The sequence below is a fragment of the Ixodes scapularis genome, unplaced genomic scaffold (genome assembly GCF_016920785.2).
Source record: "Ixodes scapularis isolate PalLabHiFi unplaced genomic scaffold, ASM1692078v2 PGA_scaffold7__128_contigs__length_106722199, whole genome shotgun sequence".
Classification (NCBI taxonomy): domain Eukaryota; kingdom Metazoa; phylum Arthropoda; class Arachnida; order Ixodida; family Ixodidae; genus Ixodes; species Ixodes scapularis.
Genome location: NW_024609882.1, coordinates 78,082,389 through 78,223,680, shown reverse-complemented (window position 1 = coordinate 78,223,680; position 141,292 = coordinate 78,082,389). Strand labels below are relative to the sequence as shown.

The following is a 141,292-nucleotide window of genomic DNA, read 5'->3' as shown; positions in this document are numbered from 1 at the left end:
CGTATCTCCACTGCAGTTTTTGCAGCCTACAACTAAGCATGTTTTGCCCGCCGGACGCTGTTTACGCGTTCCATCGCCGTCCCCCATCGCAAGCTAACGGCCGCAAACGATGTATTCTGTAGGCTAGAATAGCAGGCGCGATCAAATCTGAAGGGCAGCCGTGGCGGCCTAGTTCAGCACCGGCTGGTGGAGGCTTGAGTAACTGACTGCTGTAAAGCGTCTATAGATTAATTAAAATAATATTTTAATAAATCAATATAACTAAGCGCTAGCGCGAAGTAGACTTCTCTCATTGGCGTACACATGAGAAAACGTGCCCGAAAATCGGAATGCTGCTTCTCAATCTACAAAAAAACAACTTTTATTGCCGGGTTTGACTAATGAGACAGGGCTCTGGTCTATGCGATTATAAAACTGCCATTACAGTATAGACCACTTACAACGTAACTGCTTATAGTGCAGGACCGGGTATAACGCAGCTTTTTTAAACCACCAGTTCGCCTCCCATAGAACACCATGTAATTACATACCACTTAAAATGCAGGCGCGCGAAGGGAAGTACCGGTTATAGTGCGGTTTTCGGAACAGCCCGGCGACCGCGCCGACTGATTGACGCAGAGAGCACGCTTCCCTGTGCGACACTAGATAATGGCGCGAGCCGCAAGCGGCACTCACGGGGCAAGGAGGTTGCTCGAAGAAGCGGGGAGAAGCGAAGGGAGAGGCTTCAGTTGCCATAGCGACGGAGGGACGCACACACGTGTCATTCACCTGCGTGCGTCCCTTTGCTGCGTTGGAAACGTTGGAAACAACCGCAACGACAGAGATGGTCGTGGACCAAACGCAGGTCGAGGAGAAGTGTTCGCGTGCGTTGCATACCGGTCGCGGGCCGGCCTGGCCGGCCGGCCGGCTGCTTCTATCCGCAAACATGGCGTCGGTTTTGATCGTCGACGTAGACGGCGTGGTAGAAGCTCATCGTTCCGCGTAAAAGCGCTATCCTTGACTGTGAATTTTCATTGTGTGTCGCTATGATAACCCAGCACGTACTAGAAGGGAAGATCCACCTGAAATAATACTTAAAAAACAAGCGAGCTGGTGATGATTCATGGTCCCCTTCGTCCCCTTCTGTGTTCCTGAGTCTCGGGTTTTATTACCATGAAGATCCACCTACTAGTGCGGCGATGTCATGGCGGCACTCTCAAGACGGCAGAAACGCCCGTGTCGTCGTGTTTGTTTACTTCAACTACAGTGGTGCTTTCTAAGCATTTGCGTTTTCGAACATCGCCCGGATTTCTTATTTGGAGCATTTCATGCCTGCGCTCAAGTTGAAGGTATTACTGGCGCATACCGTATAAAGGATGCGAATTTTCACGCGTTTTCATCACCGGAGAAAAGTGATTAGGGTTAGCAATCCTGAACGCTCGCAACGTCCGCCCACAACCCGCGTCACCGTTAAAAGGCTGCGCCAGGCAAAAGTCGCTCATTTCTTTCAAAATGTGTGACACACTTGAGAGAGAAGTGTACTAGTCTGGTGAAATAAATTATTTCCTCAAACTAAGCTTTATTTTTCATTTAACATAAAATAAATTCTTTTACAAAGGTAAGTTGTCTGATGGCATGCATTTTGGCCTGAAAAATTGATGTTTTGGCTATAGCGCGGTACCGCTTATAGTGCGGATTTTCGCGACTCCCACGACATACGTTATATGCGGTCTACACTGTATCTGCCAAATTAAAGCCTTTTTATCACTTTCACCCACCTCCACCACTCACGCATGGTGCAGTCAAAAGGATCCACCGTGATGCATCGTTTGCCATTGGCGACTTCGTATGGGTACGACAAACACCTATCCTACAAAAATCTGAGAAGTTTGCACCCAAGTTCAAACGCCTAAACCAAGCAAAAGACACTTGAGTTGTTCATCTAAGCCAGATGAAGAGACACGTACCACACACCATACTTTGATCCAATCCTGGCAAAGCCGGTAGCCAAAGATCAAGCTCCTATTCAAGATTCTGCAGAGTCAACACGTGACAATAAAGCCCCTGTACATGACTCCGCTTAAATTCCAAGATGAACCTAACTTAGTGCCTTCTCTCGAAAATGAAGCTTCAGCCCAACCTCTGTACCAAAGACCCCAGCGTCATTGGACACAACCCAGGTGACTGCAAGACTACAACCTGTCACTGCTGATTAGTTTTCTTTTTCTAAGAGGACAAAACTTGCAAGTGGGGTGGGATGTGAGCTCCAAACATAGCATACTCCAAGACCAGGTCAGGCAAACCTGAAGGAGCCCCGATTGCTGTGCAATCACCATCAGCCCCATGTGATCTGCAACTTCTTTGTCACTTGTGGCAGTGTGCCAACAGCTTGGGGGGCAGTCCCCCGCTCCCACCAAGTAAAAAAGAGCCCGGTGAACCGAGGGGCACTCTCTCTGGGACAAGCCGCCGACTGCTGCGAACGTGCTGAACGGTAGTAAGCACCTAGTGAAAAGAATGAGTAGCCTGGTCAATCGCCTGCAGCGGACAACGGAAGTCGAACGCCACCGACGTGTAACTTGGATTTTGTGTAACTTTTCAGGGTTTAAAACCACTTTTTTTTAGGCAGGAAGCATATTGGTACATCACTTTGTGTAAAAGTAATAACACCATTTTTTTCCATTGCAACAGTGTCCCGCCCAGAAGCACACACATGCTTCTGTGCGCCTGTGTAATTTATGTGCTCGTGTATTGTGCAACAAAGATCTGTATGTGTATTGTATTAATAATATTAATAATAAGTCAAATATTGTAGCACCGACCAAATGCCTTCTTAATTCCCCTCAAGAGATTTTCAGGCGCTGAACTATATTTCATCTATCATACATTGTGAACTCATGCTTCAAAATTCTTATTTTCCTATGCAGTAAACCTTTCAAGTCTTTTTTTTTTTTTTCATGCCTCATTGCAGACTTGTTCTTAAAAATAGCAATTCTGCTTTAGTGTTCTAAAACAACCACAGTGTGACTGCTCCTAACAACGCAGAATGCAAGCGGAAATTACTTTAAGTAAATGTTCACGGCACTGAAGAGGTAACTGAGACAAGCACAAGATCCTTTTTCATATGCTTTTCATTTTCAGAACCACAAGCAACATGGCTTCTGGAGCTGCCTAGATGGTTCCCCCTTTCCCTCCTGGCCACACTGCCAATATGGTGGATGTGGAGTACCCTCTCAGGATGGAGGGAGTTGCAACGGCAGTCTGGACGCCAAGCCTGATTCTTTCAGTTTTTCCCAAGATGGCTCACCTCCAACGCTTTGACTGCCATTTGCTCCCTACAAAACGTTAAATAAAAAAATAACGCAAGGCTGAGGGAACACCGCCAGAAATTGCAACGGTCGATCAAGCAGACATCCGCATGCTTGGAAATGTAAACAATCAATTAAATGAATTATGAAGACTACAATCATTTTTATAAACCTCCAAAAAAAAGACAGGCCACAGAGATTCCACCACAACTTGTGGACAAAGCCAGAGCCCATTTGCTACAGGTCACATGCACCTACAGCATGGGTACAGTATTTTCCACATTTTATAGTAATAATTTATGTTCCAGCACAGATAAGACTGCTTAAAGCAAAGTGCCGCCAGATACCTTGCGTTCGTGACCCAGCACCATGTGCGTCGCGCGACGGGCATTGGCATGCATCGCCGAGTGTTGCGCCGCACAGCACCCAGTTTTACCGTGCACGTGTCTTTCGCCTTACAATCTGTCGAAAGTATCTTGCACTTCACTGAGATTTCTTCGAATAACCGCATGGAGACCGAGAGGATGGAGCAGTCCCTCGACTACCGGGAACCCAAGAGATAAGAATTACGATGAGTGTTTTTACCAGTGTTCATCCCCGTTGGCTACAACGTCCAATGAAAGCTCCCAACAAGTACATATGCTGCATCAACAGCTGCCTGCAAAAAGGCCTGCCTAGGAACTTGATGTTTGCTTTCTTCGTAAATTCCTATGAAATCTGTACAAGCATTTAGTTTCTCCAACCTTGGTGATCTTGGGACTTGTCAGGGGGCTCGTAGTTCTGCTCCTTCGTGGCTCGTTTCTGAGCATGTCTCCCCTTGTCGGTGAGTCTGTCGACGTGATGCGGAGATCAATATTAAATGCTTCCTTCTTTGAGCTTAGTCTCCTACCTGAATGCGGACTTAGTCGGCGCGCCGCCAATAGCGCGCTGACTGCTTGCAACTCACCACACGCAGTCATTCCGTAGCAGTCACCGCCCCGAGCGGCGGACAGGAGACTAGCAAGTCGTTCCAAGGACCATAGCATGGGTTTGGAGAATAATTCTTGCTCTCGTGAGCACACAAAAAACTGTTCTGTTCAAAGAACTAGTCATTGAAGTATCTATTTAGCTCTAAATCTCTCATTTGGCATCTTTCGTTGTTTAGGCGAATTCATGGCAACAGCGGGAAGTTGTAGGTTTCCCCCTTGGGGGTACCACTTAGAAACACAGTAGGTTCCTTTGGTCCGGATGACGTGTTTATTTCCAACAATGCCACACGCTTGCTTCAGGGCTAACAACGGTAAAGATGACGGCGCTGTCTCTTTTGACAGGATCGCCAGTCGGAGTCCGCGCTGCCGCTATTGACAGTATCACGGAGGGGGAGGATCAGATAAAGATAGGAAGGCTCCGTCGAGCACAGCCTCCCCCAGCGAGAGTCCTGCCCGTTGAATTAAGGCCGTCTTATATAGCCTGCGAGAATGGACGCGCCCGGGATGGGTCGGATGTAGGCTGGCTTCCCGGAGGGGCGGACGCGTCCAAGTCACGATCCCGACGGTTGTGCCTTCGGCAAATCACCGGAGAAGGGCAAGGGAGAGCCGTCCACAAGGGAATACGGCTGCACCCTCGCATCCGGGACGCGCCCCCACATGGCGATGCCCCACGGATTCCCTGAGCTAGGCCTAGATAGGGATGCGGGGAACACGTGGTTCCCACAAAGTATGAGCGGTGTTTTTCGGTATCTCAAGGATCGCGTTCCATAGGCCTGCGGTTATGAATCAGTAGGGTTCGGGGACTGGCAGACGTGACAGAGAACGGACGGAGGATCCCACCCTATTGAAAAAGGCCAATATGAACTCGGCTTATTGGAAATATTGTATTCCAATGAAGTTGATGGAAACCAACAAAAACTTATTGTTATCCGATTAACCCAATACGCACGATGGGAATTCATATCGGAGCACAATATCCCGATATAGTATGTGGTTATTGGTATACAATACGATATTGAAGCACAATATCCCGATATAACTTGCGGTTATTGGTATACAACACGATATCGAAGCACAATATCCCGACAGAACTTACGGTTATTGGAATAGAATACGACACCGCGTGCATATTGGTGACCGACATGGACATACTGCGCGGCCACACGGTATATAAATATCGGTCGTCGATCACGGGCCCAAAGGAGAATACAATATCGCGTGGATAAATCTCAGAACGAATTCCAAGTTACCAACATGAATTACGTCGGCATATACCGCGGACTAAGAGGATACGTAACACAGTCTTGATCGCCCGTGAAGCAACATGTGGATATCGGTACGCCCACATATACGACATCGCGTGAATGATATTGTAGAACAGCAGGAGTTACCATACGGCAATACGAGAGAGAACGATATTGGAGGTGGATACACACAGAACACAAACGTTCCGCGTTGCAAACACATTCACATTGATCGAAAGCGCAAGTGTACGTACGACACACAGTACACACAGCCTCGAGCGCTTGAAATGCAAGACAACCACCAAACCATTCAGAATAACTAGCTAGGACACCCGCGACCTACCTTTCAATGATAAAGCCCAATAACGACGTGCTCATTGGAGTGATCGTTTTCAAACAAATGTTTATTGCAGTTTTAATGCAACAAAAGTTAGGTTACCGATGTTGCAACCCAAATCGAACGCGATACGTGACAATGTCAGTTCACACGATAAAATAATGAGGATTAATGGGCTTGACAGGTCACGTGCTTCTTACCCGCACATTTATCGATATTGACCCACCTTTCTGGGTAATCCTACGTCGTACACAAAATCCACAACCACACACGAGCACATTTCACCCACCACTCTTCGTCGCCTGTTTCGCAAGATACACACACTGTAAAAAACGACGGGAAAAATATGTGCATTTGTGCCATCAAACGATACGTTACAGACTCGTTTTATGAGAAAAGTTTCCAACGTCAACCCGCGCGCGCGAAAGCTACGAAAGCTCGAGCGCTCGAGCTTCGGAGGCAGTTCGAATTCCGAAGGGAGGCGAGCCGAGCAAGCCGCGAGTAGTCCATCGAGCCAGACAAGCGGCTGAGCGAGCCGCCGAGTGGCCGAATCCGCCGATCCAGCCAAGCCTAGCCAAGCTGCCGAGATTACGCGATTGCGCCATTGCGCAGCGACCGCGACCGCGCCAACCCGGCGAGACAGCGGCGATGGCGGGACCGACGGATAACGGCTCGTCAAGTTCGTCGCGCACTTTGCTTGTGGGTTCCAAGTGAAACCAACGCACTTTCAATCGCTTCGAAAGGTACGTATAGACGACTTTATTACTTGCAGCATTGAGTGCTTTGGTATACACAGATCAAAGTGAACACTGAAGGACAGAAGGGATACATGATGTTTTGAAATCGCAGCTTATTTGAACGCATGCGTCCCCTGCTGAAAGCGTCTGGCTGTGCTCTGTTGCAGACGTCATTTTGACTGCGTGTACTCTGATGTAACTTCAGTCAGTGTTTACACTCGGCTAGCTATCACTCGGCTTGTTATCTCATGTGCGAAATAGACGTAGAAACCAGCGCCTCGTCTCTTTCGGATATTGAACCTCCAGCCCCCTGGCTCCCAGCGTATTTACCGGCGCAAACCGTTCGACGTGTTGGATTCGTGGGCTCGTTCGAAGAGGCGTTGTTTAACGCTCGCGAGTCGCCGAAGTGTTACCGGAGCTTCTCTTTGCGAAAGTCGCGATCGACGCTGGGCTCTGAGCTCGTACTTTTTTCTTCCCTGGTAGACTAAGAGTGCCGACCATTCATCTGTGGTGCCGACTGGCGCCGTACGAAGTTGAGAAAAGCTAGCGAGTCTGTCAGATTTTCGTGACGCCGCCCAACTGCTCTGCTACCGGCTGCGCTCAAAGAATAAGGTAAAAAAAAAACGAAAAAAAAAATGTGTTTTATAATTTTCAAATTTTTTTTTTTTTGCCATGTTTTATTTTAGTTGTCGCAAAGTAAATCGCCGCCGTACGTCGGTTGACTCCCGATTACTGTCTCTACATCGCAGATTGTCTCACCACAATGGTGCCTCGTTGGTGTGATCTTATTCTGATATCGTTACATCTTGCTTTTTCGTCTTGGCACACTTCTAGACGACCTACACGTTGCACTCCTTGTCGACATGTCGCTGGTGGGTCATTCCACGCCAAACGATCCAGCCCCTAAATCGACCATCACGGATTTGGTTTTAAAAAATTGTAGGCACTTAAACCGACGTAAAAGTAATCCTCCCAATATATTTTTGCAGTAAAATATTTTTTGCTCCTTTGGCGACCCCTTGATTACCCCGAAAAACTGGCTTCAAGGGCTATATACGGCATTTTGTTTCCTGGCAGTTTTGAAAGTAGGCTGTAAAATAACACTGTTTTTAGTAACTAAATAGGTCCCTCTAAATGCCCAAATAGTTACTTGCATGTAATTTCAACCTTTTCTTGTAATTCCGGGGCACTAAAAATAGCCTAAAATGACGATATTCACATTTTTTTCCTCGTAAAAGGGCAAAAGTATCAGGCATAAATTTCACTTGTATTCATAGCACTTAGATTGAAGTTCATTATAAAAATATTTTTCGTATAATATTTGTTGCGGTGTTTCGACCAAAAAATCGCCAATCTTGAAAATAGCGCCAAAAAAGAGCAACTTTCACTTAAGAATAATGGTGTGAGGTGGTCGGTCTAAAAATATATTGACAACGGCAATACATCATTTAGAACCCAGACATCAAATAAGCAATGTTAGAAAAAAATGTTATTTCTTAAACGCGAAAAAATAATTTTTGAAATCCGGGCCAACTCAGTTCGTCGGCCCCAAGGCGGGCGCTCAAGCTGATGATGGGTAGGGAGTCTTCGGAATAGTTGCTCTATCTAACCTTCTCGGACGCAGTCAATTTGAGGACGCGACGCCGTCGTGACGTTCACTGTTCTCGAAAGAGAAGTGAAGCCGACGTTCATTTCGGTCAATGAGGTTGGCTCGAAGTAATGGAGTCTTCTAGTCCCGCGGATAGGTAGAGCGGCATTGAACCGGGATAATAACATCTCTCGCCGCACATGAACATCACTTTCCGGCACCCAGATCGCTCGAATTTGTGTCAGGTTGTCGCGTGCCCAGTTGAAGAGATTTAGTGGTGTTAAAATTTGTCCGCTGAATGGTCTTTGTAGGCTTGACTTCGCAGCCAGTCTTTTCACAGTTCCGCCCACTCCATCGCAGGCACTTTTTCCATGCGATGTAGCAAAAAAGTTCCATGTTGCACTGAGGTTGTAGTCTTCCACGTGATGACAGAGGTTTACAAAGTTCTTTTTGTTTTTGTATTGAGACGCCGCACCGTCTGAGAAGTAATGAACATGTTCTACGTGAGGCAGTTGGGCTTTCAAGTCATCCAGGAACATTTTCTGGAAAGTCGACACCGTTGCAGTGGTATGGTCCAAACAGTTCGATATCATTGCGTATGATATGACGTGGAGCTCGTCTTGACGATCTGGTGGACGAAAATATACGACGACGGGATGAACGTATTGTCCCAATGATATGATTGTGGAGCATCCTGAACAAGAAAGCTGTAGTTTTCAGCAAAATCTAGCAGCACAATTGCTTCTGTTGGCGTAAGACGCATTTTTAAGTCGCGTAGATGACGCGCCTGAACCTTGCTCACGAAGTGATGCGTCTTTAGTTCTTTCAGCATCTCTAGCAACCGCTCAAACAATTCTTCTGGCGTGATAACTGTCGTTTCGAGTTTGCACGGTGCTCCACCGACCCATTGACACACGGTAACGTTGCTCACTAAGTCGGGGTCAAGGGCTGCGGAATTCATAAGCAAAGCTGCGACGTGCGTAGTGCCTGGGCATTGCTTACACCTATCAAGCATGCAGTCTTCATTGTTTAAGTCACACACTGTCATTCCTACCAAAGAATCAACTGTGTGTTCCAGACCAGATGAGTGAAGAAGTAACTTCAGGTTCTGGTGATAAAGGCAAAGGCAGACTGAGTGCGTTCCTGAAGCTCCAGCAAGCAGACAGTGCTTGGGCCGTAGAGCAGCGGACTTTGAGAATCCGCATTTCACTCCGTTGTTGCACTTCTTACATTCCTCATATGCTTCCTTCAGGTTCATTAAAAGCAATCTTTTTTGGTTCCCACGAACAACGTCTTTTTTGCCTGGAAGGCAGATGGAAACAAGTTTGTCTTCATAAAAGTTTCTGACAGAGCTTTTAGTGGATTCGTCTAGTGGTCTGTTCACCCTTTTGGTTGAGCAACTCAAGATGCCCTTCTCTTTTTTCATTGACATGGCAAGGCGAACCTGTCTTTCAGAGGCACCAAAATACTGCGCGATCCGTTTTCGCGACCACGAGCTCGGGGCCAGGGTTAAAAGCGAATCTTATTTGATCGGTCTTTTTCTTCGCCAAAGCGCTTCTTGACGTCTTCCATGAGCCGTCTGTACTCGTCTGTCCGGAACTCATAACTAGGTCTTGGTCTAGATGTCGACGAGGCGTTAACGTCCGCAGTGTTGGTCAGGTTATAGACATTCCGGCTTCGACTGTCCAGCGTCGTTTGCATATCCGTATTTGTTTGTCCGCACTTCTGCCCCGTGGACAGGAGAATTTCCCCAACTGCTGAAAATTTGAGACTCAACGATGAGGGAATTGCTTCTTCCTGGTCGCTAATTTCAGAGGAGGTCATCTCTTCAGTAAGCGTGTCAGTAGTCTGCTTGAACCTCACGCCCATTTGCAAGCAGCGAACTTTGCACCCGGGGCACAACCTTTCTCCAGGAACAAGCTTCAATGACGGTAGAGCTATCGCAAGCTCTAGTGATATAACTGATGTCCCACGCCGGCTCCTGGTGTGTTCAAGGAATGGGTCCACACAGAACTTGGAAGCCAGAAGTGTGGTATACTTCTTTACGTAAGTATGATAATGATGAGCGCATATTGCGTTGAGCTCGTCTTCGTCTTTGTTTGCACGCAGAGCCAGAAGGCGTTGTTCTCTTTCTGTTACAGTTGAAATTCTAACGAGAAACTTCCTGTTGACTTGCGTCGTTGTATGGCCCCCTTTTGGCCCCAATGAACACGGCACAAGATGGTCTTCTGAAAAAAGATGCATTGTTTGCTCGGTGCACCCAAATAGCTGAATTTCAACAGTTTTTTTTTTTAATTACTGTAACAAATACGAGGATAAAACCTCACTTTTAGAAGGCTTAAAAGCAATAACTAGTAAAAACATTGCCTAAAACCCACCTTCAGATTCCCTGGTATGATCCGTGGAAGCCAGATTACTGGCGTTATTAGGTTTCATAAAAAAGGTTTGTTCAATTTACACCCATTACATGTGAACGCACGCCGCTGGGCGATTAGCAGACGATGTCAAAACCACTTTTTAAACTCTGCTGTCTGCTTTGCACGCCTATTTAGTGAACCCTTCTGCTCTGCGCGCTCGCGTAGCGAACCCGTCTGCTTTGCGCGCTTGCGTAGCGAACCCGTCTGCTTTGCGCGCTTGCGTAGCGAACCCGTCTGCTTTACGCACTCGCGTAGCGAACCCGTCTGCTCTGTTGCCCGGCGGCGTCGTTGCTGCAGTACGCCGCTGTTCGACGTCTCTGGACAGGCACGCGACCGGTGCGGCGACCGACATTGAAAAATTATTTTTTCGCGTTTAAGAAATAACACTTTTTTCTAACATTGCTTATTTGATGTCTGGGTTCTAAATGACGCATTGCCGTTGACAATATATTTTAAGACCGACCACCTCACACCGTTATTCTTAAGTGAAAGTTGCTTTTTTTGTGCTATTTTCAAGATTGGAGATTTTTTGGTCGAAACACCGCAACAAATATTATACGAAAAATATTTCTATAATGAACTTCAATCTAAGTGCTATGAATACAAGTGAAATTTATGCCTGATACTTTTGCCCTTTTACGAGGAAAAAAATGTGAATATCGGCATTTTAGGCTATTTTTAGTGCCCCGGAATTACAAGAAAAGGTTGAAATTACATGCAAGTAACTATTTGGGCATTTAGAGGGACCTATTTAGTTACTAAAAACAGTGTTATTTTACAGCCTACTTTCAAAACTGCCAGGAAAAAAAATGCCGTATATAGCCCTTGAAGCCAGTTTTTCGGGGTAATCAAGGGGTCGCCAAAGGAGCAAAAAACTTTTTGCTGCAAAAATATATTGGGAAGATTAGTTTTACGTCGATTTAAGTGCCTACAATTTTTTAAAACCAAATCCGTGATGGTCGATTTAGGGGCTGGATCGTTTGGTGTGGAATGGCCCTGGTGTTAGAGACAAATCTGAAGTCGCTGTTTGCTCACTCCTTGGTGCACATATTTCATGTTCAACATCAGGTATCTGAAGGAGGCGCCATGAAACCCTGGAGTTTGTTTAGAGGTACCTCAACATACTGCATTCAAGTGTCGTTTTGTGTGTTATAGTTTCCTACAAAACCAAATTGCACTTTGTTCGTAATATACCCTATAACTGTTCACTACAATTAAAGTTGCTATGAAACATTGGCCACGAGAGGTGACTCGGCCAACGCAGCCTGAAAATTCCTCGCATAATTTTCTTCATGGGTCATTTTGGACATTGACAAATTTTCTTGTGAATAATGAGTGTTATGCACATGTGTTCTACTTTTCGTACAGGTACTTCAGTTAGATAAACCCCAGCAAAGGCAGCAAGACAGTCTCATGGGGTCACACCAAGGATAACTGCATTCCTGCTCGAGTCCCGAGTCTTGTCACCAAACTTCACTGAACATAATGGTACATTCCGTTTCCTTAACTTTTTCTTCTGAAATGTGTTTTTTTTATTGTTGCTTTTTTCTATTGAAAAAGGGGTAGTACAACGTTTAAACATCCAATGTTTTTTTTTATTTCTGTAAAATGTGTAGTAGATCGTTTAAACACCCAAGCGTTCATAAATTGTCTCTGTACCAGACAACAGGGTGTCTTATACTCTGTTTCATACTTAGCGTGCAACGCTGTCAAAGGTACTAAAGTGGTGCGCATGAAAAAATAGAAAAAGTGTTACTCCGCGCGTTCGTGGACGAGTGGTAGAAGGCGCTGCTCTGGCGATATTGACGTCTCAGTGGCCGTGGTTTGAACCCGTTTTACGCACAACTTTTTGGTTTTTTTTTTTTTTTTTATTAGACATACTTTTTGTGCATGATTGTGCGCATTGACGAAGTGCATATTTCAGTTCCTCCTTCTTGATTTTTATTTATAAGTCGCCGAGAGGCCAGATTTCTACCATCTGGTCTGCCGCTTTGCAAGTGTTATTTGCCTCCAGCACCGAGTTATATTTTTCTTTCGTGCAGCGTGGAATGAGGAATCGCCCTGATAGCGGCCTTGTCCCAAAATTTATAATAAAACGTTAATCGACAATAGTTGTGGCCTGTACAGTTTATTTTGAAATAGCTGTCAAGGGTAGGAATCTCCCTCTCGGAGCACTTGCGATGCGCCTTCAGGCGAATGGCGTTCTGTGTGAACTTGTCATGCTTGACGGTCCCCGTGCTCGAAACTTTCACGTTGCGAGGTCTTTGCTTCGGGGACACCACCTTGCCAGATAGGCACTGCGCCTTGCACTTCGCAACAGTACAGGGCACACTCCAGTGTCATTACTGGCCGTCTCCAGGACTTCACGACCGAATTCTCCGGGGAATGTGTTCTTATACTCCCGTACACATTGGCGATCATCTGCTTGCACTCTTTCAAGATTTTCGCACAACGAATCTTCGAAAACATCCGAGCAGGAGAAATACTTGAGCTTGCTGCATAAGATGCCATCTTCTCAAAACCAGCCAGTGCCACACAACCCGAAAACCCACAGCGGCTGCCACACGGATGAACACGAAAACAATTTAAGGTGGTTTACATTATCTTTTCCTTTTTCTTGAAAAACATTTGTGCTCCATTGAAATCATAACGCCACTATCAGTTACTAGCCCCGAGGAGGCACATTTTCCGACTTTTAAAAACTTTTTTGCAGGGGACGCACTATCTTATGGGGCGAACGTAGGCACGGTCAGCAATGCAAACCAGTGCGCTAGCTTTGACTGCGTTGCACTCTATGTATGAAACAGAGTATAGGATCGCTTCAGACGGGGCAACCTTTCCAGCAATTTTGGGGCTGCTGGCGGGTTGTTCCCTAGTTTTCCCTAGATCGACACGAATTGCTGAGATTGGGTCCGGCTCGAAGCGGACGAGCAACTTTGACTACTCGGAGATGTTTGAAGCGGCAGCAGCCAATCAGGAATGCAATAGTTTCACGTGACACCCCTGTGGTCGTGATGATGAGAACTGAGGACTTAGTTCTGGTTTGAAATGGATCATTTTGGAAAATAAACTGTTTCAAAAAGATGATTTAGTATTCTCGGCGCAATTTAAAGATATAAAAACATGTTTTTAGGATATAACTGTGCATCTAAATACTGTAAGAAAAATAAAATTTCATGATGATGATGGCAAGTCGTAGCAATTCGGTTGCTGCATGTGAACGCGGGCGGCCCGTGTTGCTGGTGTTGCGACATGAAGTTGCTGGGCGAAATTGTTTCGTCTGAAGCGGGCTTTAGGGAACTGAATTCAAGGGCCGTGGAGCTCTGGGTGCAAGCCCACCTGGAAACATTTTTTTTTTCTTTTTTGCCTTTTTTAGTATTTAAATAGACATATATATATATACATATATACTTTTTTTAAGTTTTAACATATAGATGCATAATTTACACACTAATTCATTTTCAGAAGCGCTTTTATTCACACTCAGTGGCTTTCTAGTGCTTGCAATAGCTTCTCGGTGAGCTAATGCCAGCTCTGCAAAGGGAGAGGGATCTTCCCACGCTTTGCAGGCTGTAAAGCTGTGGCTTGCACAGCTCTAGTGTGTCACACCTCGCTCACTGGCTCCATCGCGAAGCATAGGTGCTTCATGAGTCGCGCCACACCGTAAGCCCAAAAAACGGTCGGGTGACAAAAATAAAACGGTCGGGTACAGCTTGGAAATGCTGATATTCATGACATTTTAAACACATTTTTCATTACTTTTGTGTCGAGTTGTCAGCATTCTAAAGGTGAGAAAGCAAGCAGCAGCGACAGCAAGAAAAGAAAAATTTAAGACCGCTTTCACCAAGAATCAATTACGAGCACTAGAAAGGCATGGAGTGTAATTAAAACGCTTCTAAAGGTGAATTAGCGTATAAATTAAGTACTTGTGCCTCAAAAATACAAAAAAACAATGTAAATATAGTTATAAGGATAAAAATATACACCAGGAGGACTTAAACCAAAACTACATTTTGTAAGTTTGAAATTTGACACCTTAAACCACTTGGTAACCACCCAATTTTATTTCCAGGTCGTTCATCGAGGTATACGAATTTTGTTTGCAGCTGTCGGCTAGAAGAGAGGTTGCCTTATTTTCATTTACTTTACTATTCCCACCAAATATGACAAGTGATAAAGAATAGAACCTCAATTGGTTGGCCGAGGCACTGTGCTTGCATCAAGGCAAACTAGCCTGTCTTGCTGGGTTCATATTTTGTTTCATCACCTGTTTAGGATTCTGTAGTCGCTCATCGAAAGAAGAAAAAAAAACTGACTAATTCTGACTTATTCTGGTGTGCAGGTACCCTTGGCAGTAAACTCTGCTAAATGGGGCAAAATATATACTTTTTTTAGCAAATATGCATTGTTTTAGCAAAATGAGCTACACTATTTGACTAACGTGAAACAGAACGAGCCTCTCCACTTGGGTCTTTTTTCATCTCTCGCAGACACTATTTCCTGCTTTTTGTGGTTTGTATCAGACTTTTGTATTCTGTCTGGCCAAAGCATCTGTGTTACACTAAGACTGGGTTCTTTAGGATATCTACAGGTATTCTTCGCAGCAAATGGCTTCCAATCAGGAACACGAGTTTGTTCTCGGCCACCGAGAGCAAGTGTTTTCAAGGTGAGCTATTGCCCGCCTATATGAGTTTTGTATTTCATTCCTCTTGAATGCCATAACCTATGTGTAGTGGTCTAGCATTAGTATTTTGTTGTCTCTCTTCTGCAAAACACCCAAGTTTGACTAAGACCGGGTTCTTTCTTATACATGCAGGTCTTGGTGGCAAGCACCAGCCAATCAAGGCCAGAAGTTTGCTCTTTGCCGCGCATGGCAAGTGTTTTCAAGGTGAGTGATTGACGCCTATCTGAGTTTTGTGTTTCATTCCTCACAGACACTCTATGTCCTGTCTTTATAGTGGTCTTGTGTCAGGCTTTTGTGTCTCTGTCCAGTCAAAGCATCTGTGTTAGACTAAGACTCGGTTCTTTAGGATATCTGCAGGTATTCTTTGCAGCAAATGACTGCCAATCAGGAACACGTGTTTGTTCTCGGCCACTAAGAGCAAGTATTTTCAAGGCGAGCTATTGCCCACCTATATCAGTTTTGTGTTTCATTCCTTTTGGATGCCATTTCCTATGTGTAGTGGTCTTGCACTAGTATTTTGTTGTCTCTCTTCTGCAAAAGCACCCAAGTTTAATTAAGACCGGGTTCTTTCTTATACATGCAGGTCTTGGTGGCAAGAACCAGCCAATCAAGGCCAGAAGTTTGTTTTTTGCCGCACATGGCAAGTGTTTTCAAGGTGAGTGATTGATGCCGATCTGAGTTGTTTGTTTCATTCCTCACAGACACTCTATTTCCTATCTGTATAGTGGCCTTGTTTCAGGCTTTTGTGTCTCTATCCGGCCAAAGCATCTGTGTTAGACTAATCTTTAGGATATGTGCAGCAATTCTTGGCAGCAAGTGGCTGCCAATCAGGAACACGAGTTTGTTCTCGGCCACCAAAAGCAAGTATTTTCAAGGCGAGCTATTGCCCGCCTATATGAGTTTCAGCATTCATCAAGGAGCTCAAAATCAAAGCCCGGGGGTTGGCCATTGCAAAAATGTTAACTCTGAAGCGCATAGGGAGGAAGCTTTATAAAAGTATCCACCTGCTTCTACAAGACAAACCAAAACTAAAAATGTGGGTTCCATTTGAAAAAAAAAAAAAAAAATTGTCAGCCCGAATTAATTTGGGGGCGGCACGGAGCAAACAAGCCACGGTACGAGCATGCTTGGTTCAGGCGTTTGTAGGGGTGATAGATGACTCAATGTTTTCTAAAAAAAATTTTTTTTTTTTTCTAAAAGTGTGGCGGTCGAATATTCAGGGATGGGCATTGAGTCGGGATGTTAAGGTAAAAATTTCATCCACATGCCGGGATTCATGTGCCTTGTCCCCCTAGCTAAGGGGGACAAGGCCTTCAAAATTTTGGGTTCGCAAAAGGGGTGCGTCAGTATTGACGTCTCATTTTACATCATGCGTCTCAATTTAAAACGCACTATAAATGACATGCCTGAGATTCGTTTGGGTGTACTTCCTTTCAGCAAGTATATGGTTCTGTCTCAAAAAGGTCTAATCTGACGTTGACCGCTCCTCAGGTCTCCACCGACGATTCATCAGGACGAGACCAACCGGGACACTAGGGAGGAACGGCTTAAGAAAGGGAGGCTACATATACGACAGCTTCTTGCGGACAAGAAACGAAAATAGATAGATGGTGGGTGTTTCATTTGCTATGCCTTTTGGCGTGCACATTATGTTTGTTTTGTTTCAAGATTCCTGCAGAGTTTGGTTTCAACTATTGTAAAATACCGAGCATGCGCCCACGTCGCAGAAGCGCCTACCCTCTGATTCGGAACGATCCGCAAATAAGCAAAGGGCATACCAGACACCCATCCACCTGTTTTGAGCCGTGCTCAAAATATTGAAAGATCACATCAAGCGCCAGGTGCTGTGGCGTCTTTGCCACAATAGCGCCAGTCGCAGAGCTGACAGATCCGTGACTGGCGCAAGCCATGGCATGGCCTTTGGGAACCAGGGAATCGAGATTAAAGAAGTAGCGCTGAAATTGGAGGCGAGTGGTAAGGTCAGCAGAGTTAACAGAAAACAAGGACGAAGGGAGTTCCGTCGCATGAGGCATCTGTGTCCCGTGCATGTAATTTTGAGTGTGCTGTAGGTGGCTACCCAAAAAAATGGTTACTTGGACGTAACTAATCGCAAACCTCTCTTGCAGTTTCCATGGCCCACAAGCCAGCCGGCGCCAGTTCGTTCTCGTTCAAAGGTGAGGATTCTAGATTTTCTAGATTGCTCTGAAGTAGCAATACTGAAGCCAGACAAGCAGTACGGCATGTTTAATTGACAGAACGACTGGGGACGCTTTCACTGAAGCTTGTTTTGCTGCAATACACGTGTGTATATCGGCAAAACAAGCTTCAGTGAAAGCATCCCTACTCGTTCTGAGCTCCGTCAATTAAAGGTGCCGTACCGCTTGTCTGTCTGGCTTCAGTGTTGCTGTAGGCGACAAAACGTGTGCCCAGTTTTGTCACAAGAGGCACATTATGTCACGCACATGTAATTTTGAATTTATCCGGCTTAGTGTGCTGTAGGTGGCTGGTCAAAAAAATTGATACTTGGACGCAGCTAATCGCAAATCTTTCTGGCAGTTTCCACAGCCTAAGAGCCAGCAGGTCCCAGTTTGCTTTTCTTTAAAGGTGAGAATTCCAGATTCCCGAAGCAGGAATACTGAGGCCATATGACCGGTACAGCATTTTTAATTGACGGGGCTCAGAACGACTGGGAGCTCCTGCATTGAAGCTTATTTTTCTGTAATACAAGCGGGCGACATTGACACGTGCCCAGTTACGTCGCAAGAAGATATCTATGTCTCGCGCATGTAATTTTGAATCTTTCAGACTTGGTGTACTTTACGTGGGTACTCAAAGTAACTGCTACTTGGATGCAACTAACCGCAAATCTCTCTTCCAGTTTCCACGGCCTACAAGCAAGCAAGCACCAGTGCGTTTTTCCTCAAAGGTGAGCATTCCAGATACTCTAGTTAGGTGCGAAGCAGGAATTGTGAAGCCAGACGAGCGGATACGTATATTTAATTGACTGAGCTCAGAATGACCTGTGGCAGTGGCATTGAAGCTTATTTTTCCACAATCAAACGCAGACATAATTTTGAATCTATCCGGCTTGGTGAAGGATTGCTACTTGTCGCAAACTAATCACAAATTTTTATTTTGCAGTTTCTATATGGCTACAGCTAGCAGGTGCTGTTTTCATTAAGGTGAGGATTTCACATTTTGTTTTCAAATATCAAGTTTTTGAATGAGAGTCCTAAAAAATTAACTTTCTTTTGCAGTAAATGCCAGATCCTCCAGTTCAGGAATATGTTAAATATATTTGGAATGGATAAGTCCAGTGTTTTGCTTCTTTATTCACAATTTTACAACAGCAACATTTTTTTAATTTATCACTCAGAAATACACACAAGAAGAGACTGCGTTGCAGAGAAATGTTGCGCTAAACGTGATATTCCAACTCGTATATAGTTTTATTGGTAGCCGATATAATATATTGGATTCCAATATCCAAAATACGCTGAGTATATTGGAATCGTAAACCCTTATTAGATCCCCATACGACATATGGGGATCCAATAACGGTTTATACGGTATTGGATTCCAATATTTTCAGCATATTATGGATATTGGAATCCCATAACAAATCCTTATTGTAATACAATACAATAAATGTAATGTTTTCCAATACACTGTCTATATTGTATTGCAATACAATAAAAAGATATTGTTTACCAATATCCATAATACGCTGTTTATATTGAGGTTTTCCAATAGAGCATCCACGATGGATCTAGCACTTTTTAGTGCAGAGCGTTTCGCTGAAGGACATTTTGGTGCGCAGGTATTTCAGTGCATGTACGCTTTGGTGCACGGAAATTTTGGTGCATGGAAGCATTATTTTAGCCAGGAATTCATTTTGTTCAATTTTTAATTTTGTATACATGGTCATTTATCTGCAGTCACTGATATACAACCTCAGTGACTGCTAAGCGCAGCATTATCCTGCGTGATGCTTGGAGACGTTAGACGCCAGGTTCACTTGCCGGTATCTCTTTTCCGACGTATGCGCTACGTGCTTCACATCGTGTTTACGCCTTGAGTCCATAGAGGTGATCTCCTCTATAAAGTTTTGGCTTTATTACTGGTACTGCATGCAGGAAAACCACCAAACAGAAGCATAAAGTCGTGGGGACGAAGAAGTTGTACAAGTATTTTGATTCAAGAGGAATCGAATTGAAAGACCACGCTCATGACAGGTACACCTCTGTAAAGAAGATCACCCGAGAGAGAAATGGCAATACGACAAACATGAATGAACGCTGGCATGCAGCGAAAAGTATAAAAAAGGGCATGATGAGCATAGCCTAGGGACCAAAGAAAAATTAAGGAAAAAAGCGGCATCAGTAACTTTCGGACAAATGCCATCAAGTATGCAACCATGTCTATTTTGCAATGGCTACCTGTGGAGGTGATGCTGACACCCGATGGGCAACACTGCTAAACTGCGTTAATCATTTTGCCGGTGACCGTCGGTGATGTGCTTCGGATTCGCAATACAAGGGCATTCGGCACGTTCCGAGACGCTGATCGTCAGTGACCCAATAGCTCTCAATATCTTGACAAAGTTCATCAAGTCAACAACAGTGTACAGGTATGTACACAATTTTGTGAGGTCCAAGAACACTTTTACATTGAATCGTTCAACAACTCGGTGTTCATGTACCTGGACAGATGCATTCACTACAAGAACGAAACGTATGACCCGAGACAAAGCCTCGCTATGCTTGGCTGGAATGAGCATGTTGGACGAACGAGCCCGTCGGTCTACTGCGTGGAGGACTGCCAAAACCCAAATGGGCACAAAAAGTTAAAATGAAATTCCTAGCCTATTTTCTCTTTATTATGGAGGCAGGGTGCAAGGCGGTGTGTGTACAGTCCCTAGAAAGACTGGCTAGTCTCCTGTTCAAACGCCTCTCCCCATGCAGCGAGATGGCAGCGCCGTGGATGAATTATGCAGGGGGTGCTGCGCGCATTTGTCGTCCTGTTGGAGTGCGGCCGGTGGGGCTCTGCTCCCCGCCTCCACGTGTAGCTGCTGCTGACGACGCTTTGAATGTGGGCGCTCATTTTGTTTTGTGCTTTGTTTTAGATCTAGCTTCAGCTGCCCAAGTATGTGCCGTTCTTGATCAGCTACAATGCCCCAAATGCAGCAAGGGAAGCGTCATGTCTTCCAATAAACGACAGAATCGCGATAGTACCTGTTTTGTGCCTGGTTGCAAGAGTGGCTACTGTTCGTGCAAGCCAAAGTTCTCTGTCTTCTGGGTGCTTAAGTAAGGACCTAGAAAGGCTGCAGTAGTGGGAACGGAACATAAAGTGCAGTGACAAGCCCCTCGACGATGTCCATGTCATGTGAAAGACACTCCGAACCCTGTTTCATCGAGAGTGCCTTCAAAAATGTCATTCAACGTGAGGTCATAGAAATTCCTTGCGACCTGCCCCAGCTAGAGAAGGACGCGGTGCCGACAGTGTTTCCAGGTGCGCCTAAGTATCTGTCGAAACTTGTACCTCAGAAGAGAAGGGTCGCAACTTGTTGTTTGATAGCAACTTGTGCGATCAAACACCACTGCCGCCTGCTAAACATTGGTATACTGACACAAAAATGAATGGTGACGATCTCTTCACCGATGATACTTTCTGCAGTGCTGCTGTCATCTGCGAATTAAGTGAGTTACAAGCACCATGGCCTAGGACGAAGGTTGATCTTCTTGACACCAGCGACCAAACAACTTTTACTGACTGCCATATCAACAGCGATGGTGCTTTAGAACACTTACACGTGAGCCGGCGTGTTGTGCTAAATTTCAGTGTATCGGGAGAGGTAATTGTGAAAGCGACACTCTACATTCATGAAGAGAAATTGAAGGATCAAGATATAAAAACCACAAAGGAGGCTGATCATCTGTTGCAGGAAATTGGGAACCCCAAGCTGTGCCCCAGCAAATCTTTTAAAGATTCCAATGAGTGCCACTTTTCTATGAACACAGACTGTCTTGAAAAAAAAAGAAGGCAATTACGAAGACACAAATTCTGAAGACCCGTGCCCTATGGTGCATGAAGCAGAAGCTTAGAAAGGTGCAAAACATTCTCGAGGAAATGAAGAGTCAAAACGGACAGCTGTCCAAAACCGAATTCAAGCAGAGGATCAGTGGCCTTCCCTCTAAGCAGCAGCTCGCCGTCAGGATATGTTTTGAAGCCGCCAGACGCAAGTTTGCATAGGGAATGAAGTACACTGATGAGCAACTGCTTGAATGCATTTGAATGCAAAAGAAGAGCCCAAGGTTGTAGGAACATATCAGGTGTTACAAGATCTTGGCTCTCCCAGGACAAACATACCTTCAAAAGCGCATTCTGAATTTCACGAATGGCTTTAGTTTCAACTCGAACATATTTGATGCCCTTGCTGAGAAAACAGCAAACATGGACGAGTTTTCCTGCCGTGGGAGCCACACCTTGGATGAAATGAAAATTTCCGAGCACCCGGTCAACCGGTGAGATGGCACTATTAATCCATAATGCTTGTTAAAACCTTCCAGAGATGTTTGTTTCATGTACTTTTTGTCTTCTCCACATGACTCGGACAGCTTCGTTGACCTTGCACAATTCACTCCCATTTCCATGAAGGAACAGCTCACTGATCACGGGATGGTGGTCCTCTTTCAACCTTTTAAAGTTAATTTAATCTTTGTTGCAGTCAGGTTGATACACTTCATTGAACGCCTACAATGTATCCGTGACAAGGGTTGGCAGTTTGCTTGCATTTCGTTTCATATGTTTCGTGTAGGCATGGGCAAATATTCGATTTTTCCGAATATTCGATCGAATAGTACATTATTCGGTATTCACTTCAATCCGAATTCCGATATTTGAAAAAGTTCGAAGTATTAGGCACTAAAGAATGGCGGAAGGAAGGCCGATTGTATCTGGTAGTTTCGGTTTCGGTTGTTACTCACGAAAGCCGCATCAGCATCAAGAAATAAAAAATATCCAATCCAATCCAAGACATGCTAAACCGGTCAGAAAATTGTGCGTCGCAGCTCTGTAAAGGAAACCGAAGTGTGCTCGCTCTAGGTGCTGCGTGTTCGTTCGTATGGCTGACGGGTCATCGACGGCAGCCAGGAACGATGAAAGTGAAGCCGATGTGTATCGAAATCCGATATGGAACTACTTCTTGAAAGTGCTACCGGGAGATGAAGCTCGGTGCCTCAAATGCAAGGCAGTGCTGAAAACTCCAACGGGTACGACAACGACCCTCGCAACGCACCTGAAAAGGCACCCTGATTCGTACAAGACTTTTGAATGTGAGCGTCAAGCAGGCGGGAGTGCCGTCAAACACAAGAACGGGAGTAAACCGAATCATCAGCAACCGTTGGTAGCCGACAGTTTCAAGCCCAAACTGAAACCGACTGCACCCTAAGCGAAATAGCGAACGCGATAATAGCGAACCTCATTGCTAGCAGAATGCATCCGTACAGCATCGTAGAAGAAAGTGGTTTCGTTGAAATGATGAAGCTTGCCATGCCCGACTACACCGTGCCGTCGCGTTCCGACCTTCTCGCAGGCTGTCATCCCGGATCTATACGAGTTCAAAAAGAAAGAACTCAGAAAGAGTCTGCGAGACATTTTCAGTAGCGGAGCAGAATGTTACTCCATCACGACGGATGGCTGGACATCACGCGCAAACAATAGATACGTCTCCGTGACTTGCCACGTGATGGACAAAGAATTTGGACAGCACGTGCACGCTTTGGCTTGTACGGACGTGACGGACTCCCACACGGCCGAAAACCTGTAACAGTTCATCAAAAGTGCTATCGAGGACTGGGAACTACCAGCACCAGGCACCATGCCGACTTATGTAGTCACGGACAACGCAAGGAATTTCAAATCAGCGTTTGCAAGGTCACCGTGGTCTGTCATGCAGTGCTTCAAACACACACTCCAGCTGTGCATCAGCAACGCCAAAAAAGAAGTGGCGGGTTTCTCGCAGTTATGTGCGAAAGCTAGAACCATTGTGGCTCGATATAAAAGGAGTGCAAAGGCCCGCGGGCGCTTTTGAGAAATCCAAAAGAACATGAATGATGAACCTTGAGCCACTTGAAGTTGTGCAAGACCTTCCAACACGTTGGAACAGTGAACACGCCATGATAAAGAGGCTTGTGAAGCTTCGCTTCCCGTCAGTGTGGAGCTGTCGGAATGTGACACAGTGGAACCTCTCAGTGCAGATGAGTGGAGGCTCATGACTGCAGTAGTGCAGGTCTTGCAGCCTCTCGAGCAAGCCACAGCTGAGCTGTCTGGAGACAGCTATCCGACCCTCTCCCAAGTGATTCCCTTATTAGAGTGCACCAAGGTTGCTCTCAGTCGACACTCTACCGATGAAGCAGGATCAGTTGCCTCAAGCCTCATACAAAGCATCAAGACACGATTTCCAGATGGGAAGATGTGTCGCCTTCTAGCCTTGTCAGTGTTGGTGGACCCCAGGTACAAGGACGGGTGCTACACTGGAGAGGCAGAAAAAAAATGGGCACGCACACTCCTGACGAAGGCCATCGAGGAGAGCGCATCAGTGGACGAGCCTAGTGATGCAGCCGCCGAAACCAGCGGAGGCATAGGAAACTCGTTGGGAGACACCCTGTGGGATCTGTTCTCCAGTCTTAGTTCTGACACGCACCAAAAGCCAGGCCACGAATTCGCTACCGAGTCTGTTGAGCAGGGGCAGATTTAGGGGGGGGGGGGGGGGGGGGGGGGCTGTTGCCCCCCCAAAATGCCAAAAATAAAAATAATTGATTTTTTTTTTTTTTTAACATTTGGTTTAGGTCAAGTAGTGATTATTTTGTCAGCAAACTAGATCTGTGCTGCCGAAGCAGGACAGTAGATTCGGCCATCTGTTTTTCCTTGGCAACGTCTTTGTTATTTAATAAAAAAAAATGGAGAGAGATGAGTGGACAAGTTTACCAGAAATGTACCGGCGAAGGCAAAGCGGAGCTTGTTCAAAGTTCAGAACCTAAGATAGCAACTTTGCGGCGCGGGCTCGTCTAAAGCGTCTCTCCACCCTGTACAAAGGTGGTGGCTTTGGTATCGAGGCTCCCTACTCTCTCCGTCCCTCTGTAGAGCCATCCTGTGCCGCTGAATTGGCACCACTGGTTGAAAAACAAAGAGAGGCAGGAAAAGTCCACTATTACTGCAAGACTCGGCTAAAGGGGTGGAGGGGAGGTTGTTAGGTGTCGACGCCCAGCCTTGTCTCTCGGGTAGCATGGTCATCTCGCTGGCGTCCAACCTTTCTCACGAACAACGTCCAACCAGCCAGTCGGGAAAACTTAACAGGTTTATTTCATAGCAAAATGTGTGATCGAAGACGACCGTCTCTCGAACGGTCGGGGTTTTTGTGGACACACGAGGGAGAGGAGGATTCCGTGGGCGGTGCTTCTCCTGAAGCGACCGAGGGCAATCGGACCAGCGGAGCTCTCCCCCAAGGGGAGCTTAACGTTTGGGAAAGGCGAGACGACGATTATCCCTTCACTTTGGGATTCTACGAAGGGGGTGGGAAACAGCTCCTAGGTCTTCGAGTTGGCTGCTGGACGATCCCTGGGTTGTTTCCCCGCAGACAGCCGTCGCCGTTTAATCCCCCCTCCCGCCACCGTGGCAGATAAGAATCGGGAAAGTACAGAACACACATTGTCGCGTTCCGCCGCCTCGGCGCCAGCCGCAGGTAGAAGTTTGAAGAGTTGACACGTGACGTGAGGGAGAGGAGTCCTTGAGCTGGCGTCAGTCGCTTCCCCGGAAGCGACTGACGCCAGCCAGACTGGCAAGGCCCCGAGCGTTCGGCTAAGCCTGGGCTAATCCTTGCCCCAAAGTGGTCCCAACGACTGGGAAAATGCTTCGATAAGCTTCCCACGCACTCACACACACATGGAGATGGGACGGGTCATAACAAGGTGCTGTTGAGATGGCGATAGCGAGGTCGAGAAGAAATACCGAGAGAGCTTGCATACCAAAACTCAACTGGTTTATTTTCGCTTCCCGTCTTAGGCGACGGGCATTCCCCTCTCCTCGGCTACGTTCTCCCAAAGCGGGAGGGTGGGAAGGACTGGCCTATTGGGAGCGCAGCAAGGCCACGAGGCAGGGCGAGTTCTCTCGAGCGGTGAGCAACGTGGGTCACCACAGTGTACATGCGTGCGTGTGTGGGCTCTGAGTCATGCACCGCTGGGCTTGAGCGAAGGTACCTCGGGAACGCCAGAGCTCACGTTTCACAAGTTAGGAACGGTCGGTCAGGCTACTTTGAAGGGGAGTCAGTCAGGTAGTTTAGAACGCCGAGAACAGTGCAGCTTCAAGATCCGCGAGGGAAACCAAACGTGGACTTCTTTACTGTGTTGCACCATTCATCCCTTCTCCGTCGCGTATCGCTGTTTTTCAGTGACAATTGACTTGGAGGACGTGGTGACGCGCACGTTCGAGCTTAGTGGCGGCGCTTTCGACCTGTCGTTCACATGTTCACTCCTGGGCAAAACGGTGATTCGGCCGGTAACGAAAAAGTGCTGTTGACCTCCAGAGACAAAGTGAGCCTAAGGCGGATGAAGTAACCGGGAGTCGAGCTCTGCAGCCGCTACAATGGTGAGTTGCCCTTCAGGTCGTAAAATGATGTTGCTTTCGACAAATCATGAGGCATTTTCTGCACTTCGCTCACGTATGAGGTGGTTGGTAGCCGTGACACATGCCGAAAAAGTAATTGACATAGGTAGTAAGGAAAAGAAAAGCTAAATGAAACGTGTGGATTGCTCATTTCTTTTCCACCATCCGCAGCGACATAACAAAAACATTGCGCTGCAGACGTTAATTGTTTCCTCCTCTTTCTACGCATAAAAATTAGTCATAGACAGTGTGTGGCGTTTCTTTCGGTCGATGGATAATCAAAATATTTATGCGAAATTTGCTCACTAAATCTTTTTGTGGGGTGGAAGGACACTAAAGCTTAAGAACTCCCAGCCAACCAGTGTTTGGGACTTGGTAAGTTATATTGAGCTATTTTTTGTAATAGTTTTTCCTTTGTATTTGTGTACGCAGCCTTTATTACTTTCACCTTCCATTTACACTTCGGCTTGAGACGCATAAGATTGCACAGCTGATATTGGTAATTAGTGCTGAATCAGTCACTCGTGGTATTTATAAATTACGTCACTTGTGAATGAGTTCTATCTGTTTAGTAAAACAAGTTGTTTTTACATAGAGTGAAGATGGTCCACCAAAGTCATCCAAGCGGAAAAGTACCACTCTGCATAACTTCTTCCAAGCTGTGCCCAAAAAGATTGTCACTGAGGCAGAAATTGCAAGCAACGACTCAAAGCTCACTTTGAAGTCTGATGGCGTGGACGAACAACTCACGATTGAGGCTCTCCCGTCGCCCATGGTCGAGAATTCTGACGGAACTACCCCACTAGCCCCGGCCGTCCACACAGTTCGGAATCCAGCAGCTGACTTTGGTTTGCAATATGACATTGGCAACTTCGTTGGCGCGAGGCCAGACGATCACACCGTGGCTGGCTTACTCAAATGCCATTGGATGCCACCGCAAGGTTCCGGTAGTTTCCCTGCTTTTAAAAGCCTACCGTTTCATTTTGCTTGTCGTAGCCGCTGTTTCGATCCCTGGTTTGCGCAGAGCAGTCAATTAGATCCGGTAACAAGTATTCCGCGCCGCCTCTAGGAATCGCGGATTTGCATCTGCCGCTATGACTAAAGTTCAAGGTCGGATCTGTCAGCGACGATGTAAAAATATGGAAGGAAACGCAGCATGGGGGCCCTGTTGTGTGCCATGTGCCTTCAGTTTTTTTGTTTTTTTTTTATAATTCAAAATTGTGTGGGTAACAGCAAAAAATTAGAGGCTTAAAGTTTTCTCTGGGTAGAACTGTAATGGTGATTAGCTTTTCGAGCAAAAACACAGGCTTCGAACCATATTTTGGTACAAAGCTTAAATGTTTACTTACGTTCGGAAGGAGCTGCTCTATGAAGCGAAGCGGTGTGTACCCACCATGTCATTTTTGTTTTGAAGGCGCAATCATGCAACTGCAAAAGACACGTCCCCACTATGTCTGTCTTTTACAGCCTTAATGAACTTAAATAAATTTGTTGTATTATTAGTAGTGAAATCTAGCCAATGGTATACTCTGCACCCTGCACAACTTCCTGTATGGGCTGCCGTGACACGTCCCAAAACTGGGTGCCTGCCTTAACAAAGTGTGGATGTGCATTCGACATTCATGCATGCATGCATGAAGTCAATGCACAAAAATGTGACTGGAAATGCATGACCTTGTACCCTGCATTCCATCTGAACTGATAGATGTCTTCCTATTCCTTTTACAGGAGATCCTTCAGACGACCCAGTGCCCCCAGATTTGCCCCGTCACGGTTTCCTTATCGGAAGGCACCCACCAGCCAAAACGTGCAAAGATACAACCGACAACAGGCAGGTCCACAAAATGAGCGGTGGCCGAGCCAAAGGACGTTTCATGTGACCAGGCATTCAGAACAAACTCCTCTAAAACATCGACAAATCAGCTCACAATATTGACTGTGGACTTGACTTTCGGCGTACGCTAGTTAACCAATTTTTCAAAGGAGTTTGTTCTAAAGGCTTTTAAAATGACCGTCTGACTTGGGCTGCTTTGGGCATGGGAATATTCTTCCTGCTAATTCAAAGGCCGTGAAAAAGAAAACATAACACGGAATTACGTACTATATGCATACCCATACCTGCAAAGTTTTATGGTTTTATCGTAAAGTGCCCACTTTCCGGCGCTTTCTTACGGTTATCATATTAACAAAAATATTTGCACAATTTTCCAAATCCCGTATAAAAAACAAATTGTAAATTGTTTTTGCTTGAGCTGAATCTCGCCAGTTTACAAGTCAGTGTTGGCAACACTGGTACATCGACTTGTATGCTAGGGGGCGCAAGCTACCGCTCCTCGTTATAAGGGGTATAGCCGCTAACATCCATCCATCCATTCAAATACAAAATAACTTTCCGTTTAGGAAATCTCCTTTGTTGTAGAAACGCTGGTTGTGGCACACGTTGTGCGTTGTGTTACTGGAACTTTTGCGCATGATCCATTGAAACCACCTTTACTACATATAAGATGTCGGGGAAAAAAATACTTTCAAGTGTTAATTCCCAGCTATTCGACCGACTTCCCATTTATCAAGACATCGCACAAGGGCGACAGGTAAGCATTTTGTAGTCTGTGCCGCTGCAATGTCAACATTTCGCATGATGGTCGCTGGGACATTCTGTGTCATCTGAATACAAAAAAGCACAAGGACTCAGCAAAACTAGTTAAAACCAACGAGAAGTTTGGAGGATACTTTAGCCGATCAACGAATCACGACACTTCCGGAGCAGAATGCATTTTACAGCATTTTTGATTGAACACAACAAGCCCTTTAACAGCGGCTGATCACACCGGAGGCCTTTTTCGGAAAATGTTCTTGGGCTCAAAGGAGGCTACTAACTACGCTTGTGCTCGAACCAAGACAGCTGTGATAGTGAAGGAAATGGCTGAAAAAGAGATTGGTGATGTTAGCAGTTTAAGGTCTGTGCCGTTCTTTGTCACAACTGACGGAAGCAATGACGTTGGCAATGATGCCATGCTTTATCCCATCGTAGTCATGCTTTGTAACAGGACGATTCGCACTGCCCTTCTCACGATGATTGCTCTCGAAGGCAACCCCACGGGACATAACGTCGGTGCGCTTGTTGTGGAGACGTTAAAAAACGAGAACATTCCTATTTGGAACTGTATCGGCATGGCGTGCGATAACGCTCCAGTCATGATTGGCTCTAAGAACAATGTTGCTGCTGTCGTCAAGGAGAATCACAAGAACATTTTGCCGTCATTGGATGTTGCTGTCATTTAATCAGTCTGGCGGCACAGGAAGGCTCAACATGCCTCCCAGTAAGTGTGGATGAGGCACTAGTTGATGTTTACCAGTGTTGCGGAGTTGCCACTCCGGGGTTGGAATGATTCCGGAATCATTCCGCATTTTCGCGACCCCGGAATGAAATGGGGATGGAATGGCGACAACGTTGAGGGGAATGGAATTAGATGCCTGCTGCCCGGAATGAAATAAAAATAAAACAAGCCCAGTTCTTTTTTTTTTTTTTCTTTTTAAAGATTTACGGTTAGCTAAACTGAGCCAGTCAGCGAGTCGATTGCTCAGCAATAAAAGGAGTGGGGAAACTGCTAGCCCGCGTGGAGCCCTAAGAGACTTATACGCAGAAAATGCAATAAAAAAGACAAGCGTCAAAGCAGAGGAAAAAAAAGGAAAAGGGTGACGTATCTTTTTTTTTTTTTCTATCGTGTATGTACATATTTTCTTCCCTTTCTTTTATCTTCACTTCACATGGAGTTCTATTTTCATGGCCTTTTTTAGCTCCTTTCCTCCTCTTTCTAAATAAATTAGTTGGGAGTCAGCGCTCTTTCGTTCTACTACTTTTCTTTTCCTCCCATGTTTTGTGCGCTGTTTTATCTTGGAGACGAAACAACTGAGCTTGTGATTCTAAAATGTAAGGAGCTTAGTCCTGTCCTTTCTGAAAGGGCGACAGACGCACTGGTGACCCTCGGTTTCGCTGTAGAAGATCGAAGGGTGGATTGTAGAACAGTAGAGGCAACAAAGAGGAAGTTGGTGTAAATTATCTAGGGAAGATTGAATGGAGTACAACTAACTAGCATGGCTGGAGGACAGCAGGGACAGAGGAAATTTGGGACTCCCCACCATGCGTGTCCGGCCAAAAGTCTCAACACTGTCCCCCAGTGGGTCTGGTGTTAGGCGACGCCAAGGTTCATCTGGAGGGAAATCGGAGACTCCTTCACTGGGAGAAGAGGTGGGGAATGTTTTTAGCTTTATCCCTGCCAGATCCCCCAAACGCCTGCCTGGCGATCACCTTTATGACCTGGTGATATTTACAAAACCGCAATAACTTTAAAAAAAAAAAATTTTTTTTAGCTTTTTAAGGCTAGGTGGCACAAAATATTGCCTGTTATGAAGGGTAAAGTCGTTATTATCACTCTATCCATCCAGTAAAATTCAGGTAACGGGGTATGACTGCTAAAATGGTAGATCTAACTTGCATCAGAGTGTGATTAGATAATTTTTGTGCTGGCACTGCCTATATGAAAGTGCCTCCTTCATGCTCCAGAATCCGTGCTTTTCCCATACAAGGATGCCCCAAAATAAGTTTTTTTTTTTTTTTTTAAGAATTTTATTAAAACCTAAAATGGCTGGACCACCACTAAGTATTCTTTAAGGAATCTACAAAGGTAATTTCCACCAAGTTTTACTCTCTTTTGCAAAAAAAATAACTGGGAAGCTTCAGAACACCTACCATGAGAAAAGCATCTTCAACCTGGATGAGGTGGCACTCTTCTACATGATGCTGCCCAATTTCACTTTCACTCCAAAAAAAAGGAATGTGCACTGGAGCGAAACAGCGGAAGGACATAGTCCTTTTCGGGTTGAATATTGGTGGCAAATAGAAGCTGCCACTTCTGGTGATCGGCAAAGTGCAGAAGCCTGCGTGCTTTCGCAATGCTCAGCTGCTAAAGGATGTGATCTACCAGTTGAACAAGACGGCGTGGATGACGGTGGCACTCGTTGAAGAGTATGTCCGCGTGCTGGACCGGAAACTGGACTGAGAAAACCAAAAAGTTATCTCCATTGTTAACAACTACCCAGGGCATGAAAAGATGGACAACCTAAAGGCCCATTCCCACAGTAGCGTTTGGAGCGACCACTATGCTTACGAACGAATGCAACCGGTTGGAACGAGTTGCCATGGCAACAGAGTGCCAAACGGTCGTTTCGTTTGCGTTCGTTCGCAACGCAAGGAGTTGAACGGAGTTCAACTTTTTCCTTGTGCACGGGAACGACCGGAACAACAGACCAATCACGAGTCAAGGTGCCCTCAGCCGCGCGCGTTGTATGCCGGTCGTGAGTCTGTTCTCCTTTGACAACATGGCGGCTCCTACGGTGGCTCCTTGCTTGGAAGCGCTCATTCTGGAAGTTGAGCGCTCTCCGTGGTTGTGGAATGCCAGCCGAATGGATTACCGGGACACGGCAAAGCGAGAGAATTCCTGGAAGGCGATTGGAATCGCTTTGGGTAAGTATGACCTCTTCACAGAACTATATAATTTGCGCCTCGACCCAGGGCATCTCTCTGGATGCCCTGCCTTCGTCGCGCACTCGTTGCCTTCTGCCAAGCTTTCGCTGCGCATGCACGCTCGCGTTCACGCACAGCTGCACGCGTCTGGGCCTTTCCACTCAAAGCTTGCAAGCCGCCAAAGAGCTATCAAAGGTTTGTTTTGTGTCACGCCAGAGGCGGGACTGCCAATAGACTTCCCTGCCGTTCGCAAAGAAAAGTTTGGATTGTTTTGCATGCCAAACCAAGGAAGGCCATCGCATACCTCAGCGATTAATTTACACCACCTGGGATTCTTTGGACGTGAAACTGAAATCTTGGTTATACGGCGCCTTCTCTCCAATGAACCTCGGTCAGATTGTGGGCTCCTCAGCTAGGATTCCAACCCGCCAACTGGGGATCTGATTCTTTGTGCCGGCGGTTTGCCTCGGAACCACTGATGCGGCCTCCGCGCAGCTATATGTGACCAAACATTTCGGAGTGGGCAGCGCATACCCACCCCCAACCTACTGCTCGCACCTCGTTTGCATACCTCGCAGAACCGTTTGCCAAAATTATGGTACGAAATGGGAAGCGATTATTGATCGAGCGATCAGTAATGAAGAGATCAAACTGGTAGAACACAAAAACTGTGAATCCTACATTGCAAAAAGTTGAAGGAGGTTTGCAAAGTTTTGGCTGAATGCTGGCAAGCAAACCTGATGCATGTCTGTTGCACCTATTGGCTGTCCTAATGGAAGTTGTATTAGAAATAGAGTTCGATCTTGATTTATGTTCTAAAACTTGTCTTCATAAGCGACACCTTAATTATTTATGCCACATTCACTTTCACTTCAGGCAGCGACTCTAACGCCTGCTGTCAGGCTTGGCGGGCCTTGAGGGTCAGGTATGCAAGAGAGTCAAAGAAACAAAGTGGCCGGAGCGGTGCTGGCCACGATGATGTTCCCGTGCCAACATGGCACCTGTTCAAGTATCTATCGTTCCTCAAGGGCCAGATTCAGCACTAACGGTAATATGCTACATTACTTACTGCCAAGAACACGCACAGTTGATCCCGGGTCTGAGTTTAACACATTTTTACTCTCTTCTATCAGCACCAGAGTGCTCCCTGTTGCCAGGGGAGTGGCATCCACTTCTGCAGCGGCAGCAGAAGCAGAAAAGTCAGGCATGACCCCTAGAAGTAAGTTTGCTTACACGGTAACAAAATCTAGAAGTGATTTGGGATCACCTGCTTTCTCCTACAGAGTCTTGTGGTAGAGTAAAATGAAGGTCAAGGACATTGTGAAAGACAAACATGCTTAGCATGTCCGAGTGTTGTTAGGAAGGGAAGCATCTTGCTTCCTCCCACACACTAAGCTAGATGCCATGTTGAGAGACGTTTGCCCCATGTCAATCTATGTGCGGAGGAAGTGTTCTCCAGCTCACTTGATTTCTTTCACGTCAATATTTACCTCATGTACTGGAGCCATCGGCGACAAAAAAGAATAGCTTCTGATACTCGCTTTTTATTTGATTTTTGTACCTACCGGTCTTTATTCGGAGTGCAGAAGAGCTAGCTAACTTGAGGTCAACCCGTCGGTGGCCAGAATGATCCCCGGGGGTACTATTTTGGTCATGGGTGAGAGCGAGATTTCTCTTTCAGTGCTGCGATTGCTGCGCCAAGGGGCTAACCCTGCTACATCCTGCTAAATTTCGCCAAAATATGGGTAATCTGCGCCAAGCCTGCGCCAAAGGACCAATTTAGGTCGCCTTTCAAAACCAAAACTAAACTGAGGCACCAGCTGGGACGCTTGCAATTCATTGCTTTAAGTTTGCTTTCTTTTGACAAAAATCTGGCACTTCGGGAACCAGTAAAACGGTGGCAAGCAGTTTTTCGAAATTGCTTGGCAATGCCTACAGCACTGTACACTTGGGGGATGTCTGTGCAGTAAAAACAGAAACAGCGAGTTCCGTCTCAACACGTCACATCAGAACTCAACAAAACACAAAGTGCTCTTTGTTTGTACAGCACTTAAAACAAATATTTTTATTTTCCTAAAAATATCTGCTCCAAAATCCACTTTTGCTGCTCTGAAATACTGTCCTGGCTGGTCCAAAAGCCGCTTTTGCTGCTCCAAAACACTGTTTTGATTGCTCCGAAATGTGCGCCAAAATGGCTTAGGTCAATCACATCAGTTGATTAGATCTGGGACCATTACCGTTCATTATCGACTAAGGGAAGTTCGTTATAGATTAAAGGAATAAAATTAGATCTGTTTCCCAGTCTACGGTCAGGCAATATTTCGGTGACAACTTCTTGCCTACACACAAATGAGAAGAGAGGTCTTGTGGTTTCTGATGTGCCTGACCCAAATCGTCCTTCATCTACCGGTCAATATTAGGATTTGTATGGCAGCAAAACAATTTCAGATTTGCTAATACCCTCGTCCCACTACAGCGACAAACACCGGATTTTGTCCGACGACACCACAAAGTTCCGTGTCGCCGATGCTGTCCCACTGGACAACCAACACCCGCGACAATCGCCCACAAGAGCTGACAAACAATCGACGATGGACGAGTTCTTGTCTGCCGTTGGACTTGAAGTGCAGCAAGCAATCCTATTGAGGAACATGTCTCGGAGACAAACTTATCCTCCTCGCCCGCTTGTGCCTTCCCTTCCTTCTACACTTCCTCCCGTTTTTCCCGGGCCTCGCTCTGCCGCTCGACCTTTAGAGAAGCCCTTGGCGGCCACTCCTCGTTCCCGCAGTTCCGGTCCCTAGATTGCGCGTAGTGGTCGCGGGCGCGGCTTGCTTGCTGGCGCCGGGCGGTCGTGTTGCGAAAGGGAAATTTCTGTAGCTGGTTTTGATCGCGAAAGCTTGGTGCGCGAAGTGGTGCTTTAGGACACCGAGGTCTACGCCCCTGCATCAGAATGAATACACTCATGTTCGAGGACTGACCAAAGTAAGACCGCTCACCACGAAGTAGGACACGACGTTCCGCGGCAAACCATTCCGGCTAACGAGAGACTTGTCATCACATTTTGTGATAAACGGGATGCCGTATTGTCCTCCCAAAAACGCCTGCCCTCGATCATTCGAATGTGAAGTTATAAACACCCTCAAAATCGGCGTAAAATTCCGTGGCGCTCACCTAGAATTCCTTGAACGACCCAAAAAAGGAACGATTCGGGTATTCTAGCTCGGAAAAAGTTTGGTGTCGATTGTCACGACCGTTTGCAGAAAGTCGCCAACGGCAAATGAAGACAAGCGGAAGCTTTAATCAAGAAATAAAGTAATCGTCTCCACTTTCACCGTGTTTGTCGGCGCGCTTTATGCCCAAAAAGCAAAACACAAAAACTGCGTCACCAGACTCAGTTTGTCTGTGCATTTTGAAGTGTTTTGTTGACAACTCCAGCCCCACTAGCAAACAGGTTTCCTTGTCCCCGTAATCTGTGTCGTGTCCGCCAAGTGGGATGGCGAACTCCGACAAACAGGCTGTCTGTTGGTGTCGTCTGTCACTCATCGTGCGTTGCTGTCGTTTGTTGCTGTCTTTCGCTCTATGGGACGCGGCTATAAGGAACCACAGGTTTGGCGATCGCTTCCAATGTCAAATTTCATACATTAGTTGCAGCCTGCGTCTGGTTTAACTTCACCGCAGCATTTGGTTCGTAGAACATAATTTGCTTTCTATTTTTGGTGTGTTAGCAGAACACTTAAAGGTACACTAACAGGGTATTTATGCTCGTCAAGGTTTTTATTTGTACTTGACATACAAGGACCCAACTACCCAGGACACAATTTCTGGCTCAACACTTGTTTTCTTTCCGCCCGAAAGCCGCCGATTGAGAGCTGGTTGGTTTAAGTCGCGCTCACTCTCTTCTCTATGGTCACATGCCGGTTTTTGGTTAGAAACAACCACCCAAGCTAATCAAAGTCGTGGGTCATCGAAGGCACACACTCAATACTCGAAATGGACAAAAATATGATACACATTTTTTGTGGCTTCTAAAAAACTGCAAATACGTTGATTGAAAAAAAAAAAAAAAAAGTAGCACAGCCACGCGATTTCTGGTATCTTTCTCCTCTTTATTTCTTCCTCCCCAGTCCAGTTTCGGTTTCAGTGTTGAGCGGTTACGTTTTTTGCCCTCATTAAAAATATATGTGACGCTGTAGCAAAATACTGATTGGGTAGTCTTCTTGCAGCATAATAGATTGCCTGGCAAAACATAATCAACATTTGTTTCGGGATGTCAGTGTCCCTTGAAAGTGTTCTCTTCTTTAATTTTTGTCTGCGATGGTGCTTTCCATGCTTCCGCATTTCACCATCACAAAAAAAATTATGCCGATAACTAATCGTCTTTTTGAAAGCAAAAAGGGAAGTGGCAGATGCTGTTCATCAACATGGCAAGACGCAGCTTACCAGAAGTCAAAAGGCGTTTCGTGAAACCGCCTTTTACTATTTCAGATAAAGTAAAAGTTTAGGGGCATTATACGTATATGTAGAAATGCTTTAACAGAAAAATTAGCACACAAGCAAAAGCTGTGTTCTATTTCAAATTTTTTTAAGTGGCAGGGACCAGTTTCCAGAAATATTGGACTTGTTGTATAAGGAATGTTAGAACATTATTTTATGCTTCTGCTTCTTTTTAGATTATTACAATGCTGAATTTCTTCCATTTTTGTTTTTTGATGTGCAGATCTGCTCATGGAGGCCTACAGTCCTCAAGAAGAGGACGAAGGGCCGTCTGGGGTTCGAAGCATCGACAGCGTGGAGGACACCCGTGTAATGTTCTATTCCCTCACACTGGCTCTTTTTCTGCAATTCCTAACACCCCTATACTTCGTTTCACCATAACTTGTCAAACGGTGGAGGCTGCGGCTTCTGCGACCCAATAAGAGCGTCAAAGTAAGGCACGTGAAAACACTCCATGGTTGAGCCCACAGAGGCCTCATTACCGCCACAGCAACAGCGCCGTCCATGACAAAAAGTAGTTCTAGGCTTCTTTTCCTTTGAATGGCAATTGAACTCGCGCGATGCCATCTCTATTGGCAATATACAATCGAATCTCCTTAATTCAAACTTTCAGGTAATTCAAACGAGCATGCAGGTCTCATCCTATGCATCTCTATGGGAGGAAACTGGGAGGAACCACCCAAAGTTGGCTTCACAGCAGATGATTCTTGCCCAGCAGACGACAACCGGTTTCCCCGGGCCTCGTATTTGGCGCAGCGACACACGCTCCCGTAACATGATGTCACGTGCCTCCCTCCGATGCTCTTATTGAGAGAGGGGCCGTGACGTCCACAGTTTGCGAAGTCATCATGAAACGGAGTATAGATGCATAGCATAGGGAGGTTGGTGGTCAGAGTATCATCTAACCATCTTTTGCTATGGCAATCTTAGTTCAGAGATCTGCAGTGAGTTCCAGTTCACTGGTCACGACTGCGTCCGTTGCGACCACAGCGACTGGAATGACCGCTCTGTGCTGCGTGTACACTCTTGCAACCGCTGCAAGGAATGTAGCAGTTTTGGCAAACATGGCAATTGTCAGCACATCAACCGCTTCTCCGTTGCTGTCGGCCGTTTTTGCAGTGCCTCTGTCACTCACTGGTGTAACAGAAAATGGGCAGACTGTTTTGAATAGCCTCAAGCTTTATTTTCATTTTTACAGGGTAGAGCTTGCAGCGTAAATTTTAGCAGCAATATATTAACATATATATAAAAGTAATTTTGAGATCACGTAGACAAAGTAAGCAGTGCAAATGCTAGCACTAATCGATTTACTCTGAGACGGAAACATATGAAAATTTCCCCCTTTCAGGCAGGAGTTTCAGTTGTACGACCTTAAGCCTGAGCTTCCTACCTTCGATTATGCTTCGTAGTCTTGTGAACCTCTGACGTGCACGCACGGACGAAGCATGGGTAAAGTCAATGGGCACATGCTGGAGGCAGGGGCATTTGAAAGAGACACCCATCCATTCACACCTTGCCAGTGACTACACTCTAAAAAAAGCCCGTGAGTCTGCTTTCCCGCACAACACTCGGAGAGCCAATCACCGCAACTTACGGAGGCAGCTCAGCGAATGACAATGCCGAAGCATATGTTTAGACCAAAAAACGCAGTCTGAGTTGTCACATTAAGCAATGCAAGCGTGACATTTTGCATTGCTTAATGTCACAACTCAGACTGCGTTTTTCGGTCTAAACGTATGTTTCGGCATCGTCATTCGCTGAGCTGCCTTCGTAAGTTGCGGTGATTGGCTCTCAGAGTGTTGTGCGGGAAAGTAGATGCACAAACATTTTTTAGAGCGTACTCCGTTCACCCCTAAGCTGAGACTGCACGCAGTGGAAGCTATGTCTTCGTTGGACCTGTCATAGGTGTCTTTCGCCATGTGATCACGCTCCCGCCCACACCCACGTGCAGAGCGGGGTGAGGTGACGAAAGGGAGTTGGCTAATTGGACCGGTGGGCAAGTAGCTCCCTCCGCAGTCTCAGCTGAGGGCTGAACGGAGTATGGGACATGCTATTTTACCATTGCAACACAACCCTGGTCCCCTGAATAAGGAGAGTACTTCACGTGAAAAAGGAAAACCTTTCACTATTTCCGTGTTCGCTGGTACCATATCCATCACCCAATGGGTTTGTTGTTTTGGTCGTTCCGGATGCAGCCACTCACATGGGAGGCAAACTGGTATAAAGTGTTGGCAATTTTTTCCTTCCAACTTTTCAGACATTATTGGCAGCACGGATTCATTTTGTTAGTGATATTGTCAATCGTAATTTCCAATGCTTGAACCACGGCTTTTGTAAGTGCCACCGCCAGTTAGTCCAATACGAGCTCCGAGTAGGCATTTCATATTTTAACTTTATATCTGTTACGTTGAAATAAAAACATGATTCTGTCTGTCAGACATGTAATTTATGATGCACATTCCTAAAGCATTCAACAATACATTCAGTATGTACTATACCCGTTTTCATATGAAGAACTGTAGTAAAAAAACGTTTCGCTCCTTGCCGATCGTTGCAAATTTCCCCTTTTATGTAGAGAAGGGATATGTAGGTGCATTTTAGATTAGATATATGCTATTTTATCAGGACGTACATGTTTTGAACATCAAAGGCATCACTTTTGCCTCTGACAATCAAATTTTGTGAGAACTTCTTTGTCCGACGTATGAACAATGCGCAAAACTTCCTTTCTTCTTGGGGTGGAAATGAGTATATATAGTGCTGTGTGGACCAAGTGTCCTCTCTTCTACTTACACCACCCCATTTGACTAGATTGCTGTGTGTGCTGGTGTTGCAACTGCTTTCTCCGGTATTGATAATGTTGAAGAAACTAGCCGCAACTTTGCCTTGCAGCTGTCATAATTAGATATTTTGAACAAAGCTATAAATAAATTACATTTAAATTCTTAAAAATGAAATATGCCGAACAAAATCTTTTCCCAGGACTCCATGCTGGAGGACTTCGAACCATCAGAGACCTGCGAGGTGCTGCTGCAGCTGGAGCAAAACCGCGAGCTGCCCACCTCTGTGCAGCTGGTGCCAGCTCAGCCACCAGCTTCACAGCATGCTCCAGTGCAGCAGCACGCATCACCTGCCCAGGCAGCTGATCAGCCGCCGGCCAAGAAGCGGGCAAGGAAGGTGGGGCGGGCCAACTCCCAAGAGGAAGAGGGGTCTCTTCGTCGCATAGTCGAGGAGACAAGGCAAATGGCGAGTCGGGCCGACAACCCAGACAGTAACGATCCTTTTAGGATTTATGGGATTCACGTAGGAAATGAGATAAAAAAACTTGCCAGCCTGCCTCTGGAATGAAGCAGTCTAAAGTTAACTCGCTTTTATAGGAACTGCATTGCAGAGCTGAAAGACTGAGTAGTTCTCAATCTTCAACTTCCGAATAGGAACCGTCCATCACTACTTTGTGATGTTCTTTAGGCCCTAGGCAAGCAGTATACTTCACTGACTAAATTTCTCATCTACAGCTGGGACACCAGATGACCAGCTATACTCAGTTTCCCCTTATGGTGTACTGCAGCAAATGCTACGAGCCATGGGAGGCAATCCAATGTCGTGCGTGACCTTTGGGAAAGGTGCAGCGATGTGTGGGCTGTGTAGCCAGGTGAGACATTCACAGCACTGGATTGGCTGCAATGGCTCGTAGCATCCACTGCAGTCAGTCATAAGGTGAAATGGAGTACAAGCTCTGGCACAGCACAATTACTTCAAACAGAGGTAGGCTGGCAAGTTTGCTATTTTCCAAGAACAGTCCCCATTTGTAACACTACCCAAGAAAATCATATACTTCCTGAACTCGTCACACTTTGTTACCTTTCTAAAGAACTTTGCATTTCATTATTTTCTATGCTGTTCCTCGAGGCCTCTTGGAGACTGGAAGTTGTGTTTTGGGGGGGGGGGGGGGGGGGGGGGAGGGAGGGAGGGAGGGAGGGAGGGAGGGAGGGAGGGAGGGAGGGAGGGGGTTATTTTGCTTTTTGTCATACCTATTTTCGGCAGCCTTTTTATATTGCTTTTGATATTTCTATGAGCAATGTACTTCCTGCATACAGCGCAGGGTTTAATTTCCCTTTTCCCATACTTGCCTTCGGTATCCTTTTTATATTCTTTCTTAGATTTTTGTGAACAATATTTGTTGCACACACACTTCAGTTGGCTGTGTTACATGAAAATGTTAAATGATCATGATGAATAAACATCCAGTCCAGTACTCATTTCTCCATTCATTCATTCATTATTTATTTGGATTTTCACCGGCATTACCGGGTAGGGAGGCAGGGGCAAAAGACATTGCTGCATGACAGGGGCCCCCACCCCCTGTACAGTTCAGAGCAGAACACAGAGCACATTTGCCATGCTAAAAAAATACGCCAGCAACATGTTACATGACTAAAATGCCGAGCAACATAAGAACAGCAATACAGTTAAAATAAAATTGCAATAAAATTGGAAGCGGTAACAACAGTAACACTTGTCACAGCCCTCAGTTGCTCTAAAAAGTTAAAAAAAAAAAAGTGGACAATTAAGGAAGATTATATTTCATTCAAAACCGAAACGGTCATGAGGGGAAAAAAAAGCATGGTCTAAAGCAGAGTAGGAGATGCATTCCAGACCCGCAAGGGAGAATGGTGACATGGTGAAGGAAGGTTAAATATATACACACCGCAGAGTCATGAAGATAGTATATTTTTTCCGTGCTGTTTACCTGTTAGTGGAACATTTACTCATTTCGTTTCCACTTCCTTCCACCTGACAAGGCCTGGGTAGAAAGGCACATTGGATCACTTAACTATCTTTATTTCTTTGTAGTCAACAATGACCAGAACAGTTTAATTAAAGGGCAACTCCGCTCAATTTCAAATATTTCAGATTAATGAGTGATTTCGCATCAAGTGTCGTAGGGAAAAACTATGTTATTTGTGTCCCGAAAAATGGAATATATATTTTTCAATATGTTAAACACAAGCAGAAATCTACAACGAAAATTCTGCTCCGTCTGGCAACATTGGCCTCTGGCCGCCAAGAACATGGCTATAACGTGGTAAGAGATGTCACATGATCCTCTACGCAACGACAGGCGGGATTGGGGCGGGCGTGTGCCAGGCGCGAGTGTAGTCTGCACCGCACTTTTCACCAGGTTTTGGTGTCTACGACATTCGACGACGTCTGCACAACTGCGGCATAAGTCTGTGCACGTAATGTAATACGCAGCTCTGATGTTGTCATCAGCTATCTTAAGGATGACAACCCGAAATCTTGCCGAGTCTTCTCTGTGGACGTGGAAGATTTATTTTATTCGATTCCACAAAAGGAGTTACTAGTCGCTGTCAACGACTGCATTGACGCGACGGGGGAGGTCAAGTTCAGAAACTCCTGCAAGGTTACAGTGCAGGGTTTCTTGGAATTACTCAGTTTTTATTTGAAGTCCATGTTGGTTCAGTGGGAGAAGGGAGTTTTTGTGCAAAGGAATGGCATATGCATTGGTTCTTGTGTGGCGCCGGTTCTTAGCGACATTTTCCTTGGACAGCTCGATGTTTCTCTCGAGGGTGTCATAAAAATGTTTAGATATGTAGACGACTACCTTATTTTTGTTGAAGTCAACGGTAGGGCGGATGTTGTAGCCAAAGTGTCATCAGTCTTCGAAAAACTCGGGAAAGGACTGAAGTTTACCTTCGAGACACCGTCAGTGGGTTGCCTCCAGTTTTTGGATTTGTCTCTCCGTTTGTCAAGCAACCATGTTTGTTGGGCTTTTAGTCCCCGCTCAAGAAAAGCGCTCCTGCCGTACGAGTCGGCGCATTCGAAAATAGTAAAAAGAGGCATCGCGGCATCTTGCCTTGGTTCGTTCGGCCCTCAAGAAATCATGCTTCCACGTGGTGGAGAAGAGCTTCAATGATCAAGTGAGGAAATTGACGGAAGCAGGTTTTCCTTTAGGAATAATCGGGGAAGTGTCGGCGGGGCTGATGAAGGGTTTGAAAGGTCCCGTCAGCCGGGCACCACGGGAAAGGTCGAAGAGACCGGTGGTGCTCCCGTACCTACACGGTGTTTCTCACAATGTTAAGAATGTTGCGAGGCGGTATGACGTACAGGTGGTGTTTAAGGCTCCCAACAAATTACTTCAATTGTGTAAGAGGGCCCGAGAGTCGGGGGAGGGGAAGAAGAGAGGTGAATTTTCCTGAGGAAAAAAAACATGTGAACTGTTTTGTTCGATGTCGGGTTTGTGTGGTGTATTGCATTCCTCTATCCTGTGGCAAAGTGTACGTGGGCCAAACTGGTCGCTGTGTTAATGAAAGGCTTAGGGAGCACCGTGCCTCTCTTCGAGCGACTCCATCGGGCCACCTGGCTGTCCACTGTGACAGGTGCGGCTGCTCTCCAGCGTTCGGTGACACAAATATTTTGGGCACGTATAAAGAACAGAGGGCGGGAGAGATCTTGGAGGCCTTTCAGATAGCTTCTCGGGGAGAGGGATGCATAAGCCAACCCTCCCTTCTATTGACTGAGGCCGAGTTGGCGTTTCTAAAGACAACGACACGTGTCAACACGTAAACATCGTGATTTTACAGTTTTTAAGATGTGTAGTTTGACAACAAGGAGCTGCGGTGCGCATGAGCGATATGAGGGGGGGGGGGGGGGGGGGCGGGATGCTTTTTGTGTTTTCTGAGGTTCCAATAAAACCTATCAGTTGCGAGTGAGCACTCGTCTGTCGTTTGTGTTTCTTACTCTGTCCTCGTCTTTTGTGCGCTTTTAAAACCAAGATGGGTCATTTGACCTTGGGAGGGGTCACGAGACCTTGGGGTGACATTGGTTACGCCGACGGCGACGCCGCTCAAGCCGGAAACGGGCGGCTAAGAGCTGCGCTCTAAAAGTCAGATAAACATAAATACTGTTTTTTAGATTTCCATCCTTTGTCCAAATTTTTAATTCTTGAGCATGGAAATTGACAAAAATAAAAAATACAAGCTCAGAGCCATCTTCCCCTTAAAATTTCACCCAAGAAAAACTCATAAAAATGAATCCAAGTTACGTAATAACAAAACAATAGTTTTCCTAAAGTGAAATTTATGCCAAAAAGTGGAATGGAGAAAAATGCGTTCAAAGTGTTTCAACCTCTACCTTTTCTTTAGCATTGTTGAACCGAAAAAAATTTATAAAAAATTAACTATGCAGTGTAAACTAATGAAACTTTCTGGGAATACCTCTAGATGTTGGTGGGTGTAAATATGACATTTTTCAAAAATCAACTTTTTTTTGCAGAAATTGTTTCTTCTGGGTAGTGTCCCCCCTTAACACTTGGTTTTACAAAAAATTTTTGCAATGCTTGTTACTGTTCCCCTATGGGTACAAGTGGCTTCCCTGAAGGTCTTTATGAATGTTTAGGTCATACGGCTGTATGATTTCCTGGTGTGCCTATTTCTTGTTTGGGGACTTTCATTTTCTAACTATTGGGTGGTCACACCCATGTCTTTTTTCTGAACCTGCTTTCAGTGAGGCAGTCATTTTTCTTAATGTGTGTTATGACTTCAATCTATCACAACTTGTTAGCGAGCCAACGCGTGTAGCAGCTACAACATCTTCACTGCTTCACCCGATACTTACGTCCTCTCCAGACAAAAAAAAAAAGAAGAAACGCTCTATGCGTTCCGAAGTGCTCGCATCGAGTCTTGTCACCAGCTACAATTTTCCCCAGTTCCCGGCCTCAAAACCTGCTCAACATTTCCTTGGAGGTCAGTGAACAGCTTCTGCGCCCCTAGAGTTTCAAACCCGGCCCCTCTGACCGGTATTGACTGAGCAGTGCAACACTTTCCACCTTGGCTAGCATCTCCACCACACTAACCTTAGCTCGTGCACGTCACGGCGACTACCGACGCTGGCGCGTGCCCAGAGTTCTATCTCATATCTGCATACCACCTCCCCATGGATACTGCCGACATAGGAGTTGGCTGGACACCAGCCACTCCAACGCCACGCCTGCCTTCACCCCAGACCATAATCGTGAAGCTCGCGGACAGCACCTACTGGGCATCTGTGAGCCCTACCACCATCGGCCAAGCCATCCAACAAGTAGCCCGCCTTAAAAAACAGGGATGCCACGACACCTTCACCAAGCTGCGATCCCGACAAAACCTCCAGGTAGTGGATGCATATCGCGACTCTGCGGCCACCAAACTCCTTGCTCTTTAACAAATCCCTCTCCAAGGCAAACTACATCCCGCCAACACGTACAAGGCCAACAACCCGAATAACGCTCAAGGAGTTATCCACGGAGTATCCCTGGATCTCACTGACGAAGCCATCCACTCGGAGCTCTACATCCCCTCCCGTAGGATTCTCCGATTCCACCACCTAGGGCAAACGGTCTCGCTCCTTGTCATCATAGAAGGACCTACTCTCCCTCGACATGCCAACCTCTGTTCCATGGTTTTCAGGCTATACCTACCACGTCCTAACAGCCAGCAATGTAAGCACTGCTTCAGCCTCGAACTTCAAAGCCTTGTATGCCCAAACCGAGCCGAGTTTGTGTACTGTGCCACATGTGGGTCCCGTTTTCCTCCGAACAAAAACCCCTCTGACATCCGGCAAGACGGTGAGCCCCAATGCCTCAACTGTAACAGAGAACACGCAGCAAAAAACCCCTTCCTGCCCTGCACGCCTCGAAGCAACACAGTCCTTACAAAAGCAAACCAGAGCTGGGCACCGCCGGAACGTCCATACTCAAGACCCAACCCCTCCAGACACCGAAGTTGGCAACTAGCCCACCTTGCCCACCTCCAACCGGTTCGCAATTTTAGCCTCATCAAGCAGCCGCAGCAAAAGGACCTGCGCAAGTACAATCTCCCCGTGGCTCCAGAGCCCTCAAATGCAGCCACCCCCAAAGACCGGATACTTGTGGTGCAAAACTATCGATGGTACTATCGATAGTATCAGTAGTCGCCACAAATCTGACTATCAATAGTAAAAAAAACTCAATACTACTATCGATAGTCGACAATAAAAAATCTATAGATAATACGATAGTCGGCTATTGAAAAGCTATGGATTGCACGATCGATAGTAGACTATCGGAAAATTATCGTTAATCGACTATCGGAAAACTATCAATAGTCGACTATCGAGAGTTTTGCAAAACTAATAGCTTGCGTCGCTCCCTCTTCTCTTTTTCTCGCTTTATTTTTTAAAATGGGACACCAAATAGCCCAAGCACTCATAATCCCAACTTTGATTCAGCTTTCAGTGATGACGACAGACGGGAGTTTGGGCGAAGAGAGCAGAGTATGGGCAAGAGCCTTCATGAGCCTCCTTCATGAACCTTTTTGTTTGCAATTTTATGACTGAGGAATGCTACACATTGCAAGGCTGCGTGCTAATCCCTCTTTTGTTTTGTTTTTTCATCCCTAGCTAATGTTCATGTCACAGCTTCCAAGAACAGATCAATGACGTCCGAAACGTTCCAGTAGTGGCTAGAGAGGAATGGGGCCCGAACACTGACGACATGCGGCGACTGCTAGTGTGAGGCCAGGCGCTCGACATAAGACCCCGGCAGTTAAGGACGTGGTCGAGGAGCGCGGCACTGACGTCGTGTACGTGCCAGCTGGATCCACCAGTCTGCTTCAGTACACGGACATGTTCTGGAATAAACCATTCAAGGCCAGTTTTCAGAGGACCTGGGAGGCCTTCATGTGAAAAGAAGAGAAGACTCCAAAAGGCAACCTGCGAAAGCCATCACGGCAGGACGTCCTGGACTTTATAGCCAAGGCATGGTCTTCCAACCTGGAACAAACTGTCGCACATTCATTCAATCAAAGGGTGTGGCACCCCAAACGCACTCGACAGGTCCGAAAAGAGCGATCTGCACAAGCAGCTCTCCGACATCGGCGGCAAAGACATCCCTGACAGCAAAGACGTCATCGCGGAAGCCATTGCATGTGGCGTGAAAGGCAGCCGCAAGAAGCTGCGTTCTGCTGCTTTTGAAGCAGTGGAGAAAGCATTGTTTACATGGTTCCTGGACACCAGAGCTGCAAATGTTCCAGTGAGTGGAGCACTACTCCAGAAGAAGGCAAGAGACTTCGCTTGCATCGTGGAATTTGAGTTTTGTTGCGAGTGCTGGCTGGTTGCAGCGCTTCAAAGAATGCCACAACATTGTCGGCAAAGTCATTAACGGCGAGTGTCAGTCAGTGGACAAAGAAGAGGCTACAGCACAGGTAAAGAGCAGCATTGCTCCTTTGTTGGAGCAGTACGACGAGTGAGATGTGTTTAAGGCTGACAAGACGGGACTTTTTTTTTCAAATGCTGCCGCAGAGAACTGTATCACTCAAAGGTGATTGTTGCCATAGCGGGAAGCAAAGCAAGGTGCGCATCACTGTGCTTCTTTGTGCCAAAATGGAAGGCTCGGAAAAGATGCCACCATTGGTGATTGAGAAAAGCGCACCTCCACAAAGCTTCAAAGGGAAGCAGAAACTAAGGAAGACGATTGAAAAGACACTCCGAGTGGTGAGCCCAGGAAGTGAACAGGTTCGACACACAATGGGGGAGGGAGCGGGCAAACTGGAGTATGTTTCCAACAAGAAGCCATGGATGACAACAGACATTTTAGCCAAATGGCTTCATGACTGTGATGAGAAGCTCAAGAAGCAGAAGAGAAAGGTCTGCCTATTCTTGGACAATTGCACAGCCCAACACACAACTGCTGTACTTGAGAGCATTGAAGTTTGCTTTTTTCCGCCAAACAGCATAGCGGTAATACAGCCCCTCGACCAAGGTGTCATCATGGCTTTCAAGGCGAACTACCGAAAGCATCTGATTGACAGGGTGTTGATCAACATGAGCCTGAAACTCAACATTAACATTCGACTTGTGTATATGGCAATCGAGATGCCTCTGGCCGCATTGATCAGCGTTACCACGAGCGTCATTGGGAACTGCTTCTGACACACATCATTTGCCCGCGACGCAAGCGACTGGCAACGACGAGTTGGTAGACTTTATCGCTGTACCAGCCAAATCCGCCTCGTCGGACGAGTTTGTAGCGACATGGAAGGCACTTCATGACCCCGGTGTTGTGTCTCAAAATGAATCATTTTGCAGCTATGTGAGCGCGGACGCCGATGGTGGTGACGACGAAGAAGCTGACTGACAAGGACATCATGCTCGCAATCACCGGCACAAATCATAAGAGCGACAAGGACTGTGACGCTCCGCAATCTTGTGCATTCCCCGTGCTGACATCGTCGCAGGCACTGGACAAGGTGGACTTGCCGCACCGCTACTTTGGCACAAGTGAAGACTGCGAAGACGGTCTATGGTTAACAGCTGCTGCTGAGAAGGCTGTCCTTTGTCTAAGGGAGATGCAACAGCAAGACATAATGGACTTTTTTGGACCAACGTCTGCATGAAGTGCAAGAATGACTTGCCACTAGGAATGTGTTGTGTAGTAAATGCTGCTGATTTCTGCAGAAAATGCTTATGTCTGCTATAAATGTTTCTTTGCATGTTATTTAAGCAGGGTCATTGATACTTTATTGAGGACGCAGCGGCCGTGCCGTCGCCTATAGTCATTGATGCCCCTTGCAGGAGAGTACACCCTCTCGCATAAGGCTTCAATGAAATGGCTATAACGAAAAAACTGAGATGCCCCTTCAATTTCGCTATAACGAGGTTTGACTGTAGTCCACTTTCTTCATTTTGTATTGACACGTCTCATGTGCAAATAGCTAAGGGCTCTGCATGCCCATCGTTTTGCATCTATTTCTCTTAGCCTATCCTCAAATTCAATCTTAATGAAGAAACGGCAAAGCGACTGATTTGAACATGCTCGCCCATACGCAGCGGAGGAGTTGAAGACTGACCTTCAGAACACAAAATTAATTTCAAGTTTTTTGTGATGTGTCCAATCACAAGGTCATGATGCATCCGGAGCGATTCGTCAGGCCTGCAACTCCAACTGCGGCCCCCTTCCCGAAGTGTATGCGAAGCTCCTTAACTAGGATTTCTGGTTGGTGTTTCTCTCATTCCTTTTATCTTGGCTTCACTGATTATGTCTCCTGTATGGGAGACGAAACGTCCGATTAAATAATCAGATTCGTTGTGTAAAGTCAATGTAGTTTGTTTCATCACAATAAGCCCCCTTCTGGAACATTTCTGCACAAGGGTTTGAAAGTATATCCAATAATGGTCTGTTGCTTCAGCTCTGCCACAGGAGAGCAAAAACCGACACCTTGCAAATAACACTTCGACCACACTCAACAAAAAAAAAAAAAGGTGTCGAAAGAGAGTAATTGCTTGAACTTACACTTTTTTAACTGTCTTCATAGAAGTTATTCTTCTTCAAGCACCTCCCACAATCATACTCTACTCTAAGCCCGAGAGTAACTGCAGCGAGAGTAAGTTTCTCTTCACGACATTGCAGACTGTACAACAGATGGCACAGCTATGCGTGCTGGCGTCCTTGGCGGTGCTGGCCTTGGCACAATGCCTGCGGACTTTGTGCTGGCTGGCGACAGATGGCGCAGAATGTGTGCTAGCGATGCTGGTGCCGTTCGCGACGCTCACTTTGGCGTAATGTAGGCAGGCTCTGCGCTGGCAAAAAACTCTCTATCTGTAATAGTTCTTTTCTTTTAGTAGACGCTAATGTATGCATTCAATTAATAGACTTCTCTGTCATGTTCCGGCTTTATGGAAACGTAACTTACTACAATATCTGAAGATTTATACTTTCAGGCTATTCCTTTCTAACTTCAGCTCGTACGTTCGTTTACCCCCATGCATACTGTCACGCCCTCCTGTTTACGCTCAATATTCACAAAGGCGTAAAGCAACTCTCTGTACCACCTTATCCTTTTGTGACCGCTAATCCATTTCCTGTACGGGGTAAAGTAGAAACTGACGAATTTTCCAGGACTGGCAATACTATGTCAATACGAACTATGGAAAATTCCAGAAAATGCCCCTTATCAAAGCTGCAAAGTTCACTGGATTTTCGATCCCTGGCCTCAAGAGTCCAGAATTTGTAAAATTTAGTCGCTGAGAGTTTTTCTTCCCGTGCTAGAAGAATTCGCGAATATTAGTAGCCACTAATATGCCGTGAAATTGGAGGGTTTTGCAGTATGTGAAAAGGCAGAAAAGTTTGTGGCCCTAGACGACTGCAAAAACATAGAAAATATTTAAAATAATAAAAACCAATATAAAAAGCTAGAAAAAAAGTGAAAGCCTGTAACGCCGAATTAGAGCGCAGCTCTTGAGGAGGAGGAGGGAAGGGTACTGGGACGGGGTGGTCAACTGACCGGGGGGGGGGGGGGGGGGGGGGGGTCACGTGACGATGGCAATGCCGATGATGTCATCAGTGACGATGACGATGTGGATACCGATGGCGCCATTAGTGACGTCACTAGGTGCGTTAAGTCGGCGCTCCTTTACTCCTACTCCGACGCTCCGAGTTTCATACTCCGAGCGCAGCAACTAAGCGGCGGATATCGTACAGGAGCGCGACACACCGAGGCTGCGTTCCAAACCTACTCGAATGGATCCGAGTTACCCTGGCATTTTATGTCACGTGACAACAAAATAGAGAAACGATGGACGCGGGTAGGTCAGGTTTTTGATAACGACTTTAACCCTAGAGTTAAATCGAGTAAGTTTTGGAACACGGCCAAAAACTATCGACGGGCCACGGCCACATGAGCTCCTACCAACCGTGGATACGGGTGGCAGAAGCCGAAAATATTTCGAAGATAAATAATTAGCCCCCTGTGGAGCGGCAGAGTCTAAAACAAAAGAGACGGCAACGTTATGAACTTTCTACAAACGTTTATTTCTGAAAGGTTTGAAGACTCGCTTCGTGCACATATGTGGAAGGTTACCTTGGTTGATCTATTTATTGACCATGCATGCTGTTCCTATTTAAATTAAAGACAATATTCTTGAACCCGCTCGTCGACGCAGGAAAACCCTCAAATTTGTCAGATTTTCTGGTTCCGTCTCGCAGCGAGACGGAAGCTACGCCGATACCGGCACACCGTCGTTCGATTGCACGTCAATTCGTGTTTAGGCGGTATGCATGAACAAGCCTTTCCCGCAACGCTAACTGGTGTTTCGGCTTTCCAATCTAAGTATCTTTATTCGCTGCGGCCGGGCTAAGCATTCTAAGCAGGGCAGCCCTCTGACCGTCTTTTCATCACTTTTCTGTCGCCGAGCTATCGGCATGCTCGTTCGATAGATCAATTCGTTTTTAGGCAAGACGCACGAACAAACCTTTTCATCGACGGTCAATGATGTTTCGGCTTTCAAATCGAAGTATCTTCTTTATTCGCTGGGCTAAATATTATGAAAGGGACAGAGCAGTCCGAATGTCTCCTCATCTCGACAACTTTACTGTCGCTGTGGCCATCCGGCCATCCACGCTCTTCGAAAGGCCTCCGGCAAGCCCCGAAAACCGAGCGGCCCCGACGAGAGCTGCGCCGAACAACGAAAGAGCAAGGAAAGAAACTGTAAACAAAACAAGAGCGGCGACTGGCGCTTTCTCAAATGCTCCAGAAAGTTTGTGCGTCCCAACGAACTCTCGCCGACAAGCTGTGACCTTGGTCCCGGAGGCAGAAAACAATTCACAAACAAAACAAGTCGGAAGGACTCAACGGCCAAGAATCTTTTCGGCAATTCCCGCTCTCCAGCCACCGCGGATGAAGCAATGCCAGGAAAAGGAATCTCCTCCTTGAGAAACTCCGAGAGTAAGGTGTGGAACGGTACGCGCCCGCCCTCCCTACGAGCAAGTGGGATCGACCAGCAAGTCAGGCCGTCAGCTACCCTCTGCGTGGTGAGTGCCTGACGTTTTCCCAGCCGAGTGCAGCTGTAGCCTCCACCGTGGTAAGGAGAAACTAGTGCCACAAGTCGCAGAAAGTATGGTGTGAGACTGAAAAAAGTAAATCAGTCAGGCAGTCAAATGGGCCAAAACCTTTTTGAAAACAGGGCGGGCATTTGTAGGAGGAGTGCCTTTGGTATCGTGAATAAAATAAAATAAAATATTGGGAGACCGCCAGATGGCGCCACCAATGTCGTTGGCGTGCGCGTGCACCCTCCGGCTCTCCTCCTCCTCTCTCTCCCTCCCGCTCCTTTTTTATTATTATTATTTTTTCAGTTTGTTTTCCTCGTTTGCTTGATTGGTGTAGCGAAGATCCTATCCACGACACCAGCGCTCAAAAGCACAGCGGCGAAACAGTCTGGTGTGAGACTGTTGGTTAGACCAACGAATCTGTTCTTTGGGTGGACGTACGAGAGAGAAGCCAGCGACGCAGCGCCCCTATCGGCCCAAACGAGAACGCCGTTAGCTGCATTCGGCTGGTTTTCCTCTCAATCCGCCAGACTCAGCTAACACTGCGAGTTGTTAGGAGTGTTGCCATTTCGGCAGGCGAATTCGGTTTTGAATTTCTTTGCTTGGTTCAGCCGAGACTCGAATGGTTCGGATGCAAAGTTAAATTCGGAGAGATAAAACGGCACGAGACCCGCAATCGTGATGGACTCATTTCGAGTGCAAGACCTCAAAATTTGTCAAGAGTTGGGCATCAATCTGAGCCCCGCGGAAAGAAAGAAAGCTATTTTGGACAAGATGCGGGCGGATGATGTAGCGATCGAGGAAGTTAATGAGGCTTGGGACATAATTCAGGAAAGGAAAAGACAGGAAGCACTTTGGCAGCAGCTGCCACAGACTAATTTTGAGAAAACTGTCTTGTAGCAACGTAATTGAGAAATCGAGTCACATTATTTACGCGTTTCTTTTGTTTTTCCTTCAGGTAACGCTGCAAATGAAGCGACAACAACCTATTGAGAACTTTTTTATGTCACGGAAGACATCGAAGTCCAACGACTCTGAAACACCGTGTGAGGATGTGTCTACTTCACCCGGCTCATCTAGTTCGTCCCAAACAGCTGTGGAACCAACAGCCGACGAGAGCGTGCAGCCAAAAGTGCAGAGCCGTCGTTCATTAACGCGTTTTCCGTTCAATGAGGCTTCGAAAGATGGTTATTGGAGCAAAACGTGCAAACAGGCATATAATGAAGGGAGACTCCATGTTGACAGAAAAACTAGCGGTGCGTGGATAATTAAGCCAATAAGCAAGCTCAATGCATCTAAACTTGCAGAAAAGGCCGCGAAACACAACGCCTCGGGACAGCACAGACACGCTGAACGCCTCTTAAGCCAGCCACAGACGATTCCAGAAGTGTTAAATGAGGCGGCTAAAAGTGCTGACGACAAAACTCGGTTTATGAGGAAGAACATGGCTGTCGCATCGTATTTCCTTTTCAAGCAAGAAGTGGCGCACACGTCGTGGAGACCCTTGCTGAGTTTTCTGACACAAGTAAATCCCGAGGTCGAGAAGTGGTTCAAGGCAAGACCAGCCAACGCTCATTACCTTTCTGCGAGAAATTCAACAGACTGGTTGGAGGCGTTTGGAGCGACAGTCAAGGAAACGACCGTAGAGAAAGTGAAGACATCTTTCTCGACATTCGAGAAGTTTTCTTGCATGGCTGATGAATGCACAGACATCAATGGAAGACAAATTTTAAGAAACTGCGTTTGTTATCTTGATGCCAACGGCCTCCCCACGGACGCATTTCTTGCTGTCGAGGTTATTGATGACACATCGGCCGCATCTGTGACATCGCAAATTTTGAAAGAGTTGAGCACGTCGGGGTTGGACTCGACCAAGATGGCTTCCTATGCATACGATGGGGCAGCGAACTTCTCTGGTCGGCATGGAGGGGTACAAGCCTTACTCAAGCAGCAACGCAACCCCTATCTTTGTTATACTCACTGCAGGGCACACTTTCTGCAGCTTGCGTTGGTGCGAGCTGCAGAGTCGTCAAAGGAAATCAAGCGGACCATCAGCTTGGTCTCCCCGCTCCACTTTTTTTTCAGCAAGAGCCCCAAGCGCCTGAGCGTCCTTGAAAAAATTGAGGATGCCTTAGGATTGAAGCTGAAGCTAGTGCAACCCGGAAAAACTCGCTGGCTCTCCCACGAGCGGTCGTTGTCCGTGATTCTGAGGCTACTTAAGCCTTTGCTGGTGGCCTTAGAAAGCATTTATCAACATGGTGGTGACATGAGCAGTGAAGCTGGCGGGCTATTGCTGCAACTGCGGTCAGAGATTGCAATTATTTCTTTTGTGGATCGTCTGTTCAAGCCATTGGCGTCTTTGAACAGCACCATTCAAAATACTTCTACGACTGCGGTAGACTTATGTCCTCTTGTCGAGGCAACAACTGAGGCGATTGTGGAACTTTCGGTCGAAGGAGGGCTCAGAGACGTAAACACATCGGTGCAGGACCTAGAGAAAAGTAGCACTCACATCCAAGCGCTAACGCCCGATGACCAAAAAAGCTTAGCATTCCAACTAACAAAGTACAAAGAACTGATTCTCGCGAGTCTCCGAGAACGACTTGTACACTGCTCAGCAGCGCTGCGGTGTTTTTACGCTTGCTTGTCTCAAAAGAAACAAGTTGTGGATTGGAAAGCAGTTCTTCCAGCAGTCGGTCTACGGTACGATGAAGAAATTGGAAGCAAGTTGGACGCAGAGTGGAACACTTTCAGGCGACTTCAAGAAGATTTGACGTGCATTCGATTTGGATCATCTTTGCTCGTTCAGCCTCACCATGCTGCAATGTTCTAACAATGTTCTAACCGTGCCATGATCTTGGCTAACAGCCAAGATCATGGCACGGTCATTTCCAAGTTTGGTTCTTTGTTCAGAAGGGCTAGATTATTCTTTCCGGCATTCAAAAGGCTTGTTATTGTCTGTAGATCTGTAGATTGTGCGCAAATGATGTTATGCGAGGCTGTTTTTCTTCTTTTTTTTTCCCCCGATGCAGAGCACTCCATCCTCGCGCTGATTGTCCTTCACAAAAGAGCACTTAGGCTGCGTACTCGCTCAAGGTCCATCAGTAGCAGCGGAATTCTTTGGAACATGGGAGGGCAAAGGCGGGAGCGGAAGTGGGAGGGATGTTTGCCTTCCTCCACCGTACTGTTTACTAGTAAACTAGAATGTTTGGATATCTGTGTCCTGGGGTCAATTTCCCAATTAGTCGTAATGCGTGAAGTTTGCCTTAGTTTCAAATCTGTACCAAAAAGACGGAAGCGAGTGCAAGACGTGGAACTATGTCAAATCAGCTAACAGCCAAGATCATGGCACGGTCATTCCCAAGTTTGGTTCTTTGTTCAGAAGGGCTAGATTATTCTTTCCGGCATTCAAAAGGCTTGTTATTGTCTGTAGATCTGTAGATTGTGCGCAAATGATGTTATGCGAGGCTGTTTTTCTTCTTTTTTTTCCCCCGATGCAGAGCACTCCATCCTCGCGCTGATTGTCCTTCAACAATTAGGAATTAGGCTGCGTACTCGCTCAAGGTCCATCAGTAGCAGCGGAACTCTTTGGGACATGGGGAGGCAAAGGCGGGAGCGGAAGTGAGAGGGATGTTTGATTGCCTCCCTCCACCGTACTGTTTACTAGTAAACTAGAATGTTTGGATATCTGTGTCTTGGGGTCGATTTCCCAATTAGCCGTAATGCGTGAAGTTTGCCTTAGTTTAAAATATGTACCAAAAAGATGGAAGCGACTGCAAGATGTGGAACTATGTCAAATCAGCTAACAGCCAAGATCATGGCACGGTCATTCCCAAGTTTGGTTCTTTGTTCAGAAGGGCTAGATTATTCTTTCTGGCATTCAAAAGGCTTATTATTGTCTGTAGATCTGTAGATTGTGCGCAAATGATGTTATGCGAGGCTGTTTTTCTTCTTTTTTTTCCCCCGATGCAGAGCACTCCATCCTCGCGCTGATTGTCCTTCACAAAAGAGCACTTAGGCTGCGTACTCGCTCAAGGTCCATCAGTAGCAGCGGAACTCTTTGGGACATGGGAGGGCAAAGGCGGGAGCGGAAGTGGGAGGGATGTTTGATTGCCTTCCTCCACCGTACTGTTTACTAGTAAACTAGAATGTTTGGATATCTGTGTCCTGGGGTCAATTTCCCAATTAGTCGTAATGCGTGAAGTTTGCCTTAGTTTCAAATATGTACCAAAAAGATGGAAGCGACTGCAAGACGTGGAACTATGTCAAATCAGCTAACAGCCAAGATCATGGCACGGTCATTCCCAAGTTTGGTTCTTTGTTCAGAAGGGCTAGATTATTCTTTCCGGCATTCAAAAGGCTTGTTATTGTCTGCAGATCTGTAGATTGTGCGCAAATGATGTTATGCGAGGTTGTTTTTCTTCTTTTTTTTCCCCCGATGCAGAGCACTCCATCCTCGCGCTGATTGTCCTTCACAAATGAGCACTTAGGCTGCGTACTCGCTCAAGGTCCATCAGTAGCAGCGGAACTCTTTGGGACATGGGGAGGCAAAGGCGGGAGCGGAAGTGGGAGGGATGTTTGATTGCCTTCCTCCACCGTACTGTTTACTAGTAAACTAGAATGTTTGGATATCTGTGTCCTGGGGTCGATTTCCCAATTAGTCGTAATGCGTGAAGTTTGCCTTAGTTTCAAATATGTACCAAAAAGATGGAAGCGACTGCAAGACGTGGAACTATGTCAAATCAGCTAACAGCCAAGATCATGGCACGGTCATTCCCAAGTTTGGCTCTTTGCTCAGAAGGGCTAGATTATTCTTTCCGGCATTCAAAAGGCTTGTTATTGTCTGTAGATCTGTAGATTGTGCGCAAATGATGTTATGCGAGGCTGTTTTTCTTCTTTTTTTTTCCCCCGATGCAGAGCACTCCATCCTCGCGCTGATTGTCCTTCACAAAAGAGCACTTAGGCTGCGTACTCGCTCAAGGTCCATCAGTAGCAGCGGAATTCTTTGGAACATGGGAGGGCAAAGGCGGGAGCGGAAGTGGGAGGGATGTTTGATTGCCTTCCTCCACCGTACTGTTTACTAGTAAACTAGAATGTTTGGATATCTGTGTCCTGGGGTCAATTTCCCAATTAGTCGTAATGCGTGAAGTTTGCCTTAGTTTCAAATCTGTACCAAAAAGACGGAAGCGAGTGCAAGACGTGGAACTATGTCAAATCAGCTAACAGCCAAGATCATGGCACGGTCATTCCCAAGTTTGGTTCTTTGTTCAGAAGGGCTAGATTATTCTTTCCGGCATTCAAAAGGCTTGTTATTGTCTGTAGATCTGTAGATTGTGCGCAAATGATGTTATGCGAGGCTGTTTTTCTTCTTTTTTTTCCCCCGATGCAGAGCACTCCATCCTCGCGCTGATTGTCCTTCAACAATTAGGAATTAGGCTGCGTACTCGCTCAAGGTCCATCAGTAGCAGCGGAACTCTTTGGGACATGGGGAGGCAAAGGCGGGAGCGGAAGTGAGAGGGCTGTTTGATTGCCTCCCTCCACCGTACTGTTTACTAGTAAACTAGAATGTTTGGATATCTGTGTCTTGGGGTCGATTTCCCAATTAGCCGTAATGCGTGAAGTTTGCCTTAGTTTAAAATATGTACCAAAAAGATGGAAGCGACTGCAAGACGTGGAACTATGTCAAATCAGCTAACAGCCAAGATCATGGCACGGTCATTCCCAAGTTTGGTTCTTTGTTCAGAAGGGCTAGATTATTCTTTCTGGCATTCAAAAGGCTTATTATTGTCTGTAGATCTGTAGATTGTGCGCAAATGATGTTATGCGAGGCTGTTTTTCTTCTTTTTTTTCCCCCGATGCAGAGCACTCCATCCTCGCGCTGATTGTCCTTCACAAAAGAGCACTTAGGCTGCGTACTCGCTCAAGGTCCATCAGTAGCAGCGGAACTCTTTGGGACATGGGAGGGCAAAGGCGGGAGCGGAAGTGGGAGGGATGTTTGATTGCCTTCCTCCACCGTACTGTTTACTAGTAAACTAGAATGTTTGGATATCTGTGTCCTGGGGTCAATTTCCCAATTAGTCGTAATGCGTGAAGTTTGCCTTAGTTTCAAATATGTACCAAAAAGATGGAAGCGACTGCAAGACGTGGAACTATGTCAAATCAGCTAACAGCCAAGATCATGGAACGGTCATTCCCAAGTTTGGTTCTTTGTTCAGAAGGGCTAGATTATTCTTTCCGGCATTCAAAAGGCTTGTTATTGTCTGCAGATCTGTAGATTGTGCGCAAATGATGTTATGCGAGGTTGTTTTTCTTCTTTTTTTTCCCCCGATGCAGAGCACTCCATCCTCGCGCTGATTGTCCTTCACAAATGAGCACTTAGGCTGCGTACTCGCTCAAGGTCCATCAGTAGCAGCGGAACTCTTTGGGACATGGGGAGGCAAAGGCGGGAGCGGAAGTGGGAGGGATGTTTGATTGCCTTCCTCCACCGTACTGTTTACTAGTAAACTAGAATGTTTGGATATCTGTGTCCTGGGGTCGATTTCCCAATTAGTCGTAATGCGTGAAGTTTGCCTTAGTTTCAAATATGTACCAAAAAGATGGAAGCGACTGCAAGACGTGGAACTATGTCAAATCAGCTAACAGCCAAGATCATGGCACGGTCATTCCCAAGTTTGGCTCTTTGTTCAGAAGGGCTAGATTATTCTTTCCGGCATTCAAAAGGCTTGTTATTGTCTGTAGATCTCTAGATTGTGCGCAAATGATGTTATACGAGGCTGTTTTTCTTCTTTTTTTTCCAGCGATGCAGGGCACTCCATCCTGTCTGAAGCGGGCCTAGAACAATATGCTGCAGGGCACTTGGATATGTCTCTGGACAGGACACCAGCTACTGTGACCGGCTGAAGGCGCTTGGGTGGCGCCCGCTCCAACGTAGGCGCCAGGTGTTTCGTGTGCGTTCTGCCTGCCGGGTGTTGGACGGTTCCCTGTCAGGCACCTACCTCTCGACAGTAGCTCGAATTGGCAAGAGAAGTGGACAACCTGACGAGCTGAGGGGGAGGACATTGCGCCACAGTTCCTCACTGCTCCCTGCTGCTATAAGAGACTTTTTGAAACTTCCCCTTTGTGTGCGCAGCCCCCTGCCGTCAAACGGGGCAGAGTCGCGAGAGCTGGCCAGGATGTAAGGGATGCAGCTAGCATCCTCGTCATAATGCCTTACTTGTTTCCCACCTTCTTTTCTTTCCTTTGCATGTACTTTCTGTATTGTGTATATTCTGTACATATATATGTCTGTTATGTTTTTTCACATGTGGTGGCGGGCTGGCAGGCGCTCTCCGTAAGGGTTTTTCACCTATCTGCCTAGCCCCGCACACCACCACATGTGCCCATTCCGGTATGTGCAAATAAAATTATTATTATTATTATTATTATTATCAGTGCGTTGTTTGGGGTCGTTTATAAGAAACCTTGGGGTAAAGTTACGTCGGACGTGACCTTAATTTTTATTTCGGGTTCCACCGGGCGTAACGCTAGACCCTTCGTACTTTAAAACAGAAAAGCAAGGAAACGCTGCCACTTACTTGAGAAAGCAGGCTGTCACGTCGACTTGAATCAAAACAATGTGCACCGTTGAGAGCATGCACGGAGATCGTCTTGTTTCAAGAATTCGCCGACTCGCTTACCTACCAAAGAGATGCATGCACTGAATGTCACGATGACAGTTCTTCGTACAGAGGAACTGTCATCATACTGTATGTTTTAAAATTTATACCCATTTTCTCGACGCAAATAAAGATGAAACACGTGCGCGCCAACAAAACGGACAAACAAAACGCCGTAAAGAAAACACGGAGAGAGGTTGTCAGACAAAATACAAAATTCGCCAAATGTATTGTTTTTCACAATGCGAAGAACAAACTTTTTTTTTAGTTTCTTAAGGATAATAAATCTAACTAAACAACGTTATATGCCCATTAAATTAGTTATATTCAAATTGTATTGCCGTTGTCTTAAATAATTCAGGTGGTAATTCTAGTTTCGTTTTGGAGACCGCACCACGGCCGCGCGGTTTTCGAAAATGAATGATCAGAAACGTTTTAGCACGGCCGGACTGGAAGAGTGTCCAAACAGGACACTACAGAACGCACGACTCCGACAAATTGTGAAAATTGAAGCGGACGCTTCTATTTTTACGATTTGTCGCAGTCGTAAAAATTTTTGCAGGAGTGAAAATTTTCACGATCACGACTCCTCTCCTCGCCTCCTCCACTTTTCTCTGACGTCGGTGCTCGTGAGATTTGACGTCGCACGCCACCTGGGCCTCAAAACGGTTCTGCTGGGCCTGGCTCGCCAACGCCCTCGCGTAGCGCCGTCGCCTCGGCTCGAAGGCCAAGGAGGTCCGGATTCGGGTGGATATGGGACATTCCTGCGTTACAGTTGCCTACCTGCGTCGATTCTTCGATTCCCCGTCGATTCTTGGTCGGTATCCAAGCGTGCGAAGGCACAGAGACACGGCACTTCGGCGTGCCAAAAAAGCTTGGAACACGCCGCCAGACCGGCGAAGCTTGCTTTCGACGAGTTGTGCCTTTTTCCTGCGGTACTGCGCTTTTGTAAAATTTTCTGCGTGTTCATAACGGCAAGTCTCAACGGTGCACTGAGTCCTAAAAAACTTATTTAGCAAATGACGACGAACGAGTAGAAAACGTGTCTACAGCAGGCTGGAAAACCGCAGCAAAAGGCTAGCGAAACTGCAAATCGTATCCCAGCAAGGTTTCCATCCGGTGGCTTCACTAGCGCTATAGCGCTGCAGCGAACAACATAGAGATCATACATACTAACTCTAGAGGAAAAGGTCCGCCATTTTTCCATACATTCTGGCTGCCGCAAGCGGCGGATCATGCAGGCAGACCCTCGGGGGCCCAAACACGGTTACATCATCAGAGCAGTTTCGTGAACTTCAACAATCCACGAACATACCGGTGGAAAGCTATTCGCGTTCCCTTCGAAGCTTTCTTTTTGCATAGCGCGCAGATGTACGGCCTCGCGTTAACGCTAAACTAAACCATATACCCGGCTTCGCCGGTGGGCGCGGCTGGGCACGGTTGAGAAATACGAAACTGCGCAACCACCAGATTTCCGAGATTTCGACAGAAGGAAAGTTAATGCAGCGTAATGACTTTATTGCTTTTTATAAGCGTTAGAATAGCACAAAATTTAGTTTACAACGTTAAATTATCACTATTTATATTGCTTAGAGTTTTCACTCTTCGCGTTTACCATGGCAACGTTGCTTTCCTTCTCTCGTGTTCTGTCGCTCTCTTTTGCGATCGTTCACTTGGGACCCCGGGTGTCGGCGCACGGGATATGCCATTCCTCCTCACCCACCTTTACCCTTTACCCCCCTGGCGAACAAGCGTTGCTCCCTTTTGAATCGCGAGATGACTTTTGCCATCTAGCCAAATTCTTTTTTTTTTTTTTTACTTTAAGATGAACAGTGCTTAAGCTTGTTTTATTGAGTTAACCAATTTTACTGAGCTCAACTTCGTCAAAACACGAAACCATGCAAGAAAAACACTCACCGCGCCTCCTGTAGCTAGGTGCGAAAAGTTTCCTCGTGCCAGTTTTTCAAAATCTCCAGAGAGGACGCCACTAGCTCCCCAAAATGTTCGATAAGTCAATTTTTAGAACAATAGATGTGCTACCATGTGATTCCCAAAAGTAACTCTTTTTAACTCTTAAGGGTTCAAGCCGGTTCAAGCCTAGGAAGCTTAGTAAATGTGCATCATTTTTGTCCGATAAGAGTTATCATGCGTATTATGTTGTACCCGAAGTGGCATAAACGAATGTGCGCTTTAAATGGCATCCTTCTGCTCGTCTAGTCTGTCGCTCCGTAATCTTTGACTTGTATGCGACGCATGTGCTTAAATTATATCGTGAAAAAGAAAAGCCTGCGCTAGCTCCCTTGGCTACAGCACTCTGGATCACAAGTGCTTCCATCGCGGTCTATGGGAGGATCTAGTCCAAACGGTGAGTACTTAACAGCTGGCCGAGTGCACGTAGCGGTACTCACCGTCAAACAGTTTGGACCAGTTGGTAGGCTTAAATACTGTAATCTTCTTCAAATTAATCGTCATTTCTAGCTCCTGTCGATCTTGATTTGTCGTTTAGTCGAAAAATTCACGTTAGTGCACCATCGTTTTTGAACTTGGAGTCGAAAAAAAGATCGCTTCGTACGCGCGGTGGATGCAGAGAGGTTTGACATTTCGGCCTCATCGCAAAACGCCGACGAAATGTTTCTTGATAAACAACGCTGTTTCAAACTTAATACTTTGGAAGTATATCCTTGGCTAACACTCCTTACCGGGTCTAGTTTTTTATGAACGTAATTAAGATAAAACCGACTAAAATTGCCAGAAACCTAGTACCTGTCAATTTTCCTCTAGGAGCTCGTGAAAATGGTCTAAATTTTATATTACGGCACTGATATCGTTGCGTTATCAGATCTGTTGGGTTGTGATGCAGATTTTCATGCTATTTTGTCTCATTCGAAGTTGAACGTTAACCCAATATATTTTGCTTCAGGTATGCAGTCTTGACCTCTCGTCTTGACAAAGGAATGACCGTGAAGGCAAAACCCGAGTCGATGGGACAAATCCTACTTCGTTGTAGACTTGTGATTCTGACACCCACTAAGCTACGTGAACCTAAGGACACTCAATAACATACGGCAACGAATAAGGACGTCTAGTTTTGGTGTTACGTCTACTGGGACTGGGGACCTCTATTCTTCAGCTCTAGGATATATAGACATATTAAATAACCAATTAACTACCTTTATCTGACGTTATTACTGCTAGAATTGCAAGGAACCTCTGTTTGACACCTTTACAGTTGAGTGGCCATGTTAATTACCCAATTGGCTACCTCTATTGGATGTTATGATATGTATGGCGTTATTATATGTACATGTATGATGGTATTATGATGGCTGTGGCATCAGAATAACAAAATTATGTTAGAGGAAATTTATCAACAGGCACACGACAAAATGTGGCTCTGGTAACACATTTAGTATTGTGTGCTTTCCGAAAGCTTATTATAACACTTGTATATTCTGTTCCAATAATTAAGCTCGAACAATTTTCACTCCTAATGATGTATTTTTTTCTTTTTTTGAATGCCAAACATTTTATTGAAAGTGTCTCATTTGAAATCATAAAAATTTACTGCAGCAGACTTTAATGCATCAGTAGTTAAGAAGGAACAGTAAATCTTTTTGAGCTTATTGTTCTCTCTCGATGCTCACTTTTACGAACATGCTGCTGTACAAATTTGGAACCTTATCTTGTTTGTTTTTTTCCGATCGTTGTGAAATGGAGGCTTTGTACCTTGTGTGGCCGTCTTCACTAAAGAAAGCTTTACACAGCAACCCTTTTGTATTGGCACAGCACAGATTTCAAATAATTACAATAATATATTTTTTTAAATTTTGGCAAGCAATTTTTGTTTGCAATATTTTTCCATCAAGGGAAAAGGCACGATGATGGTACTTGCACGTCGGTTCTCCTGCAAGAATGGCGATCACTTCCCGCAATGCTTGAATAAAAAATGTTGTACCATTGCGATTCACGCAATCATTGGTGGAAAGTTTTCAATTTCCCAGACGGAGGGCTGGGGCCGGACTAACCCGTCTTGCCCACTCCCCCCAGTGCACCCCTAGGTTTCCAAAGCAAGGGTATTTGTTTCCCGAGGAGCCCCTGGGGGGAAGGGTCTGCTTTTCCTGTGAAATTTCAGAGAGGGGAATCAAGCCCCTTATCCCCCCCCCCCCCCCCCCCTTTCCCCGGTAGTCTACGCCTGTGCACACCGTTAACAGCGATCTCAGCACTTCCCCCGCACCCCGCTCTTCTGCAGAGCACTGAGTTGCGTAGTGAATTTTACAGCAGTGTGAAATGCGGGGAACATTTTGGTATTTCTTTCCGGATGCGGGACACAATCTCAGAATTTGGGGCAGTCCCTTGAGTCGCGGGACAGGTGCTCTTCCTATTTACTGTGTCCCAATTTCACAAATTTTTGGGATCATGTGTCTGCTGCCATAGTTGTGCTCCCTGGTCTGTGAGGTCACCCCAAGGTTCCAGCTTTCAGAAATCAAAGCCAAATCCAATAATGCCATAACAAACAATTTACGGTGCTTTGGCATCTTCAATATTGAGTTCCATGATTAGTGATGCCATGTGGATTATTTACAGTAAAAGAATCAACCGCAGCAAATGGATGGCATTAGGAATCGTCAGGAGGCTAAGGCAACTGGTACTATAAAAGGAATTTTGGTGCAAAAAGCAGAAGAGGTTACAAAGACAAAGGTATCCACTATAGGCCATCTATAAAGTGGGCTTGAGTTTCAATTTCATTCAGCAGTGTGCCAACAAAAATATTTTTGTGCATTTTTCAAGTCGGGATTTTAAATTAGTATGTTGTTGCAGAGATGGGCAAAATACATGCAAATATGTATTGAAATACAAATGCAAAATACTTCGTCAAAAATGTATTTAATTACAAATATAATTACATTTCCAAAAAAAGCATTTAAGTACAAGATACAAATACAACCAAATGTATTTGGTCTCCTCCAAATACTTTTCCAAATACATTCCTCAAAATTTGCGTCAGCGACTTCAGGGCACCTGGAACGGGTTTCTGGGTATCTCATTTTAATTTTGCATCGCACACTCGGGAGTTTGTGTGCAAGGCTCCAGTAACGTAACAGAAATATAATCACAAAAAAAATGTTACCAGCTTGGACGTAATAGGGGACAAAAAGTGCAGAGCTTCAAGCAGCTTTTTTTGTCGATTACATTTTGGTATAGACCAGGGGTGGCCAAGCTGCGGCTCGCGAGCCGCATGCGGCTCTTCGCTTGTTAAAGTGCGGCTCGTGGTTTCTTTCCCCAATACCCCCCCCGCCCCCCCTCCCTCCCAATCACGCGAGCACTTTCCCAAAAAGAGAAATGGAACGCGTTTTATATCGACAGACAGTTTGCGGTTTGGTTGTCTTGTGCTACGGCTACCTTACATATACAGTTGGCTTGCTTTTGACTCGGATAGATTGAAAGTAGATCGAGTTTCGGTTATTGCTCTGGACAAAAGTTTGACCCCCCCCCCCCCCCCCCTCTCCCTACCCAGCGGCTCTTGGAAGTTTCGTGGTTTTGTTCGCTGCTCTTAGACCGGGTCAGCCTGGCCGCCCCTGGTATAGACCAACAAAGAACCGAGACGACCAAGACGCGCAGCACTAGCTAGAGAATTTTTTATGTTACAACTCGCACCAGTTACAAAAATCTGGACGACCCGCGCATTTAGAATGTTCCAGGCAAAAATATGGATGGAAATCAGGCTGGAAAGCATCACAAGTTGTCACAGGCACTTATTTAGCCAGTCTGCCTGTGAACATCGATTTCGTCAGTATTCTTGCCCTGGACTAGCACCGCAATCACAAAGTCACTAAACGCTTGTGCTTGATTGAGAGACACTGCATTCGGTGCAGAACGTAATTCTCTTCCTCTCTGGACAGTGACAATAAATTTGAGGAATGTATTTTCGCCTATAAAATTGTATTTAATTACAATTGTATTTGAAATACTCACGTTTTAGTATTTAAATACACACGTCAAATACATTACCCAATTTGTAATTAAATACAAATGCAAAACACACAAAGTATTTTAAATACGTATTTCAAATACTTGTATTTGAAATACTGCCCATCCCTGGTTGTCTGCAATTAATACATTCATAAGCGCGACATCTGCGCTGCCCTGCGATTACTCTTTAAAGCATTCGAAAGCCCACACTCTTTCTAATAAGGCACCCTGTTTACGTAAAACGTTAAGCTTGCCCCTACGATAAATTTCTCTTCGTTCCTAGGGAAAGTGCCGAGCAGTCATGCTCCCTAGAGTGCCGCCAGGAACGAGCAGCCATGTTGGGACGCCCGTCTGCTAGAACGGGGCTCGGCTTGCGAGGCGATTTCAACCGCCCATGGCCGAAGCCGAAGCCGGCTCTGCTCTACATCCGCAATTCGTTCTCGCGGAGTTGCAGTCGTTGGACGGAATTCTCGTGCCCATCCGGAACACAACAAGAGTGAAGGTAGGTCGAGGGTTTCCTGGGGTCACTGCGGAGCGCATGTTTGTCTGCTTCTAGCACAGAGGTTGCAATGATGTCAGAACACCGAGCTCTTATTCACACGATGCATCTTTTCAATGCGCCACAGTTTAGCGAAGCCGAGATTTTGCAAAATCGGCCTGTTCACACGTGGAGTTTGACACGCGAAACCTGTGACATATTTACTCACGAGAGTTTTGCCAAACCTTGCCATCCGCACCGGGAATATGAAGCGTCTCGCATCAAAATGATATAAAGTACGCACAGTGTGAAGAGACAGTCTGTTTTATTAATACCACTCAATTAACTTCGTCAGATTCGGCTCACTGGGTTTACTAGTCCTGCCAAACCCGGGAAAGACCGCGAACGTCAAAGAACAGGCGGATGATCTCGAAGCATTTCGGACAGTTTTGCACCGCTAAAAGGAAGTTCCCCAGACATCATGTTTAGATGCGGTGCTTGCACTCGTCGCGACTGTTGAGGAATTTGTACCGCGGCATCACCCTGTACTGCTAAAACACCTTTCACGCACTTGCAACCCAGTAGGACCAAGACTACGCCTGTACGCACCGCTTCTCCGCTTGTTGCTCGCCATGTTTGCTTTTCTTTTTTCGGCTTTGGCTCGGATACGGAATCGACCAAAAATCAGGCTCCTCCAAAAGCTTGCTCCGCCTCGAAGGTCAGATGTCATAGCGAAGTCAAGCGGCCATTGGTAGCGTCGCGTTTCTCCTTCAAGTGATTGACAGTCCTCGGTAAGGTTTCAGCAAAAAATTGCTCCAGAAGCGAGGAACACGCACAACATTTTTCGAAGGCGCGCCAATTTTTTTGTCGCGTTCAGACGGGGACTTTGTTTCCCGAAACCTAGTTTCGCGACACAAGATTCGCCAACAAGATGGCGAATCTTGGCTGATTGAAAGAAATAGTGGGTAGGCCTCAAGGCATCTAGCATTGAGGTCTACCCACTATCCTTTCGATCAAAGCCAATCGGAGCTCGGCGTCGTTTTGATGCCACTGGAACTCCTGCACAAGAAGCAGACGACTTGCACTCCGCATGTGCACACGGTGCTTGGGATGCGTCTTCGACTGATCTGCCTAGCCTCCTATCCCGCCCATACATCAAAAGTGGTTCCGAAGTGGCAACAGAGGACCTTGCAGAAGCCAACGTACCATCTTGTCGGATATCGCGACCCCAGCGATTGGTGCTACAAGTCCCGGCAAAAGGGATGAGTGAACGTGAGTGTCGCTGTTGAAGCTTCAGTGAACTGTCAAGCTGGAGGGCAACCTGTCGCAGGAAAGGCGTCCGCCATTACCGCTGTGGCGTTACCAGGATCATGGCCAGCAATAACGCGACGCTCTTGCGACGTCGTTGATCGGAAATCGAAGAACCACTTTTTGGGGCACTGTAAACCCAGCAGTCGGAGACGCTTTCCGGGCACCATATTATGTGTTACTCTTACGTGGAGCTAGTCACTTATAGACCATAACACAGTTTTAAGAGATTTGTGTCTTTTAATACAAGAGACAGCTGCATGTTATCCTCTGAACCTCTTTTATTTTTATTTTATTTTCTGTTTTATTTGCCCTTATCACATAAGCATCGCATAGGTGGACGTGAAGCAAAGTATGGATGGCCTCTGATAGAGTGTGGTTTCCTGAAGACATTTTATCCTCCAATGCCTGACAAAGTTGAGGGAGGATACATGTCCCAATCTTTTTTCCAGCAATAACACAAAAACTGGAGTGGGGTATGAAAAATAAGTATGATTTCTGTGGCTGCTATGCATTGAGTATTAATTCTGAGTATTATTTGTGTCAAGGATAAAGAATCATTTTGTGGCACTTTTGGTTGAACGTTGGTTTGATTAAAGCTTACCTCTTTGGTTGTTTTTCTGTTTTGCAGCATTGGGAGTAATGTCTTCCTTTTGTTTATTCCTTTTTTCTCTTTAGTATGTCTGCTTTGACGTTTCAAAGCACTACCTTGCTCTGGGAGCCACCAGTGGGGATGTCTTCATGTTTCAACGAGACACTTCTTCCTACGTCGGAACAGTTGCTAACAAGGTTGGTATGTTTTTCTTGGGGGGATGCAGTTTGCCCATTCGCCACACCATTCACCACACCCTAAGAAGGTTTTTTTTCATCCATCATTGAGTGCCCACAAACCTGACAAAAACTAAAGAAGCCTTTGAAAGAAACGACACTTTAAATTACCATAGATTTTGAACCGCGTTGTGGACTTTGGCAGTTCTGTCTACTGTACAGAACAGTATTGTGTTTCTCACAATTTTTCCAGAGGCACATTATCGTACCTGCAAAATCCTCGAAGTATTCTTCTTTATCTCTTACATATTAAGCTCTGCATTTTCTTATTGCACTAGGTTGCCTCGATTTAGAGCGCATTGCCAATGTAGCCATTGCTTTGAGCTAATTTAGGTTAGCATTCCACGTTTGATTGTTTTGAATGTCTCTCTTCCTTTCAAGGAGGGCGGCTCAGTTGCACAGGTTGCTCTCTGCCCGGACGAAAACATCCTTGCACTTGCTACCAGGTATGGCTCTGTCTGTCCCCATACCGCAGCCGTCTTTTTTTGTTTACTTTGTTATTATAACATGCTTCTGTATACCATACGTTGATTGTTGCCATTGTACCTTGCTGAGGTACACACATTTAAAACCAAAAAACTTAGATGTTTGCCATACTCAAATTTACCTACGAAAGAAGGGTTCAAATTTTATTATGGCGATTCTCAGTAGATTCTGAATACTGACTAGTGGCACGGTGCTTTTAATTTAAGCACTTGGCTGTCAAAATGCGAAATGGCATGTACTGCACTTCGGTAAAATCCTTTAAAGCGAAATTTTTGTTGTCATTCATTTGTCTCAAAATTGGTTCAACATATTAGCATACACATCTGAACCAGTAGCCCAAAAGAACAAGTCGCAATAAGCTTTCTTTTTTTTTTTTTTTTTTTGTGTAAAGTTTAATTAAAGCTTTAGATGTGGTCCTAGAGGCCGATAGGCTTCAATGGCAACATTGAAAAGCTGACATCGAGTGTTGTAATATGGGTGCAGTACAGCTTGTTTCTGACAGGTTACAAGAAGCATGATGATGTGAAACAAATATTGGTTAAGCTCATGCCAACAAACCGACAAAAAAAGCGCATAAAATATTGCGTTTTTAAAATGCCTGCTCAACTTGTGCAAGTTATGCAGCATGTGCAGGAAAATTTGAATGTCGGTTCTGGTGTAGCCTTTATGTGCCCTTTTCTCAATGGCTCTTTTAAATTTATTTAGAGGTAATAAATGGAATGCCGGAACGACTAAAACTTGAGTATTCTGAAAATGAATTCACTTTGGGTAGCTTTTTAATAAAGATTACAAGGATATATTCGTCAGAAAAACCACAAGACATTCTTTTCTTCTTTCACCAGGTGGTAAAAGTGTTACAGATGACCATTTGCATGTAGGTACTAGAAAGAGGACCAAAACAAATAAGGGCTGAGAGAAACCAAGACGGGACAAGGCACAAACAGGACGGGGCGGACGGGGCGCCTTTTTCTGTTTCAGTCTCTCGTTGCCTCTGTGTTAGTTTTGGTGCTTTTTCTGGTATACAAGGAAGCAGCTGGCCCGCACCACTAGTTTGTGACCATATTAAGTTGTGGTTTCCGTCTCCTAGCAGGCAGTGGTTCTAAAGCGGTAGCTTTATATACTCTGTTTCATACTTAGCGTTCAACGCTGTCAAAGCTACTGGCGCTGCATGGGGCTTGATCTCGTTGATCATTTGCACGCGTTCTCGCGCAAACAAAACAATAGATGAAGCCACGCGCTCGCGCCAATAGCTTTGGCAGCGTTGCACGCTAAGTATGAAACAGAGTATAGTGCTAACCAACCTCAGGAACCGTATAAATAAGCATGAAATGTGTAAGTCGGTTAGTTCATAACTGCTAAACAATCTTCAAAAAATGGCATGAAAGAGGGCAGCAGAGATGGATAGTTTAGAAAGAGCGTGTTGAACGAGGAGAAGTGGAAAGGGCAGGAAAGAGTGCTGCCCCCCTCTTGGTGACCCAGAAAATTCAGCCCAAAATCTTTGTAGTCGGCTGGTGCTGAAGGGAAGCGCATGCAGCAACACAAAGGACAATGTTGTGTCATAATCTGTTTCTATACGAAACCGAGCATCTCTCTGCTCGTGCCATTTAGCCCCTAGCCTTCACAGTGCCACCAAAACGCGGGCGCCCGCCTCAAGATCAGGGCCCTGACGACCAGGAGCTTGAACGACCACCTTCGATTGCGTCTTCTTGCGAGGCACTCTTGGACTATGTTGCATGGACTTTGTAGCATATTTCTTGGAACATAAACCGTTGCTCTGCAGACGTCCAAACCAGAAAACAGCGGCAACTCTCTCAAGAGCAACAAAAACAGCGACAAGAACCATGACGGCCACTGCAGTGCCACCAACGGTTGCTACAGTTTGTTTGTGTGCGTCAAATTGCATAATCACCACAGTAATGTAAAGGTATTTAAAAAAAATATTTATTTAGTTTCAAAACACTTTTCGCCAATGATGGCCCTATAAACATTGAGACACTATTGACACAATGACCAAACATAGAGTAAGTTTTTCTTAACGGGTTCTGTCGTGTCTGGACAGATTCAAAATCCTGTCCAGCAGAGCCTTCAACAAAGCATAGATCGGTAGAAACACTCGCCAAGGGGATCTGTCACCAGAAAGCGTGAGAATCGCAGTCGACATTGGACTTTGGTAAAACCAGTTGGCTTGGGATGAGGTCATTTTCCATTCTAAGACTGTCCAGAAGGTCCCTCTTTAAAATGTGGCTTTGCAGAGGTTAGATATTTTAAGAAATCTTAGAACACCATATCTTGATTTTGGTGCAAGCGGGAGGCAGTGAAAATAAAAAGGTATGGTGTCCGCCACGGCCATTAAGGGGGGACACTACCCACAAAAAACAATTTCTGCAAAAAAAAGTTGATTTTGAAAAATGCCACATTTAGATCCACCGACATCTACAGAGTATTCCCATAAGGTTTCGTTAGATTACACAGCATAGTTAATTTTTTATAAATTATTTTCGGTCCACCAATGCTAAAGAAAAGGTAGAGGTTGGAGCACTTTGAACGCATTTTTCTCCCTTCCACTTTTTGGCATAAATTTCACTTTAGGAAAAAAATTGTTTGTTATTCTTACAGAAGGAAAGGCTCACTCTTTGTTTTTCCTAACTGAAATTTTATGGGCAATGCAACAGTGGAATTGTTTTTTTTTACTTTCTGGATGTCTTTTTATAAAATATGTTAAGATTTTGTCAACAACATAAAAGAGAAAATTTATCTGACTTTTCACCACAACGTTAGTGCAAAATAAATTACTTTTTGGAAATTTTGTTTTCACAGTTGCACTCTCCAGGCGTTCTGCTACAGATCTGGAGAAGAAAAGCGTTGGATATTACATTAGTTTTCTAACAATAGTTTTTCTAAACAAAGTCAGTGTGTTCCTCATAAAAACGACTATAATTACATTTATAATTTATGTACACAGATGAAACTTTGCACTGCATTCTTCCTCGCAACGTCCAGTATATGCTGTAAATTTCAGTCATATTGAGCCAAAGGTTCAAAAGTCAACCCTCTTGGGTAGTGTCCCCCATTAAACGAGTTCCGCTTATTCTCTCTCGTCTTTTGATGTGAAAATATCTTGGACTGCAGCTTTAACTAGAGGTATTTTCTGACCGCCTGGATAGACCAAACAGCCAGTACATTTTCACTAGGGGTGTGCGAATGCCGCTTCAGATCGAATAGCGTGGCCTCGTCCCTAGCTTAAGCACCGCAGTGAGAGCCAGCGTGTCACGAATTGCTTTAGCACCGTGAGATCTATGCAGAGGCACCTCTATACACACAGCCCTAGTCTTCACAAGATGTCCGTCGACAGTACGTATAATCATCCGGCGTGTTTTCTGGGGGAGCAGCCGCGGCCACGTGCTGGTGCTGGAGCACAATGCGGGCTGCGGCCAGCCGCAGAGGCTGCAGCTGTCGTACGAGCACAAAGGGAGCTGCGTCACGTGCCTGCGCTGGAACGGTGCCGGGAGCCGCCTGTTTGCGGCCGACGGGGCGGGCAAGGTCTCGGTGCTCAACATCTCCTCCTCAAAGGTGGTGCCTCTCGCTCTTCCAGAAGAGCCCCTTGATGTGTTTCTGTTTGTCTCGCAAGTAGGATCGAATGCGCCGAAGCTATGCCACATTTTTCAAATGATTCTGTATCCTGTCTATCTCGGATAGCGGAATATTTGGTTAATTGAGCCGTAATAAATCGGCACAGCAATGTTTGTTCTTCACCACAATCATTCGTGTTGGCAGATATTCGCCGTATCGAGCGTCTCGTCTCCACCTTTTAGGATTCGTACGTAATGAACCTTGCGCAAAACTCAACTAATTGTGTGACATCTTTGTAGTAACAGTGGAATTAAAACAGACACTCAAGTGCTTTTTCTAGAAGCTTGTTTTTGTTGACATGCTGTTTGTTGGACTTCAGTCAATAAAAACAACCAGTTCTGGATGGCAAGACGTCCAGTAAACTCACAGCAAAAGAAATACAAGGGCACTATTTTCTCCTGGGGGAGGGAGGGGGGGGGGGGGGAGAGGGGGTCACCCTTGGGTCCCCACCACCTCCATAAAATTTGACCAATGAAAATAGTAAAAGCGTGGAGATCTCGAGCGTTACTATTATTGTTCTTTTTTATGCACGTAACACAGCATTTATTGTTTGCCAGAGCCATATATAGGCGAAGTACTGGACACCTATTGTCCTCGGTGACCTCTCGCCGTACCGTCGCTCGTCCCAGACTCCTCCCATAGAACTGATGTCGGGCCTAGCAACCGCGTAGCAACGGAAAATGCCAAGGGAGCGCCGCGGGCTTGTTTGCCATTACCGATCCCAGCCCAACGCATGCGCCTGCAGGGGCTGCATGGTACATATCCTGCGTACAGACCCTTCAAAAAAAGTCAAATTGGACATTAGAGTGATTTATACAGCGTAAGGTTGGTCTGCCAGTAGGGGCGACACTGATTTACACTGTAGATGAGCAATTTAGCCAGTGCAGTACAACCGCTAGCCTGGGGTCTTTAACGTGCACCACGCAGTAGTGATACACGACCGCACGCCGGTACGATGCTCATCCAGATCGAAGCGGGCAGGGGTGGGGCTCGAACCCAGGATCCCTGGGTTCTGCAGCGCGAGCTTTTGCTCCACGCGCGTCGAGCTGGGTGTGCGCTTCAGCCCACTTAGCCACCGATCCCCCTTTTTTTTAGGTTTTGTGGTGAGAAAATGGTCGGTTGTTCTGTGATTGGATGTTCCAATCATGGCAGTCACGGTTTTCATTTTTTAATTCATAATTTTAAAAGATAAAGAAGAAAATTCTCAAAATATGGTTAAATAAAATCAAGCACAACAATTGTGGATGTCCACAGAAGGTTCCCGTCTTTGTGAGGTAAGTATGCTTGTTTTATCTTAAAACTCTTATAAAATGCAGTTTTGTCGCTACTGCGACGAAAACTAGCAAACTACGGTATATGCGTTTCCAACCTCAAAGAAAAAGGAAGTTGTGTATTGTTCATATGCCGCGCAAAGTAGTTCTTACAAGGTTTGGTCGTCGGAGGAAGAAGCAATGTTTTTGGCGTTTGAAGTGTGTATGTGTTGTTGATGAGATAACATCTGTCGAATTTAAAATGAACTAGCATATATCTTACATATCTACATAAGGGGGAATTTAGTAATGCTGCATGAGGAACCAATATTTTTACTGTTTTTTGAGGTGAGAGTATAGTTGCTACACAAAGCTTGCATGTAATGTGTAATGTGAATAATCGGAGCATGAGACACAGACGTCCACCTGTGCAGCTCTTTCCCCTGCTTTCTTCTCCAAACCATGAAATTATTAAATTTTTTATTTGATGCCTTCTAATAAATGTTATTTCATGTACGAAAAGGCTAATTTTGTAGTCCTTCCATCTTTCATTAATTTTCATGTAATGGCATGACGATAGATGTTGAGATGTCAGCTTCGTTAGGAACAGCCAATCAATTGATCTAAATCTATTAAAACGAGCAACCTCACCATTGGCGAAGAGCCACCTGGCGCTGAGTCGCTCCATGTTTATTTCGTAACCTTCTGTTATAAAATACACGTCTCTATCGTTGTGACAAACGTTAGTGCCAGCGTCATTTTTAATGCCAGCGAACTCGTACAACCTTTATTTATTTATTTATTTATTTATTTATTTATTTATAACCTTCCGGCTTCCTACATGTTTGGAGAGCAAGATCGATGTTTTATTGGTGAGCGAGTTCGGTTGAGGCACTCAGTGAGCATGCATGGCTTGCCATCCTATAATCGCTTCAATCAAGCCATCTCGTTTGACATGCTGACGCATGAGAGGAAATGCAATTAGAAAGAAACGAAACTCTAGGAAACTCTCGGACGAAGGACTTAAGCTTGCTTTACAATCTAGCAGATAATTTTCTTTGAAAATACGGCCAATGGTGGCGTTCTCGTACTCGCTCGCTTATCGGAACAGTCTATGGTAATCCCCTCAGCTGCGAATTATAAGTTGTTATCATTGCCAACTGCTAAAATAACAAGAGGCGTCAACTAGAACTAAAAATTGCAAAATACTTACGCAAGCGTAATTTGCGTGACGCGCCGAATCTTTGCGAAGCGTATGAATGGGCTGGTGACACGGCGTGTACGGAGGGAGAACAGACAAGGTAACCGGGTGCTAACTTAATAATATGGCTCCTGAATAAACACGACACAGATCAAATACTGTTAGCGGATGACTTAAAACACAATAAAACAATCGTACGTTGGAGGAAACCGAGAGCCAAGCATACGGGCATAAGTCCTTGGCGTCGGTTGGGCTAAAGATGGCGAAATGGGCGTGGCCATGGCATTTGCGTAGCGTGTCGGTGACATAGTTGACGAGCTGTGAACGAGGCCACACCAACTGGCCAAACTCTCCCCTATATATGGCTCTGTTGTTTGCCGTTTGACAGCGCGCCTTGGTCTCTGCTCCAAGGCACATAAAGAGGGGCGCCTCCCGATTTTTTATTAGATTTTTAGTAGAGAAATTGGCCACCTATGAGTGTAATTTCAGGTTTTTGGGGATACTTAGAGCCCATAAATTGAGTTATCATAAATAGACAATCTCAGAACCCACTTTAGTGCCCCTCTAAGGGCGATCGTTGCGAGTCAGTTTTGTTGCAGTTTCACGCTTGTCACTTCTTTGGTGCTGGTTCTGATTTACTCAAATGGATTGGCTATTGTTTGGCTTGGCACATGTAGGCAAAGAGCCTCTTCCAGTCTCCTCCCAGCACCCTGATGAAGCTGGACTCGAGGGTGGTCCAGCTGGACTTTGCGCAAGATCGACTGCTGGCCTCGACCCTCACAAGGTGCTACCTGGGAGACACCGTCAGGTGAGCTCTCAACCCTGCTCACTCTGAAAATGAAAAACAGTCTTTCACCGTTCACTGTAAAATGACGAGCATGTGCCCATGTCACAATAAGTGCCTACCCGTTCCCTTTGAAACATTTTTAAAATAAGCAAAGGACACAGCAAACGCCTAACCCAGACTTTTGAGCCCACCTAGCTAATTAAGGTGCACTTCCATGTCGGCCGTTTTTTCCAGGTTTGCCTGTGCAAAGTGGTGAAGCCCATCCATCACATACCCCTTCTGCATTTTAAAGCGCAGCTCTTAGGCGCCCGTTTCCGACTTGAGTGGCGTCGCCGTCGCCGTAACTGCGCGGTGCATTATGGAAAATGTCCCATAATGCACCACGCGAGGGTCACATGACCCCCCCTCCCCTCGCATGACCTTTGGCCATTCAGAGGAGGAGGGAGAAGGGGTATACCTTCCCCTCAGTTCTTCCCTCCTCCTCCTCAAGAGCTGCACTCTAATTCGGCGTTACAGGGAGTTGTTAACGGCTTTCATTTTTTGTTCTGAAACATAATGATTCCCCAGTTTTTCAAGCTTTTCCCTGATTTTTAGTTGATGCTTGCTCTGCATTTTATGGTAACTCTGGCTTTTTTTTTTTAGTGCGGTGGCCTATTTCATGGAAAGGGAATATAAAGTGTGGTGCATTCTTGGGGAGTTTTAAGTGGTCCCGGGGAAATTATTGAGGAAATGTTTGTGCACCTTGGGGATTGCTGGGGAACTTTAGGGTGAACTGAAAGAATGGCAGGAACTCCTTTTAACATACGTGTAGTTAGGGAAATTTCTAAATATAAACTAGAGCCTCAATGATACTGAGATCACAAGACTGAGAAGAAAACTGCAAGGTTTCAACTTCGTAACTGGAGGTGCCGCAGCTTAATTTCTTACCCGGGGTTAAAATATGAAGCTAAGAATTATGAAAGGTTAGAAGATATTTTAACTTGCAAACTTATTACATTGAAGAATTCAACAATTTTCTTAAGTATTCTGCTGCAGATTTGTCATATGTTGAATGTTCAAACCTGCGATGCTTAAAAGTTTGATGATATGTAAGCCACGTTTATGGTTTGCACTTGAAAGGTGAATTGAATGCTAATGAATTGAGTCTCCAAAACATGCCTTAACTTGACATGTTTTTAACCCTTAGCAACTGCTCCAAATCACTAACGACCGCACTTGTACTGTGCTGGTAAAGCTGTACGATAAAAACAAAATCAAAGCAATCAAGTACAAGTACATACCGTAAAATACCAGGCAAGCGCCCACTCAAACTTTGGAGGTAATCACAAAAAAAAAATGGGGGATGGGCGCTTTCCCGGTCATCAATTTTACATACAAATGTACTGTGCGTATTTTCTCAGATCTTACAAATTTGGGAATGGGCGCTTAATGTGGAATGGGGCAGATGCACGGTATTCTACGGTAATTGTATGATCGCCATCATAGAAGACTGTACTCCAGACTTCAGGTTGCAAGCAAGTCAGTTACCAGGCTGGTGGCGGTGATGGCTTTGCCAACTTTGCCTTCAACTAGGGAGAAGAGTACTGTACTACAGTCAACTTCCGTTGATTCGACCTTGATGGGACGTGGTGGACCAACATTTTTACGATGAGTCGCCGCAGTATGTCCTTCACGTGTTCAGTGCGGCGGTGGCGGTGACCGGTGGGCAGTGAATGTATTGCACTGCACCAGCGGCTAAGAGGCAAATGTCACTGTTGCACGCATTGATGTCACCAGCGGCCCTCTCTCACAAACAGCCAATCGGCGCTCGCTGCTCTGCAGCGATGTTGCTATGGTTGTTTTGTGTTGAGACCCGGCCTTGTCTCGTGTCTCAACATTTGCTCTTTTTTTCTCTCTCTTCGCACTTCAAAATTTGCAAACAGGCGTTTTTGCTGACAGGCACGGCCAATCGAGTTTGTAACTTGCCCAATGCGCAATTAGAAAAAAAAGGCCTGTTTTTGTGCGTCGTGCACGGCCAATCGTGCTTGTAGTTTGCCCATTGCCGGTTCTCGCTAGGTCGAATTAACCAATATTTTATATTTCGAGATCGAAATAACAAGTTTTTTTCTCTATAGAAATGTATGGGCCTTTCCCGGGACATTTGAACAGGGTCGAATTAAACGATAAGTCAAATTAACCGAGGTTGAATTAATGCAGGTGGACTGTTCACAGTATATACTCGCACATTGCCAAACCTGGCTCTTCTGTCAGCTCCGAAAGCCATTAAAATACCGTTGTGTATGAATCAGAAACTGGAACTCTGACCTCTGTGAGAGTCGAGAACTTCACAAACATGAACTTGAAAGGAATTCGAAATCAAACTTTTCTAACCCGATCACTGGGGAAATTAGAAACCATCAAAACAAAACTTTTAAGGTACCTCGAAAGCTTCAAACTTTGCAAATTTAAGGAGTGATACTACACAGAAAAAAAAAAAATTCTTAATAAAAAGTTGATTTTGAAAAATGCCATATTTACATCTGCCAACATCTAGAGAGTACAGTGAAACCCACTTATAACGATACCGCATATAACGATTTACCGCTTATAACGATCAGTTTCTAGAGTTTCTGGAGTGGAAACGATTAGTTGACCAGATACAACGATAATTGATTAGAATGATTGTAATTTCAGGTTTTCTCATTATCGTTATAAGTGGGTTTAACTGTATTCTCAGAAAGTTTTATTTGTTTACACTTCATAGTTATTTTTTTTTAATTATTTTCAGTCATTCGATGCTAAAGAAAAAGCAGAGGTTCTAGCACTTTCAACACATTTTTCTCAATTCTAATCTTTTGCATTAATTTTGCTTAATAAATCTATCGTTTCAGTATGAAACAATTGCGAGACTTAATTTTGTGGCTTGTAGACTGCAATTTTAAGAAGCCGGTTACTATGAACTTAGATTTTGCATTTTCATGTTCCTTTATTATGAAAAATTGTAATTTGCTAAACTTACTAAATGTTAAAAAAAAAAGTCATAATTGTTTTTCACTTGGAAAATGCATATTTTCTGAAAGTTCTTTTCATTGCAACCAGCAACAGGTATTCCAAATGCATTCCACCTGAAAAATATGTTGTTATCAACACCATTTCTCAATGATAGATTCATTGAGCAGATTCCATGCAAAGCTATGCTTTACTTCATTTTGGGAATATAGTACCTCATAAAATTGGTTCAGAGGCCTGAAACTGTGCATGCCCTTCTTTTATATGGCTACAAATACCACCTGCAAATATCACGCCGATTGAGTGAGCGGTTTAAAAGTTGACACTCCCAGGTAGTGTCCCCCCTTGAACCTTGCCGGGGTTCCAGCATTGCAAACATCACGAACGCGAACCCGAACAAGGTTCAAAGAATGCCAAAACCTTTCGAATTCAAATTTCGGAAGGTTTGCGACGTCTCTCATCACATTGTTCACAAAATGCTACGCACTTGCAGCTGCCTATTTTCGAGAGGAACAAAGGTACAAGGTAACGCCTTTCATTGAGAACCGATTTATTTACGAGAATTGCCCGTCTCCTGAATGCAGGGAGAAGTTTACCCAGGTGGGCAAGAAACTGAGGGATGGAGAGTTTGGTGGCTGCTTCGTTCCTGGTGCGAGGGCTCAGGACCCGGTCACCATCTACGCCGCACGTCCGGGCTCACGGCTCTGGGAGGTACACCGTGTTTATACTCCAGCGCATTATGAGAATAACGGGAGGTGCAAAAAAAAACACAACAATATTTTCCAAAAAAAAACGTGATTTGGGTTTTTTAGTGTTTGTATCTTCATATTTTATTTATAAAAGTAATAACTATGTGTTATAATTGCAAAATTAGTCAAATATGCCTTTAAATAATATTCGGCGATCCAGAAAGGCATAAATCTGAGCTATTTTAGTGTGTGCAGTCCTTCGAATGGTGATGTCGGCCGCCGTCACATTTATTTTAAGAAGTAGGTCTAGCCGTCTCCTTTAATTTATAAAACTAAATTTTTTTTTCCCCTCTGCACAGGTTTGTCGCTACTCAGCTATGCTAGTATTCTGCTCCGTTTTTCCTTTTGTACATTGCCTCAGGATTGCTGGTTGGGGTTATGGTACACCATAGCAGGGGATCCCTATACTCTGTCTCACTAATATTGTACAGTACAGCCAAAGCTACAGAGGAGAGAATGTATGCCAACCTGCTCAAAAAGAGGGAAAGGAGGAACAGCAGAGGAGGGCTAGAATTTCCCAGTTCCTCCTTTCCCTCCTCTTGAACAGGTAGGGGTACACTCTCTCCCTTACAGCTTTGGCTGTACTGCACGGTTTTAGTGAGACGGAGGATAACAAACAAGTCGTCGAGGAAGCTGCTGGGTAAAGCGGCTCAACTCTGCAATTACCATCAGTGCCAGAAGTAGAGACACAATTGCGGCAGGGATCTTACATTGGTCAGAAGCCGTGATCACAGATTTCAATTTCAACGGGCAATGCGACTCAAAGGAGAATGTCTCTATTTGTTCCTTTTCCCTTCGAATATTTTGACGCCTAGCACGTCCCCTTGGTCCCCAAGTTATAAAAGATAACTTAAAGCCTTAGGGAAGGTCATCTGATATTACCATAGTTCGTCCTCGAATGCGGGCCTGTGTAGACACCGAGGTGGAGAGTGGCATACGAAGCACCTTTTTAATTGCAAGGAAGAAACTGAAAGCAAATTACAATCTGAATTGTTCCAAGCTTTCTTCTTTTTTTTTCTTTTTTTTTTTTTTGTAGTTAGACCAAGTTTATTATCATAGAAAATTTTTATTTGAACAGTAGTACCTAATTCTTTTCAAATAAGAGGGCTGTGTAGCTGTCATGCCTCTGACTGCCTAACAAGGCGAATAAATCTTTTCTGCGATTTATGGACAAGATAAAAATGAGAAACAGTTGTGTTTCCCCCGTACCAAGAAACTGTAAATATAGCGAGCACGGAACAGAGGTATAAATAAGACGGTACAAACAAGCGTAATGTATTTTTTGCTCGTATATTATAACTGCAATGTTTAGTAGCTTTTGATCATTTGGACTGCTTCGTCCCGCCGCATGCATTTGTTGAGAATTACACCAGAACATTTGACAATTTATAGCGTTTCTAAATGGCATGAGTTTATAGTGAGAGTGTGATTATTGTAGTGTTTATTCCCTTTGACCAGAATGTAAAAACTTTTCTTTTATTGCAGTTTACAATTAATTGCTAATATATTGAGACCCATTCACACATCTTTTTTTTATAAATAGATTGCCCGTGGTTTAAATTTCAGAAATGTTGTCCCAAAAAAAAAAAAAAATGTGCTTTCACCTATTTTGTTGTCAGTGACTACCAAGTCGTTGATAGTGAGTGCACAACGGCCCTGGATCTTGGTGCCTTGCCGTGAAATGTTTCGCAACCAGGCATCCTGAAAGTTTTCATTGGATGGCACCTCGTGATATCGGAGATTTGGGTTTCTTGGCACACCAGATTTGCAACACGGCAGGCTGCAATTGTTAGGCATTGCGTGCCCCGTAATTCCTGTGAAAACCCAGCAACTCTAAAAAACTACTCTATAAAATGACTGAAAAATCAGTCTGCAGAAGGGTGGAAGGTTGGGCCAGTGTAGTGATTCGTGGTGAAGATTAAAGCGCATCAGAAATGAGGACAGCCGGGAAAAAACATGCACCACAGACTAGCGCTTACTCACAACAAATCAATTTGTTTATTCTTTTTTTTTTAAGTGAGTTGTGCAGGGTCTGTATTGGGAGTGTTCTTTTTCTGTGTTTTCTTTATCTACTAAGTAACAATAAATCGATCAGTTGTGAGCTAGTGCTTGTGTGTGGTGTGTGTTTCTTCCCTGTCGTCCTCATTTTAGAGTGCAGCTCTTAGGCGCCCGTTTCCGGCTTGAGCGGCGTCGGCGTCTGCATAACTGCGCAGGTGCATTATGGGTATATTTCCCCGCTAAATTTAGTGGAAAAATTTCCCCGCTAAATCTAGCGGAAAAGTTTCTCTGGGGGGTCACGTGCCACCCCCATTCCCGGTCACTAACCCCCCCCCCCCCCCCCCCCCGAGCCCCCCCGAGACATGTGACCCTCAGTACCCTTCCCTCCTCCTCCTCAAGAGCTGCGCTCTAATTCGGCGTTACAGGGAGTTGTAAACGGCTTTCACTTTTTTTGTGAGCTTTAATCTTTGTCCAAAATCAGGCTACTCACACGAGCGCAGATAAACACAGCAAAAAGGGCTTAAAGGGGCACTCAAGTGCTTTTTGGAGAAGCTTGTTTTTGGAAGCATATTGTTTGTTGGGCTTCAGTCAATAAAAATGACCAGTTCTAAATGGCAAGGCGCCCTAGTAAACTCACACCAATAGAAATACACAGGCACTATATCCTCTTGCGGGGTCCATCCCGTGTCTCCACCACCTCCATAGAATTGGACCAATAGAAATAGCGAACTGCGAAAAGATTGCTGAAGTTATTATTATTGCTCTTTTTAGGCACATGCACATTATATTTTGACGACAACGTCAAATCTTTGGCTGTAGGTGACAGAATACAGCTATTATTGTTTGAAAAAGAGCGAACTACGTTTTCTCCTCGCCTTGTTACGCGGGAGTGATGTGCCCACGCGGCGACACGGCTCCGTCTTGGAAAGCGCGTGGCTCGCAGCTTATCTCGCCGCGAGAACGATAAGGAAGAGGATCTTCCCGAGGCTCTTTTGTGTGTTAGCAAAAGATCCAATTTCAGCTGAAAAGAATGTCAAGTAAAGATGCCTTTTTACTGGGTAACTTGTATGTGCATTGCAGGAATAAGAGCAAGAATTCCTAATTAGTGTTCGAGTCTTCCTAGCCAATTTGGCTCCGAGAACACAGCACTTGGCTAGGCTTTACATGAAAACAATCTGTCCATGCTCGTGTTCTCCAGTCTTTCCCTTCGTCTGTATTTAGTGGCGTTGTTCCAAAAATAATGTGTTATTCACAAAATCCGTCAAGTCGGTAAAAAAAATTATCTTGAAAAAACGTGCTTTTTCTCAAAGGTTATGGGAAACTCTCAAAGTGCCTTGGATTCGCCTCAATGGCTCGTAGCATCCACAGCAGTCGGTTGTTAGGTGACACGGAGTATAGCAGTAAGTGCTCAAAGGCGCCAAGAAGATGGCAGCCAATGAAAACTCCCAATGTTCTCTCTGAAATATGAAAATCGATAATGACATTGTACTGGACAAAAATAAGCTGTCATCTGGTTCTAACGCCTAACATTACATTTGGGCGAAGAACGACTGCTGGGCAATGCATTGTTTAGCGCTTTTATTTTTTTAAAGGGAGGGGTACCGAAACCCGGAATAGGTGTCGCTGGCAAAGTGACCTCTAATTGCCTTGACCATGCAGGAGGGCAGTGGTCGCCTGTTCTTCTGTCCAAGTCTTCGCCACAGCCAAAGCACACACTGCCTATAGGCAGCGAACCGGAAGCGCCTGAAACAATGTCCACATTTATTGAATGTAACGAACACCCACCAGCCATACACCTGAGGCAATGACCAGACTAATCAGATGTAATAAGCAATATTCGCTACTCTGAAATCTACACCTCTCTTGTGATTGTTTCCCCGGAAAAACCATCATATATTATGGTTCTCTTTTATGTTTCCTTTCGCTGTGCATGTGATGTATTTGCAAACAAACAAATGATCGGCACAACTAACTATACACCAACTCATGTTTATAAACAAACTGGAGCGCCCCTAGCAGATGCCACCGGCGCCGCGCATGCGCAATGGAGTGTGGGCAAGAAGCTCGCCTTTGCCCATAAACAAACCATTGAAATGCGATGTTGCCGGCGTCTGTGTGACTCCCTTTGTATTTTTTTGCGTTTGCATAGTTGACTACGTTTTCCTTGCAATGTCTGACTACTTGAGCAGCCTCAAGAACCGACGAGAGACAGTAGTCCAACTCTGACTCCATGTCAGTCTATAAAGCCACATAACATCTATTCTCCCGGCAGCCAGAAGAATAATTTCCCCGAAATTCAACCGGCAGTTGACTCCCATTGGACCATTGACCGTCGCCAAGGGAAAGCGGAGGCGAAGAGGGGGGGTTTAACACTGGCCCGAGGGATACACGCGCGATGAAGTGTCCCTACAGCGTGCAATTCGCGTAACGAGTGTCGATGAAACGTCAGCGTCGACAATACGTGTCCAGGAAAAGTTGTCCAGGAAACGTGTTTCCATGAGATGTTGGAAGAACAAGAAAATCAGCATTCTACCGGCAGTTGTATGATTTCAGACAACCAATGGGAGGCGATCGTCGGTAGAATTTCGAAAAATTATTCTCCCAGCTGCCGGGCGAATAGACGCTGTCCTAAAGCTACCCGTCCTTATCCTCGGCCCGCGGCTTGGGAGGCATGGGCATGGAACCAAAAAAGCACGGCAAACAAGAAAAAAGCAGACACGCAAAGCGAAAAACATTCAAAAGCAGTTGAACGCTAATGATGATTTCTATTCAAAGCTATCACGCCGCTTCAATGCGTACGCAAGAAAAACGGGGGCCGAGGCAGAACAGCAAGTTTCGCGACCGGTACACGAAGTTGTACTCACTTGTTCGAGGTTGCCCCCATGTTTCTTTCACCATAGTAGCGCATGTTCAACTAGGCCAGCTGTAGCACACCCGGATCGAGGCACAGCCCCTGGAAATCCGGGTGGCTTGTCACGCAGCTCTGCCGGCCCTGCTGCTTGCGAACGGCGGCCGGGTAGTCACGGCAGCAGACACACTCTGCGACGGTTTCCGTCGGCACGCAGCAACTGCATTGGCACCTTAAAACAGAAAACCAGCATCAGCTATACATATGAGAGGTATAATAAACAGCTCATCCCCTACCAGTTGGTGTTCCCAAGCCGCTGGGTTGCGTCGTCGGTTTCGTCGTCTTCCTCCGGTGTCGACATTGAGCATCGCGAACTGTCGTCCGAGTCCGTCGCGTTCGAGGCATCGGCGTCGCGCGTAGGAGTGGCGTCGTAGGAGATTGAGCTGATATCTGCCGTCCGCCGAAGAATTTCCACCTCCAACGGTGTTAGATTTGGCAGGTCCATCTCCGCACGACGCAAGACCCGAAGTAAACAAAATGAGTCCCAACGAGAAGCCATCAAATACGCGCACATTCGGAAGATCACTCCGCCGGTTCGAAGGATCAATCCGCCGGGAAGCCGTCACTCGTGATTGGATGGCGCACGCCCTTCCCTGCTGCCTTCCCGTCCGACAGCGCCCCTGACGGCGTGCGCCTAGGCGCAGAACAGCGATCTTTGATTGGATTTTTAATAGGGAACTCGGCCGCCCTTGAATGTAATTTTGGGATTTCTAGGATGCTTAGAGCCCGCAGATTGAGTTATGACAATAAATAGACGATCTCAGAATCCACTTGAGTGCCCCTTTAAAACGCCTTGACTTTGGCCGCATTCAACACTTTCACCACGACTTTGGCTTTCGCGGTTTTCACTGTCCATCACGGCAGACAGAACTTTTCCCCCTCACGAACGCTCTTTTGTTCACAAGGAAAACTGGCAGGTCACTCCTAGGGCAACAGGAGAGGGGATCAAGGGGCCATGGCGCTGTAGTAATAACTTACAACGTCCTTCTCTAAAAAAAATAATAAGAAAAATGTTTGATTGTTTAGGTGTTATTTTTTTTTTCTCGGGAGGGTACATTTCTCGCATGCTTGCATTTCAGGCTGATCTGCGAGGAAGTGTTTTGAAGACCCATCAGTTCAAAGAGGCCCTGGCTGTTGCACCTACCCCTTTGGTCACTGACAGGTTAGTCTCTGACAGGAGAGGGTGATAAGAGGGGCCAACTGCGGCCAATTGTAGGCACTGACATCAGTGGTCCCATTATATTGGCAACATTTTCGAGGATGAACTACGGTAAATACGTTCATTTTTGTCACATTGTTATGGACGACTCACATTATGCATGCTTTTTCTGGAAGAATGGAGGTGTCCATATTAGCGAGACATCACTGTAAAAGGGAACCACAGAGAAACGTAAAACCAAAGCAGATTAAATGTTTGGCATGTTTGTTTCTTTGCAATGTTCTGAAGTCGTCAGTTGCCTCTCAACTTTTTTCTTTTTTGTATCTAGTGTGTGATGCCAGTGTTTTCTTTGGAAATAAACCTAGAATGATTAGGTATCATCTTTAGTATATTTTCCTTTCATAAATTATTGCCAGCAATATGGGCCCACTGCAACCACTAATGGCTATTGCTATGCCTCACTGTTTCAAGGTGGCCAAAAAGCATGGGAAGGTGGCAGACCTTTCCCTCCAGATTTGTTGTACACATTCTACGGTCTCTACGGCAGTGTCCGGCAGTGTGATGACAATTTTGATGATTTGGGATAATTGTGAGGGCATGGAAGGAATCTGAAAATCAAACCTCTACATTTTCCTTTTAGTATTTAGCTGTGCAGGACCCTGACCTAGTGGGGCCCTCAGCCACAAGGCAGTAATTAAGCATACAGTCTGTGACAGGTTAAGAGCGATGAGGAAGCTCCTTCCACCTCTTTGCACTTTAGCAGAGAAAATGTTGGAGAGGAGGTCGCCTCCTCTCCAGCATTTGCTCTGCTGAAGTGGTAAGGGGTGGGAGCCTTCCTTAAACTCTTAAAGGGACACTGACAGGGTATTTATGCTCGCCGAGGTTTTTAGTTGTACGTGACATATGAGAGCTCAACTACCCAGAACAGAATTTGCGGCTCGAAATTCGGTTTCTTTCCGCCCGAAAACCGCCGATCAAGAACTGGCCGGTTCGAGTCTCGCTCACTCTCTTTTCCGCGGTCTCGGGCCGTTTTCTAAGGTATCGATGCGACCACCAAACTTAATCAAAGTCGTGGGTCACTGAAGGCACACACTCAATATTAAAAACAGAAAAAAATATGAAACCCATTTTTTGTGGCTTCTAAAAAGCTGCAAATACGTTGATTGAAAAAAAAGTTTCACAGACAACCGGAAGCATTCTGTGCGTGCGTCGTTTCGCGTATCGTGGGACTCGCAGGGACGCGATGGCAGCGGACGACGTGCGTGGGACCTCTATTTCAGAACTGTCGTTCGCGGTACCGGAGAATTTTGTCTGCCTTTAAAAGAGAAATTTGGGACTGATCAAAAGAATTGGTCTTCATCCCGTACGACACGCCCGACCACCAAGCCGATTTGCACGAAGACGTCGCCGAGCCGTCGCTCCCTTCTCGTGGCTGAAGATATCGCTCGCGCAAACGTCAAGCACGACGTGTCTACTTCGAGTTTAATATGCACGCGTACGATTTCTTTACAAGGTGAGAATGTCGCCAATGCGGGGTGCATCCCGACTTCGACCCGGGAGTGCTTTTGCTAAAGGAAAATCGGTAGCAAACTTTCCAACTTACAGTTTATCGGCTGAATTATTACTAAGGAAAGAGATCCCCTAGTTTTGATATGCTCCAGTAGCTTAGTGGGAAAGACGTCCACTTTATACGCCGTAGGACCGGGTTCGATCCCCCGTGGAACTGTGTTTTTTTTTTTTTTTTTATGTTTTTTTATGTCTACATTTCTTTTCTTTTTTTTAAATTATCACTGAAGAAACACACACACACACAAAAAAAGAAACAAATGTGGTGGACGACACGTCGCTGAATCAAATGGTATGGGATTTCCTTTTTGACACCTGCGAACTCAATGTAATCACTTTCCACAAAATGCAAGGAGCATATAAATCAGGTAGCGTCCGCTTTCCGAGGTGCCCGTAAATGGTCTACAGTTGCAGCCAGCCATTGGTCCCGATCCCGTTGATCTTTCGGAAACTCTGTCGCACAATGCCACTTCTGTTTCGGACGCAGGACATGTGAGCCAGCTCTTCACGCAACATCTTGGGTGTATTCTTTTCGGAGCCGATCAAAATTCACCACGGGCACTCACTACTCATCTCCAACTCCTCAATATACAAAACAACTCATCTTGGAGTACAGAACAACGAGCGGAACATACATAACTGCAAAAGAATCCCACGGCGAACAGTTCCCGTACGCCGCAAGTCGTCTGCTACCGGGAAGGAGACAAAAAAAAAAACAAAAAAAAAAAAACACACGGTCGGGTGTAGACACGTGACTTCCGCCACTCGCTCTCTTCTCTCCACTTCTCCGACCTCCGTCGGGTTTCGGTTTCGGTTTCGAGCTGTTGCGTCTTTTGACTTTATTAAAAAAATGCGCTACTTTGTTGCAAAATATTAATTGGGTAGTCCTCCGGCACCATAATGAAGCGCCTGGCAAAAAATTAAAAAAAAATTTTGGGGGGTGTCAGTGTCCCTTTAACCTGTCACCGACCATAGTTTGGTCTCTCGGTTCTGGGGTGGCTCGTACTGTACTTTTGAAACCGGACAATCGCAGCCCGATTTCAGCTTTAACCCTTTCCCTACCATGGACGACCTGGGTTCGTCCACACTGTTTGTACCGCTCCTCCCGAAGACGAGCTGGGCTCGTCCGCGTTGATTGGGGCTCAAATACGCTACCATGGACGAACTGGGCTAGTCCACGTGTTTATAGCTAGCTTTGCCGTGGATAGATGGCGCTCCGAGGAAAATAAGAACATGGTAACTTTCTCACTTGGGCGGAAAATTGTTCCAACGCAGGCAACTGGGGATTTAAAAATGGCGGCAACATCTTCTGGTCGCTGCGTTCGTAGTGACGATCTTGCATCGAAATTGGGGCAAAACGAAGATATTGTGACGTCTCTTCAGATTCGGAAGACGAGGAAATGAATCTTTCATCGGACAGCAAGAGCGATGCAACTGAGTTATTGGATTTGAGCTCAGACGACTTCTATTTCTATGAGGACATCATGTCAACATGTCGGCATTGGACTAGAATCAACGTAAAAAATCCCCCTCCTGCCCCTCCACGTTTTCCGTTCACTTTGCGTGCAAGGTAAGGTGAACTGTCTGCAGTAATGTAGTGAAGCCGAACTTTAGTCTCCTTTTCTTCTGCAGAGTGTTCAAAGATCTCTCCTATAATAAATTTTTGGCATTTGTTTTTGGCCTTGTATTGCATATTAAATATATAGGGCACATAAAAAGAATCAGTATTTTCAAATCGTTTTTTTTTTCAAAATTGTTGCGGTAGGCAAAGGGTTAAAGCAAGAATAGAAGTTGTAAGCAGCAAGATCCTACAACAGGCAAGGATGGCCAGAAAAACATGAAGGACAGACGGTGTAGGTGGTGATTCTGACACTGACTCGCAGCGCTCTTTCTTCTAAACCGAATATTTTTTTAAATATGCAAAACTAAGCAAAGATTCTTTTACCTCTTCAAAATCCATCGGATCAAGCGTGGCCTGTTTTCTCGCATCTTTCATTTGGAACTGTGTCCTCCAGGTCGGACAACAATGCAGTGGAAAATGTGGCACCAGGAAACGGACAGGGCACGGCATTCTGCAAGCTGCTGACTGTGTGGGCAAGGTAAGCTGCAGTTGTCATCAGATTTGTTTGATCTGTTCTCGACGGTAGGTCAGTACTATAGTCTGTTGCATGTGAAAAAAAGTGGGAGAGGCTCCTCCTTCGAAGTTCTTCACTCTTTCTGCTTTAGCAGAGCAGGAGAGAAGGTGAGTGGAGAGGTGGAATCCAGCAATGATGGCAAGCAGAGAGCTTTGTGGGAGGGGACTGCCCGGCCTTTCTTAATCTGCAACAGATCATAGTACTGACAGACCAGCACTGGTAGCGGCCTGCAAGTACTGGTAACCCCCATCCACTACTGGTACCTCACTGTCAGCAGGTTGGTGAAACCGGTACTGGTATGACCTGCGAGTACTGTGCCTCAATACCGGAAGGCCAGAGGTTCCAGTACCAAGCTACTAGCAATTTTACCTCGCTCTTGTTAGATCAAGGATCCCAGCACTTGTACCAGCCAACCAGCAGTGGTACACGAGTACTTGTACGTCAGAGGAGAAGCTGGCAAGGTGCTGTGTGTCCATGTCCATCATTTCAGTGTTCACATGCATTGTGCTAGACCTTGAAGTTTGTTTCCTGTGAGTCTTATTGATTGAGTCGCGTGACACTTGGTTATGCACGCAGCGGGGAAAGCATGCCGTTCCTGATGAGTTGGAGTGCGAGGGGCCTGTATGTGATCGACCCTCATCGAGCCAAGGTCATGTTATGGAACGACCAATTAAAAGGTGAGCACAAAAGGTTCCTGCTACGTACGGCAGAAGTTTGCACTTTGGAACTGGTTATCCGCATCGCCGTTTTCTCTCTCCGCAGACGTCAAAGACGCACGGTGCATCCGAAACACCATCTACCTCCAGCTTTTCAATGGTGAATTCCGGTCGTGTGCTCTCCTCACTCCGGAACAGGTCGTCCCGTGTCTGATGCATCATGGTCGGACAGCCCTGTGTGCACAATTTCTCCTCCAGAACAGTTGTTGCCTGAGCAGTGCTGTCTTCCAGTCAACCATTCCACCGGCCCTCGTCTTCGAACTCTTGGACAAGCTCGACGAACTCGGAGAGGCTTCCGTGGCAGAGGCCGTTTCAAAAGCGTTAAGCGACGCCTGCGGCTTCGATGCCACCGCAAGGCCCCCATCTATTCCGGGATTTGCCGAGCCAAAGCCGAAGCCAGACCGTCCAAATTTAGAGCCGTCCCCGACCATCCGCAACCACAGAAACGGCCCCAATGTCACGAGGGACCGCGATGCGCTCTCATCGCCACGCCACGTCCGGTGCCACTCGACGGAGCCGGCCATAGCCAAGGCAAAGACTCCGAGCCCGAAGCCGATCCGGAGGATTCCGAGACGCGGAAGCGATCCACTTCCCCCGGCGTCTCTGAGCCGCACGGCTTCGACCGAGAAGTGCATCCCAAAGCCAAAGCCAATCAAGGCTTGCAGTCCGACGACATCTAGTTCCGCCCTTTCGAGAGTTGCAAGCGTGCCCGGATCTCGCAGCTCGTCTCCGGCCTCGACCGTAGCTGCAGCCGGGCCGCAGAGGAGCCGAAGCCGTAGCCTTGAAGCACATAGGCGCAACCCAGAATCTCACTTGGCCGAACGGCCAAGCCAGCTCTCTAACCTCGGTCGCGCCGCAGACTCGATTCCTCCCGTGCCGAGCTTAGTTGGCATCGGAGTCGGAAGCAGGGGCTTAGTCCATAGGTTACAAAATAACAACAATAATAACAATAAAACGGTAGACAGTCAGGGTCACTCCGTCGAAGACGCAAGTCCAGCAGACTCCGACGGTGCTCCGGAGCCTGGCTGCTCCGCTTCGGAGCACGGAAACAACAACAACAACAGGCGAGCTCTTGGCAGCGCGCTCCGAACGCTACCAGTGATACCAGCATCTCCATTGGAGTCGCCAATGAGTCCCTTGGACCGGGTGGATCCGGAAGTGCTCGCGAGCATGTATGCAGAGCAGGACATGGGCTACGAGAGCATCTACCAGTACCTGAACCTCTACACGTCCAGCATGGCATCCGGAGCGTTCAACATGCGGGGTGCGGAACTGGCACAGCTCGGGAACGTTGCGGACCTCGGCAAGCTTCGGGAGACGTGAGTGGAAGAGTTTTCGTGCACGTCCGTTCCCTACTTTGTTTCTTGACGGTCGGGTTGTCGAAGTGGGGCACCGGTGACTCTCTTAACCGGAGCCATAAAATAACCATAATATTTTCCAGTCTATTAGTCGCACCATCGTACCGTAATATCCCGAATCATCGCCCACTTCCCTGCCGCCTGAAATTCATAAAAAAAGAGTGGGGTGGACCATGTCCCAGTGGATAAGCACAAAAAGGAAAAAAAAAAAACTTTCAGCCTTTCCACTCTGGTGAAGAAGGAAGACCAGCGAAGCTGTATTATGGTGGGAATGAAGTATTGCCTGGCCGCAAATCGGCAAGCCAGAGTGGAAAGGCTAAAAACGTTGTCGCCATCTACGAGCAACAGCGTCATCCAGACTTCCGGTAAGCTGGTTGTCTGGTTGCCGCCGTCACTCATAGATGGCGGTAGCTGTCCGAAGTGTTGTGTCGACATTTATTTGCTGGCAGACACGATCCTGGGGAAACTAGCCCTTAAAGGGGCACTGACACCCCAAAGGTCCTATTTCTTTTATTGTCTAAAACGATACAAATTGTTGTCATAGACACGCAAAGAAATACCGCATCACAAAATAAATTGCCCCACTCGCGGGTGCGCCTTTTTATTTTTGGCGTTTTTCACTCCCGCTTTTGACCGCCTCGCTTCTTTTGATTTTCAACGTCAAATATCATGAAATTTTGAAGCTTTGTAGACGTCATTTCTGTAACATTTAATAACGGCAATCGTAAAACTTGTGTTTTAACGCAATTGCGAATGCACTACGGCCCTTCTTTTTGAAATACCAAAAATGGGAGTCCATTGTGATGTCGCCTCCTGGATTTTTATTCTCCCTCGGAAAACATGGCTGATCGGTGAGTCGGGGAATCGGACGAAGTGACCTTTTTTAGGTGCCCAACGACCTCTCAGACTTCGAAAAGAAATAGTGAGACGCTCAAAACAATTGGGTTTTTGGTGTCTGTGTATCGTTGTTTTGGTTGTGACTCCGCCGGGGCAGCCTTTCACGCAGAAGCGGCAAGACGTCAAGCGTCGTCTGTTCTCAGCGATAGACAGACGACACAGCACGCACGAAGGTAACCGGTTTTTCCTGGTACGCTGGCACCCTTCTCTCCCGCTCGTCACGTCCTCGCTTCGGGTCGCAGCGGCAACGGCGGAAAACGCTTACAAACACGCACATTTGGAGCAGAGGCATGAAAGAAAGTCGACTCGCAGGGCCGCTCAATATTTGACGTCACTACACTAGCGCGGATCGTGTGGGAACTTCAAATTCGGCATTTGGTAATTGTTTTTCTACTTCACAAGTACCGAATTCCCAAGTTTCGAATTTTGAGGGTAATGTCGAGGCAAAATTTTCAATCATTTCGGATAATGAAAAAAAAATGTGATTTTGACGTGTCATTGCCTCTTTAACAGCTCTGCTGTCGAAAAAAGCTGAAAAACTCCCATTTTTTTTGTACATATTTAGCGTGGTTGCATAAGAGATACATCAAACTTTAATTATTTTCATTGTTTCATGCAAGAAATGCTCATGAAAGAATGTTTTACTATTGAAAAGTTTGTGGCTTACATACGCGCGATGAACACCACCGATCGGCACACAGTGCGGGTGTGTGTTTCGTGAAAGCGTGTTTCTAACTTTTTTCTTCCTTTTTTTGTCCGATAAAATTTTTTTTGTGTCTCCATGGTTTTTCTTTTGCACGCACGTACTCCAACTCCAGGGTCGCAGAAATCGGGTAGGAGATGCGTAGACAAACTTAAGTGTCTTGCCCTTCTTCGTTTTACTTTGTCACGGATGTCCTCCAGCCCTAAGGTTCGCGACAGCGTCATTCGGGTAGAATGAATGTTTGCAGATCGCGGAGTCAGCGTTTTGGTATTTGTATAGATGGGCAATCACTCTGTGCTTTTTGAAAATCATGATTGGTCCAAAAGTGGGGTCAGCAATGACCCGGGGATGGGCGACGACTCGGGATGTTACAGTAGGTTTCAAAAGTTGGTACTGTATAAATTGCATATGGTCACAGCGTGCTGCGATGGGCGGTGCACAGAGTCTCTCCAGCCACCGTCCGTGCCGACATACTTCAGGCCGTTTTCGAACCACCAGAAGAGCAGGCCGTCAACGGGTGTTCTGCCACGTCTCCTTTGTCATAAACGTCGCTGCTATGCGTTGGTTCACGTAGCAACCCTTTTGTCGTGAACAGTAGCAAGCAGTCGTGGTGTGGCCAGTCACACTCAAGCGCAAATGCCTGAAGCAGCCTTTAGTTTGTTTCATTATCGGCGACTAGATTATTGATGCTTAATAATAGTAGCGATATGAGACAGTTGGTTCATGGTCATGGGAGAAATACAATAGGCCAGTGTGGTAAGAGATAGCAGGTCTGGTGTGCTTGCAGCTTTGCCTTCTCCCCTTCCTAGCACAGGGTGCTACTGCCTAGCCATCTGGAATGTCGTCAAATACTATGTGACACGTTGCAACCTTAAAAAAAATATTCGGTTTTTCCGCTGTTGTCTGTTTTAGCATTATATTTAAAATAGCAGTGATGCCCTTTGTAACCTGTTTATTGTCGCAATGCTAGTTTTCAAAATTTTGTTTTTCAGCACCCCCGTTTTAGGCACATTTTGTTTATGTGAATATGTTGAGTTTGGTGGCTGTCTGTGGTGGAAACCTTCATGAAATTGCTCTCGTACTTGCTGATGGATGTTCTCATAGCAGCTAATTCTTGCCCTCGTCAGTTTCACTCGCATGGTCGAAAAGAAACCGGAGAGCAAAAAACAATCCACCTGCCTTTTTTTCTTTTCTGAACCAGTATGTTCCTGTGGGCTTGTTTCCGAGTCTAGAGTGTTACCGAAAATTGTTGCAAAAACATGATAACAGGACCAGGTGTCTTTACAAAAGACAGTTTGTTGTTTTAGAGGAATTAAACCCCACCCTTGTTGCTCTGAAGTCGGTCTATTCTACGTCGGAGGAGCAACTTGGATTAGCGTCGTCACAGCTGCTATGTACTTGTGTTGCTGCTAAACATTGGGAGGTACCACGTGATGTCGCATGATCCCATGGTCACCGTAGGTTATGGGATAACATAATTACCATAGGGATCGTGCTGCCGTTGAGCTATAGTTACGTGATCACATGACCTCTATAGGTATCACATGATCCCCCAGAGTTATGTGATCATATTACCACTATATAGTTGTCACGCGATCACAAAACAGCCATGAATATCGCAAAACGCCACCGGTTCGTCAGTTTCACATGGCTTCATGATATTGTGGAATTGCATGACGGGACCTCGCTTGCCTCCACAACATGACGCGGCAACATCACATGGCGTGCCAAAGACGACGCTTGATCACCGCATGCTAAATTTAGCGGGAAAAGCATTCTGCGCATCTCTGATTCGATTTTCCCGCTTACTTTTCGACCCTCAGCCTGTGTTCGAAGATCTCCAATGGCAAGGACGCCATCTTGAAGAACATCCGAGGCCTGGAATCCAAGCTAAAGTACGTCTCCGTCGACCAGGCCGCTGACTTGCTCGACCTGGCATCGCCTCTGTCGACCGTTCCCGAGCACGGTCCGGGTACGTACTAGGCACCGCTGCCTCGTATGTCCGACCACCGTGCTTTTGGGATCAATTGCTTTGCTAGCCATTAGTGCCTGCTAGAGGCAGTAAATGATTACGCTTCAGAGGGACAACACTCGAGCCCCTTTGACGCCTAAACGTTTAAAGTGACGCGTCCTTTCGCCTTGTCAATCCCCCGAGTCTGAACTATTTTACCCTGAAAGAAAAATGGAGACTCGGTGGTCGTAAAGTGTAGTTCATCGTTTAAGCGTCCGCGGAAAACGGCTGAAAGTGCTGAATCTTGAACTGTACAACGAGTAGTTTCAGAATCTCGGTTTGCACCCGTTTGGGGTGAACGGCTTCGAGAAACGGCAAAAGTCCGTACGACTCTTTTCGTCTCTTCTGTTCGCAGAACTGTCGCAGTCCTTATCCGAGGCTCCATTGCAGAAACTTTCGAGTCATCTTCAAGGTCCTCCTCTCCACTAAAATCTCCTTCACCGTCGCTCGAATCTGCCGCGTATTTTCCGTAAAAACCAACTGGAGAAAACGCCGTCTTGGCGTTGCGTGAATGTGTGCGCAAAATTCCATTTGTCCAGAAGGGAAAGAAAGTTTTAAAAAAAAATTTGTTTCTTACTGTATCCTGTGTACCATAAAACTCTAATGTTGATGATTCCTTCATTTCCTTGATGTGTTGTATTGTATTCAGTTTTTTCCCACCGTTTTCTCATTTGTGTCACCTGTGCAACGATCTTACTACTGGGCTACAAGCACGGGCTTCTTGCTCAAGGACACTCCTCGAATGCATGAGCTTAAAAGTAGCAGGAGTAACTGTCAAAGCTTATAAGCTTGAGCGTCTCGCCTTCACTGATGCATGTCGTAAGTTAAAATATGAATAGGCAGCCAGAAACAAACACTCAAATGCGAGACTTAATTCTTGTAATGCTCCTATCAAAATTGCCGAAATAACAAAAACCGCATAAAAAGTTTTTTTTTTGTTTTTTTAATAACATTGAGTTTGATTAATCTCTGGGTGAGTTGAACGACAGGGCAATGACGGTATGTTCTCTTGTTCAATTGGAAGATGTCAGCATGTTCTCAGAGCGGTGCCTTTTTCCTTTTTCTTGCTTCATCAGGTATTTCTCCCAAGTAGTCGCATAAACTATTCAAAGCTACAGATGCCGCTGGAAAAAGGGCGAGTTTGCAAGCAGGATAGAGTATGAAATCAATGTTATAGGATTTCTGGTAGACAAAGCTGCTCCGCAACATGGACCTCCAGAGCTATTTTTCTGTCCCCTAAAATAGCACCGCCCCCCCCCCTCTTCTACTTTGGTCCTTGACCTTTTGGGAGTCAGAAATTTGACCACCAAGTTCCAATGAGTTTGAGACCCCTGCTATAACTGTACAACGGGTTGGCGCATCGCAGCACACTTCGTCAGCCCCTCGCTGGGCTCTAAACAGTGAATAGAACAATAAGTCTACAGTCTCAAACTAGGTTTTCCTCGACACCGAGATAAACAAATGATGGAAACTAAACTGGTGACTGAACCAAAACCTTTTGGTGTTATTGTTTTTGTGTTTTTTTCTTGAAACAGCTGATACAAGTTCAAAATCCTCGGGTACAAATGCCACTGTGACTCCCAAGGACGAATTCTGGTCATTTCTCCCTGTGCTCAACACAAACCTCATAGAAGCAACGGAAAAAGCGAGGTAAGGAATTTTTTACGAGCCTCGCGCGGTTTACACGCAAACTGCCGCAATGTCGAGCATGCCGTTACAGCGGTGGTCGGGGCTGTAATGTTGAGTTTGTGTTTGTATCCAGGCTGTTTGTTAAAGGGATACTGAACTGAAATTTGAATTTCGCAAAATAAGGCTATGGAAGCATTGAACGTGACACTACAAACTCCAAACCATCACTCGTACATCAATATCTCAAACGGATGGCCGTATTTTTGGAAAAGAAGGGCGCAATCAAGCGAAGACTTTTTCCTAACGATCCTCCTGGAACGGTTGAGAATGAGTGGAAGCGGTCTCGCTTCTCTCCTCCTCACTTCGGTTCACCAGCTCGAGGGGACGAAGCGAAGAGGAGAGGGAATGAGAATCATCACGTGCCATGTTTTGTCAGCCTTTCCGGGCGTGTTCGGTTGTGCATTTATTTTCTAAAAATACGACCATTCATTAGAGATATCGCTGTATGAGTGATGTTTTGGGGTTTTTGTAGCATCCCGCCTATCTCTCCAGCCTTGTTTTGTTTTGTGAACTCCAAATTTTGGTTCAGTATCCCTTTAAACATTTCTGAGCTGAAGATCCCCGGTTTAGAGTTAGAAGCCGCGTTACGCTTGTGGAGGGAGTGGTCCAACGTGAAAGTCATTCCTTAGGAGTTTCGGCGATTGTTGGCATTTAATCTAGCATTTACGAATTTACCTCCCTCTGGCAAGGAATGAATCAAAGTCATGATGGGAAACTCTTGTAATGAAAGAGTTGCTTTGTCGCAAGCCCTAACCTACAATGACTCCCGAAAGAGTGACGTCGTCGTTTCAACCAGATTCTACTATTTCGACAGCGCGTCCTTGGTGGGTACGCCGACGACACGAGTGACCGCATGACCCGGATGACTAGATCACTCTTCCAAGCGTCGTTGTGGGTGGGACTTGATGCACTACTTTTGTGAAAATTTTTTTTAAATCTGGCGATAAATAGCAAACTTTGATTTATTACTAATATTTCAAAAACCGTTACCGTTTTGCAAATTCTTTAAGCTGGTCCAGCATCCAATAATGATTACTGTTAACACTGCAATTCCAACATGACCTCTAAAACCAACGATAATAATGTCCATTTACAAGTTTTAGTTAATTAGTCGACTTAGCACGACAATCATTTCCTCGTCTAACGTCCGCCCCCTTCTTACGGCGAAGGCTGTTAGGGCTATTCACACCACGCGAAATGACGTCCGCTGTCGTCGTGGTAGTTGTTAATGTTGTTGACGTTTTAATTGGCGTAATAGGGCACACGGCGTCCGTCACAATGTTGTCAACTGCTTCTAAAAAGATTGCCTACTGCTCTCGCGAATCGAACCCGGGTCGCCCGCCTGCAAAGCGGACGCGTTGCCACGGAGCTACGCCGCAGCATCGACGATCTGCTTTATTATACAGTTTTTGCGGAACGAACGCGAGTATGAGTCTCGAGCGATGCCAGCTAGGTGGCCACGGTTGCCGCAACATCGCAATAGAACATTCTTCTTCATTCTTAATTAATTCCAAAATTAATCAGAGTTAATTGTCGAAATTAACAGCGCTGACTACTTAACGCGAGCCGCTGCCCAACACCAAAAGACACGTCAGTGTCGACGCCGACGTGTCCTGTTGTTCGTCGCAAAGATATCTGCAGAGGTGCGTGCTCTTGAGAACGAAGCCAATTGAGCCAACGACTTCGCCACGATTGTACCATAGACTACCACAGGACTGCTCTTTCTTTTTTTTATATGCATCATTCTTTTGGCAGGGTTTCGAAGTAAATCTGGTAATATTATGAGCGACCATTTCTCAAAGACTGTAGATTTCAGCTCTGCACATACTACGGCGAAACCTTGTACGCAGATTGGCAATGTGTGGGGGCCACCTTATAGATGGCGCCATTGTGTTCTCTGGTTGCAAGAAGTCACAGGCAAGCGTGGCGCACTCGATTATGCTGAGATGCAAACGTGCAAATACACTTCTACTGCCACAACCATGCTTCCGGACAACGTGCAAATCTTGTTTAAGCTTTAACCCTTCGCTTCCAGCCTGTGCGTGAGCGACCCCAACGTGTTCTACTACGAGACCAAACTCTCCAAAGTGCTCGAGAACTGGGTGGAGGTCCTCCACTCCAGCCAGCTCCAAGTCGTGTCCCACGTCGCTTCCATCGACGCCTCCGAGCTTCCGTCTGCTCCCCGCGACGCCCAGGAGAGGTCTCCGGGTGCCTCACCCTCCTCCCCTACAGAGTGGCGACTCCGTTTGCTCAAATCCGTTTTCATCTGCGACCCCTTCCGCCTCCCGCCCGATGTCAAGTTCAAGGCGCGCGAGCTCGCCATGCTCTGCCTGCAGACGGCGGTCCTGGGTGACGTGCAGAGGGTGGCGTCCAAGATGGCTGACCTGGAGAACCAGGAGAAGTCGCCATCATCTGCTCTCGACGGAACGACGGACTCGAAGCTCTCGCGGCGGGAGAGCTCGGCTTCGCCAGGCAGCGAGGACGCCTCGACGCGCTGCGACCTCAGCCTCTCCATGCGGTCCTCGACGTCGGAGAAGCACGGCGGCTTCCACCTGTCGGACATGCAGACGATCGACTCGGCGAGTGAGTCGGCCATGTTCCAGAGCATGTCGTCGTCGTACGGCGCCCACTCCATCAACCTGGACCTGCGGTTGGACGACGGACCCGCCGAGATTTTGCCCAAGAGGCAGGCCGCTCTCGTCCAGAACGACGAAGCTAGAAGCAATGGAGCCGGCGAACCGGAAGAACCCAACCACGACAAACGACTCGTCGAGAGTGTGGATGGGCGGGACAGAGCGATCGTGCCGAAGGAACGTGAGCTCGCAGATCGCGACAACTCCGAATCTACGAGCGTCAATGGCTGCGCGGACCACGACGAGTTGTTAAGGGCATGCCTCGCAGACGCCGCGAGCCAGGGAGCGGAGCTGTCCCCTAGTCAGGCCTCGCAGAGTGAGGTGACTTCAATGTCCTGGATGCCGATGGTCCTCCAGACGCCGCGGAAGAAGGAGGCACCAAGGTGCAATCCTTCCGACACGAAGGTGGCACTTTTCATTCGTTGCTACTTCCACCTCCTGGAAGTCGACGTGGCCTGGGATGCAGTCCGGATGTCAGAAGATCCGTGCTTCGAGTCGTGGAGCGCGCTGGCGTCCGGGTGCTGCCTGCAGGCGCGGAGGAGGCTGCTCTGGGAGAGCGGGAACCAGGACTGGATCTGGGTGCTGCAGCAGGTCGAGAAGGCCGGGGCCCAGTTGGGGCCCCTGATTGGCTACCTCGCGCTGTGAGTACGGCAAAGGCCTTGTGTTTCTACGTAAAAGTGACAAAAATACAAGACTCGGAAGTAAGAATGGACGCACGGAGCACTACCGAGTACCGAGTTTTATTTGGGAAGCACAAATGTATACACACACTCGATTATACCTTACGCGAAATAAATCTGAATTCCTTACCTTACATAATGAGTGACGACACACTGCTGCACCCATCCTCCGATTTTAAATGTTTCAAAAATTCCTCTTTCTGTTTTATTTTTATACTTGACCAAAATCTATGATTCAACTAGTACGAGATCACGCGGGCACCTTTTGCACTGGACGACATAGTTCTTTGAAGGGGAACTATGCCATCCAGTACATAATGTTACATTACATGTTACATTACATAATGTTCATGCTCTTGCATCCTTTCATTAATGCATCTATGTGTCGTAGGCTACCGAGGTGGCGCATTCTACATATTTGTGTGCATGTTATTTTTTGTGTACGTGCTCTCCTCGTGCATGCTCTTGTTTACTCTTGGGCATAAGCTAGGTACTAGCTTCAATGGTGCTGGGAATACCCTGGCAATGCCAAAATGGCCAGCAATCTTATCGAGGTCATGCGGCAATCTGTGAACATGGGGTAATACCACCACTTTCTGTCGTTTCTTTGGCAGAACATTCGATTTGTCTCTTTTTCATTTTGACACGAGGCTTTCAGCAATCCCTACCAGATTGCTTTCCGAATACCCCGCTTTTCTTGGGTGGCCGATTTGATTGTGGATATTTGAGTCGGCGACATATCGCACAATTTTTTTCATTCAATTTTGTCTTCCGGAGGTTTGTGGATTATGCGTCATAACAATCCGAAAGATGACCCATTCATTTTCTGCTAAATTTTTGTCGTTCAATATGTTCTAAAAGTTAGCCTATAGTTAGAAATCTTGTTCCCTTGGTTTCGTCAATTTGAGTGGCGAGCTAGACAATTGGGGTTTTCGTAGTGTTTGCGGCTGCTTCTCTGAGACTTTGAAGTATGAGTTAAGAAACAAGTCTCTTTCTTTGTGCTAAGAAGTATGTGTTTCTTACAAGTAACTACAGTAAAACCTCGTTATAACAAAGTTGAAGGAGCGGTCGTAATTATTTCGTTATAACCATTAGTTTGTTATAGCCAATGTCCATTTCTTCCCACTATTAGTAAGCAAGGGGAATTATGATTGCTTTGTTATATCCATTAGTTTGTTATATCCCATTTTGTTATAACAAGGTTTTACTGTACAAATGTAAAAAAAAAAATTTTTTAATTAGCACGTTGAGAAGTTTGTTGGGTGGATTACCTCCACATATCATGAATATTACCCACTACCTATTTTACTATCGGTTGCCGCAGAAGCCGAGCCCCCTCGGCCCATCTCCACTGCAACAACCTGACTGACGGTAGTGAGAGGTGATTTAGAGAGAAGTGTGGTGGCACTCTGGCAGTGACTCTAGTTTTTGCTCAGACATTTTGGCCAGCATTTCGTAGCACGCCGTAGTAAAGGGGTTTAGCCGTAGAAAACTTCTTTTACAAAGAGTGGCATTTAGAGATGCGGTTGTTTGCGTCTGCGCCCATCCCCAGCCTCCACGAAGTGGCTCCGGACAGGGTGGACGAGGTGTTCCTGAAGAAGGCGGGCTGCCTCACGGCCAGGGACGTACTCTACCTGACCCGCTACTTTGACACCCACCCGTCCCTCTTCCTCAAGGCGGTCCGGGTGGCCCTGACATCCTTTTCACCGCCCCAAACGTGAGCCCTCGCCCACCGGACTCGAGCGTTCCGTTTGAATTCGTTACACCCCGTTTCACCCGCCCCGTTCACACGCTTGCGTCTGCCGACGACCGAGTTCTCGCGATCGCTTGCGACGAGAGAGCACGTCTGGCGCCATCTATAAGGTGACTCTGGAACTGCATTTCGCTAGAGCGAAGGTTTCACAGTGTTTGCAAGATCAAGTGTACATACTGTCCATGAAAAACAATTGTTTTTTAACACTGCCAACAAATTTTCGAGCCAAAAAAAAAAAAAAAGAAATGCGCGAAGAAAAAGGAAATATACGGAAATGGTGTTGTATCAGGGCCACCTGACAGGTGGCTCCAGCGTGTTCTCTCGTTGTAAGAGGTTTTAGGGCTTGCGGTCCTAAGTACCTGTCGCAAGTGTGCGAATCGGTCTTTGGTCCAGCCGCAGCTGAGCAGCACCAAGAATGGATCATCACGGCACTCGTCGTCTTTCTGCATTTGCTATAACCGGCGAAACCTGTTGTGTGCGGCAAATGCGCCGTGATCCTGCTTTTTAACGCGGAATGTCTTTCATGCGGCGTTTTCTGTGAGAAAATCGTTATAACGAGCATCATAATGAGCGTCGTGGTGGGCGCCACGAAGGAGTGACGCGCTGGGAGCGTTGCACACATTTAAGGTTATGTAGGGTCGTCGAGATAACTCCGGAAAATTCACCATATTCTGGGAAACACACGGAGGCAAAGAAAGAAATGTGGGTCTTCATGCACCGCCAAACTTGTTGTTCACCTCACCACTCCCATTCCATTGGCGAGGTCGTTCGTACTGCGCCCAGGATCCTTCTCGATGTTTCGCTTCAGTTCGCAAACGAATTCTTTGTTTCTTTTTGCGATTCGACCGTTTTTCGTTCTTTGCTCGGTTTGCTGTAACGTCTTCCGTAAACTTGCATATTCTTGTAGTCAAAGCACACAATGATTTGCTTAGGCAATTTTCTGGCGCGAAGCGAATCAAGTATGGCTGCCATCCGCAGCAATACTGCGAGGGCAGAGAGTTATTCATTATGCGATGGTCCGCTGTCAAATAATGTGGCCGCAGAAGCGCAATATGGCCGGTTAGCTTCACTGTATTGTTGCCAGACGAAATCTGGAAAAAGTCAGGATTTGTCTCCACGGCCCTGTCTGTATAAAAAGTTTATACATAAAGTTGAAGCCCCCGGCGTGGCTCGAACTTGGGTTGGTGAGGTGGTAGTCGTATGTTAGAGCCTCCAAGCTACTTGCGCAGGTGGTGTGGGCAGGTCAGTGTTTTTATTTGAAAGCAAAAGTGCTGGCAACAGCAGCAGGTTTTTGTTGAAAATGATGAATAAATTAAATATCAATAAATAAATAAATAAAAAAAATTAAGCTGTCGAGGTTTGCATCTTTTTCTTTTTTTTAATTTATGAGGTAAGCCTGATTGATGTAACCCGCCTTATATAAATTGCAATAATCGGTTTTGCGTCCTTCAGCACTGCAATTTACCATGAGCAACAAGGTGCTGTGTTTGTTTTGTGAAAATATCAAAGAGTGAACTTGCCTCATTCAAAAGTTGCAATATAAAAACCGTCATTTTTCTACAGACCAACATAGAGTTAAGCCCTTTTTGTTCCAATGTGAAAAATGTTGTGGGCTGTTGGGACGTTTTAACGAAAACAAAACAGATTGTGATTATATTAATTTGCAAGGAGCAAAAGTATGCAGGTGAGCTGTTGCATAAGATTTTACTAAACATCATAATCTAAACCCTGAGATGAGGAGAAATAAAATAACGGACAAAGGACACAAAATCTCAATTGTAGCTGAGTTTATTTGCGAGGAAACAACAGTTTGTAGTTGTCTGCACAAAAAAGAGGGAAGACATAAAGACATGCCGGCACAAAGTTGGCATTGCTGAGCCAGACTGACTGACCTCCAAACAGACAAAACACCAGCAACAGACACCTGCCGAGAAGCTACCCGTCAAGGCTATGTGAACCGAGCGAAAGACTCCCCTCCTCCAATCACTCACCCCTCCATAACAAAAACAACAAAAACTCACGACAGAAGGAACTTTATAATGTGTTCGTTCAAAACTATAAACGGCTGGCTCACACAATTTCCGTGGTCCCCTATACTCAAAGGTTTTTTTAAGATTCTCTCGAAAGAATCGCCTTCTTTGCACAAGATTGAAGTATTTTGTCCTAAGGGCAAACACGCATTACATTCAGCAATATACGTTTGGCTAGTTCAAGTGATGGAGAAACATTTTTCACACTTCTCTCGTGTTCAAAGAGAGACGGTCATTTACACATATCCATCATCTGAACTAGCCAAACGTATTGCTGAATGACATGCGTGTTCACCATTATGGGAAGAGACTTCAATCTTGTGGCAAGACAGCGATTCTTTCAAGAGAATCTTAAAGGAAACCTTTAGTATAGAGGACCATGAAAATTGTGTGAGCTAGCAGTCTTTACTAGTTTTGAAGTAATATGTGAGAAGGTTCCTTCTGTTGTGGGCTTTTGTTGTTGTCGAGGTGTGGGTGATCGGGGAGGGGGGGGAGAGAGTGTGTGGTCTTTAGCTTGGTTCACGTTGCGTTGACGGGGATTATCTTGTTGGCTAGCTTGGCAGCGGGTGTCTGCTGCTGGTGTGGTGTCTGGGTGGAGGTCAGTCAGTCTGGCTTAATTCTGCATCTTTGCGGCGGCACGTCTTTTTGTATTCCCTCTTTTTTGTCTGTGTGGACGGCTATAAATTGTTGTTCCCTCACTAATAATAAACTCAGCTGTGTTTGAGATTTTGTGTCATCTTGTCTGTTACTTTATTTCTTCTTGTCTCAGGGTTTAGATTATGATCATTTGGACTTTTCTCTCATGCCCTGTTTTGTTTAAGAAATGACCCCAATGGCCCACAAGGACACCTTTTAGGTTCCAAACTGAGGCATAAGAAAATTTTGTACTTCAATATTTTTACAAAACAAATGCACCACCTTGTCATATTTTCGTGGTAAATTGGAACTTCGGAGCGTGCAAAATTGATCTTTGACACTTTTTTTAAAGATGGTTAGATCTATTTGGCCTTTACTATGAGGGGGCCTAACAAGCGATGAGGCCCACGGAAATTTTCCGTACCAGATTAGAGATTGTAATCTGCCACAACACTAACTGTTGCACCCTGAGTGTTTGTGTGGAAACATCTTCACTGTTGCTTCATTCGTTGGGGTGGTTCTGTGGGTCGTGATGATATGCTGAACGCAATCTCTGTGGAAAAAGAGACTCACAGGCCTTGTTCCACAGGCCTTGCTCATAAAGACAAAAAAGTTTAGGTTCTCATTCCCTTCTTGCAGGCTCAGTGCCTCTAAGAAAAAAGATTAGAAATGTGAAACCATTGGAATGACAAAAACAGACACTGATTCTGTTTGGATGATTTGCTCTGGCTGTTACATAAGGTTTTACTAAAACTTGCCTTGGGATGTTATGGGTTTAGTATTAGAAACCAAACGAGGCACGAAATTAGCAGAAGCTTGGTTGAAGAACTCTGAAAGAAGCCCGCTCGAAGCCTCTGTGTGGCATCCAACATTCCTCAGAATTTTAAACGTCATCTAAAGATGTTTTACTTTAGCTGCCAACCTGCATTCACCAAGGGGTTAGCAAATTTAAGCCCCTTTTACAAAGGCAACACTTTGTCCGATTTCACTTGATTTCTATCGATTTTCACGCATTCAATCTCTAATTTTCCAACCTTATGTATTGAACTATTATATTGCTGATTCTAGAGAAGGCTAGTCAGGAAGAAGCGAATCTCAAGGCCAGCCTTGTGTAGACCGCATATAATGTATGTCGCGGGAGTCACGAAAATCCGCACTATAAGCGGTATCGCGCTGTAACCACAACATCAATTTTTCAGACCAAAATACATGCCGTGAGACAACTTACCTTTGTAAAACAATTTATTTTATATTAGATGAAAAATAAAGCTTAGTTTGAGGAAAGTCTTTATTTCACCAGACTAGTACACTTCTCTCTCAAGTGTGTCACACATTTTGAAAGAAATAAGTGACTTTTGCCTGGCACAGCCTTTTAACGGCGTCGCGGGTTGCGGACGGACGTTGCGAGCGTTCAGGATTGCTAACCCTAATCACGTTTCTCCGGCGATGAAAACGCGTGAAAATTCGCATGCTTTATACGGTACGCGCATGAAATGCTCCAAATAAGGCATGAAATGCCTTATTTGCATGGAATGCTCGAAATAAGAAATCCGGGCGGTGTTTGAAAACACAAATGCTTAGAAAGCACCACTGCAGTCGAAGTAAACAAACACGACGGCACGGGCGTTTCTGCTGTCTTGAGAGTGCCACCACGAGATAGCCGCATGAGTAGATGGATCTTCCCTTTTAGTATGTGCTGGGTTATCATAACGACACACAACGAAAATTCACAGTCAAGGATAGCGCTTTTACGCGGAACGATGAGCTTCCACTACGCCGTCTACGTCGACGATCACCACCAATGCCATGTTTGCGGATAGACGAAGCCAGCCCGCGACCGGCATGCAACGCGCGCGAACACTTCTTTTCGTGCGTCCTTCCGTCACTATGGCAACTGAAGCCTCTCTCTTCACTTCTCCCCGCTTCTTCGAACAACCTCCATGCCATCCTTGCCCCCGTGAGTGCCGCTTGCAGTTAGCGCCGTTATCTAGTGTCACACAGGGAAGCGTGCTCGCTGCACTGGTCGGTTGGCGCGGTCGGCGGGCTGTTCCAGAAACCGCACTATAACCGGTATTTCCCTTTGCGCGCCTGCATTTTAAGCAGTATGTAATTACATGGAGTTCTATGGGAGGCAAACCGGTGGTTTAAAAAAGCCGCGTTATACCCGGTCCTGCACTATAAGCGGTTACGTTGTAAGTGGTCTATACTGTACTTTTTTTTATTGCATTATTTGTTTTGCCACCTCTTGCTGTGAATCTTCGTTTCCTTGCTCTTTATAGACGCTTTATTCACATGCCAGATTGAGTTGCCATTGCCGACATTCTCTTGTCTTAGCTAGATGCTGAGCCATTGAAGTGAGCGTTATTGAGCCTCCACAAAAGCCTATGCTGGGGAGAAAGACACAGTAGCGCCTAGAGTAGCAATAACCTGTCTTACTGTGGCAACGATGAAGTGAAGCGAACAGAATAAGAGGAAACAAAAAATGAAGGTCGGTTATGGCAGAGCCCATGCACAGCTGTAGCAAAGCGTCTACATCCACACATGATTGAGTAGAGCAGTGAAGTCGTGTTGATTGAGTGTGACTGGTTCTTCTGACGTGCTGTGAACTTACTGTTACTGGTTGCAGGTTGTCTTCCGTGAGGAAGTACCTGAAGAATGAAGAAGTTCGGTGGGAATGGCTGCAGCATTCTCTGCGATCATGCGACTCTCAGTGCCTCAAATGCTCGTGTGGAGCACCAAGGTATGGAATGGGAACCTTCCGCTTCTCATTCTGTGGCAGGGCGGTATCCTCAGAATCCCGTGACCCATTTTCTTGACATTTTTTTTGCACATTCTCATGACGCATTATCGAGGTACTATACATCATGACACATTCTCGTGACACATTTTCTTGACACATTTCCTTCACAAATTATCTTAATACATTCTCAACACATTCTATAATACCACATTCTCATGACTGGTCCCCAGGGCACAAGCTTCAACTTAATATTTGCTTGAATTTTGCGCCGAACTATAGTACATCGAAACAGTTTTCATGACGAGAACTGTGCCGACTGTTCAGAAGGGCAGTATGAAGCTTTTCATTGCTCTCCCAACAATATTTTAAAGGCTTAATTAATAAGGTAATAGTATGACACAGTACAAACTATGTATATTGAAGGACATACCCAGAGATTATTTAGTCTATAAAACTAGAAACACACTTTCTAGGTGGTGCAAGCTGTCAGCCAATTTGAAGGATAAAACTGCATTCATTTCATCTGTCTCTTTGGTATGCTCTTTCATCTTAAAAGGACACTGACAGGGTATACCTGCTCACCAAGGTTTTTTATTTGTACATGTCATATGAGAGCCCAACTACCCAGAACACAATTTGCGACTCGTAATTCGTTTTCTTTCCACCCGAAAACTGGCCGGTTTGAGTCGCGCTCACTCTCTTCTCTGTGGCGACGTGCCATTTTTTTATGGTTTAGATACAACACCAAAGATAATCAAGGTCGTGGGTCATCGAGGGCACGCACTCAATGCTAAAAATAGACAAAAAATATTATACCCATTTTTTGTGGCTCGTAAAAATCTGCAGATACGTTGATTGAAAGAAATAAATATGTTGCACAGCCGTGTGACTTCCGGTAACTTTCTCCTCTATATTTCTTCTTCCTCCCCAGTTCAGTTTCGGTTTCAAGCTGTTGCATTTTTTTACTCTATTAAAAATATATGTGACATTGTAGCAAAATACTGATGGGGTAGTTTTCTGACACTATAATGGATAACGTGACAAAAAATAGAAACATTTTTTTGGGGTGGTGTTAATGTCCTTCTAAAAGGATACTGCAACGAAATTTGAAATATTCCCGTCGTGTTCAGAAATTGGCTGAATATGATCCACAGTATCTGTAAATGACAATCGCACATTTGTATTTTGAGCCTGGTGGCTGTATTTAACATTAGAAACGGCCCACTCTGGCAAGCGCTTGGAGAGCAGCCAGCGGAGAGCATGTCACATCCGGCACGATCGTGATGTAGTCTGTCTCGGGATGAGCAAAGCTGTGGCGAGGCTGGCATCGTCTGGATGCCCTGTCATTCGAGCCACCGAAGCAGTCAAAGCATGCCGGCGATTGGACCACCGCAACTAACCCCAAATCTGCTTTTGTGGGATTTGGGAGTGACGGGTTAATCTTCTATAATCTTTTAGAGGGAGAATAGCAATGCCTGGGACATACAAAAGAGAGTCCCGTTGAGTGGGGAAGTTCCTTCCTCTCCTCTTCTCTTGTGCTGGCTGTAGAGCTGTCAGGATGACGTCAGGTTCAAAGCATGTATACTAGTTCTAGTCGAAACAGTTATCGTCACTACCTGTCAAGGTTCCTAGACAGGCATTACAAATGAGGCTTTAGTGACATCCACCAGGTGCTCTTTCCTAATCGTTTAATTCGTTTTAAAATTCCTTTTCGCGTCTTTTGTAACAGGATATTGGTGTGTCCGATGTGATACTGCTTCTTTGAACACGTAAAGACCAAAAAAAAAAGCGCCGAAATTTCGTTGTAGTATTCCTTTAACATCCCAAACCCATACAGACTTTGCAGTGTGATGGCTGTTTTGAATCAAATAGTCGTTGCACCTAAATAAGTATTTATTTGTTGTTGCAGTTTCGTGTACGTTAGTATGTTTTTCTGCCTTGGGCCATTGAAGGACATGTCAGTGAGGTTTTGCTGTGGTTGTGGGTTTGTGATGTGGAAGCAGCCCTTCAAGCAGCAAAGGCCTCGGCACATCTGACTTTCAGAATGAACTCCCACAAGATCAACTGGCCGATGATGGAGCAGCTAAAAGCTGTCCTTTGCTTCGAGGAATGGATCTCAGTCAGGAGCATGGAGCTCTGTCAGCTGCATGGGTGAGTGTGGGGAATAGACAAGTCAACATCTCTTTATGTGCCAACTCAGTGCCATGTTGCCCAGACTGCACTAGTCCACTGGCTATACAAGCTTAAAAGTTTTGGCTTATGCGGTGCGGACTATCTACAGGTGCGGGCTATATAAAGATTTGATGTTTTTTAGGTTGTTCATAATGACGAGACTGACGAATTATTAGTATGATGGAGTATTAATGATGATTTGTGTGTAGTCTGCACTAGGTGTTGACAAAACACCAAGTGTAGATTATTCAGGGACAACCATTTTGTTTTAAACTGAAATTTGCCCCTGCAGACTAGTCCAAAAGATATAGTACTGTTTTTCGCTTACTTTCTGTGGGGAGCTTCGATATTGCGGATGCCTTGTTTATCTGCACCCTAGTAATCATACAGTTTTTCTCGGTTTTTTCTTTGCTAGCATTTGTCATGAAAAGCTTAGCATCAATCGCCCTTTGGCACGATGACGTGGCTGATAGGAAACTGAATCCTGGGTGGTGTATTCAGATTGGGGTGTTTTTGAACATGATAAAATGCTGCACACACCATAAATCTTACTAGAAATGGCTTATTTCATTGTTCCCAATGAGGTTCAGCTACTTTTCAATTAAAGCCATGCACTCGTATGTTTACACATAAGAAAGATTATTATTTTAAATTAATTAAGCATCCATGATTACCCCTGACGCTATACATATCTTTAGATAGGCCAATTAATCGTGACCAATTATGACATCTATCTTTTTTCTGCAAAATGCGTAGTTTGAGCAAGAAAATTGTGACTAGCACTAAGCGAAACACTCTTAGACGATCAACAATGTACTCCCCTGTGTGTGGTCCAGCTTTTTTAATTGCATTTTTGCCGAGAATGATGCGTACTTCATGTAAACCCGACAGAATCTACTTGCAAAAAAAAATAGTTCCGAAAATTTTAAACATATAAAGTCAATTTTTACTGTCCGTTTTCTTCTGAAGCTGTCGAACCAATATTTACCAAATATATTTACCTGCATTTACCAGTCCATATAGTAAACCACAAACCCTTGAATTTTTATATGAGTTGGCCACCATTTTTATGGGGAGAGTATCTTGCTTTGATTGTGCACGCTGTGCACATGCGCTTGTGCATTGAAGGCCTCATTTAAGGCAACATGCTCTAGTTTGTAGCTCCAGCTTCATTTATTTACACTTATGGTAAAACCGAACTTAGTAGTAAAGTGTTTTTGTTGAGATGACATGTCACAAACCTCTTGACCCCAGTCATGTCTGCATATACGTCTGTTACTACTCGAGTTTGTTGTAGATGTGTCGGCGATAATGTATGAGGTTGCGTCTCTTTGTGAATGGAATGCCTTCCTAGGTTCTGGCCTGGCTACCTGTGCTCCTTGAGACGTTTGGGCTACCGACTGGAGCACCTAGTCACTGTGATTCAGCTGGGAGACGTGGAACTGCTGTCGGATAGCCATCCATTGGGTGAGTGACTGCCATAGACCAGACGGCGTTCACTCGACAGTCGTGCCTGGCATGGTCTGCAGACTACGCAATCTCGCCGAATGTGGTCTCACGCTCTGTTCGGACTCCGTGAAACAGTGCCTCACAGTCTCAGAACTGTTGGGTGTGTGACTGTTTGTCAAAGAGTTCTAAGTGCCTAATTGTCCTATGCATTTTGTTGTCCTTGCTGGGCATGATACGTGTGGCCTAATGTTCCAGGAATATCAGACGCTCTCGTAGAACCTCGGCGATACGTCCTCGGCCCATACGTTTTCCCGGCTGTTGCGCTCGCAAACACCAGTTCTGTCGAACGCCCACAGGAATATCCGCGTTAATTTCCCGTTTGTTGCATTTGCCTTCCTGGCTGTCACGTCTAGAAACTGCCATTCGACATGGCCGAAAGCAATGTATTGGGTCACCCTCTTCGTTGTGCTCCGCTCCCATTTGTTTTCTCCTCTTTGCCTGCCTGTCTGCGCCGTGCTGGCCTGTTCTTGACCGGGCGGATATCACCTTGAACTGGTCTCTTAATGGATGGAGGCTTTTGCAACTGCCTGTTTATATTCCTTTCACTTTCTTACTTTCTCAGGTGCACAGATGCCTTTCTGCCGTGCTCGGTGGCTCGGTTTCCCAGTTGTGCTAGTTTCACTTCACGTGAAGTTTGGAGTTCGTCCCACCCTGCGCTTTAACTCTTTTCTGACCGTGCCCCTAGAGCGTCTGTCGGTATTTTAAGTTGTCATTCATCATAAGAGATGGTGCCACAGGTATGGCCACCTGCGTCCTGTATATAAATCATGTAACTTCGAGGTTAAAGACATTCTTTTCGGTACGAGCGTACGGTCTGCTTCTGTCGTGGCCTGGGAACGTAGGTCACGTCGCAGGACGCAACAGTTGGCGACGAGGCTTAAATTTACATCCTACTGAGCCATGGACGTTCAGCAACCGCCACCGTTCCTGCCGACGCCCGGTGAGCGCGCCATTCCGTGGAATCAATGGCACCGGCTATTCTGAAACTTTCTACTTTCTTCGGGGAATGACAGCCACCCGCCTGCGCGTCGTAAGGCGCTTCTTTTTTACTGCTTGGGAGTGGAAGGCCAGCGAATATTCTACACCCTGTCCGAAAAACAGCTGCCGACACCCCCTGCAACATCTGACAGAGGTACGCCTACCTTCAACGAATACGACGCAGCTTTTGCTGCACTCGACGCCTCCTTCGTTTCAAGTACGAGTGTCATCGTGGAGCGGCATTGTTTTGGGCGGCGTGCTCAACTCCTAGGCGAGATTGTAGACTCGTATGTCACGGCACTGCGAGACCTCTCGTCGACGTGCAACTTTAATCCTAAATTGGACGGCTTCATCCTAAATTGGATGACTTCATCCAAGACCACATCGTGGCGAAAAGGACCACCAACCTTCTATGCGCGCGACTCCTTTTCGAAGGTTCGACGCCCACGCTGGGGCGTGCACTCTACATTGCAAGAAGCCTCGAGGAAGCTGCTTGGTATTCAAAAGAACAGTCATCGTCTTCCACGTGTGCGAACGTCGGGAGAGTAGACAAGCATCGAGAGACGGGACCGTCAAAACAGACCAAACTGGGTTCGTCACCGCCGAACTCCAAGCATCGTTTTTGATGTGGGTCTTCACAGCATATCGCTAATTCTCCGAGCTGCAAAGCCAAGAACAAGAACTTCAGCAAATGCGGCAAGGTTGGCCATTTCCAACGAGTCTGCCAAAGCGAGAAGTCGGCGAAATGAGCCGTCCCCATTTGAGGAGTCGAGTGCGATGATACGTCCAAACTGCTGAGCATTTTGTGCCTCGCCGGGGAGCACACTACGGGCGTGCACATCGACGCTAGAGTGGGGTACGCCGTTTCAATCCTATCTTCTTCAACTTACTCCAAGCACAAGCGCTCCACTCCGCTGCAATCAACGTCGGCGGCGCTATTCGACTTCTCAGACCACGAGATCACCGTCGAGAGTTACTTCGTTGCTCCTGTTTTGTTCCAGGACCGCTGTGATGACATACCTTTTCGTGGTTCCCGAATGTTTGGACTTCTTGGGAATAGATGCTGTCATCTCCTTGAGTCTGCAAATCAACGGTACCTCTCCGCGCTGCTTTCATACTAGCCAAACGCCAGAAGGACTCTTGCCTGACTTGTATTGCCGGTTTTACGTTTGTTTGGCGGCAAATTGGGCCTCGCCAAAAACTTTGTTCACAAACTAGGAGTATGTGAAGGCATCAAACCTATTGCTGCCAGGTTGTGCCGACTGCCATTCACTGTGAGGGACCAAGTCTCGGAAGAATTGAAGCGTCTCGAACATGAAGACGTCATCGAAAAGGTGGATAGCTCCGAAGGGTGTCCCCCATCGTTGTCGTGAAAATGAAAGATGGGAACATAAGACTATGTGTCGATCTTCAAGAGTCAAATGAGGCAGTGGTGGTAGCCAAGTTTCCTCTGCCACACACCGAGGAGCTATTGCACAAACTCCATGGTGCACAGTACTTTTCGAAGATAGACTTGGCAGCTGCATACCATCAGGTTCTTCTCAGCCCAGAAAGCAGAGACTTGACAACTTTCATTAAAGAGGAAGGCCTGTACAGATTCAAATAAGTCTGGTTTGGACTTGCTTCTGCGCCTTCGGCCTTTCAGATGATGATGGTTACGATCTTGAAAGCTGCAAGAATGCCTTGTTCTACATCGACAACATTATTGTCCTTGGCAGCAACCTTGAAGAACATGATGAGAGCCTGATGCAGGTGCTGGACTGCATCTAGAGGGCTGGCTTTATACTTAACAATAATTTCGTTTTGGCTGCACAAGAACTGTCCTTCCTTGGACACGCAGTTAGCAGCAAGGGAGTTTGGCCACTGCAGAGCAACATGGATGCAATCCAGGCTGCGTCAGCACCCACATACCTTGCTACACTGCAGGCATTTCTCAGCATGGTTGGCTACTATGCGCAGCTTATTCCTCGTTACGCAGAAGTCGTCGAGCCTCTTCGGGAACTGCTGCTGTACATTCCTCCAAACTTCCATTTAGGGTATGAAGATCTTGAGTCACTCATTGCTCAACTCCCCCATCCATTCACTATTCTTGGTGATTTTAATGCACAGAATCCTTTATTGTGCAGTGCTAGGTGCGATAAGCAATCATCGAACGGTTTATTTTGTCTACAAATTTGTGTCTGTTTAACAAAAAGAAACCTCCATATTTTAGTGCACCCACAAACTCGTTTACATCAGTTGACCTCTCTATAAGTGAACCAATTTTATTTTGACCGTTCTCATGGCAGGTTACAGATAATCCTTTGGGCAGTGACCACCTGCCGATTGTTTTAAGACGGACTAATGCAGGTGTGACCCTCCCCACCCAAACTCCCCGCTGGAAATTCGAGAATGCAAACCGGTCAGATATCAGCCAGTTTTCACTGCTTGCATGCACATCTCTTGGCAAGCTTTCAATTGATGAAGTGAACGAACAATTAATGAACCACATCCTTCAGGCAGCCATAATGGCAATCCCCATAACCTCGGGGGAACTCCCACGCTGTCCCAAGCCTTGGTGGAATAAAGAACATTTGTAATCACGAAAAGAACAGGACAAGGCATGGAGCACATTTCGACGATATCCAACATCAAGCACCTTCTTCATTTTAAGCAAGTGAAGGCCCAGGGACAGTACATTCACCGGCAATCGAAAAAAACAAGTTTTCAAGGGCTTGCGACATTAATAAATAGCCACATATCCCCAGAAGAGGTTTAGGATTGAATTAAAAAAATCAATGGATCCTGTTGTGCTTTCACCATTCCCCTGCTATCCTGCAATGGAACCTGTCCAGAAAGTCTAAAGGAACAAGCTGATATTCTCGGGGAACATTTCGAGTTTGCTTCAAGTTCGAGGCACTATTCACCATTATGTCTTTGTCTAAAACAGCAGAAAGAAGCCAGGACCATAAATGCACCTGCCTGACAGTATCCACTACTTCATGTTGAATCATCTGCCCCTGTGTACACTCGATCTGGTTTTACATCTCTTCAACAGAATATGAGAGGGGGAACGTTTTCCATCAGCATGGAGAACGGCTACAATCATCCCTCTGCTTAAACCAGGAAAGAACTCGGAGGCTGCTACTAGTTTCAGGCCCATAGCATTGACGAGCTGTTATTGTAAAACCCTTGAAAAAATTATTAATAGACGATTGATGCAGTACTTGGAAAAACGTTGCATCCTGAATGAATACCACTGCGGTTTCCGCTCGTTCCGTTCGACACAGGATCAATTGGTTCACTTGGAGACGACTGTCGGAGAGGATTTTGTGAGTAGACAGTGCTGCTTCTTGGTGTTTTTCGGTCTTCAGAAAGTATACGATACTGCTTGGCGGTATGGAATTTTGAGTGACTTGATTGACGTTGGTATCCAGGGCTGCATGTTCCATGCCATTGAGAGCTATTTAGGTAGACACGCCTTCCGGGTAAGGCTGGGGTCTGCACACTCACTATGGTTTGTACAGGAAAACAGTGTTCTGCACGGTAGTGTACTGAGGGTTACTCTGTTATAAAAATCAATTCTATCGCGCGTGCCATACCGTCATCAGTTGCACTATTTGCTGTATGTAGATGACCTCCAAATCACTTTTTCCTCATGTAACCTTTCAATCTGCGAGCGCCGTGTTCAACTAACTATTAATAATGTGACAAGATGTGCTGACAATAACGGTTTTAAGTTCTCCACCGGGAAAACTGCTTGTGTTTGTTTCTCACAAAAACGTGATGTGATGCCGATGCCTTCGTTGACCATATGTAATGCACCAGTTCAGATTAGGGTGACCACCTTCCTGCTAGCGAAATGCGGTACACGCGGGGAAAGGGGGAGGGAGAGAAAATTTATTGGCACACAAACAAAGAACCAAGGTTCTGTTAACACATTTATTATCCTGCATTGTTTATACACCTGCTAATTGTATTGCAGAAATTAAGCTCTAATATATTTCACTCCCAGTGATATATTCTTTTAATGCCAAACACATAATTAAATCTGAAGTTGAAAATATAAAAATCGACTGATCAGAACTCAATGCATCAGATGAAAATAAGAAACAGTAAATTTTTTTAGTGTTATTGTTTCCTGTCAACGCTTACTTTTATCAACATGGTCCTACACAAATTTTTAACATTATGTTCTTTTTCGAACGTTGCGAGTGTGGCTGTCTTCACTAAAAAAAAAATCGACAGCAATCCTTTTTCATTGACACAGCAATTTGAAAATAATTACAATATTTTATATTGAAACTTTTGGTGAGCAATTTTTCTTACAATATTTTCCAACCAAAGGGAGATGCACAATGGCGCATGCGCTTCAGTTCTTCTGCAGCAACGACGATCGCTTCCGCAATGCTTGGATAGAAAATGGCGTACCATTTTGGTTCAGACGATTACCAGCATCCTCCACGCTTTCCTGTGCCCCGTTGTTCGGCAACACCATGAGTTGCGAGTGAATTTTACAACAGTGTGAAATGCGGGACATTATGAAGATTTCGGAATTTCTCGCGGGACGCGGGACACGAGCCCTCAATGCGGGACAGTCCCGCGATTCGTGGGACAAATGGTCACCCTAGTTCAGACGAAAATATGGAGTATAAGTTTCCAGGGCTTATATTTGACTCTAAGCTCTCTTTCAGCCAACATATCAAAACGTTAAAACTAAAATGCCATAAACCCCTTAAAGGACACGTGCAAAGGAAAAAAACATTTTTTTTAAACAGCTTAGATGGAAAAAGGATGTCATGAAACAATATTACAACGAAGAAAAGAAATTTTTAGAGCTATATGTACGGCGCTATACGAATTTGTAGTTGGCGCCCGCCGGCGCCGAGGAAAAGTGGCCCTTATTTATCACGTGACTGGCCCTTATTTATCACGTTGTGCTTGCACTCTTTCGGAAGCTTCGTATGCTGTCTAAAAGTAACTTATTCATCTTGGTTTGAAGTATGAGCCCAAAGGAAACTCCTGAAAAAGCGCAAGCAGACGCGGTAGACCTGTGCGCCGATCAGACGACGGCGGCGGCGCCTCGGAGCAGACAAACTTGTGCGGCGGCGGCGACGGCGGCGTGGAGAAACGCGTTGAAGCGGCATTCGCACAACGCTCAGCGTGCGGCGGCAGCGTTACTTTGCGGCAGCGGCGACGGAGCGCGGTGGCATGCGGGCCTACCACGTGACCAGCGGCGGCTCCCGCGGCGCCAATTACAAATTTGTATAGCGCCGTAAATATAGCTCTAAAACTTTTTTTTTCTTCGTTGTAAAATCGTTTTATGACATCCTTTTTCCATCTAAGCTGTTTAAAAAAAATGTTTTTTTCCTTCGCGTGTGTCCTTTAATATTCTGAGAGTACTCTCCCACATGACTTGGGGTTCCGATCGTTTGTGCCTGCTAAGAATTGAAAGGTTGATCGTTTGGTCACGCCTAGATTATGGATGTTTCGTGTATGGATCAGTGAGTGCATCAACACTGAAAATGTTGGATCCAATCCATCACACAGGGATTTGCCTTGCCACCAGTGCATTTTGTACATCCCCTTTGTTAAGTCTTTATGCTGAAGCTAATGAATTGTCCCCAGAGAAAAGGCGAGCTGTCGTAGGTCTAATATTTTTCCTTAGGATGTTACGGTCTTTATCACAACATCCGTGTCTGGAGCTAGTCGAGGGAAAACGTTTTGAACAAACCTTCCAAAGTAAACCCACTGCCTCCCTTTTCATTGCGGAACAAGACCGCGGCTGTCTCGGCTAGCCTTCAGATGAACCCACCTGTTGTTCAGCTTTTGGGAACAGTGGCACCATGGGAGCCTAGTCTACTCATCACAGACTTGTCACTCACTGAATACCCTAAGGAAAATACTCCACCAGGTGTCTTAAAACAGGCATTCTATCAGCTACAAGATACACATAAAGACTATACCAGCTTGTATGCTGACGGCACAAAAACCGACTCCTCTGTTGGCTGTCCCGTGATTGGATCATCACTGAAGTGTATGTGGATGATTAATTCCAGTGCAACCATCTTGACTGTCGAGTTGTATGATTTAATATTGGCCACAGACCATATTATCAAAAATCGGCTTCCATACTCTGTAGTTTACACCGATTCACTAAGAGCATTGAGAGCGCTGAGATACCTTGAAGCAAAAAACCCTCTAATCACTCAGCTAAAACATAAAGTGGTTGCTGCAGCTAGGGAATACATATGGCAGATAGTCTTTTGCTGGGTGCCTAGTCACGTGGGTATTCCCGGCAATGAAGCTGCTAATCGTGCCGCTTCCACATGGGCTACAAGGAAGGTTGATATTCACGACCTACCCTACCAAGACTATGAAGCGACCGTAAAGAAAAGTATTGGGTGTAAATGGCAAGAGGAGTGGTCTCGCAAAACCAACAACAAACTTTATGTTGTGAAGCCAATGCTACAGGAGTGAGCGAGTGCCCTTCATAGGGACCGTTTCTTCGAGGTCGTCCTTTGTCGGTTAAGAATTGGCCACACGCACCTAACACATGGGTATTCGCTTTGCCGAGAGGATTCACCTGCATGCGAAAACTGTTCAAAACCATTAACTGTGGTGCATATACTTCTTAAGGGCGAACACTGGTCTTGGAGCTTTTTTTCTTATTTTATGACCAAACTCAATGAAACTGCACAAGCTTGTTCAGCTTTTTGTGCTGATTTCATATATCTTGTAATTTCTTCATTCAGTCGAATTGCCCTGAAGATAATTAAAACTTGCCTGCCTTTGTTTGGAGGAATGATAAGGAAAAAACTGCTCAACAAAATATCCTTTTTAACACATGGCCAGATACTATGAAGTGTAAAGAATACAATGTTGGAAGTACTTTTAAGATAAACCCGTTATTAGTGATTTTACAACATATTGAAGTTCAGTGCTCAATGCATGGCTAACAAGTAATAAAACAAAAGATCAAATAAAAAATTTTCTAGACTTTTATTAAAAAATCTGCTCTCAACATTGTATGCTTCACACATTTAGCAACACATTTCAAGAAAGGTTATATTTCTGACTGCTGTAGATGCTGAGATATCCCTCCTCCAAATTTTCAACGAGTCCAAAAATTGTGTTATGTGAAAACAATGTTTTAGAGTCAACTTTAATGCACATTCAGCCCGCATAGACATTATAAATTGATTTATAGCTCGAATATTCATCCATGAAATTAGAAGCTTGGTAGATTCAGAAGAACAACAGCCATTACCGTTTTCACAAGAATGCAGCTTTAGGAAGTTTTTGGCTCCAAAGACCCATGTCCCCCCTTAAGTGCCCCACATAACACAGATACCACCAATTGCACTTTGCCAAGTTTTACTCACCACACATGCCTCTACACTTTGCTCTCCTGCTTGGAGATGAACCTTTTCATGGGCGTACCAACCGGGGGGGCAAGGGGGGCACTTGCCCCCCCAGTTCTCAGAGTGGGGGGTCAAGGCATGCGTTTTGCCCCCCCTGAAACGGCCGCCACTGGGCAGAGCAGACACAGGCCGGCGGCGCCCAAGGAATACCAAGGGCACTGCCCCCCGACCCGCGCGGGCATATTTTTAACGCGCACGCGATACAAACCCTAGCAACGGTGCTCATGCACGCCGGATTGGCTGGTTTGTGGAGCCTTGCCCCACGAACAAGGCTACACGGTAACCTAACGGAATCCATCCGCGAGACATGGGCCGGACGGGCCGTCCAGACCAGGACGTAGGCCCTTACACAAAATAAAGTTTTGCTTGCTTGCTTGGAGATAGGCGCTGCCGCCGTCAACATAGGCAGCGGATGCAATGCGAGTTTCCGAAGAGGTAGCGTAACTTAGTGGTGAGATGTCTGCCTCATACGTGTCAGACCCGGGTTCTATTTATGGTGTGGGTTGGCTTACTTCTTTTTATTTTTTTTCTCGAACGTTTTGTTTTGTCGAGGCATTTGGCGATATTTACATTTCTTTTTTACCATTAACACTAAAAAAACGAATGTTGTTGACGAAACATCGCTAAACTAAATCGTATCGGCTCTATTTACGGAAGTGCATGGGGGGCAGCGGGGCTTGGGTTGCCGACCGGACGCCGCAAAGCGGCGTGTACAGGGGGTGGGGGGGCTAGGTGGGTTAATAGATTTGTAATTAGCAGCCGCACACCGTCACCGCGAAGCGGCGTGAACGCAGGCGCGGGGGTGGGTTAACATGCTTCGAGTGATACACGAGCAGCCCATCCGGCGTGAGCGTCGTTGTTAGGGGTTCTATCGCCTGCACCGTAAAAGGAGCAGTGTGCGCACCTCCTGTAGTGGGCAAGAATTCCTACATTGGAGAGAAGCGGGGACAAGCCCTTTCTTCAAATGCGTCAAGTCTCCTTGAGTTTCGGAATACAAAGAAATGCCACTATTCGGAGCTAATCCCACAGTTACTCGACCTCTCTTGCGTCGTGTCTGTTCGCTCCCCGCGCCTCGTAGCAGTGTTGTTGCAGTGGGGGGCCTCGTTAAAATTTTGGGGTTTTTTGGACTATCTAAATCACTTTCTTCCTTCCCATCCCCCCCTTTTCTACTCCGCATGCTTCCCCCTCTGCAAATATCAGCTGACCTTCCGACATCTTTTCTGTGTTGATAGGCAAAACAACCACTAAAATTAGAAAGTAATTTGTAATTTGAGTGGAAGTCACTCAGAAAAGTAGTTAAAGTAAACTATGAATTACTAGAATATAAATGTAATTAAAAGTTACTAAACTACCCAGAAAAGTAGTTAAACTACAGGAACTTGAGTAAAGTAGTTGAACTACGTACAAGTCTGGCCCGGCAGGCGCTCTGCGTAAGGGTTTTCACCTATCTGCCTAGCCCCGCACACCATCACATGGGCCAAGAAAGGTGTAGTTTTACTGCAGAGGAGAAATCAGCAGGGTCCAAGATGGTGACAATGGAGGATGGGGGACTGTTCCAGTGGCTGATGGCTTGAGAAAGGAATGACCAATTGAAAGCGTTAGTAGAGTCAGAAATGTGCTTGATGGTGCAGACGTTGTTGAGGCGAGAAGATGTTCGGTCGGGGGGTAATAACAAAGTGGTTTTGAGGTCGGGAATGTGGTAGTAGATTTTGTGAATAAAGCACAGCTGAGAGACTTTTCTGCGAAGCTGCAAAGAGGACATGGTTAGTTCAGTTTTTAGCGCTGAGACACTGAAAAAAAAGTCATAAGTGGATGAAATGAAGCGAGCAGCTCTGTTCTGAACTGCCTCTACAGGGTATTGATGAGGTACAGTCGATGGGTATTCCAGATGGTTGAAGCATATTCTATTTTTGGTCTGACGTACGTGTCCAAGGTTAGCTTACGAACAAAGGGTGGAGCCCTTTTTAAGTTACGTCTGCTTAGTCCAAGAGTTCCAGATAAATCGGCAGTAATGACTTCAATGTGGTTATTTTAGGGAAGGTCAGATGTTAGTCTTACACGAAGGTATTTATACACAGTAGCGGTCTCAATCAGATCGGAGTACAAGAAGTAATTAAATGACAGTGTTTTTTTTTTTTCTTGGTGAAGTGGATTAGTTTGCGTTTATACTTGTTTAATGACATAATCCACTCTTTGCACCAATTGTTAATTTTCTCTAGATCTTCCTGAAGCTGGTTATTATTTTGCACACAAGTTACTTTGTTATGGATGACGCAGTCGTCGGCGAAAAAGCGGTTTTTTGAAGAAATCCCAATGGGGATGTCATTAATAAATATTAAAAAGAGTAAGGGCCCAAGTACGAACCCCAGGGGAACACCAGGAGATACATTTATTAAGGAAGATTCATGATCATCATGGACGTGACCTGTACACGGGAAAAAAGAAAGTCACGAATCTATGCAAACGGTTATTTGGTCGAGGCAAAAAGATGATAGCTTAGAAAGAAGGCGTTGATAAAAAACACGGCCAAACGCTTTGGAAAAAAAAAAAAAAAAAAAACTGCGTCAGTTTTTTCATTTCAAGGTTCAAGGTTAGTGTGCAAGTCATGGATGAAGTCGCAGAGTTGTGTTTCGCAGGAAAGTACAGTCTCCGGCGATATGAAAGACCCACTGGGAGCGCGTGGCCGAGGCGGTGGCTGGTGGGGGCGCTGCGAGCGTTCCGGGCAGTTCCATTTTGCTTCGAGGGGAGGACGCTCATTCGGCACTCGGCACAAACTGATAAGCGCGTTTCGCTTTATCTGAGCCCGAGTGAGCGTCCTCCCCTCGAAGCAGAATGGAATTGCCCGGAGGGCTCGCAGCGCCCCCGCCAGCCACCGCCTCGGCCACGCGCTCCCAGTGGGTCTTTCATATTGCCGGAGAGTGTACCTTTTTGAAAACCGTGCTGCTGTTTAAAGAAAAGAAATGGGATGATAGGTGTCTTATGATATTGGAGTAGAGGATATGCTCAAGTAGTTTGCAAGAAATTGAAGTCAATGAATTAGGGCGATAATTAGATGCGGAAGAGCGGCTGCCCTGTTTAAAGACTGGGAATTACCCTTCCCACCTTTTGGTCAGATGGAAGGCACCTTTGAGATAAGGACTGAATAAAGATAAGTTTTAAATACTCACTCGAAATAACACTGGTGTTTCTTTTAAATTTTAGAGTTGATGTTATCGGTTCCAGCTGATGAAGTAAGTTTTAGTTTATCAATCAATGTTATAATACCGGCGGAGTTAACGTTAATAGGATGCATGCGCTCGTAAAGCTCTTCAGGGAAAGTGGGGACGGAGTCCAAGCACTCGTTAATAAACACTGATGAAAAATATTCGTTAAACACAGAACTATCATGGTCGACGTTGCACATCTGACCATTCCTAACTCTCCCCATCTTCCTAAACGTCCGTGTGTGTCCGAACACCAGAAACCGGAATTTTAAAGGTTAAAAACGGCACGTTGCGAATATGGAACGCGCACTTTCATGCAAAGCTGACGTCAAGTGACTCAAATCGAAAAACATGCATATTTACAATATTGTTATCTCTTCTGGTGAAGGCTCAGCAACCGTTGCATCCGTTTTCGCGCACGAAACGGCGACTACCAGAGAAAGTAAGAACGCAGTGATTGCCTTTATTTTAACAATGCAAACACACTTGCAGGCGTGCGCTGATGAAGCCTCAAAATCAAAGCTCTCGTAGTGTGATTCGTGACTGTGCCGGCTACTACCCAACCTCGTTGTCACGCCACTTTCTGGAAGCATACACCAAAATTACAAGTGAACACACAAAAGCGACATCGATACAATTATCTTCTAGAATATCACCTTATTTAGTCATAACTCTTTCAATAGGCACTACAAGTTGTATTTATTTTAAGAAGAAGAAGCAAAATTTTTTTCGTGAGAAAAAACAAAATATCAATGTTAAGTCTGGTAACGTTGTAATTTTGCCGAATCATTGCCAAATCTTTAGAAAAGTTGGACAAAAGTTGCGCCGAATTTTCGATTTGGGGGGGGGGGGGGGGGGGAGAGGGTCTGGTTTGCCCCCCCACTCAAAAACAAGTTGGTACGCCACTGAACCTTTTACAAATCATACATATGTTTTCATATATCTAGAAAGAACTGGACTTTTATTGCAACTTTTAAATTTTTCATCTACATTATGTACATACAGATTCATGCCCATCCTTTTATCCCATTACTGATCACTAGAGCCCTCTTCTTTAAAAACCATTTCTTGAAATAGTAGCAGATTTTGGTGCCCTATAGCCTTAGACACTTTTACACCGATAAAACTCAATCAATCAATCATTCACGAGTCCACTTGTCTACACTGGTGTGACGAAAGCTAAATCACATGCGGCACTCGCTGTGCGTTGTTGTTCGACTAGTGATCTTCTCGGGTTGCAGTGCTTCTGTAAGCACCGCTCTTTTTTGTTCCGCACTCCTGCCCGCATTAGGCATGACATGTTCGTGCTCGGTCCAACAGTTTTCTTTTGATTTCAGCATCTTGAAAGAGATATTGCGTCTCTCTAGTGGGATGCAACTCTAAGCCCAGACGGAAGAGCATAGGCATATCCAAACATTTCGGGCTTGTTCCAGACCGGCGCACATTTTACCGTTTCTTAAGCAGAAAGAAGATGAATGATCTCCACCTCCCTCTGCAAGTACAGATGCTTCAATCCAGAGGACGTTCCCGCGGAATTGACTGTTTTACAAAAGTTGCCTATTGTCCTATCTATAGGCCGCCAATCGCATTACAGTTAGTCTTTTCCAGATTGTAGACTTTTTGCAGGAGACCAAAAGGTTGTTTTGATATAACGAACTGCCCACTATATCAAACTAATTATTGCATCCGGCAGAGTTAGTTATAAACGGGTCCGACTGTACTACCGCTAGTCGGGCTGATAAACTTGGCGATCTTCCAGAGCCTTCCATACTCTCAAGCTCCTCTCCTTTGGTGCGCACAGGGGGTCGAGCTCCTCCTTGCCTACCTCTCTGGTCACATGACCTCTCAAAGAACCAATCAGCAACGAGCGCCTCACTCCTCTCCTACCCATCAACCAATCGGTGTCGGTTTTATCTAGGCTTTACTTTTGGGCTTCACGAAATGCCGAGCACCTAGCCAAAGAATGTTCCACACTAAAAATGGAGCCGCCCACGAGGCAATTGTTGTTGCTCTAAGCATAAATTGTTCAGTGGCTCTAGGAGGACCCGCCTTGGATTGCCGATGACTGAACCCCGATCTTGTCTCTGTCGTCGGAAGGTTTGCTGCCTGGTTCGTCGGAAGAGTGGCGGCTGGCCGTGGAACTGGCGCAGAAGCAGCACGGCGGCGGTGCCTTCGGATTGCCGACATGCCTGTTCTGCGAGCGGACGCTGGCGGGGAGTGGGACGGACGCCCCGGTGGCGCCAGTGACGACAATCACGGTGGAGAGCGTGGCGCGACGCATGCTGGAGTCGGTGGGCTTCGAGCAGACGACGACGCTACTGCGTGACCTCGACCTTCCCCGAGGCTCGCTGAGTCCGGAGTTCTTCTTTGCCAGCGTGCTCCTCACCCTGATTGACCAGCAGCAGCTGTGAGTTTGCTGTCTCTGACTTATTGATTGATTCATTCATTGGTCAGCAGTTGTGAGTTTGATAATATTGATTGATTGATGAACCAGTAGCAGCTATGCGTTCCTTATTTGTGACTGATAGATTTATTGGCCAGCAGCAGCTGTGGGTTTGTGATTGATCAGTCGGTGGCTGCTATGAGTTTGGTATTGATTGATTGATTGATTGGTTGGTACATCAACCAGGAGCAGCTGCGAGTTTGTTATTTGTAATTGATTGATCAACCAGTGGCAGCTACGAGTTTGTTATTTGTAATTGCTCGATTGGTTGATTTGTTTGTTTATTTATTGGTCAGTCATTTAATTTGTTGATTTATTTTGTAAGCCTGGAAAGAGCAAACCCTTGGGGTGGTAGAATCTTCTAGGGGATGCTGAAGACAACTTTAGCCTTCCCTTAAAATGAGGCATGTGAGGTCACATGTGACTTCAGGGGAGATTGTGATTTAATGAGAAAATACTTGCAGCTTATTTTGGTTCATTGCATAAAGTTGAGAAACACAGAATGCATTCTGTGTGTCTTTGCCTCTCAAACAAATCCAAAAACCCCCAAAAATTTCTAGAGGAATACACCTGAAAAGGGACTAATACTATTACTAAAATGCTAAAACACACTCAATGCATTTTACTTCCCGCAATCTCTTCAAAGCTGCTGTTGTGCAGCTGCTAGTAGTACATAAAAAGCAAACCTAATTTACGTTTGGTGGGTCACAAATCTTCAGGATTAACTTGGAGCGGTATTTAGCAAAAGTAATAAAATTGCTTCATGGCCCCCTTTAGTTTAATGTTCTTCCATCACGAGGAACCTTGGGAAATTAAGATGACGTCTTGGAATATTGGGACAAGCCACGTTTGTGCAAAAAATGTTCTTGGAAGGCCCAAGGAAGGAGAGAGAAACTATTCTTTTGATAGGAATAGCAGACGCAAGCAAGCTGATGAACTTTCAACATCAAAGTCTTTTTGTCTCTATCCTGGGTTTTCGAGATGTCTACTGTAAAATCCCAAGATAGCCCACCCGCTATTTTTGGCTTGATTCGCTATTTTCTTTTAAACACCAAAAGGTAGCCCGCTCCTGGTAATCATACTATTTGAATCAATGATGATGCCGGTTTAAGTGTGGCTAGTTACTATGGTGGGATATAAGCGAACATTGTCGGCTGGGGAAGTACAGTCATCTTTGCTTCATTGCCACTCACCGCAGTAACGAGTTTGGCAGAGATAAATGACCTAAAATTTGCATCTTTTTTTTAACATGTCTTGATCACGCATTGAAAGTTAGCCCACTCCTTATGGAAATTTCTCGATCTTCCATGCCACGTTCCCTTCTCGAAGGTGTGGCACAATCTCGATTGATTGTCCGCGCTCTGCTCATGAATTCAGGGCCCTGAGCCACCGGATGCTCTCGCGGCTGGAGAGCTACGTCTGGTCCCGGCGTCTGGTCACGTTGCCACCTCAGGCGGCCGACCTGCTGAGCCGCGAGAAGCAGGGTCTCGCCGGCCTCGAAGACCTTGCCAACATTCAGGTGGGTCGACGGAGACGTTGGACACTGAAGGTCGGGGGCGGTTCTTGTGTCACAGATGATATCTTGCACAGAAGTTTCTGAGAATAAGTAGAGTGTGCTGCCAACCTTGTTATCTATTAGTAGAGGACCTTGTTTTCGGATTTTATTTATCGTTAAATTCGGAGGGTGTTTGTCAGAGTTTTATCTTTCACTAACAATTTAGAGTTCATCGGAGTTCTTTTCTTTTTTGTTTTCTTATATTCCCAGTCCTTTGAAATTCCGAGCTTAATTTTACGGTGTTCCCAATTCCTAAAATTTCAAAAACAAAATAAATAAAGTCCGGGGCCGTGACCCGTGGTCCTGAAAGAAACTTGACAAGCTAAAAAAGGCAAAACCCTTTTGTCGGTACAGTCTAAGGTCATTACAACAGACCTGGTCACAACAGACATTTGGATATAACATACCGATTTGTGAAGTTCGGTTGGTTTTCCTCTACGTACCATTGACTCAACTGCATATCTGCACACCACATACTCCTCTTATAACAGACCGAAATCATGGTCAAAATCAAGGTCTGTTATAACAAGCTTAGACTGTAGCTCAACATTTCAAAGCAAGCTGAAGTGGCCTCTTCTCAGGACCGCTGACCCCGTCCTCTTATAAAATTCATTTGTAAAGCACCATCTTTTTGCATTTTATTTTGTCGTTGTGACCTCGAAATTCAGAGTTTTTCGGATAAATCTGAATGGACAAAAAATTTACTGGTGAGTGTTTTTTTTTATGTTTTCGGATTTATCCGAAAACACAAAACCTTACTTAAGAGTATGACTACTAAGTTTTGTAGAAAAATTATTAAACTAAAGGTGAAGCTTCAAAAACACCGAGACAATCATTTTTTCTTTTATCTTTAGAGAAACAAAAGAAACCGGTATACTGGATTACACTAAATGTTCACGCTCTGTAGCTCGTGGGGAGCCAACTTGGCTATTTAGACTGCTCTATCTTAATAATTAATACGGCAAATTGTGTGCACAAAACGAGTGTTTTCTTAGCATGCCATACTCAACTAGAGCAGCTAGTATGAGAAAACTGAGTGAATAAATGAAAAAAGAACCCAGTCTCCCCTAACTGCAGAAGTTTCCACCTCCTAACCTAAATATTAAAAGAAAAAAGTATGTGCAGGGGGCATCTTCCCTAACTCTACCGTTTTCTAGTTTTTACTATAGCTGCAGTTTATACAGTTATATAACTTTCCACTTTTGTTTGATTTGTCTTTTGTCTCTGCTTTTTCTCTTCTAAGGCTTTTGTTTCCTTCTCCTCACCTTTCCATTTTGTCTTTTTAATTGTTTCTTGTTTTTTTTTTGTTTTTTTTGGCCTTTGTGGCTTTTAACTTTGCTAAAAACGACTTTTTTTAAAAAGAAATATAAGTAGAAGTTTGTTTGAAATAGAGCAGTGGTTGGTTTGTTTAAAACTTGGAAAAGTGGACCCTGAAAAAAGGGATTCATACTAGTTCACCCATTCCTGCATGACTGCAATGCTTTCCTGTTTGCCTTGCATCGACGCTTAGGGGTCGATGTGCAATGAAAGCTGCCTCTATTGGGTCTGTATTAGTCTTACCATTTAGTGTGGGATGCTAACGCAAGCTTTGCATGTGCCACATCTTTGTTTTTGGTTATAGCTTGTCCAATGTGCATGTAGCAGAGCTTCTGTGAAGATGGGATTGTACATTTTTTAGCTTTCTCTAAAGCAATCGTTTTTGCTGCCATGTACAGAATTTTTCATTACGGAATGCTCTTTTCTAGGGTTGTACGAATAGTATTTACTCGCACAATGAACGCACTCGCGTAATGAACGTACCCCCCAAGTCGGCTCTCAAAATTTCGACTTTTTTTTTCACTCGCTTAATAAACGCACCTCCAACTCGGACGTCAAAATTTTGACCCTTTCCCCCCACGCCTGGGAAATGAAGGCAATTTTCTATCCTGGTGCAGCGAGGTCGCGAATGCATGGGCAGCGTGGGAGAACAAAACGCCTCAAAAGGCGTTAAAAAAATTCGCAAGGATCCAACGGAAGCAGGAAAAAAAATACATAGGAGCTTTTTCTTTTTTTTTTTTTTTTGCACAGCGCAGTTTGGATTTTGGGTTTGCGCGCCGCCGCGCGCAAGGAGGTAAGAAAGAGAAGCGGAGAAGCGCTCTAAAGGCGAACGAAACAGCTTGCGGAAAGCGGCAAAAAAAAAAAACACGGAACTAAGAGAAAACAAAAACAAAAAAAACTTTTATTTTTCTTTCTTTTTTTTTTTTTTTTTTTTTTTTTTTTTTTTGCACAGCGCAGTTTGGTTATGGGGTTCGCGCGCCGCGCGCAAGGAGGTAAGAAAAAGCGGAGAAGCCCTGTGAGCAAACGAAACAGCTTGCGAAAGGCGGCAAAAAGAAAAATACTGTAAAACCCTTTATTTTCGCGGCCCCTATTTTTCGCGAATCGGTCACAGATGACATAATCGCGACCACGAAATTTGGCGAATTCCAGACGCCTGCATTGAAAATCTTAAGGACCGAAATTTTCGCGCGCCCTTAAATTTCGCGAATTTTTCAATTCGTGAAATTCGCGAAAATTTAGGGCTCGCGAACATTAAGGGTTTTACAGTAATACAACCCACAAAACTGAAAAAAAAAAAAATATCTTTTTTTTTTTTTTTTTTTTTGCACAGCCCTGTTTGGTTACGGGGGTCGTGCGGTCGCGCGCTGCGCGCGAGGAGATAAGAAAGATTTGCGGAGAGCCCTCGCCCAAACAACGTGGCAACGCCTAAGCAAACAAAACAGCTTGCGAAAGACGGCAAAAAAAAAAAAAAAAACTTAAGGAACTAAGAGAAAAAAAAAGAGAAGTTTTTGTCTTTTTTTTTTTTTTTTTTTTTTGCACAGCTTAGTTTGGTTACGGGGTCGGGCGCCGCGCGCAAAGAGCTAAGAAGTTCAACTTTTCAGGATAAAAGGTCCGTTAATTATGTGAGTAAATACAGACGCAAAAATTTTACTTCGCGTAATGAACGCCCCCCCCCCCCCCCCCCCCCCTTCTAACTTTCCATCGATTTTTCGGAAAAAAAAAGTGTGTTCATTCTGCGAGTAAATACGGTATTCGAATTTTCGAGTAGTAGTTTCAAATACAGGGGTGGAACGGCTGCGCCATTTGCGCCATTTCGCGCCAGACGCATTTGTCTGCGCCATCCTGCGCCATTTCGCGGAAACTGCGCCACAGCCAATACCTTGCGCCATTATGCACCAAATCGCACAACGTGCGCCAAAAAAAAAAGTATTTTGTCTTGGTTTCGGTTTCTACCGACTCGATTGGCAACGATTAGCGCGTTTAGCTTCGCCGGCCTTGCAATCCTTTGTTCTGTTTATTCTCCCTGTGTATCCCCAGTCGGAAGCGCGCAAAATAAACTCGGGGATCGGATTCGAAGTGCTACACCTGCGACTGGATTGTTATTCTTCAACCGTAAGCGGTTAAGCAAGTCGGCCGAGGTGAGGTCGAGTCGTTAAGCGTCAGATTGCCTGGGGCTCTGCGGCCCGAGGTGCGTACGTCAGCCAGTTGAAAACAAATGAGCAGAAGATTCCTTTTAGTACTTCATCGTTAAAAGTTGGAACCGCATTTCTGCAAGATAAATTGTGATTTGATAGAACTGAAACGCGGTCCGATCCGATACCTTGCCGGCCAGCAGCTCTTAAGCGAGTGGTAGATCTGCTCCTGCTTATCGCTTTGAATACGATAACTCCGTTAATTGTAGTCTGCTGCTTCGGTATTGAGTCGCACAATAGGATAAACTCGAAATTTGTTTCCCTGTTCCTCCTCGCAACTGCACGTCCGTTGCTTTCGCACGTCAAGAGGTTCGCACATATAATTACTATGTCGAGCACGTGTGGGTTGTGCGATAAGCAGTGCTGATTTGCATTTTGAGCAGCTGAAAGCCACTCAGAGAATATCAAAAACACCATCTTCAGAAACATATGGTACTTGCTTTTTGGTTCTCATTAAGGCTCACAAAGTTTCAAGTTTTCGCATCTGTTGCACTGTTATCCCATTTACCTAGGTCCCTAACCACTCATGTTCATCTGTGCTGCTAAGCAGAATTGAAATTGCTCCCGTGCTCGTCTAAGACACAAAATGAAGTGCAATGAAAACTGATCTGGGCTGCTCCTAGCATGCTCCAGAATGTAGTTTTAGCTGCTCCCAACCTGCTCCAAAACAGCGGTTTCAGCTGCTCCCGTGGCTGCTCCCAAATACATTTCATGAGTTCCACCCCTGAAATATTACTCTATTTGATATTCGCTTCGAGATGAAGTGCGATGTTCATACTTTTCGAAGTGTTGGTCGCGGTGGGTTAGCCCTGTTGAGCACGCTTCTTCTCGAGCGCTGGTGCACTGCGGAGAAGCAACACCCGCGGAGCTCGCTTCCATGGGTGTTGCTGCTTCTGGGTGCACCCATGCTCGCTAAGAAGTATGCTCAAAGGGGCTAACTTACTGCAGTCATCACTTAGAAAGGTACAAATATTGCAGTTGGGACGTGCTTAGGAGAAAAGCACACTTCTTAAGCTGGATGGTGCACATATGTGTGCATTTAAAAATAAACGGGAACTTTGTAAATGTTGATGTCTACACTACAGTAAAATTTTCAGAATTAAACTGTGGCTAATATGCAAGAGTATGTGTTATGTAGAGATGTCCTGACAATCTGCATTCATCATCTACGATTGTCTTTTTTTTTTTCTTTTTCCAAATTCTAGATTTAAGGAGGAAGGCTTGCATATACACTCCGTGCGGGAACTATAGGGGGCGCTTTGAAAAACGCGCACAGCGTCGCTAGCGGAGGAGCTGGCGTTTGACCGTGAGGCGCGTTCAACAGCCTGCGTCGCCTTTTCGCATGCCAAGCTATGGCGGCGGAAGCGCGCACGGACGAAACTTTTGCTTTTTGAGCCGATACGTTGAGGGTGACGTCGCATGAATGCTGGGGCAGACCTAAGAAGGGCATTTAGCTGTTCTCCTCCTCTTATATATTGAGTTTGAGTCGTTATTCGGGGGAATTTCTCTAGTTGCAGCCAAAAAAGGAGTTGGAGCAATTTTCCAAAAAGCAAGACGGCCGCTACCATAATTGCTTTGAGTGGGAAATCTATTTCGCTCGTCGCTGTAAACGTAGGACTGCTGGAACGATGATATTGGAGGCGAGTGAGATGTCCACTAATTTTCTGCACGAAGTGTGCCAAGTTTCATTAAGACAGCAGGTGTGAAAGTTGTTTCTAACGAATAAAGAAATAAAGCTGTACGGTATATCCAATATTGGACCCAAAATGTTGTGTTATAGCGGGCTGCGCAAAGTGCAGATTTGGGCACACAGGTGGTTGGACTTGACAGTAACATGACACAGCACTTATTATACAAAAAAAAAAATTGGCATAGGGAAACCAGGTGAAAATTTGGTTTGGGCGGCGTAACTCAATGGGAACCAGTTTGGACCATGAAAAGGCTGTCAAGAGAATACCACTGGTCGGGGGAGGTGGAGACTTTAGAGGTAGGAAGGGACTAGTGGACTGTACTTCTAATTGAAACAACTTTACGAAAGGTGGTTCCAAAGCCGAGAAAACAAAGTTGTCGGCCAACACACGGTTTGGCCGCCAAGGGCTTTTGCGGTCAGCTGTTGTGTAATAACCTGTTGTGCGAGGTGCTGATTTTCGGCCCACAGGTACTTTGACATGACCGTCACTTGGCACAACACTTATTATAACAAAAATAGTTGGCATAGCGAAACCAGGTGGAGGTTTAGTTTGGGCGGCGTAACTAAATGGGAACTGGCTTTGACCGTCAAAGGCTGTCAGAAAATACCACTCATCGTGGGAGGTGCACACTTTACAGGTAGGAAGGGACCAGTGAACGATACTTCCAGTTCGAACCACTTTGCGATAGGTGGCCCTAAGGCCGAGAAAAAAAAAATTGTTGTCTACAGAACTCGGGGTGTCAGTGTTTTCACATCCAAAAGGAGGCTGATCAAGAAAGAAAGCACACCACATACACTTCCATACTCAAACGCCGATTCTCCAGTGACTCCGAGTTTCATGGTTGTTTTCTTTAGATTTATATTTGTCACTTTTTTTACCGTTCAAATCTTTCTTCATGAAGTACAGATTGTGTGCCATATTTGTCCGGAAATATCATTGACACGTACGATGGGGACGAAACTTCTTTGGAGGGCATTCCTCCAACGAAATTGGCACTGCACACCCGCAAGTGTGGGATGGCATTTCAGTTCGTCCCATCAGCGCTGACACATGTAGGCGTTACTGGTACGAAAACAAGCGCAAAGCGGCAGTGTAGAATATGTCAGCCGTGCCGACACAGTGGCAGACATGATCGGGACACCAAATTTCTTGCGTCGTACGGCATGGCTCCATCGTTTTCGCTGTCCCACAAAACATCGGCGAGGTGAAAAACTGTGAAACTTTGTCTCCACGAGATACGACGCATAACTATTGAAGCACTTAATGACTCAGCACAGGCAGCACTTCACGCTGTGAACCCAGCGCAACAGCACCACTCCGACTTCAACGCGTACCAACTTACGCGGCGTGGTTTCGGTTTCGTTTTCTCTGGGGTGCTCACTGCCTACCTTCAATACCGGCCGCGCGGCGGCGCGCCAGTCGCGTCGCACGGAGTGTATAGCAGGAAGATTTATAAATCTTGATTAGGTATAGCTGGGCATCTCTTAAGGTTTAATTTTATGTCGAATGCATCATTTACTTGCTGTACCATTGTAGGGATTGAACTTTCTAAGGCTACAGTCCATAAATATAGTTAGATTAAAATTAGCTTAGAAATGGACAAGTGGAAGCTTGAGAGCAATCTTCACGAGTTCATCTGGGTTTTCGTTTAAATTAAGCATGCACGATGCAGTAGTCAAAAACAAGGAGAAACTATTCAGTATTTTATTCAAAAATATTTGGCCAAAATCACTATTTGCTTCGAACTCAAAATTCACTATTCGCACATGACTATGAATTTTTTTTTTTTTTACTATAATAGAAGTTTCCTGTGAGAGAATTGCTCCTCGTAGAAACCCTTTCTTTATTGGGGAGAAATAGTATTCTCATAAAACATATCTATCCCTTTTCACCCTTTGAGAAGGAAAGAGAGGGGGAAATATAGTTCCTGCATAAACTCCCTATGGACTCCCTTTCACTAAGGGAGAAATTGTCTCCTAAATTTGTCAAAGGGTTAGACTGCTGCGAGAGGATTCTCCCAAACAGTAAGCTTCTCCTCGGGATAATTGGATATCTGACACTTGGATATCAGAAGCACCAGGTGTTTCTGTTAGAGTGTGCCGGAAATGTGAAAGGGCGGGACGTCGTCCTTGCAGATGCAGAGCCTCTTTGTGGAGGAGCCCGAAAGTCACTGGGGGAGGAGTGTGCCTCTCCTCTCCACTTGTGCGCACTGTGCACAAATGTTGGGTGCCACAAAGGGTGCCCATCCCGTGGTGGCGTTCCACTGTGGTGAGTCCCACGGCTCACTCTCCTCGTTCACTTAGACCCGCTCGCCAAGAGTCCCATTCAAAACGTTGCCGCAGTTTTGGAGCGTAGCGCGCTTTGAACTCTGAAGTTTGGTGAAGTGGGTCCACGATCAAAGTAGTCTCTCATAAGTGAACCCGTATTTTGCACATTCCAACTCCCGCTCGAAATTCGGTATTTTCTCCTTGCGTTTGCAACAACTATTGTTAGTGTGTCTATCGGTAATGCAGTCGAACTCCTTTTAAGCAAATGCCTCTGAAACGATTATGCCCATTAAACTAAGTCCAATGAAATCCTGGCCCATTTTCTGTTTGTTCAACATGTTTTTATGACGTCGACAACAAACTCCCGTTTAACGAGTCTACCCGATGCTGCAACTTATAATGGAAGTGTTTGTGACGATATTGGTTTATTCTACGCATAAGCGCTGTGAAATTAGACGACAGCCCACAAAGCAGAGCAAAGTGTGCTTAGTCTGCGACTGCCTTCTTTGCATGTTCATGAACTCATTAAAGCCTCTTTCTTTGTGTCCTTTTTTCTTTTCTTTTTTTTTTTTACTACAAAGGGCATTGTTTCCACAAGTGCTGTCTTCCTGGGGATTTCTGCATTGCGTGCCTGGAAACTGCTAGCACAACCTGACCATCCCCCCAGCGGAGCCCTACAATCTCCATGGCTCCCTTCCGGGGGTTGTAGCGCTTCTGGCACTGAAGCGACCGCAACCTTTCTTCCTTTTTTTTTTTACTTGTCTAGTAAGCTGTATTTTCAGGGGCAATAATTGCGCTGCTATGGCTTTGCGGAACGGGCGTCGGGTCCGAGCCGCGTTGTTCCAACTGCGCTCTGTTTTGCGTACTACGTGCAATGCAGTGATGAATGCTGTCTACTTTCTTGTGGGAGGGCCGAGATATTTTTGATTGTGCTTCATTTGGTGGGCTATGTTCATTGCAGCTTCTTTTTTGCTTTTTTTATTTACAGTACACTGCAGGCCAATATTTTTGCCCCAGCAGGAGTGGATGTAATGTTTATATGGAGCTAGATTACCAGAGATTATACATTGCAACACAAAAAGGGAAGGAGTCCAGCTGGAAAGTGTAAAGAAATGTGCAGGAAACAAATACGAAAAGTTAGACAAAACGTTATAAAACACCCGATATAATACAGCGAACCAAAAAGCCCAAAAGAAAAGTTACACATCAAAAAGGCATTCAATTGATTCAAGTACATTGTCTGAAGTAAATATATGGGAAAGTAGGCAGTTTCATTATGTAATGGTTCTGGGAAAGAGTAGTAGTTACGCAAAAGCATTTGTGCAAGCGAATACGGGAGTTATTGTGTGGGGATATGTAATAATCCATCCTTCAAAGGTGGACTGTCTTTTGTGCTACGCTCTGTTCTATGGACAGTGTGCAACCCAGTGAAGACTGCTACGTTTATTTTGGAGAAGAAAGTCATTTTGGTTGTATAATGCTGTAAGCGTACCAGCTAGCTTCGGGTGAAAAAAAAAGCTTACTTGAACTACTTTCATTTTACCAACTACGGTATGTGTAATGCAATGAAAGGGAATGCTACCAAGCACCTTTTTGGTGAGTGACAAGTCATTTTGACAAGAGTGCCTTAAAGGCCGCTAGCTTTTCTGATGAGAAGAGGGATCACTCGAGTGAGGTTAATTTTATAAACTGTGTGGATTGCTATGGTCTACCACATTCTTTCTAGGAGGCGAGTTGTTTCAGCTGCAAAGCCATAAAGGCTGCCACCTCCTTGACGCAAAGGAAAGGCCATTTTAACCATTCTTTATTTCTGATACTATGTGCAGTACAGTGAAGGCTACTAGCTTATTTGCACTAGTATCTAATGTTTGGTTTTGTGCCAACTAAGTAATGAATGTGAAGCCTGGCACGTAACCTTGGAAGCAGCATTTTTTATTCAAGCTGTTTCTTCGAGGCATGTTTCAAGGCAATGACCCAAAGTTTGGCTCACGTGAAGATGGACTGCACGTCCTGCCAAATATATATCACGACCTTATAACTAAACTTTCTCTACACCTTTAGTCGTGTAATGCAAAAAATGTTTATTGGAACATACATAGAAAACCTCCGAGACTGGGAAGCTAGGGGAAAAACCCCAAGGCTAGGGAGATTAGAGAAAAAACACGAGACATTTCTTGTTGCCTAAATATTTGTGTGAAGGTACCTGGCAAGTTAACGCAGTAGGCCTTTGCTAAATTGTATAGCGGTAAGGGACGTAAGACAGTGTTGTTACCACTTCTTTCTGATTCCCATCCATAGTTCTTAATTGTGTCTTTTACATGCCACATTGAGCACAGAACATCTCGCACGCAAGCTTATGCCACAATGGCATCGGGGCCAGATATTGATACTTGGTGGGTTATGCCAATACCCTCCCCTTGGGTTTCATGTTAATTCTTTTAGCTGCCGAATATATGCTAGTCCTTGCTTTATTTTTTTTTTTTTAATTTAGAGGCAGGTTTTGTTCTTGTAGTCTTTATAGTATTAATGACAACCTTTGGGACGGCTATTTTTTTTACCTCGGTGACTTCTTGCGGTGCCGTAAGCTTATTGGTGGCTTGCTGTTTTCTGTCTGGGTGTTTGTAAAGAAATGCTGAAGGCAATTTGATGCTTACTTAAATCGTCATTTTTTGCCGCCATAGGGAGACTCGGAAAATGTTTTTTTTTTCGAGAGCTTTTAGACGGCTTTTTTTCTCGTAAAGCAATTCCCCGAAAAACCTCAAACACGATAGACAAAATGTTTGTTTCTTTCTGTCTTTTATTCGTACACCTGAAGAACTTTCGCCATAAAAATTAAATGACGATTTTGAAGATTTTTTCTAGAAAATCAAGCATCAAGAAATCTTTTTCATTTTCCTAGCGTTTCATTATAGCTCGTTCCCCAAGGACTTTTCAAAACCTCGTGCCTCTGCGTTGAACAGAATTTATACTCGAAATTTTCGTCTTCACAATTTTAGGTTCATTGGCAGGCAGTGTTAATTATACTGCCACCAGTACGTACATTGCTCGTAGCATGAGGCAGACTTGGCATTTTGCTGCCCTAAGCAACCTCAGTACTGGCCCCGCCCCCCCCCCCCCCCCCCCCGCCCCCCCCCCAACCCCCGCTTCCCATGGTCAGTGACCATGGGAAAGGGGGTTAGTGGGGGGGGGGGTATTGCAGGGAAGTAGCTAAGTTTAGAGTACACATTTTTAGAAGTAGCTACATTTGGAGCTAGAATTCCTATAGTAGCTAAATTTGGAGCTAGATTTAAGAAAAGGAGGCAAATAATTTGGGGACGACCACAAATTGGCCGCCCGCAAAAGTTTGCTGCCCTGGGCAGCTGCCTATTGGCAAAAGTACTTGTTGTTGGGCTAGTTGGTGATGACTGTTTGCAAGTCCGCCCCTGCTCATAAGCCTAAGCCTGTTTCACTGGTAGTGGCGAAGTTGCTCTCAAGCATATTCGAGATTTCATCGGCACCTTCGGGAACATTACGGGGCATCGTCGTTAATTGAGTGAAAACCGAAAATCCCGTTCGGTGCTTTTCTAAATTACCACTGCCCACATATCTAAAGGCTACTTCATGCTTCTGACTGCATTGCCTGTAATCCGTAAAACGGAGCGCAGCCACGCGAGTTGTCGTATTTTGGCGGTGGACGCACCGTCGGTGTCGCGCAATCAGATGACGGGTTCAATCCCAGTAGCAACGAGAGACTATTTCCGCCCTTAAGACCGGTTTACGGTAGCGTTTCTGGGTTAGAAGTGTTAGCTTATTCGTCGTTTCGAGAGACTGTCTGTTAGCAGTGTGGCAGCTCGAGCCGTTGGCGTCCGCAGGGCAGCGTTTGACGGCCTGTCCTGGTCATCGAGGTGCGGCAAAACGTAAGGGCGGTTGCCTCGACTACGAGGAGTCTTCGTTTCTGCTCCCAGAATTTGTTGCCATGGCTGCGGTCTCCGACAGCTTAAGAAACGCGGGGCACAGCACGTCCCCACATCTAATCATCACCCTATGATCAATGAGATTGCGGCGTTTGCGAACAAGAACGCCGACAAACCAATCGCGGTGCAGGAAGTGCGAACACGACGAGTAGGATTCTGTTTTCGGAGTTTGTTTTGCTTGAAATCCGGAGGGTATGTTTCAGACGAGTTTGACGAGCGTGTTGGGTTAAATACTCAATACGAAGAAAGCACAGCACAAACGGGGTACAGAGACAAACATGTACATGCTGTCTCTGTCCCCTGCCTGTGTTTTGCTTTCTTCATATCATGTTTCGGAGGTTGCCGTAACGTCCCGGGAGACGGCCCACCTAAAATCGAAAGCAAATCGGGCGAAAATAAGGAGTAAGCTAACTTTCGGTGTGCAATAAAAAAAAAAAAGGGTGCAAAAATGCCAGTTTTAGATTTCGTAACCTGCGAAACTTGTGATTGCAAGGAGGGGCGATGAACCAAAGATGACTGTCCTTCCCAGTCAAGCAATGTTATCTTGGCTAAGTAACACCATTTCTGCTGAGGTCACCATTGGCCAGAGCCCTGCAATTACTGGAAGTGGACTCTCTCTCGGTGTTTCTGAAAAATAAATATAGCATATTGTACCAAAAGTGGGGGCCAGGCTATCTTTCGGGGGTGTGGGGCATCTTTCGAGATATTACGGTATTTTTCGTTGAAAATTCAGGGTTTATCGAAGTTTATTCTTGTTCAATTCCCAATTCTCTGAAATTCTAAGTGCATTTTACTGCATTCCCAATTTTTAAAAATTTGAAAACAAAATAATTTTAGTATTGGGAAGAACATAAAACACAAGAACAGACAAGACCGTCTTTCTGTTTTATGTTCCTATTACAGTCGAATCTCGTTAATTCAAACTCTGGGGGGGGGGGGGGCCGAAAATTTGTTTGAATTGTGGGAAGTTTTCTCCCATAGAGACGCATAGGGTGGGACCTGCATGTTAGTTTGAATTATCTGCAAGTTTGAATTAAGAGAGTTTCAATTAATGAGAGTCGACTGTATTTATATTACCCTTACCAACATGCTCTCCATTTCGAGTAATATAAATAAACTCTGGGTACCGTGCCCCATTGTCCCAAAAGAACCCCGACGAGCTAAAGGGCAAACCCCTTTTGTCAGTAGTTTGAGATTTCGAGGGAAAGTCAAGTAGCATCTCCTCGGGACCGCCGACCTTTGCTCTCGTGAAGCTTATCTGTAAAACGTCGTTTCCTTAGCTTTGTATTGCGTCGTCGCAACCTCGAAATTTCATGTTTTCTGAATAAATTTGAATTGCCGAGAAATTTACTGGGAAGCGTTTTTCGGATTTATCCGAAAAACTGATTTCCAGTGATAGGTCATGCCCCGCATTTTTTGAGCTGTCAGAGGCTTTAGAGAATCTATGCTGTTACAGTTGTACAGATCCACCCCAAGAGACATTGAGTCGCAGAGAGACATTCCGCAGCTCTTTCGAAACCGCGCGCCGCCATTCCGCCACAGCAATGCGGATTCCTGGCAATCGGGGCAACCGCGTCTTTTCGTTCTGTCGCGCGCCTCGCCGACAAGACGTTTGAAATTAATGCACCGTCCGATTGGCCAATCGTCGGGCTGCGAGAGGCGCCGTCAAGCGCGACGACGTCTTTCTCGTACCAGTTCTAGTCAAGTGCCCCGACTGCGAGGGCAACGTCGGTTAAACATTCCAGGTGCACGAGTTGTCTCGAAGGCACCGCCGGGGCTTTGGTGGTGTGCGAAAATTGCGGTTTCAGTAGTGATTCAATGTCTAATGCGACAGAGAAGTGTGTTAACATAGCAGGTATCCTTAGCATAAAAGTTAACACCTACAGTTGCTTTTAAAAGCAAAAAAAAATTATGTCTGTGTACATTGCACTGACTGTTATTTGCCGTAAATTTCTGTATTCTTTTTTTTTTTTTTTTAAATTACACGAGCAAGAAATGTTATCTAAGCACTTTGGAATGCGACTGCCGCACGACGTCGAGGATGAGATTTAAAAATCGGTGGGCGCTTTCCCTCGCTCGTCCTGCGAACTCAAATTGCAACGGTAATTGGCCAGAGAATGTTCTGCTCGAGCAACATCTTCTTAAACAACACAGTTGGGTGCCGTTTTGTCCGCCAAATCGAAACGTATCTGCCCGCCGAGTCGCAGCGCGCGTAAAAACGAGGTCTAGTGGCCCGACCGAGGCCCCATCGGTGTCTTTGAGACACACTGTAGCTTATCGAGCACCGCTTGCGAGCATCTGTCTGCACCGTTTAATTTCGTGGTTGACATTCTAGCTACGACCTCGTGCCGCCCCCAACGTCGGATTGAGCATGCCAAAAGAAACCTCCTAGAAAGAGCCAACTTGTTCATTTTTTTAAAGATGCAGCTATTTTTTAGCTGCGTCGTCATCTAGTCTTCTCAAATTAGCCGTGCAGCCAAAGAAAAGCCATCTAGGAATAGTTTGAGATCGGCTAAATCCCGTTCGGAACGTCATCCGTAGCGCAGTGATTCACCGTCTGGTCGCTGCTTCTGCCGATTTCTGCATTTCTGGCGACGTACCGTAAAGTGGTTATGGACCTAGAAAACGCCAAAGGTGGGGGATCCGAGCAAGGCCTCCGTGTACATTGGTTATTTTTCCAAATGTGCAGTTTTGAAGAGTGTTTTGCAACGTTTGAAGCGTGGTTCGTCTGTTGGGAACTTGTGTAGGGGGTGGGGGGGTGCACTTGGAATTGTGTAAGGTGGTACCTTTCGTAGTGGTACAAAGGCGGCTACTTTTTGTGCGGGTACGGAGAGTTTCATGTGTCTATTATGGGATTGTTAGTACCTGTTTTTAGTATTTTATTTTCTGTCGTGTTTTCAGTGTGGAGAACTTGTCGCACAAGTTGCCTTTAAAGCACCAGTCTTTGGTTTCAAGGTTCCCTGATTCTTTTTATTTTTTTGTTCACCTTCGGTTGGCGTGTAAAATTGAGAGTCGTCTTGTTTCAGCTCTCTACCGAGGCAGTTGCGAATTATATTGTACAGAAAACGATCTCAGTTTGTTGTTAGTAAAAGGTTTCGAATTGTGTTTTGTGCGAGTTACCGCAAAGTGATGCAGTTTTGAATTCCCCCGGGTTGTTTTCACGTTTGCTTGGGATGCTTGTGAATGTGAAACTTTTGAAGCGTTTTGAAAGTGTATGATTTTACGTAGTCGTGCTGGGTGCTAGACCAACGTGGTTGGTGCGAAGATCCCGGGATTGAAGTGAAAATCACAGTGGACACGGTGTTGTAAAAAGAAAAAGCAAGTCCCGTTCGTTTGTTGCTTCGTTTATTGATGCAGACTAGAGCCGTCGCTTGCGCATCGAATTCCATCCAAGTACTACACCCTGTTGTCGACGTTACTTTGTTCTCTGCGCAAACCTCGATTCCACATCTCTCTTTGCCACGTCCACTCTCGAGGTTTAGACTCGTCGTCTCCAAATCGTGTTTGCATTTGTGCACGTCTGAAGTGGCCACCGCTGTAACTTATTTCCGGGCGTCTGCGACGGACACGAGCCCACAGACGATTAAAAAAGGCCTTGGAGTGTTTTTCGCTTTTGCATCACGACATCATCCCATTTTTTAGGAAAATCACACGCTCCTGCCAAGCAAATAAATAACTATGTACAGACGTCCGAGCTTGTGTGCTTCATTTCGTGATGTAGGAAGACAAAAAAAAGGTCCGCATTGTTTCGTTGAAACATGTTTCGTAAAACCCATCTTGTGGACAACCTTTCATGGACGTACATTTCATCGACACTGGCATCTTGTGGAAACTCGTTTCATAGACAGATGTTCCGTCGATGACATATATTTTTTTACTACCGTAATATCCCGAGTCATGGCCCATCCCACTTTTTTGGTAAATATTAATTTCTAAAAAAAAAAAAAAATACCCCAATGCAGACTCTGCGATCTGCGAACATTTATCCTACCCGAATGACGTGGCTGTGGACCTTGCGGTTGGAGGACGTCCGTGACGAAGTACAAGGCACACTCTAATGCCCGTGTCCCACTAGAGCGACATACAGAGACAAAAGACAAAGACAACCCTCAAACCAGAGTCTTTCGAGATTTGAGAGGCTTTGTAGAATAAAGGATGCTATACTGAAACGCAAGCATCATGCACGCGAGGGTATCTTTGGCAGGCTTGCAATCGCTCGTGCTTACTTCACGAGCACCGAACGACGAAACGCCTGCCAAAGGTACCATCGCGAGCATGCTGCATAGGTTTGAGGCTTGTCACTGTCTTTTGTGTCTGTCTGTCGCTTTAGTGGGACATGGGCATAAGAAGGTTGGTTTTTCTATTTCCTTGTTGACTCTTTATTTATTTTTTTTACTGACAAAGAGAACATGGCAGTGTTAGAAATGTGCTTTCACAGAACAAACAGTTGCACTGTATGCAAATCGACGGTGTTCATTGCACATGTGCAAGCAAAGGACTTTGAGATAGTAAAACATTCTTTCATGAGCATTTTTTGCATAAAACAATGAAACTATTTTGAGTTCAATGTATCTCTTGTGCAGCCGCGCTAGATATAAACAAAAAAAATAAGCAACTTTTTTTTTTTTTTTTTTTTTTTGCACTTGCTTATTGAGACGTGGCCCACCCCACTTCTTTTTTTATGAATTTCAGGCGGCAGGGGGGGTGGGCAATGACACGGGATATTACGGTAAGTGCGCAATCAAATCCGGAAGCCACTAAAGGCTAGCACATGATTCACTGAGGCGTGTTTTCTTAAGTGTCTGTCCCCCTCCTCTCTTTCTGCCCTGTAAGCCAGGCAAGACGCAAAGTTTGTCTCGAAAACAGGA

The 141,292-nt window shown here is 45.5% G+C and overlaps 1 protein-coding gene and 1 pseudogene across 1 annotated transcript; both read left to right on the top strand.

Annotated features, from left to right (window-relative positions):
* The first annotated feature begins 43,895 nt into the window (after nucleotides 1–43,895).
* On the top strand, nucleotides 43,896–46,225 carry LOC121833172 (annotated as a pseudogene).
* Nucleotides 46,226–60,656: 14,431 nt separating this feature from the next.
* On the top strand, nucleotides 60,657–137,333 carry LOC8051152. The gene is made up of 22 exons (XM_029967856.4): nucleotides 60,657–60,819; nucleotides 64,708–64,926; nucleotides 66,889–66,999; nucleotides 67,420–67,484; nucleotides 70,914–71,094; nucleotides 74,283–74,413; nucleotides 77,965–78,091; nucleotides 84,115–84,197; nucleotides 87,776–87,859; nucleotides 88,472–88,572; nucleotides 88,658–89,930; nucleotides 93,393–93,541; nucleotides 95,116–95,230; nucleotides 97,305–98,543; nucleotides 100,135–100,299; nucleotides 105,628–105,741; nucleotides 107,785–107,892; nucleotides 109,268–109,380; nucleotides 123,104–123,413; nucleotides 124,827–124,968; nucleotides 132,340–132,472; nucleotides 133,053–137,333. Exons 2-22 carry the CDS (start codon nucleotides 64,819–64,821, stop codon nucleotides 133,124–133,126), a joined length of 4,926 nt encoding a protein of 1,641 aa, XP_029823716.2. The 5' UTR covers nucleotides 60,657–60,819; nucleotides 64,708–64,818; the 3' UTR covers nucleotides 133,127–137,333.
* Nucleotides 137,334–141,292: the final 3,959 nt, after the last annotated feature.

What these genes read in the sequence shown, in the direction of transcription:
- LOC8051152 (XM_029967856.4), top strand. Translation starts at nt 64,819, where the DNA reads ATGGCCGAAGCCGAAGCCGGCTCTGCTCTACATCCGCAATTCGTTCTC. An exon ending in GAGCTCTGTCAGCTGCATGG is followed by an intron (nt 107,893 to 109,267) that starts GTGAGTGTGGGG and finishes ATGCCTTCCTAG; the next exon opens with GTTCTGGCCTGGCTACCTGT. An exon ending in AAGACCTTGCCAACATTCAG is followed by an intron (nt 124,969 to 132,339) that starts GTGGGTCGACGG and finishes TCGTCCTTGCAG; the next exon opens with ATGCAGAGCCTCTTTGTGGA.